Source organism: Triplophysa rosa, linkage group LG10, assembly GCF_024868665.1.
Source record: "Triplophysa rosa linkage group LG10, Trosa_1v2, whole genome shotgun sequence".
NCBI lineage: Eukaryota > Metazoa > Chordata > Actinopteri > Cypriniformes > Nemacheilidae > Triplophysa > Triplophysa rosa.
The window spans coordinates 3,117,310-3,261,488 of NC_079899.1; the positions used below are offsets into that span (position 1 = coordinate 3,117,310).

The 144,179-nt window shown below is 39.7% G+C and overlaps 5 protein-coding genes across 12 annotated transcripts in view; all 5 read right to left on the reverse strand.

Moving 5' to 3' along the window:
- Positions 1 to 14,231: 14,231 nt before the first annotated feature.
- Positions 14,232 to 71,787, reverse strand: col12a1a (collagen, type XII, alpha 1a). 5 transcript variants are annotated; one of them, XM_057343197.1, is made up of 64 exons: positions 71,655 to 71,787; positions 70,925 to 71,032; positions 67,134 to 67,250; positions 66,905 to 67,045; positions 66,723 to 66,773; positions 65,870 to 66,133; positions 65,487 to 65,651; positions 65,226 to 65,399; positions 64,825 to 65,115; positions 64,014 to 64,616; positions 63,287 to 63,565; positions 62,907 to 63,179; positions 62,545 to 62,814; positions 57,471 to 57,740; positions 54,945 to 55,211; positions 54,667 to 54,859; positions 52,644 to 52,771; positions 48,322 to 48,471; positions 48,046 to 48,165; positions 47,741 to 47,905; positions 47,506 to 47,652; positions 47,113 to 47,255; positions 46,468 to 46,597; positions 45,482 to 45,627; positions 43,800 to 43,929; positions 43,551 to 43,687; positions 41,588 to 41,717; positions 41,292 to 41,431; positions 40,725 to 40,857; positions 40,434 to 40,454; positions 40,197 to 40,336; positions 38,206 to 38,335; positions 37,992 to 38,131; positions 37,520 to 37,649; positions 36,228 to 36,370; positions 35,021 to 35,150; positions 34,683 to 34,802; positions 34,443 to 34,589; positions 34,237 to 34,353; positions 32,291 to 32,443; positions 32,136 to 32,210; positions 31,555 to 31,694; positions 31,347 to 31,470; positions 31,049 to 31,192; positions 30,645 to 30,809; positions 30,514 to 30,552; positions 30,279 to 30,417; positions 29,157 to 29,299; positions 28,918 to 29,027; positions 25,138 to 25,296; positions 24,812 to 24,889; positions 23,126 to 23,212; positions 22,673 to 22,726; positions 22,473 to 22,568; positions 21,734 to 21,787; positions 21,136 to 21,189; positions 20,655 to 20,708; positions 20,065 to 20,136; positions 19,866 to 19,901; positions 19,373 to 19,439; positions 19,118 to 19,300; positions 18,895 to 18,972; positions 16,740 to 16,910; positions 14,232 to 14,956 (listed from the first exon to the last, which is right to left on the reverse strand). In XM_057343197.1, exons 2-64 carry the CDS (start codon positions 70,992 to 70,994, stop codon positions 14,811 to 14,813), a joined length of 9,066 nt encoding a protein of 3,021 aa, XP_057199180.1. In that variant the 5' UTR covers positions 70,995 to 71,032; positions 71,655 to 71,787; the 3' UTR covers positions 14,232 to 14,810. The 5 variants fall into 5 exon arrangements, with proteins under 5 accessions (XP_057199180.1, XP_057199179.1, XP_057199183.1 ...); XM_057343196.1 differs by lacking the exon at positions 71,655 to 71,787 and having other exon boundaries at positions 69,273 to 71,028; XM_057343198.1 differs by lacking the exon at positions 71,655 to 71,787 and having other exon boundaries at positions 14,845 to 15,865; positions 69,273 to 71,028.
- A 2,544-nt stretch (positions 71,788 to 74,331) lies between these two features.
- On the reverse strand, positions 74,332 to 81,710 carry tmem30aa (transmembrane protein 30Aa). Its single transcript, XM_057344338.1, has 9 exons — positions 81,279 to 81,710; positions 81,076 to 81,195; positions 79,555 to 79,662; positions 79,328 to 79,415; positions 78,732 to 78,878; positions 77,964 to 78,176; positions 75,933 to 77,757; positions 75,433 to 75,522; positions 74,332 to 75,228 (listed from the first exon to the last, which is right to left on the reverse strand). Exons 1-7 carry the CDS (start codon positions 81,525 to 81,527, stop codon positions 77,564 to 77,566), a joined length of 1,119 nt encoding a protein of 372 aa, XP_057200321.1. The 5' UTR covers positions 81,528 to 81,710; the 3' UTR covers positions 74,332 to 75,228; positions 75,433 to 75,522; positions 75,933 to 77,563.
- A 1,027-nt stretch (positions 81,711 to 82,737) lies between these two features.
- Positions 82,738 to 93,584, reverse strand: LOC130560513 (filamin-A-interacting protein 1). Its single transcript, XM_057344336.1, has 6 exons — positions 93,453 to 93,584; positions 89,610 to 89,883; positions 88,027 to 88,203; positions 87,749 to 87,927; positions 83,313 to 85,947; positions 82,738 to 82,947 (listed from the first exon to the last, which is right to left on the reverse strand). Exons 2-6 carry the CDS (start codon positions 89,874 to 89,876, stop codon positions 82,738 to 82,740), a joined length of 3,468 nt encoding a protein of 1,155 aa, XP_057200319.1. The 5' UTR covers positions 89,877 to 89,883; positions 93,453 to 93,584.
- Positions 93,585 to 101,764: 8,180 nt separating this feature from the next.
- On the reverse strand, positions 101,765 to 106,675 carry LOC130560300 (uncharacterized). Its single transcript, XM_057344003.1, has 14 exons — positions 106,231 to 106,675; positions 105,733 to 105,795; positions 105,279 to 105,373; positions 105,055 to 105,102; positions 104,581 to 104,959; positions 104,296 to 104,472; positions 104,042 to 104,179; positions 103,453 to 103,704; positions 103,083 to 103,177; positions 102,866 to 102,916; positions 102,379 to 102,757; positions 102,097 to 102,273; positions 101,914 to 102,009; positions 101,765 to 101,799 (listed from the first exon to the last, which is right to left on the reverse strand). The coding sequence occupies exons 1-14, from the start codon at positions 106,640 to 106,642 to the stop codon at positions 101,765 to 101,767; spliced, it is 2,397 nt and encodes a 798-aa protein (XP_057199986.1). The 5' UTR covers positions 106,643 to 106,675.
- Positions 106,676 to 123,634: 16,959 nt separating this feature from the next.
- paplna (papilin a, proteoglycan-like sulfated glycoprotein) overlaps positions 123,635 to 144,179 on the reverse strand; it is a 20,838-nt gene continuing 293 nt past the window's right edge. The window contains exons 2-29 of one of the 4 annotated variants that reach the window (XM_057344408.1): positions 142,669 to 142,706; positions 142,504 to 142,578; positions 142,141 to 142,244; positions 139,112 to 139,172; positions 138,916 to 139,018; positions 138,662 to 138,789; positions 137,042 to 137,165; positions 136,881 to 136,961; positions 136,628 to 136,800; positions 136,386 to 136,509; positions 136,008 to 136,134; positions 135,743 to 135,814; positions 133,761 to 133,965; positions 131,702 to 131,878; positions 131,457 to 131,607; positions 131,099 to 131,179; positions 130,852 to 131,017; positions 130,623 to 130,710; positions 130,218 to 130,338; positions 129,153 to 129,468; positions 128,191 to 128,349; positions 126,972 to 127,099; positions 126,841 to 126,889; positions 126,623 to 126,763; positions 125,651 to 125,778; positions 125,477 to 125,585; positions 125,230 to 125,405; positions 123,635 to 125,048 (exon numbers count right to left, since the gene is read on the reverse strand). In XM_057344408.1, coding sequence (XP_057200391.1) covers positions 124,858 to 125,048; positions 125,230 to 125,405; positions 125,477 to 125,585; positions 125,651 to 125,778; positions 126,623 to 126,763; positions 126,841 to 126,889; positions 126,972 to 127,099; positions 128,191 to 128,349; positions 129,153 to 129,468; positions 130,218 to 130,338; positions 130,623 to 130,710; positions 130,852 to 131,017; positions 131,099 to 131,179; positions 131,457 to 131,607; positions 131,702 to 131,878; positions 133,761 to 133,965; positions 135,743 to 135,814; positions 136,008 to 136,134; positions 136,386 to 136,509; positions 136,628 to 136,800; positions 136,881 to 136,961; positions 137,042 to 137,165; positions 138,662 to 138,789; positions 138,916 to 139,018; positions 139,112 to 139,172; positions 142,141 to 142,244; positions 142,504 to 142,554 — 3,534 coding nt within the window. In that variant the 5' untranslated portion in view covers positions 142,555 to 142,578; positions 142,669 to 142,706 and the 3' untranslated portion in view covers positions 123,635 to 124,857. Of the gene's footprint in view, positions 125,049 to 125,229; positions 125,420 to 125,476; positions 125,586 to 125,650; positions 125,779 to 126,622; positions 126,764 to 126,840; positions 126,890 to 126,971; positions 127,100 to 128,190; positions 128,350 to 129,152; positions 129,469 to 130,217; positions 130,339 to 130,622; positions 130,711 to 130,851; positions 131,018 to 131,098; positions 131,180 to 131,456; positions 131,608 to 131,701; positions 131,879 to 133,760; positions 133,966 to 135,742; positions 135,815 to 136,007; positions 136,135 to 136,385; positions 136,510 to 136,627; positions 136,801 to 136,880; positions 136,962 to 137,041; positions 137,166 to 138,661; positions 138,793 to 138,915; positions 139,019 to 139,111; positions 139,173 to 142,140; positions 142,245 to 142,503; positions 142,579 to 142,668; positions 142,707 to 144,179 lie in introns of those variants that run through there. The other 3 variants (XM_057344406.1, XM_057344409.1, XM_057344410.1) reach the window with 3 other exon arrangements.

A 144,179-nucleotide genomic window follows, 5' to 3' on the forward strand; every position in this document is an offset into this window, starting at 1 on the left:
CGTAGATAAAAGACAAGAAAAATGCAAAAAATGTTACAAATACATGAAATTGACGATCACAAATTTGAGGGTGTACACGTGCTACAGTTTACTGGAAATGTCTCTGATATAAAGTGTGTACTGTGATTATACTGAATGTTTACAGTAAGTACTGTAAAGCCCTGTAGATGATTCTAGGATGAGCTCGTCTTGATATGATCCTGAGATGCTGATTGGTAGGTCATCAGTTTTGCTGCTGAATGTTTAATGATGGATAAATGTGTGCTATTTGAGTTTACATCATGACACTTCAGTTCATTATATTGTGTGTTTGTGTTTTGTGAATGAGAACACGGTTAAACCTTCGCAAAATGAGGCCGTTTTGTGTGGGGTTTGTACAAGGTGGTGTATTGTTCTGAGAATGTGTTTACAGTTGTGAGGAAATGGTGAATTGTTTCATGAGTTGTGTGTTAGCAATCGAGAAAAACTGTAAAGTGTTTCTCTATATAATTTCTCTCTTGTCTATATTTATTGCTATTATCTGTGTCTTGATCAGTTTCCTTCATCTTGGATTTCCTAAACAGGTCCTGCTGTCACATTGATCTATTGGTCACACGTTTTCATGTGAAATGAATTTGCAGGTCAGAGGTCGCCAAACGTGAACTTGGGAAAACAGTAAAATGGGACTTTTTTCGGCATGAATTTGTGTTTCCCGTCTGCCGCGTTTTCATGCGTATGAATGGAAGTCGATGGAATAAAGTCTAGTGCAATGGTTCTCAAATTTTCCGACCGCGGCAGAATTTGAAATTTTAACTTAATTTTATCTTAACTCGAAAAACAGCATTTAAGTAAATATTTCACTATGAACTTACTGAGGGACTTGAATCTTTGATTAATATTTAATCTGTTTTCAGTTATATGACTATTTTAGTTATAAGTCTAAACAATGTAACTGATTCACTGGAATAAATCAGACTTTCCATCACTACGGATGAGAAAGGTCTGTTTGTTGTCCCAGCGCAACACAATGTGTCATCAAATCAACAATGTACCGTTCTGTCACGCCACACCGTTACTCCCTGATGCTTGTCACTTGTTTAAAACCCGTCGAGTGACTCTCACGACACTTAAAATTGGAGGTAAGTTACTCCCTAACACGGAGAAGAAGGAAAGATAAGGGGATAGACGGTTGTTTATTATTTTAGACAGGTTGTAAAATGAGTTTAAGTAAGAAGTTTTGCAGTGCCTATGAAGAAGAACCGGGTCGCTCGCACATCTGCGGGTTGGCTTTGAGACTGCGAGGATGAGCTGTTTGAGTGTTTTGTGAGGGTCGTGAAGTTCAGAGCGGATGACTTGTGTCAGCAGATATATTATACAGGAAAAAGCCATAGGGGGACTGAGGTAAGAACGGAGGGGGTGAGCGAGGAATGTAAGGAGAGATGGAAATCCCTCGTGAACGTAACTGTGGATGAGTGGAAGAAACTGGAGCTGTGGGGGAGGAAAAGCGGGAACCCGTGAATGGAAATGTGGAGAAGTTTAACAGAGATTGTTGGGGGGGAATTTCCTGTAAACATAAGTGGAATTGAGAGAAATTAGATGCTGAAGTCTCGGGACTAACTTAAAGTTCATCTGTGAATGAGGACCAAGAGGACAATAGTGAACCACCAGACAAACAAGTTGGGAAATCCTAAAAGAGATGACCTATTATTTCATCTAGATATCAGTGAGATTTAATTAGCAAACGGAAACTTTCATGTCTCAGATTTTTCTCCTGAGAAAAAGAGTCCGAAATCTGATATCAACGATGAGTCAAACTAAGCTCAGATTTGTCTCGTCTGCAATCAAAAGTCAATATTATTGAAGATCTCGATATGAGCTCAAACATTTCTCATCAGATTTACACAAATCAAGATTATTATACATTATTTTAAACCTCCTCACCACAAACGTCTCATTTGTTTCCGTTTATTTTTCCTGACACAAAACCAATCCATCTAACTGTCTGAAAGGCTTTTCCAAATGGTTCAACTTTCCTGAAACGCTTTGTGATGCCAGCATATGTTTGTTTTTGAAGATTTTTCCTTGTCTAGTTTTATAATAAAATATCTATTTATGGGAGGAAACCAATCTGATGTGTCATCGCTATGAGATGAATCAGCCGAACTGAAAAAGAACTCTCATATTTGGTCATGTTTTCCATGAGAAAGTGGGAGATGCTCTCCATTGGGATCTGATAGTGGCCGCAGAAACAAATAAATCCTTTGGCGTCCATTTGACATGATGCCAGAGCCCTGAAGAGGACAGCAGCTGTGTTTCTGTCTGACAATACACCGTAAAGACGTGTCACTTCTTGGCTGTTTCAACTTTCCCTAAATGGTTTTCCTATAAAGATTATGGATAAACAATCATGTAACATTTGATTCAGTGCCGTTAAGTTTTAGACATGAAGAATGACATATAGGCTACTATTAAAGATTGACCAAAATCACTTTCACTGTATCTTTCGTAACATCTGATTTTGCTTTGCTGTGCAGTTTGTCGGCTCTACTTTGAGCTCTTGAAGTCAAAGGAATAGTAGACATTATTTCATTAAAGCAAAACTGCAAGTTGTTATTAACTTCGCAAACATCACTTGGAAAATAGACAGTTCACCCAAATATTCTGTCATCACCTACTCGCCCTCAAGTCGTTCCAAACTGATTTTCCTCTGTGGGAGAGAAGTTCTGAAGACGACGGTGCGCAATTACAGTGAAGAATGACTGAAGCTTTCAAACCTCAAGGATGGCATCATAAACACGGCCTGCTATAAGTCTTCTGAAGTCATACGCACAGATTTGTGTGGAAAAACAAGACAGAATTGAACGTGTCATTCACTGAAAATCTTGACACCCGTCCAAACTCTTCTTGCTGAAGTTGATCGGCGTAAGAGGGATGTTTGACTCACAAACTAAAAGTCCTTTTGAGTTTCTTGAATGAAGGATAAGTCTCGATGCGTTCCAGAATATCATTGACACTCTGCAGAGGACTTCTAGGTTCTGGACCCGTAAGCAAACACCTAGTAACCAACCAGAACACCCTAGAAACCGGCCACAACACCCTAGCAGTGTTGCATGATGTTTTAGAATTCGTTAAGTTTCTCACTTTTGACAACAATGAAAAATCTGGCAGCCGGAAGTTTTCCTTTGATTTCTCCTCAAGCTCCTTTTTAAAACGGCTTGAAATGTTGCAGAATATTTGAATCTGTTCACTGGAGCAAAACTAATAGTGCAGGGGTTCCAGATCGTTTAAATCACAGTTCTATACGCATGTGTTCGCCCAGCTTTTAAGTTGATTCCAAATGAGCAATGTTTCAGGGGTTAGAAATCAAATGGTAGTTTGTTTAAAGAAGCGGTTTCCTCAGTGGAACACTTGTGTTGAAGACGTGATTGGCTGAAGAATAAACAGCTATCATTTTATGTAATAATCAAATTCTAATGGAAATGCATTTAATGGGAATGTAAGTGTGAGATTTATTATAACCGCACTGACAGAGTGCACATTTTAGAGTGGCCTTTTCTTGTGGCCAGCCTAAGGCACACCTGTGCAATAATAATGCTACCTAATCAGCATCTTGATATGCCACACCTGTGAGGTGGATGGATTATCTCGGCAAAGGAGAAGTGCTCACTAACACAGATTTAGACAGATTTGTGAAGAATATTTGAGAGAAATAGGCCTTTTGTGTACATAGAAAAAGTCTTAGATCTGTGAGTTCAGCTCATGAAAAATGGGGGTAAAAACAAAAGTGTTGCGTTTATAATTTTGGTCAGTGCATATAAGAGACTGTCCTGGATTGTGTCATATTTTCAGTTGATGTTGTTTACTATACGGTGTGGGCAGGGCTTGAAATTACCTTTTTTGCTCACCAGCCACAATGGCTAGTGGTGACTAGTCACTCAGCATTTTCACTGGCCACAATTTTGTTGTTGGGAAAATACATTTTATACGGTTAAATCTGACTCCGGCATGCTAAATTGACTTGATTTAGAGCAATTGTACTTTATTTAAAACCCTTTCAAATGCATATTAACCACCCAAATAAGACTACATACTGTATATCAGCTGGTATGAACGACAATACTTACTCACACATCCACAAAGGTCAACCTTTCTTCCCAATACCATGTGCGTTTAAAAACAGCTGCGTCTCAATTCGAAGGCTGCGTTCTCCAGAGGTCGCATTTGTCGAACGCATGCGTCATCGAGGTCGTCTCATTTCAGTTAAAAACATAAACTGAACATTGATTTCTCTTAAGATGTAGTTTCATTCTTACCTCGAAATGTAACGGTTGCCTTTCTAAAATTAAACAATGATATATGTGCCCGACAAATGTGACCTCTGAAGGATGAGCCTTTGGATTTTTGAAGCAGCTGTATAGTATCTTCGTCTTCTTGAAGCTCAGCGGACTTCATGAGAGCAAGGGACTTCACCGCCACACTATCTTGTAGCAAAGCTGTCTTCACCCGTTTAGTCGACATGTTGGCAGTATGACCAATGGACTATTGCGTTCATTTCACTTCTTCACGACGACTTGTGTTTTGGTATAGTGCGCATTACAAGACCAAACACTGGGAGCAGGGAGTGCTCATGGAAGTTGTAAGTTAGTACTGTCGCATTGCCCATTGTTTATTATTTCACATGCCTTTTAAAGGTCTCCTCAGACGAGCACTTTCAACAAGTTGGTATGATTTATTAGGGTGTTCATGAAATGTCTGGAACATATTTTGCTTAAAAACACTCAATGGCTGTGTAAACAAAACCCTTCTTCGCACCGTCAAAAACAGCTATGCTCACAGCAACCCGTTTTGGTGCATGTCTCTTTAAATGATAATGAGTTACAGCAAACCCCACCCACCTTCTGTCCGGCGTGTCAACACAACACACGTGCAGTGGCAATGGTTTAGCTAAATGATATTTCCTGAATTCCTCTGCGGTTAGTTTCGTCTTAAACATCTCAAATCATTCGTCCGGAGACAAAAAAATCAGTCACAGCAAACAGCGCATCCTAATACGCTTACGTTGTGCGTGTATGCTTACCTAAAATCCACGGAATCCACTGCAGATCTCAGCGGAATTACATGGATTTTAGCGCTTGTCATTGACAAGTTATAACGTTACACACACAACGTGAGAGCTAGTTTGCTGTGACAGATTTTTCAGCCTAAGCACGAATGATTTGAGACGTTTAAAACGAAACTAACCGCAGTGTTCCGCCCCTGTTCATTAGCAAAACAAACAGCTTGCCGCAGCGAAACATATTAACGCACATAATGTATTAACATTCATTCAGCTAAACTCCAAGTGTCCATCTGCACTTATATACAGTAAGTTTAACACTGGCTTTGAATGTTCTATTTAGCCCGTGACTGACTTAGCTCCCTTCGCTATCATATGCTAAAGTTATACTCCTATATATACAGTACATTTAAGTCAATTCAGACTGTTGATAAATATTACTTACATCGGCAGTTTTGTCTCGTTCAGTCGGTCTCGATCCCTCTTGAGGAACAACTTTGAAGCTAATCCTGCTTGTACTGTCCCAGGTTGAAAAAGCACTCCGGTTTGAAGTGATTCGCGCAAACAAGCAGGTTTTTACTTATGGTTTCTGAAGGATTTCCACTAAAAATAAAATAAATCCACTCCTGTCTCTTCCGAGGTTTGGACTCTGTGCAGTGACTACATTGCATGTTGTCCACGAACTTTAGCCATGGCGTCACGTACACCGCTGTCGCTTGTGAAAACAACAATGACGGAGCGCGGTAATTGTGTAGATTAAGGGCGGTAACATTATAATAAAATCAGCTTTGGACGTCACAATCGGAGCGAAATCTGAACGGCTCAATTTCTCACATGCTTGCAGGGAAAGGCACACCAAAACAAACTTACTGGGTTCTTATTTTTCACGTTTTCTGGGTTTCTAGATGCACCGGGGACCCGATTATAGCACTTAAACACAGACAAAGTGGGGTTTTCATCTGATGTCTCCTTTACAAAAATTACAATGAAAGAATTATATTAAATCTGCCAAAATGGCTAGTGTCTTACCAGCCAAAGATGAAATCTGCCCGCACTTGGCAGGTTGGCGGATGTAACCAAACAACATTGAATCCCATTGACACAGACAGAGATTTCTCAATATAACTTCTTTTGACTGAAGTAACCTATTCATGAAAACGCACTTTCTTCTAGATTATATGATTTCATAAATTCTACTTATTCTTGGGAACAGCTACGTGGGAGACTTCCAAAAAACCAAACTCATGCAGTATGCAGTGACTTGTCAAGAGGAGTTTGTGTTAACCTTTCAATGTCAACCAGCACCGCTGCGGTTCACGTTCTGGATGTGAAACTGAGAAACTCCACAGGAGAGGAAAGGACTATTCTGAAAAGCGTTTGAGAGCTTGCCATGGCCTAGTTATGGACTTCCCATTACACTCTCAATTATCTCACAAGTCCATCAATGTTCAAAGCCCGTCCAGTGGGGACGCAGCCACAGAATGACCAGCACACACCAGATGAATTCAACAGAAAACACTGTAACATTTTCCAATCTCAATGCTGCTGTGAAGATGATGGATGCTCCTAAGGGTCATTTTATGTTGTGATGCAGCCTTATCAGTGCACATATTATCAAAGCCTTGACAGCATGAAATGTGTGATTAGGTCTGTGGAAATCTAGAGCTCATTATTGCAATTAATAGATCTAAAATCGTTTAAAAATGAAAAAGTAAGTTTATTCAAGCGTGGTATTAGTACAGTATACTTCTTTATAACTTAAAACAGGAATGAATCATTTGAGTCTACTTCTCAGATATGTACATAAAATGACACTTAATTAAACTTATTTTGACACAAAAGTCTTAGTATATTTGCTCCATTCTTGTACTCAATCTTTTTGAGATTTACTCTATAAAAGCATAACAAAGTTTTCTAAGTATACTTGCGTTGTAGTTGTGTTTACTCTTTTGATTGAGTAGTCTATTAAATACTGTTCATATAGTTTTACATGTAGTGCTGTCTTATAAATATACATGTTCAAGTTTATTTAGTAACAAGACAGCTTTGGCGTAAATCTTAAAGTAAACTAAACATGTAAAACTGAAGTTGATTTGCTTAGTACACAAAAAGATTTTTGTTAAGTTCACTTACAAGTATACTTGCAATGTAAAAACCACTAAACTAGTAGAGTATTCATTCTTTAAAGTGTACTTACATGAACTTAAATATGTGCTACAAGTATTGAACAAGTGAATCATCACCATATACAGTATAAAGTCACTTGTAGTACATACGTAGTTGAAAACAAAAAACATAGTTGCAGAGTAGTTGTGTACTCTAAATTTACTATTGTTACACAGAGTATACTTTTGTAATCTAAAAAGTGAGCCAATTTAGTTGTATTGAAAAAGTACACTTAGAAGTATGCTACTGGTGCATTCATATTAGTATACTTAACGTAGACTTAAACTTTACTAAGTATACTTCATAAAATAAAGCATACTTGTTTTAGTAGGGGCGATAATTTGTTGGAATTTGAAGAATCTTCATTGGGTTTTTAAAGCAACACAAACAGAGACTTTACGAGCAATTGCAGTGATCTTGTAAAATTAGACAATGAACCGTTTTAAGACGGCGAGACCAATAAAGGTCCAGTATTCACACGTGTGGCACATGGAAAAAATGCCTGGGAAGGATCCTAACAGAACATTACTGGACATCAGCAACATCTATCTTGGGAAGCTGAAAGATTCCACAACAAGAAAAAAGAAATGAAATAAGTTTTCCAGGTCTGCCGTTGACCAATGAGCGACAAGTTTCTCAAATAAATCTCACAGGATATCCCAAAAGAGACATAATGTCTTTAGCGAACCGAGAGGTGTGTGCTACTCAATGGTACAAGAACCGCTCGGGGTCTTTCTTGCCTTATAAGGGTTATACCCTCTATTAAAAGAATGCATGCTGAAAATGCCTAAAACCAATGCCAGCCAAAACCAGCTTAGACTTTGATTTGTAAATGAATCTGCTATTATTCAGCTGCTAAAAACAAGAATCAATGTAACAGTCTGGTCCCTTACAAAAAAATATATAGTTCAAATTCATTTAGTAAGTACTTATTTACTATACTCATATCAATGTACTGCTTGTAAGTGTACTATTTCAAAACTACTTGTGACTAAACGGCCCACTTTTGAGTTTACAAATGTATACTTAAGAGTAACAATTCTGAGTACACAACTAGTTTAAAACTAAATGTTTTATTCGTACTAAAAGTGATCCTAGCCTTACCGGTTAACTAGTTCAATACTTATTATGCAAATACACTTTGAAGTAATGTAAACTACTAGCCAAGTATATGCTTGTATACTGACATACTTTGCTTATCGATATAAATTATATTTGCACTTTAAGTATGCTACTATGTTCTTATATACAGTAGGTATTCATTTTTTTACTTGAAATACACCTTTAATCTCGATCAAAAGAAGTATATACTTGGATTTTTCTGTCAGTATTAGTCAAGTATACATATCAAGAGGTGAAAGGAGACTAAAAGTATATTTCCTTTTGCTTTTTTCATTTTACTAACAGCACACCTCTTTTATGTAAGTGTAGTAAAGGTTACATTTAGTCATTTAGCCGACGGGTTTATCCAAAGCGACTTACAAATGAGGTAAACAATGGAAGCAATTGGAACAACATAAGGACAACAAAAAGCAGAAGTGCAGTAAAAACGGGTGTCATATAGCCCACCACAGTATACAGAGCTAAGGAATTTTGTATATCTTGAGTATTATATTAATACTCAATATTTCACACTTGTTTGTCAAAGTAGGTTTGATCTGGATTCAGTGTCCTACGGTTGCACTCTTCACTGCAGCGAGCGTTTGGTGTGGTGGCACTATTCTCCATCCTCATTTGCTTTTCCATGATTCACCCATAATGCCGTGATTAAAGCCAAAGGAATTTTCCAAAAGTGCCAGATGGGTCAAAACTCTGTGGCTGTGCAGATTTTCACGTAGAGCGCATCAGGCCACGCATCAGGCGATCCATAGTGCATCCACAGGACTATTTCGATGTTTTTAAGAAAAGTATGTGTGATCCTGTCCAATATCTCAGAAAAATAAAAGCATGCTTTTCAACAACACTAATAAAGTATCGCCAATAACAAGAGCCTGAAATGATTGCGAAGACATTCTGGTTCACATTAAAAACACATAGAGTTACCACAGTAGGGAGTGAACACAGGCCTGTCGCTCTTTTCTTTGGCCGCTCTTGCAGTAAATGTGATATGTGATTTTAATCCATCGTGTCTGTGTGAAATGATGTTGTTCCAGACTGACATCAACCTTTTGGATCCACCGATAATATACTTCAGCTCTCTGGAAGATATGCATTTCATTATGTAAAACATTTCTACTGACTTCATGTACTGTATGTATATGAATATGAATTGGATGTAAACTTCTTCAAGCAAAATGTTCTACATATATTATTATTGGTGATATTTTGTCACATGCTTAACTGGATTGAAAAGAGATATAGTATCATGCTATTTATCACGCAGACACTTTCATTCAAACTCTATTAAACATATTGAAGTTTCCTTTTATTACATGGACTATAAAAGATTACATTTGCAGAACTATACATCCAGTCCTTTTACAGAAGCAGATTTGTAGTTTATTACAATTAAATGACAACTTAATGTTGCGTTTTCGAAGTAAAAAATGATCGAGTTACTGTAATGTAGCAGCACTGATGTAATGTCATACAGTAGCCTACTTGTTTAGTTTCCCAGCATGCACTTTGGCATGAATAATGATGTGGTTACATTTCTGTACTCACGCAATTGAAGAAATTTACTCAAGTAATTCCATGCAGCTTAAGGGTTACATTGTCTGAAGCTTTTCTTGTACCGATACTAGACTTATTATTCAGCCTTCAAGTTCCAAATAATAAGAAAAGTACATTAAATTGGCTAAATTATCCAAAATTGTGTATTACCATATGGTTATGTCATATATTTACCTTTTGTGTGGAAAGCAAAATGGATATCTGCAGTTCATTCAAATAATACCAGACAGTTCTTATCACGGGAAGTTGTAAAACTGAACTCCCGCCGAGAGAGAGAGAGAGAGAGAGAGAGCGAGAGAGAGAGAGAGAGAGCATATTTGTTCACATCGCTCATTCCCCAGAGCGACATATGCCCATGAGATCTCAGTTTTAACCTCACACCGCTGGGCAGAACATCAACACATGGCTTGAATTTTAAATGACTTGCTCATCCGTGGCATATCGTCCATGGAGCTGAGGTTTACAAAACCGTTTATTTATTTATTTTCTTCCACCATCTTGTATTTAACATTTCCCCATACTCACCCTTAGTTATAGTGCGTCCACAGACAGAATCATGAAGAGAACCCAAACCCGAGATCATGCATATATAACCATTCCAGAGACGTTTAATGTTTGCCAATAAATCGCTGACTTTCTGAAATCATCCGCTCTTAAATATCATGTTTCCAGTCAGAACAAGAAAGGCTTTTTGCATCCAGATCCCATGACATTTACACATGTGGCGGGCACCATTGAAAAGCGTTGAAAAAATACCATTCAAAAAATAAATTAATTCATTAATTAAATTTTATAAAATGAAATGAAATGATAATTGAATTGCATTGCATTGCATGAAATGAATATATTTTATAAAGAGAAGAAAAGATTATTATTTTCTGCTAATTATTTTTATATTTATTCATTTATTCAAATATATATTTTTAATAAAAAATATGATAGAAAAATAGTATTTTTGCTGAACTTAAAATTCCATAAAGACCTATTGAACAGCTCGACATGTTTTTGGCACTCGATTCGTAATAACATTCAGATGTATCATTTAGTTTTTTGGTCACGCCTCTGCTTCTCTGTTGAGCATTCATTTTTTTCGGATGAATACTGTTATTTATCAAGCCTTACCGTACGTATGACATCACCTCGCCCCCGTGGTTTCCGGATTCAATGGTCGTGGGTTTGCGTCCGCTGCGAAGACTTCACAATGACTCAGCAAGCTGTTTAGTTCTCCAACTGAACCATCACGATTTCAAACAGAGATCCCCCAACGTAAATACAATCTGAGTTTCTCACGTTCCATCTCATTGGAAGCGGATTGGTTGCAGTTGCTGAGCGCTATTAAAAAGATCAATATGATTACATCAGCTAATAACACAAAGATCTGTTATTGAAGATCCCGTCGTTGACCTGAAGGCGAGTCTTATGTGTTTTACCACTGAACTCTAAAATGACCCTGAAACCAAATGGACAATTATGGGGGCTACAGACAGGGCTGGACTGGGACGTTAAATTGGCTCTGGCATTTTTGACCAGCTTCGAGGGGGGGGGATGGGGGGGGTGCGATTGGTAGGTTGTGCTGCTGTCTTTGCCTTTCCTGCATACATGTCCTATTCGCAATTGCATTCGCGTTCCGTGCATATGCACCCAATTCAAGCTTCTAATCCGTCCATCTCTCCGGCCCATGCGTCCGTTTCGGCCCAAAAAGTACATCGGCCCACCGGGAAAATGCCCGGTATGCCCGATTACCAATCCAGCCCTGGCTACGGGACCACTTGTGTAAAAAACACTTGTAATCACCTTGTATGACATAACATCCTGAACGACTAAATGCTTCCTTTCCAGGTTTTCTGTCATTACACAATCACATGACCTACTATGTTGTTCATTTTATGAGTTTGACTAAAAAGTAGTAGGTAGATAGATCAAAGTCAACCAGGTTTCTTTGAGACTGATGAAAGGGCCCAGAAGCGCACGGACGTATAAACTGTTTGTGGCTAACAGTTTTAAAGGATTATTTTAAGTTTGGGTTTAAGATGGAGGACGGCAGTCTACATAAAACAATCGGCGCTAATTGAGAGCACATGTACTCAAGGGAACACCGTAAAAAAACAGGAGAACACTCAGGGAGCTTTAGAGCTGCGAGAATAAACCAAAGGAATGAGATGTTTTGCTCGAATATCTCACCGAAGAAATATACGACTTGGAATTTGCTTTCAATTTAGGAAATGTGGTTTTTCACATTTCCTAAATTTTTGTTTGGAGAGTTTAAATGGATATGTAGCTGATGAGTGTACAGTACTACGAATGTTTCACAACAAATTGTTACAAAAGCACTGAAGAAAGGACAGTTTAGCCAAAAATGAAAATGATTTCATCATTTACTCATTCTCATGTCATTCCAAATCTGTATGAGTTTCTTTTTCTGCAGAACACAAATTTGTTTTTGAAGAAAATTGGAAACCGAACAACACTGACCCCCATTGACTTCCATTGTATGAAGACACAACCACTGAGACATTTCTCAAAATATCTTCTTTTGTGTTCCACTGAAAAAAAGAGTGTTAAACCACATAAGAATGAATAAATAGTGAACAATCCCTTCAAAGGGTCATCATTTACTCGCCCTCGGGTTGTTACAAACCTGTGTAAATGTGTTTGTTGTGTCAGTTATCAAACAGATCTCATTCCCCATTTACTGCCATAGTAGGGAAAATAAATACTATGGGAGTCAATGAGGGGATGAGATATCTTTGGTTAATGACATTCTTCCAAATATCTTCCTTTGTGTTTATAGAAGAAATACATTTATACTGGTTTGGAAAAATCTGAGAGTGAGTAAATGATGACAGAATGTTCTTTTTTGGGTGAACTATCCCTTTAATATTTAAGTCTGTGTGATCCGAGCATATTCTAAATAGATTTTCCCAAAAAAGTATGGGAATATAATCGTCCATTCCAGACATTTGGCGAGTGATCTCGCTCCTTCTGTTCAGTCATTCACTGAATGACACAAATGATGGTTTCAGGGATTACATACACTTCTAATGTAGCAGAACAAAACGTCAGAACGTCAATGAATACCTCTGACATTTATAAGAACACTCAAGCCTTTTACATTTTCATGTTTTCTTTGGAAGAACCAGATCAACAGCCTTATAGGAGTCTGAGGTGCTTTTCCACTCTAGAGTTCTCTTTTCTACTGACCATGGACAGCAGAACATTTATTCTTGGAAAAGAATATATTTCAAGGTTCTAAAATAAATGTTTTGTAAAATTCAGTTAAATGTATGTAATGTAAAATATACATTTGAGTGATTCTCATGAAACCATTGAAACATCATGGCAATAATGACTTTAAATATAAAACATATAATTCAGTAACACACAAAATATCATAAGAAAGATAATTCTGTTCTCGGTTCTTTACGTACGAATAATACAGAATGAATTGTTTTTGTATTTTTTTGCAGATCTCTCACACAGAGAGATCTTTACAGCAAGCTTGATTTTATTTGCAGTAACACATCTGCCAATACCTTTCAAATGGCTACCGGGTTAAAAGATTTCTTTATATTTCTCTAACATTTAAATTAATATTTTTTTATGAAAATATACTTTATTAATGTCTATTTCTGTATGATGAATAAGGTGGCTTTTCTATTTTTAGCAAAACATGCTATCAAATGGACATTTTTAGGCAGTAACTGTAATGAGACTTTTTCAAGGTCTGATTTTTTTTAAGTTTTGAAATGAATGTGTCTAAACATGACAGATCTTATTTTTAATGCCTAAAACGACAAATTTGTATCTTTAAAAAAATCATGTTTGACATCATGAAAGCCAAGATTTTGTGAGAATCATTCTAATGCCACAGACACACTAGACTTTTCATTCCATTGACTTCTATTCATACGCATGCAAATGCCACAGACCGGAAAGAGGTCAAGTCTGGTGAACTGTGACATGCACATTTGTATCACTGTATGTGGCACGTGTGACCAACAGAAGATTGACAGGTTAATAATAATATTGCATCTAATTTTGTACTGTACAACTCAGCTTCAGAATAATGAAAACAACAATAACTGTATAAAAACTTTGGAATCTTTCTGTGCCCAAGTAAAAAAAACCCTGGAAGCCTAGTGTGACAATGGCGTAACTGTGAATTTTCCTCAAAACTATTTTTACAGTAAAATGATTACAGTAAAATCATTTCTTTTTAACCATAAATGGTACGCTCAGTACGCCCACAAAATAGTTTCTATATTCATTTTCTATTACATCGAACATTTTCAGTGCACGAGCAAGAAATATTCAAAGGACTATGACGATCAAAGATCACACACAAAAGCCATTAAACATTTTCAGTAGTTTTATTGTAAAATGCCTCCTCTGATTCAGAAATAAATAAGAAAATACGGCTGTGGAATTCACAATGTGCAATTCAGACAAGAAAAAAAGCCATTCTATGTCCATAGTCTTGCAACAAATTCCACAATTTGCATTTGAAGAATGATAGCGTCGGAAAAACAACTATATGCTGATTGTAAACGTCCTTACTAAATATACAACACAGGCATGCAATTCGTCCTTTGGCGTGAGTTGGTATACAACAGATAAATATTCGATTTAGGACCCATTTGGCGAAATCGACATGAAATTGCACCGCAACAAACATCGTACAATCGTTCAAATGTGCAAGAAATCAGTTCATAGTGTTTATAATGCACGGCAGGTTGGGGTACTGAACAAAAAGTTTCTCAAAATGACAAAAATGCAGTTATGTTACAAGCATAGACACATTATGGAACAGTTTTGCAGACACACAGGTTTCTTCCGAGGAAGCGAGGATGGAGCGTGTTAAATGTGCATATGAATGAGGCTTGATCTACATTTGACATTACAGAAGATACAACTGAACCATTTCATAGTTTCCACTTTATGTCTGTATTCTTTTGGCTTCCTTTCTGGATAGCGATCTTTTTCCACGCTGATTTCGTAAACCTGGCGACTGTGTCTCGATATCTTCCGAGGCCTCGGGCAGAATGGGCTCTACGTAGGTTTCAGGTTCCGGCTGGTAGGGGCCTGCTTGGAAATATTATTTGGCTAGCTCAGCATGTGCTTTTGTCACCCAACACGTCCCAACTCTTCATTTTAACGTACAATAATAACATAGTCGTAAAAAGGTAATAATACACAAACGTCAATACGAACCATACCAACCCAGATCTGCAGTCGTCCACAACCTTGCGATCGATGTCCCTAAACTATTGTTATTCTAATATAATACGTATACATGTTCGGTTGTGGACCGAATGGGAAGTTGTGACACTTGTTCTGAACTCTCTGAGGTATCATACAATCGCATAAATCACAATACAATAGAAAAGAAGAAAACCAAGCGGCAAGTTTATAACACAGCACTCGTACCAGGAGCATTGCAGTTGCGTTACTATTGGCACACACTACATTTTGACCTGAGCGTTAGCTGCATACATCAACAAAAGTTTCAATGAAAACAAAACAAACGAAAAAATGAAGAAATACACAAACAAGGTTACGTCAGCGGTCAGCAAGAAGCGAGTTATCAGGCACAGGCTTTGATGATGACTGCTGTTAACCTATTCGTGTCATCGATTAACATTTACAAGGCACAATTAGTTTATGTACAGTCATAGGACCGCTGTTAACATTGATGGTCATTGTTAGTAGTGACATGCGTCCTCAATATCTCTTGCTGCTTTGCAGTTTAAGTTCTAGCAAACAGGCCACGGGTGCGTAACCATCACTGTCCCCAGTATGATATAGTAGCGCTCAGCTGGTGTTAGTGGCAGTCCAGTCCTTTCTTTGGTTTGATTGTTTGTTTTAGAGTCGGCCAGCAAAAATATTCAGCATTTCAATCCACGGTGGTTATCCTTATTAACTCATGAGCGAGTGTGCTAATCTCGGGATGCGTAAGGGATCAGGCAGTATAGATAGCCTACTATGCAAAACCTGAAACGGTTAAAGATTGTGTTAGTTCAGAGGCAAAATGACTGCTTCCTTTAAAAAAAGGACAAACATGCAATTCGCTATGATGTTGAACAACACAGCGCATTTTTAAAAGCAAACAGATTATCATGCTTCCTACTGTTTCTAAAGCTCTGTTCTAAAACCTAGAGAGCTGCCTATATAGAAATAAATAATACATTAGGGGTGGGGTTTTATATTTGCTGGTTTCTAATAATTCTTGTATTATGCATTTACAGTCGCCTCATAAAATAGTTCGGTGAGATCAGATTTCAAGGCAGCGACGTCATATGTCATCCTTTACAGAATAGGCAATCCCACAATGCATTTTGACAAGCTGATTGACTCGTTTTGTTTCTTGTCATTTTCTTTTCTTTTTATATTTTTTATGTAAATTTAGTATCATTTTTAACTATTTTGTTGTGTGCTCTTGTCAATTTATTGTTTATTTATGTGCATTTTAGGTTTAGATTTTATAATAATTTTAGTGCATCGGCTAAAACTTATTTCAGTTTATTCCTGAGGCAACATTTCTCATTTTTGTTTAGTTTCAGTTTTCAGAAACCATTTGGGCCAATGCTTTATTGGATTTCAGTAAACAGAAATGTTTTAAAGGTAACTGTCATAACCTTGATGAAAACTAATTTAGCTGACGTTAATTTACAGCAAACGTGGCCAACAAGTGTCCGAAACCCCTCTAAGACACCCTAACCCGTTTGGCCACACTGGAGGACCTGCTAACTTTAGACTTTAGGTTTCCGTTTGATTCGGGCCATCGGAAGGTAGCAGCTTTGTCGGCTTTGGAACAGAGCTTTAGACTCCTGCACGACAATAAACCTGACATCACAACAGCGTTTACCTGGGTATCCTTGTCCGTTGTAGGGGATTCCTACACACTGAGAGGAATCGCAGTATCCTGGAGGTCCAGGAGGTCCTCTCACTCCAGGGGCTCCCTGCCGTCCTGGTGGTCCACGGGGCCCGGCCTGGCCTGAGGGACCAGGGGGCCCTATCGTAGACTGCCCTTGTGGCCCTGGGGAAACAAAAAAGCAATAAGTTCCTCACATCGCCTGTAAATTCTCGGATGGGGAAACTGATTTTAACACTGTAATTTAAATATGTTGAGGTCTTAATTAAAAGGAAGAAGGGGAAAGTCCGCCGCACCGCCTCCCCCCAGCCCCTCTCTGTCTAGACGGTATAAAACGAACTGGAATGTCGTCCCCTGACTCCTGCTCTCGTGCACATCCAACATGTGTTGCCAATGAGGACTCCGCTGCAAACACTAGTCACTCCCCCAAAGTACAAACAATGAGTCACCGCAAGCTTCCTCCTACTGTACGTATACAAGCTTCATTCACAGAGAGATCCTGGCGCGGTTTATGTGAGGGAGATGTAGTTTTACTGATAGGCCGGCTCTCGGGAATATGCGGTTTTAGATTGGAAAGCGGTTCCATACGTCCCGTGGAGAGGATGCTAAATGGTGTTTGTGTGTTGCTCTTGTTACCATGGAGGTAATAAATCATTCAGAGCCTTTGTGTTGCACTGGGACGGCTGTATCGAGATCGACACCGCTCAAAACCCCAAACATGTCTGTACAACCTCTGTCTAATAACAACTGGATTACTTCTGTCGTCCACGCTGCTCCTTTTTGTTTATGAGTCAGCGTGGAAACTACCATTCTGGCCAGTCTTGCATCTTGGACAATAGTTGTGTTTTGTTTAATGAAAAGTGATTTATTTCTAGACTCTCATGTGTATTCAGAGGTCAGGCTGCTGGTTGTTATTGCGATAACGGAACGGGCTTCAAACTGCAACCGCAACATAAATGTCAGGAGAAAAGAAAATAGAATGCTAAAAAGATTTACGAAGGACAAAATGCCTGTCGATGAAATTCTTGGCATATGACAAACCCAAATGATTCCCCATACACCGTGCATAAATATTGTATAATCTCGGAATGGGAATTATAAAGAATTTCTGCTTTCAATTATGATTCTTCTTAACTTCCTTTAAGCTTTTTCATTTAAAAGAGACTGAAACAAATGAGAGAGAGATGGAAAATAATCTGGATTTGGGTCAATTTGATGAGAAATGTTTGAGTTCATATTGAGATCTTCAATAATATTGTCTTTTGATCGCAGAGTTGACAAATCTGAGCTCAGTTTGAGACATTGTTGACATCTCTTCTCAAACTCTAATGACAGACACATTTCCTACATTTCTGACGTCAAACGCAGATTCTTTTTTAATGCAACAATATCCGGTTCCAGTCATTTTGAATGACATCAGAATAAGAACCTGTTCTCTGTGGCCAATGGCCTTCTGGGATTCCTGGAATAGAAGCCAAGTGCACATATAAACCTCACAACAAAAAGAAATGCCGCTGGAAACGCCCTAATGATTTAAAGATTTTTCATCTGTCTAGGTTTTGTTGTTACAGGCCCTCTGAGGTGATCGCTCCTACCGGCCCCTTTTCCAAACTCTTGAAGTTCTCTTAATCCCGACTGTCACAACACGCCTAAATGAGAGGTTGGCACACTTTTGAGCCAACCTGTCCAAACAACCCGGGGAAAACAATCATTCCCGATTCTTTGGAAAAACTAATTCCAGCTGTTGCATAAGAGACCATTCATTTGATGATGAATCATCATTTTTGAGCAAGTGTTCATCTATCAGGCTTAAATATTTCACTGTTCCTCTCCAGATGATGTGGAAATAGCAGTTAATGTTGTTCAATATTTGGTAATATTTGTTGTTAATAAATGAGTTTCATAAATCAGCAGATTTTAGATAGGCAACTGTACGGCTGAACCCTTCGGTGAGAAGCAAACATGCATACACTAATATCGCGAGAACTTGGAACTGTTTTACTACTGAATTGTACAAAAAAGCACGACTCAAAATAAATTTTAAAAAGACAATAACGAAGCTCATCATAAAATAGTTATTATCACTACAAGGAATGCACACAAACTTCATGAAAAATCTGAAATAAAGTAAGGGTGTAAAAACACATACCAGGGGGTCCAGGTAATCCTCTCTGTCCCTGAGATCCGATACCTGGATTTCCTCTCTCGCCCTTCTCTCCGGGCATTCCTAAAACAATACAAGAATACTCATTTTTAAAATATGCCTTAACAGACTCTAGCTAATGTATACAGTTCTCATACGCTAATGTTCTAATGTGACTGTATCAATAAATGGATATTCATTAATTAGCTAGTGTATGGAATTGGCATACCTCTTTCTCCTGGAGACCCTGGCAAACCTGAGTTTCCAGGGAAACCATTGGGTCCAGGTTGACCCGGCTCTCCGTGGGATCCCTGGTTGCCAGGAGGGCCTGGGGGTCCGGTAGGACCAGGACTATTGCTCCTGTAGTTACTGGGGATCTGGTTCAGCATCATATCAATTCTGCTCATTTGTCCTACAAGCGTATACGATTTTTAGTTTGAGATTAACAAATACTTCATACACAAACAAAAAACCGGTCTCTTACTGTTGACTAGCTGTTCACAGACTTGTCTTGCTACGGAGCGCATCATATTCTGGGATGCAGTGTCTCCCTGGAAAACAAAGAGACAGTCAAGTGGTGCTTGGTCCATGCCAAAGTTTCTGCCGCTGTTATGAGTGGTTGCCAGGGCATTGCTCTTCAATACCTGAAACCTTTTTTCATCAGGAACTAAGAGGTGGTGGTTGCGAGGAAGTTACGGGAATGTTATGGAACTGGTTGTTAGGTGGTTTCTTACTTGCCCACCCTCTGTTGTCTATGCTATTCTAGTCTTTAGATTGGGGTTGGATTCCTCCTTCAATGCTATAGGTTTTTATGTCCGCTGGGTGGAAGTCATACAGTAGGTCTGATAATCATTTATGTCAGCGGCGCAGATGATTTACATGAGCAAAGCCCTGAACAATAGTAAGAGTAATGCTTGAGCAAACAGCGCTAATAAAAGAGCAGCGTGAGAGCTGAAGTTTACGAAAGAGACGCTCACCCGTTCACCCTTCTCTCCTTTCAAGCCAAGGAGTCCCTGTGATTGACAGATGAAAGCAGATTAAAACCAGAACAGGTCAGGTCAGGTCAATGTTCAATTTGTCACAAACGTTTCTATTTGTGTAGAATTTGTTTTGCCTATTAAAACGATTTTATAAGAATGATTCACTTTTATGGTTTGTAATTGAACATTTACATACTTGGAGGCCAGTGTCTCCGGGTTTTCCTGATTTTCCCGTGATTCCTGGCATTCCAGGTGATCCTGGTGGTCCCTAAAATATGAGCATGAGAGCAATAGCAATGAGAATGGGAAATGCAATTGAACAATTCTGCTTTTGATTCCTCTTCTTTTCAATTCCCCCAACTTTATTATTCATCTTGAAATGCATGTTTTTAAAACAAGCAGCCGGTAATTACACTAAACGAGCGTAATGGTTGTTTATATAAGTATGCGTAGTTAAAGATTCACATAGCCTCTTACGAGCCTTAAGTGTACACAACAAAGCGGTTCTTGCTTCATTTCACATCGGAGATGATTGAAAGCAATAACTTAGTTAGTGCGTGGGTCAAACATTTATAACCACTTTTTTTAAGATTCCAATAACTGGCTCATTTGTGACTCAATAGAATGATCTACTGCATTATTGTACGGATGTTTATTGTCTTTCTATTATTTTGTCTTTCAGCACAGCATGATCGAGACAATGCTGTACATTCGAAATACTTTTGTTCAGCGTCAACAGATGAGTCGTCTGTAATGCAGATCATTTTTAAAAGCACTTTTACACACCATTGGTCCTGATGGACCTCTTGGTCCAGAAGGGCCTTCATTTCCTGGTGGACCCTGAATAAAAACACATGTTGTATTTCAGTAATATGATTCCTAATGTTTCCTAATCAAGCAGGATATAAAATAATAAAAGATGTAGGCCAGAACATCAATTTTATTCACCCAAAACAGATTTAACCGTAAAGTTAATATTGGGCATTGAATACAAGAACGAAGCCGAGCGATTGGAAAGGATTAGACATAACAAAGCCATTTCATTTTTAACATGCCCTGATGAATCGTCTGCAATAGGAAGTTGTGTTGAGAACATAAACAGGATCAATTCTGGTTTCAAGTTGACTTAAACATGCCCTTGAGATGGACTAACCAAAACACTCGATTGGCCCGACCAGACAAAACACAATCCAGATAGCAAAGCTGAAAACCTGCTCTCTCAAACAAGGTGTAAAACTCATCATGCATTGAAGGTTATCTGTCTTACCCTTCCTCCAGAAGGTCCTACAGGGCCCAGAGGACCAGGAGCACCGGTGGGGCCCTTGAAAGATGGAAAAAATAATTTTCATGTCAGCTCATCATACACATTTTATGGATCAAACAACGATTCAGCTGTTTGTGGATCACAGCTGAGCATTATTTTGGAAGGATATGACTAAGTTCAACCTTTCCGCCGCGGAGAAGGAAGATATTACCAACTGAACCGCATAAATTCATGTGTAAATAAACTTTCTGTAAAGTAATGTGGTCAGTGATTTACCTGCATCCTGTACGCCAATTAGTACCAGTTGACATTCGTACTTCTATCCATGTTTTGTTTTTGTTCAAAGTCAAAAAATGAAGTTATAATAATGTTGTCAGCAATCATTTCGCTCATATTCAGAAAACTGTACGAGAAACGCCTCTGTACTTTGTAAACCCGCAAGTGTCTGTCAACGGTCCCTTTCTGTTTTTTTTTATTTGATCAACTACTTATTTAGAGAACACATCATCAAAAGTGAAAATCATTTATCTGATAAACACGTAATTCTGTTCACAACAGTATATTAGAGCGAATTATAAAATGCATAAAAAACTGCACTTACTCTTTGTCCAGGTAGACCTGGGTCACCAGGGTCTCCCTTAGGTCCAGACCGCCCCTGAAAACAGAAGAAATGAAGAGAGCTTTCACACTGCAGTTAAAACCAGCCTCTCTCATTCATCTGTATGTGGATGACAGGGAGAGGAGGCGAGTACATGCTGTCTCTGTTATATTCATGGGTTTGAAACTTAAGGTCATAAAATAGATCCTCACAAAACAGTACAGTCCGACAGCTTCACGATTTCAACCTCCAAGCAACATGTAACAGCCCCAGTAAGAGGTACTTGACATGAACAGGGTATAAATTGTTGGTTCATATTTTATAAATGTTAGATTAATAGTAGCATAATGCATAAAAACGTCATACCCACTCAATTACATTAATTTGTATAATATATAATTATTCCCTTTATTAGTTTGTCATTTTAATGAACAGAAATTCAATATTTAGCAAAACGCTACATTTTCCATGATTGCCCCATGATTAAAATAAATTGCAAATTACATAACACAGTAACACCCATCATTTACAGTCATTGTCTCAATGTTTACACAAATTATGTAATTGGTAATGTTGACTATAGCATTCCAAATTCATCCATTCAACTCTATTGCCAATTATTAAACAAATTAAACTTTATCCAAACCCACTTGGTCCTAGACTAGCCAGCCCACTGTGAGTGCTGGACTAATTTATCTGCAACCCTGTTCCCCATTAGAGTATATTTCTGCTCTTTACTCACTGGTTCACCAGGAATAGACAATCCATTGGGTCCCTGTGGGCCTGGTGGTCCCATTGAGCCTGGCGGACCCTGCTCTCCACGTGGTCCCATATGACCCTGGAAAGACAGATACAATAAGTTAGAATCTGGTATTCGATGAACATGCTACACTTTATTTAATATCAATCTCTGGTTATTTCGTAGCAATAGGACAAGTTTACCGGTGAACCAGACTCTCCCCTCTCTCCTCGTGGGCCTTTTGTACCAGGGCTACCCTGGAAAAAAAGACAGTAGCAAATTTAAGAGGATTCCATATTTCATAAGCCAAACAGTCATGACTGTTCCTGAGAGTAAGATGTTTCAACGTTGGCCTGCCCAACGGACCTCACTTCTGCTTTTTGACCTTTAAGTGCATCCGCTTAGTCCACGAGCAAGTCAGAGATCATTAGCTCATGCTGTGCTCCAAACCATAGGCAATCCCAGATGTTTGACAGAATAGCGTATATGAAAAGAGGCCCCGTCATCATATTCTTCTACTTAATGTAGAGAGCAGGGCTGTAATTACAGCGCTGGGGCTACGGGGAAAATACCCCCATCCCTGAACTAAAGATCTGCAGCGCTGGTGCGATGGCTTCAGAGTCAAAGGAAATGTCACGGGACTCTAATGGTCTTACCTGAGGGCCCGCTGGACCATGAGGGCCAATGCTGTCCTGAGCACATGTGCAGGAGTGAGGAAGAGCAGGACATTTGGCTTCATCTCTCTACAAGGATACAAAGAAATGTCAGACCTCCTGATACTGTCAAACATGAAATAGATTCTTTCTGAAGTGTATGTAAGCTAAGCCAGTGGAAATAAACACAGTATTGGTTGCCAATATTTGTCAACTGATATTTTAACCATTTAAAACCATTGGCAAATCGGCTATAGCATGAAAAAGGCTAACATATTAATTGTGATATGTCTGTTGCAAACTTGCTTGTAAACCTTAATCCACAAGCTTTTGAATTTAGCTAAATAATTTAAAGCTGCAATATGTAACTTTTGTTTGGTTAAAAATAAACAAAAATCAGTGTTGAAAACTCCTTGCCCCAATTCACAACAGTAAGCTTACAATAATGATTTATAATTTGAGCTGTCAGGCATGATTCCAACGGAAGCTTGATGTCATTTGACTTCAACATACTGTACATAAAGATAAGTGACTAAAGTAACCTGCGATGTTATGTTTCAAACAATGATGGCGATAGAGAGGCAAAAGTTATGGATTGCAATCTTTTTAATGACAAGCAAGCAAAAAATATCGTTGTTAATATAGTATAGTAGTTAAAAATTTGTTTCGGCCACAAAAATCCTACCATGCACTCCTATTGTAAAACAGTTCTAGCAAGTTACTTTACTGGCCATAGAGGGCACAAGATGATGTGTACCTACACTACACTACATGGTCAAAAGTGTGTGGACACTCTCTTCTTTCTAACAGGTTTGGATAAGCCCCGTATTTCCACGGCATGCAATGACATTCTCTGGAACTTTTTGGGATCAGTTTGGGGAGGGCCATTTCTGTTCCAGCATGCCCCAGTGAACAAAGCAAAGTCCATAAAGAAATGATTTACTGAGTCTGGAACAACTTGACTGGCCTGCACAAAGCCCAGACCAGAACCCAGCTGAACAGCACTGGAATGAATAGGAGCACTGACCGTGGGCCAGACCTCCATCACCCGACCTCACTGATGCTGTTGTGTCTGAACATTCAAACGCTGTTAGGGAGGTGGCGAAGAACCAGCTCCTAATAAATACCAATGAATTTGAGAAGTGTTTCCACATACTTCTGACCATATAATGTCAACTACAGTACGTTAATCCTGTGATGATGTAGGTTAACTGGTAGAGCATTGAGTTAGCAATGCAAAGGTCATGATGCTTATGGAACACACGTACTGATGTCATGTGCCTAAAATGCACTGTTAGCCGATTATCAAAGTAATGCTTTCCAAATGTAATGAAACATGATCTTGATCATGTGTTTCTCCCCACACTGATAACACCGTGATGCATGTCATGAGATAACTTGACATGAGGAAGGTTATTATGGTGAACTATGAGCCCTCGCAGTGCTTTTAGAGAGACGTGATGACATATTGCTCCAGAGAGATTGTCCGAAGATAAAGTGAGGGGAAGGGCAGAAAAGTCATAGTGAAACACAACTGTTGGAATTCACTAAGATTTTGACAGCTGTGTTTAGGGAAGAAACACTGACCTGCTCTAAATACATACACTGTAATCCACTGAGACTTTATCGCTGTTGCTATTTATTATGAATGTTTTCGCTAATAGTCCAGAAAGGACACAACCTCCTTACCATTGCTGGAATATCACAACATTTGTCTCGACTTGTCCAGCCCAAACTGCAGACAATATCAAACATCTGGAGCTGGAACTGCGGGAGAGACACAAAAGAAGGCAGACGGATGTTACACATGGCTTCTATTGAGCGGCGGGACAGGGAATGAGAAAAATAACATGCCCATATGCGCCCAACGGCACGTTGAAAAGGACCACAGACACAATAGAATCCGTCCAGACAAGAACGGTCGGGAGGACGTGTGAGAGTGAATTCAAGAAGACAATGAAAACGCACGGCTGGTTTCGCTCGTGTTTGGATCTTTTGTTGCGATTTGTACTCACTGTGGTCGACTGCTTCTTCGAACCGCCAGACTTTGCCACTTTGCCAAGAACTTCATAGCCCTCTGTGGTGATGTTGTTGGCGGCTTTGATCGGCTTCTCGCCCACCTCCTGACAATCGATGTTCAGTTTGACATTTTTTGGTGAAATCGAGATGTGAAGCTGCAAGAATTAATATGCCAGTATTAGTGAAAATACCTAGGTAAAGCAATCTGTGCATCAGTCACGGTCATTTATTCAATGGACATATCAAATTGGTTCATAATTCTCCACGGAAATGTACTTGCAAACAAATTACGTGAAACACTCTCTTTTGGAAACCCTTTTGCCATGGTTCCACAAGACACGGACCCTGTGACGTTCTACAAACTGTGTTTAAAATTCTTCAGACATCGATGAGTTGAATTCGTTCATGTACAGTAAAGCAAACTGAATGTCAGCAGAATCGTCCTTAATGATGATATTAAATGGTTAACCAACTGTCATTGTCTCTTTGAACAAACCATGAGACTACACTGAGGTACAACCACTAAAATGCTTTTTCCATCCTTTTTTGGGGGGGATACATTTTCTTAAGATGTAGCGTCACCGCATCTTGCTATTACGTCATTTTGCGGCTGACAGTGTCTTGTTCCTCTGTCTTACATCTCATATTCCTACATTGTAGATCAGCAGTCCTGAAGTAAGGTTATATTTCTTGCCACAATACTGTCAACATATTTGGCAACCGAATCCGGCATTTGGCTGGCCACAAGTAGAGGGGTCTGAGATTCTGGTTTTGGATGTAGCAACTCGCATGGAAACATTTGGAAGCTTTTCTAAATAGCATGTTCAATAGCTCATGGGAAATTAGAAATACATTAGATATTATTGCAGTAACTGAATGCTGAGACTTTTTTTGCTAGAGGTCAGGGCCGAAGAACATTTCTATGGTATCATTTAATTGTGCCATAAGCCTCCACACTTGCCCGAATCCTCCCATTCTGGCTACCGCGGGTGTCCGTTATGCCCACCATGTGATTTCATTTTGGTGCTGTTGTGTAGCCTCCCCGACTGTCAGGATTTCATTGTATCTATCTGCCTCCATTTTATAGTTGCATGTTTGGCAGACCGTCTTTCCTTCCATTTTCTCTACCTTGAGTCTAGGAATTCAAATGGTTTTTCAAGCTGTCAGGCCCTTTGCGACAGCTTTCCAACTGAAATGCATCCAATAACTGTTTAAAAGTAGTTTGAGTGGTTAAACACTACTCAAATACCTCTTCTCACGTTGAACGCACAAAACTGATGACAGAATCCTTCAGTAAAGGGTTTGCTTTAAACAATTATATCACTTTTATCAATGCTTTTCTTTTAAACGACTTTATCGCAGTGGCTTCTGGTTGCCCTATCTTAAAATGATAGATACAGTGCTGTATAATTTTGCTGCGTAATGTTTGGAACAGTCTTTCCCTGGCACTGCGCCTATGTTGCCTTAAAAAGGCTATCTTGCTAGTTGGCTTAATGGAGTTTGGCACAAAGTCGCTATGATCTAAATAGAATCCATTGAGGAGGGAAGGAGTCCTGTGGCTCTAGGCCTGACCTTCAAATCGAATTAGGAAAGCATTCATTCATGGATTTATTTAAGCTATTAAATTGATAATCACTGGGATTGGATATAAAAGGACTGAAATGAAATGAAGAAAAGGCCACTGTTCTGTGTGGTAATGTGCGGTTGACCAGAGAAGGCCTTTAAAAGCTGTGCTGATTTCCTATGGCTCCCTGACGACTCTTGTTAAATAGTATACTGGCACGGTAGAAAAATTTGCTGTCGACACCAGGATCTTCTGATAATATGGGATTCTTTGGTTTCAAAACATCTAGCCAAGGAACTCAGCTACTACAAATCCATAATTCAAATTGGCAACGGCACGCTTGTGGTTCAGTTGCATAGCGATATTGCAGTACACAAATAAATAAATCTGCACAGCCATGGATCTTTCTGTAGTATCATTCTAAATATGTTCAAACATGCTAAAAAATGTTAGCATAATGTTGAATCGTGCTAACATCATGCTAAAGATACTATCATAATACTAAAACATGTTTACATCATTCAAAAAATGTGTTAAAACCTTAGCATCATGCTAAAACATACTAGCATCATTTTAAACATGTTAGCATGGCGCTAATTCATGGTAAAACATGTTCGTTTAATGCTACAATCATCCTGGTAAATAATCTTCAAATTCAAACATGCTAACATCATGTTAATACATGTTAGCATTGTGCTAAAACCAGTCTACAAACTTTGTAGTTTATTTACTTTTTTTCTTCAATTTATTAGCAAAATAACTGAACATCACATGTGTCACTTTACCCTAGAATCTGAGACAAGCCAGCAAATGTCCTCCACATTTTAGCTCACTTCTTTTTCACATTAAAGAACTTTCTCAACTTTACTTTCTCATTATAGGTTTTCTAAAACCAAAAAGTTTCCTCTCCATGAAACCAGTCTGCAATCTTGTGACCAGGCTGGTCAGCTAAACACCACCTTGACTCCAGAACTGCTGTTCTGTGTTTAGGTCCCCAGTAAAGCCTGTGATTGTGGATCATCCAGTACTGTACAAAACTACAGTAAGGTACACCACAGAGGCAAACCAGTGGTTTTCTACTCAAACCCCGGACCACAAACTGAGATAAGTTACAGTCCAGATGACATGACATCACTGATCACAGCATGAGCTAACAAGATCCATTACAGTCTCCTGTGCGTGAGATGTTTTATGTTCAAAGAAACTGGAACCTTTGGCTATAGAGACACTCAGTGTTTGCTTTTGCCTTAGAATAACCTATAAGAGCGCAAAATCCTTTATATAAAAATAACATCATAAATTCACTTTCACTTTTGAAAGACCTTAAACAGTAACGATAGACGTATATGGTTCTCATGCACAATGGCCACCCAGACAAAAAATGTAATAAATGTTGCTCTGTCATAGCTCAAGAGATCACAGTTGTGTCACAGTAAGTATTAACTTAGTCTTAAATGTTTCTCCAGAATACCATAGGACAAGTAAAATAAGGTAAATTAATGGGGATTTGGGTAAATTTAATATGCTTTGTTAAGATCTCAAAAGATCAACAAAAGTTTCCATTTGCTCTCCATTTAATCTTATTGATGTCTAGGTGAAATAGTTTGAGATGTTCTTGAGATGATCTCATCCGTGATTCTTCTTTCTCAAGGCGAGTCTTGCATGAACCTGAAGATATGATTTTACAAAGAAGAACTGCTGTGTTTTACAGATGTGTGTGCACCATACGGACCATTAAAACATCTCAATTCAAATCAAAAGGCAAAGTCAACAGCAACAAATCTTCCATTAAACCAAAAAAGAGTAAATCTGAGTGAACTTGGAAACACATTGTTAATCTACAAGCCAAAAAATATCACAATCCATCTCTTTCAAAATGGTTCATCAAAACAAACTTTACTACTTTGCGGGGACTCATATTCACCCGGAGAAATTCCACAACTTTCTAAATGCGATGTAACTGGCAGGAGGAAGAAAGAGCACTCCAAGATCAAATCTATACTCCCACATACACGAGACAACTAAAGTAACGAAACCATCTCATTGGAAGGAACAGATGGGCTTCAGGTCATTAAAGGTCACTCTGGCGCAGGATGAAAGCTACCTGTGCAATTTGATCATTTCAATGAAACTCACTACATGGCAAGGTTTTCATGTTTGACTGCGGTGTTTCCCAAATTATACGTTTGCTAAACCTTTAAAGGCCCTCTACCTTGTGGAAACTGCCATGGAAGACTTTCTTCACGTGGTCATTATCAAAAGAGACTTTCTGGATTTCACCCCTGGTGTCCTTGTTGTAGAACGAAATGGTTCGGCTGGAGGCTGAAGAGAAAACACACATGCAAAGATCGGTCTGCAGAAAACAAGAAGCAGCCCATAACAAGGTCTGTTTCGAAACAGGTTTCAGCAAACCCCACAACTGTGATGGTTCCCAAAAGAGAAGGTCCTTACGGTCAAGGGTGAGTCCAACCTCTGGGTTGTTATTCTTATCGGCTATCTGCCATATATCAAAGGCGTCCTTGCCCGTGTCCGGGAGGAGACGGAAGAGGAGGATGAGGGTGTAGGAGGGAGGAAGACCATCTGGATGGATTTCCCTTTAAGGACAAGATTTTTACACGTCAGTAATGAGAATTGGGGGCTGTTTACACGACACCGTTTGCAACTAAAAACAAAACGTCTGCAACGATGTTATGGGGGCCTAAAAAAAAACAGGTTTTAAACTGAACGTTTTTTGATATTTTCAAAACAACAATGGCGGAAATGTAGATTTACTGTACCGCTACTACAACTAGCAGAGACATATTATTTACATACACCAAATTCAAAATCCACATCTACTCTGATGGAAAATATAACATTAACAATTACTGGCACTGTGCGAACAGTGTTTTTATTCATTTTTCGCAGATCCATATGAAACTTTATAAAAACGCATAGTAAAAACGTTTCCGTTTTTATAACGTTGTCCTGTAAATGTCCCCTCAGGCAGAAGAATGGCCTTTTATGTTAAAACTTTCAGAATTTGTTTCATGTTGCAGTGTCAACCAAAAACACAGCTGAAAGAAAGACTTAATGTACTGTCCTGTGACAAAAAACAAACCCCGAGAAAAGCCTCCCAGCCTTGAGAAATTGCAACATATTGAAAGTATTTTCCTCCTCTGGTTCTCAAAATGTTTCCATTTATACAGCTGTTTACCAGCACAAATACAAATCATTATGAAGGCATTAATCGAGCATGACTTGGCCACAGACGCAATCCTACACTCTTCTTTGAACTTTGAACTGAGGAGTGTGATATCGGTATTTGTATATTACGTTCTTTCAAAATGCTAAATTGCAATGGATAGGTTTGATTGTTACATCCCTAAGAGAGTCTATGATATTACTTCACACTGGAAATATGTGAAATATGTGACCCCCGTCTTCACAAGCTGCAAACAAACAGAGACACTGCTGCTTTGTGAAACAGGGTCAAGGACAGCGGCGAGTTCTGAAGATGATTAAGATAATTGTGATGGCTCGGGGATCATTACGGTCTGTAGGGGGGAGAACACATGCTACATAGCGACCTACTTTGTGGGTTGGGAAATGAACGCATCCTTATGGAGTCTGTATGCGATGTAACTGTTAAAGGAGCCGGTCTCCATGGAGACTCCGTTCATGCCGGCAAACGTCCTGTCGGTGATGTTAAACGCTTCCAGCATCCTGAAGCCTGTTCAGTTTAAGCAAAACATAAATAAGTATACATATACAACGGTGTGTAATGATGAAGAGAAATGACTTGAAATGTACAAAGTCAAGTTCTGACCTGGTGATGTGAATCCATCGAGGTAAATCAAAGGACATGCTGTAAAACGAGAGCACAGAAATCGTATTTTTCTTTGGTCTTTTGAGATAAAACGAATGCTGAGACTACAGACTCGATGAACAAAGTCATACTGGATGTTGCTGTTTCGCAGATAAAGGTAATGAGGTTGTCCTGGATCTTAGCGAATGCGTCAAAGTTGTCCACGACAAAGACGTGTCTCTCGCTGGGCTTGCTTCCAATATTCCTCAGTTCTGCCACGTCAACGTCCGCGACGCCCACCACAAACACACTGTAGCCTGAGAAAGAGAGAGTACAAAGGTTTTTAAAGATCACAGTAATCCATCTGCTGTCATTTACAGTCGAGAAATCGCCCGGTATTTACAGTAAATACATCGCCTAAGATGGACGAATCTCTTCTAAGGACCACTTTTTAGCATCTCAGTTTCCCAATAACGTGTTATTATTATTACTTTTTCACAATCACCAGACAAACTTCTCAATCACTGAAACTTTATGCCGCTGATGTCTGTGTTACCTGCATGCTGAAGTTTAGTGGCACTCTTCTTCACGTCATCTTGAGATTGCCCATCTGTCACCACAACCAGCACCTTAGGAACGGTCCTCCTCATCCCGCTGTCTGAAGTGAGCACCTTCTCTTCAACATGCTTCAGTGCAGCACCTAAAACATCAGACACAACACTAATCTACAGTATTTATTCACTTCTCTGGAGAACCATCAGACATTCAAGTGTCACTTTAAACTGTTTCATTACGTGCAGAGATGTTGACAATGTAATAAACAAAAGAAGGAACACAAAAGATCCGTCACCGACCTGTTTTGGTGTTTCCTCCTCTGTAGCCGACCATCTGGAGAGCAGACAGGACCTTTCCTTTGTCGTGGTAGGTGTTCAGCTTGAACTCCGTTTTAGCGCCATCGCTGTACTGTACAAAAGACACCTGTTTCCACAGAACGAAAGACAAGGTGAGTCACGGTGCGGCCAGGCGGTCAACACGTCATCACGTGACCACCGGGCGTGTTACCTGCATGCCGACGTGACTAATGACATCAAAGGCTCCGATCATGCTGAAGACAAACTGACGGACTTTAGCAAAGCTGTCGTCTCCGATGCTCCACGAGCCGTCGATCAGGAACACCAGGTCAGCCTTGGCTCCTTTGCACACTGGCGTACAGATGAGGACAAATGAGTTACGCAGGCATCCTCATCCACTTCTCATAGCCAAGAAAAAACATTTTGGAGTCTTTTGGGAATGTAGTGTTACAGATCACACAAGAGAGACGGAATTGTCTTTTGTTTATAGGATTACACTGAAGGGGAGGAAGCAAAGATTAGGCCAAAAAAACATGTTTATACCATTTTAGAGATGTTTAGAATGGAGCTGTGCAGTTGTGCATCTTACACAAATGCAATTACATGGTCTTTGGTTATTGAACTCTGGACTGTTGAACTGAGTTACCAATATAAGAAAATCTTTGCTTGTAACACATTATGAAAATATGTAAAAATAATCACATTTTTATCTTATCTATAAAACATTCATGTTTAATTTGTTAATTCTTCAGCCCTAAATAAAAATTAAATGATAAAACTGTAATGGCTTACCCTCGAGAGCACCGGGGATGGTGGGTGGTGGTGGAGGGGGTGGGGGTGTTGTCGGGGCTACGATGGGCTTCATCACTGCACAGAAAAGAAATCCAGACATCAGTATACTGTAAACAGAGCTGTGTGCTTGAATTCTGAGTGTGTCAGTGACTCACATGTGCGTTCCTTCACACTGACTCCCGGACCCTCGTCGTTGGGGGTCTGCGTGTAGACAGTGGCGTTGTACAGCGCGTCTGGCGTCAGCCCGTCGAAACAGTACTGGCTCTCGGCAGCGGTTATGGTGACCTCTTGAGCGCCACGGTTAGATGCTAATGATGGGAGAAGCAAGCAATGGTTAGTTCCAGAAGGTACGGTACCACAGCTGGGACATACAGTAGCAGTCAAATGTTTGAACATTATATTACAGGAAATAAGTGATATGACACAGCTGGAACCAAAACTCATTGGTCATATCCCCAAGGAAATTCACGAGGGATGCATTTTAAAGTGTTCATATGCATGTTGGACACTTCATGTATGCTTTGTGTTCCTATCTCGTCCAGCTCACCCACACATCTCCTGTTCTGTATGACAGTTTTATTGCACCTCACAGTGAACGTTCTCAGAACTTTGTCAAACGTTCTCTGAAAGTTATCCAGAAAACATTCTTTCAGTAAGAGCATTGAATTAACATTACATCAAACATTCTAAATACGTAAAAGAAATGATACAAAAACATTAGGTAACAGTTTACAATAAGGTGCTTTTTGTTAACAGTAGTAAATGCGTTAGCTAACATTAGCTAACAACGAACCGTTTAGTTTTTCAGCATTTCTTAATCCTTGTTAATGTTTGCTAATGTCAATGCAATTATTCATGTTAGTTCACGGTGCATTAACTAATGTTAACAGACACAACGTTTGATTTTAAAAAATGTGCTGAAATGAACATGAACTAAGATAAATAAATGCTGTGGAAGAATTGATCATTGTCAGTTCATGTTAATGTTAATACTATTGTTAACCAATAGCACCTTATTGTAAAGCGTTGCCAAACATGAGTGTGAACCATTATTCTTAAATCCTTAGTGGAACTTTAAAACGTTTAGAAATAACACTTTTATAAATTAAAGTCGGCATGAAATGGAAGTAGCGATTGTATTTTTTTCTGTATTGTGACGTACCGTATACCTGAGTGAAACAACCTTTGAAATGAGAAAAAAATGTAGGGCGGGACTTGATTTCATCCATCGAGAACTGATTGGATCGTTGAAAGTTAAAAGACTTGAACGCACGTTTGCAATCAGTCAGTCATTGGAGCCCCGCCCTTGCCCCATTCCTCGTGACCGGAAGTAAATAGAGGTCGTATCAAGGAGTAGAGGAGGTTAAAGTTTTTGATTAAAGATTACAAGTACAAATGAATTAAAAAATAATAATGATATGCACAGATAAATCATTTATAATAAATACTGCAACACTGTAAAAAACAATACGAATGATCATTTTTAATTTCATGCCGACTTTAATGGCAATGTTAGCAAAACGTTCTTAAAACAAAGTACTTGTATTTGTCATTAAGTGTTTTGTTTTGTATTTTACGTTCTAATGTGTCTGTTCTGTTCTATTGAAATGAATGTATAGCGTTTAAGCATAAGCCATTAAATGCAATGCACATGGAGTGCAATATATGTAACAAATAGGGAGAACAGATACAAAGATCATTTCCCCTATTTATCTCTATGTGTCTGTTTTGTTTTAGCACTTAACTGTGAGCCAAACACACAAACAATTATGATGAGTGTAAAGATTAGTACCAAAGAATAAATAGAAGACCTATAAGACTCTCAAACAACTGCAGAAAGATAGTGTGCGGTCACATTTACAAAACGGGAGCTTGAGTTTTTAATGCCGCACAACATGTGGCTTTGCTACAAATATTGCTTCCAGATCATTTGAAAATAGACTCAAACATCCCTTATGAATAAACATCTGTTTACCACTAGCTGTTCACAAGTGCTCATCACACAATGTTGAACCGCATCAGGCAAAAAGCTCTAACATATGTGACACTTTAGTTAAGGGGTTTAAAGAGCTATCTCTAGCTTCAAATGTCTTTGACTCACGAACAAAAGGGTTGATTTTTAGTCTGTAGGAGGTGGCGGCCCGGTGCGGCGTCCATCTAATGCAGAATGAGTCATAGCCCACATTGTATGTCTGGAGGTCAGTCACGTTGAGATACACTGAAACAGACAAACAACACGATTAACGCCATCGAAACAGATTCTTGTGACGTCCGAATGATTTCCCAGTCAAAGAATCCAGCACGTACGAGTGGTTCCCTGTCCGGTAAGAGCTCCGCTCACGCCCGCGTCATACTGGGCGTAAACCTTCAGGTCATAGGTAGTGCCGGGTTGGAGGTTTTGCAGGATATGTGTGGTCACATCTCCAACAAGCACTTCCATGGTGTTAGTTGTGTCTGGAACAGCATTCGAACACAAAATGTGTACCAAAATAATACACTACCGTTCAGAGGACAAATTCGTTAATATAACGCAAAGCTGTCTCTTACCCGCTGGTGTATAGACCAGTTTATAACCGTTGACCCGTGCAGCAGGAGGGTCCCAAGAGACGCGGAAACGAGTGTACCACTCGTCTGAAACACGCAGGTTACGAGGCTCCAGGAGACCCACTGAGAACCACGTGACATGTTAGAGAAACATAAGATACGAGGCAAGATAAAGGCGTTTGAAAGCATACAGAACTCCTCTGTAGACCTACAGTATTAAATGGCTGGATGAAAGTCATTATCTTGGCATGGTCAATTTCTATTCTTTCTAAAACACTGAATATCTCTACTGAATAGTGAAGAGAAGACGTCTGGTGGTGTGTTCTTAAGCACAGACTCACATGTTTTTCCATTATCAGACACCGAGGAGCCCTCGCCGTCAGCATACAGGGCCACCACACTGACGGAGTACTCCATCTCTGGAATCAGCTGCTCCAGCAGGGCCGTGTTTGTGTTTCCTGGAACCATAACCTGATAAAAGAACATGCCATATATTGTTCCCCCAAAGTGTAATTGTGTACTGTATTAATTCTTTATAGACAGACATTTAGACTGACAGATAGATCGATGATTATTATATAATATGAAATACGATGTTCTTAGACGACTTGTGAAATTTCCCTCATGCGTTTTTTTAACAAAAACGGAAAACTTGGCACTTCATTACAGTCTTCTGATCACAACAGAATAGTTGACTTTATAAGAGTTCAGATACATTACACCCTGAGAAAGATGCTCGGCTGTTTTTGTAGCGTCTGACCTCCTGTCTGTGTCACCACTGACTCCCAACCCGATCATCACTGTCACAGCCAACGTAAAGCGAGAGATGCCGGAAATATTCCTTTCATGTGTTAATAGTCTAGAAGTCGCAGTAATGAGAGTGAATGACGTGTTGACAGAGGTTTGCGGATGGTCTTCCCTCACCGCTGCTCACTATATCTGGTCACGAGGGTCACCGGCTGCAGACAAATAACACGCGACAACTTCCCCGTTCTCTTTTTCTGTCCTTTTCAACAACCCTATACTTTATTTTGGAGACGGGGGTCAGTTGACGAATGATCGTTCTTCAGCGCCGCCGGTTTTCCAGAGGAAAAAAGTGAAAGAATTTATCTCAGATCAGAGGTTAAATGAATGCGCAGAGCTAAATTTCTCAGTGTAACGCAAGCCATTTGGAAAGCTGGCCGCACTGTTGGAAAAAGCTCTGCGTCCTAACCAATATTCCACGAAGAAATAAAATCTCAGTGGCTGCAGATAAGGAGCTAGTTCAATTTGAACAACACAACATCACTTTTTATGAACTTTATTAGCTGGAGCTCTGACATAAAACAGGTTTGAGCTCAAAATTTCCAACAGCTGCTGTCGTTCAAACGACGATCAAACGGCTATAAAGTCATTTATAGATCTAGCAGCTTTACGAACATCACTCTCCAGCAATGAAGTCCATGTGAGAATGAGACTACATGCCATTGAAAACACAAACATCTTTGCAAACAGATTGCTAGGAGGGGTGACTGTTGCCCCACCACGTCTCACTCGACAAGGACTTACGGATTCGGAGGGTCGGGCTCCGGACAGGGGGGCGTAGGCGACGCGGTACTCCAGCACATCTCCGGAGGCCGGCTCCCAGCGCACGTTCAGGGTGTTTGTGGTGGGGTTGTAAACCTGGATGTTCCTGGCGGGGGTCCGCACCACTGTTTAAGACATGAATGGCGTCATAAAATAAAAGAGAGTAAAAGGGGTGAATGGTCAAAGAGGTAACGGAAATTAAAAGCAGTGACAAGAATGATCCCCAAAAATGAGGATTTTCTACATACGACAAGCAATGTGCAACAAAACACGTTTTAAAAGGTGACGAGAGACAATGTTTAGATCTTTTAGAAGAATCTCACAAAACATCCCACTGATATGTATTTCATACTTAATATTTAAAAAATAAAATGAAATGTAATTTGTTCATTATTATTATTATATTTTTACATGATTTTTAAAAGTTTTTTTGATATTTTAAAGTAATACTTTTCGGCACATTTATGGCAGTATATTTATTCTTTTCATCGATAAAGTTAAAGTGACCCTCATATGTTTTCATGATATTCACCCTTTTAAAGCAGAAAGCTATCATTAAAACCCTAGCATAACAGACAAGCATCGGGAATCACAGGTATGAGAAACATGCCTCTTGAAAAATGCGAAGCATGTGGAAAACGTTTCAAATTTCCAGCAACGAAAACCCCAATACCAGATTTGAAACCAAAGCAGTGGTCAACATTTTAACATGGCACAGCTACACAAAGCCAGAACAAAGTATTACAGATGATGGGAGGCAAACCATGGAATTACTGCCTACTGGAAAACAATGGCGCCAACAAAGTCCTGTAAGCCACGCTCCGTTGAGGAGCATTAACCCCACGGCAGTAAATACATGAGCTTTTATGTCTTTGCACCTCCCTTGGTTTTCCATTTGGTGTAATAGATATTTGGTCCCCCCGCACCAGCATCCCCAGCCATTACACACCATAAAGAAGACTCATTAAAGCCATGAATGGAGAGACATTTATGGGGTTGCCAACACATCGGCATTCCTCCCCTGGTAATCTATCCAATAAAGCTGACTCATTTTTTGGCCAAGTCTTTGGGTTACTATTTATAGGAACAAAGCTTGAAAACAGTAGCAAGAAAACTTCGCTTTGTACTTAGTTGCATTGTAAACGCTGACAATTAAAGCGTGCCGGTTATTTGGAAAAACATTACTGATGAGCAAATTAATGCTCAATGCCTGTTTACTCAAGATTTCTACAAATGCTAACAATGATTCTTAAGTAGAAAATAGCTTGACTCACATGTTTTTCCATTCTCAGACATGCGCTTGCCCTCCCCAGCTGCGTATACCGGCACCACCGTTACTCTGTATTCAGTGTCCGACTGCAGGTTCTTCAGAACTGTACTGGTGCTCAATCCAGGAACCTGAACCTGAGAGAACAACAAAGAATATACAGTATTATATTCTCAAAGAATGTGTGAAAAATTTGCCACGTTGGTAACCAAACAACACTTCCATTGTATGGACACAAAACCAATGAGACATTTCTCAAAATATCCTCTTTTGTGTTCTACACAAGAGTCATAAACAGGTATTGAAAAAACATGCTAAATGCAACTAATAACATGCAACTAACCATTTATCAATGCAAACAGGCTGATTGGTAATGCTTTTAAAAAAGCACAAACCCTCGTTCCATATGCAAGCATGGGCATGTTGCGTGACATGTCGTCAAATAAATCATTGTTAGGATGTTTAACAGGATTACGTACCATGTCCTCGGCGCCTCCTCTGACAGGCTGGTAGTAAATCCTGTACTGCTTCACGCTACCCTCGGCCGGCTCCCAGCGTACATTCAAGGTGCTGACAGTGGGGTCTGTGACCCGGAGGTTTCTCACGCCTCCCAGCGGTACTGTGGAAACGCACATCGACACTCTATTCAACAGCCTAATTTATGGAGTGCATTGACATTAAAGAACCACTTACATGTCTTTCCTTGACCGGAAATGTCTTTGGCCTCTCCGTTCGCATAGACTGCAGCTACAGTGATGGTATAGGGTGTATCAGGGGTCAGTTTCTGCAGGACGAGTGTGTTTTTCTTCCCTCCAACATGTGTCTGTATGGAGGGAAACATTTGCTGTTAAACACGCTCAAAGCATCAATCCCCACAGGATTTTGCAGAGATTTTTTGTGATTTCTGCGGCCAAAAATGCTTAATTTTGCAGCGGCTTTATTCAAATTTTGCGATAAAAATTGCGGGGGGGGGGCAGTTTACAGAAAAGGTTAAAAATACTACTTAAATTGGAAAATAGGGTTCTTCTTTAAATTGACCACCTGTGAAAACATTATATATGCATTTATGCAAGTTTAAGGACCGTCCCAAGAGGCCATATTGACTGACAGGTCAAGCAACCAATCACGTTTCATTTCATGCCGTTTCATGTTTATGGTTATGGAAATGTCTCTGCGATAACGTTTAAGAGATTATGCCACGAACCTCGCATACTTTTAAGAAATCAGCGTTTAGTTGATTGTGATGAATGTTCATTGACACCGAAATAAACATGACAGCTTTCTTCATAGATCAGGTGGCTTTATGTTGTTTCCAGGTGTGTTGTTTAAGAACGTGACACACACATCGGTGAGGCTGACTTGACTCAAAGCCACTAGCATGCAACCTTTAGCCAAAAAAAGCATAAAGGCTAATGCTAACGCCTTCAGCGGAACGAAGGAAAGGAGACCAGAGGCTAGTTTTTTTAAAACAGATGGCAATGGATGTTGTTAGCAAATTGTAAGTGTTACAGACCCTTCTATAGTATCTCTGCTTGACTTCTGGAGCAGGTTTTGGCGGAATGCGCGATTTGATGACGTCACATGGCGCGTCTTTGGCCAAATTATGCGGAAAATACAATCCCTAAATTTTGCAAGTTGCCGCAAATTTTGCAGAGTTTGTTTGATATGCGTTAAATTCTGCGATCGCAAAATCCTGCAGGAACTGAAGGATCCAGTCTTAGAGACATAAATCCAAGACAAAAAATGCAATACAAGTTAACCTTTTCACGGTAAGTGCTGGAGACTGTCATAACCAACTATAATAATAATGTCGAGCTGTCAGGTTGGATTCCATGGGAAATGTCAGTTTGACGCCATTTGACTTCAACACGCGTAAAGAAAGTGCATAAAGTAACCTGCAATTTTATGTTTCAAACAGAGATGGCGATAGAGAGTCAAAAGTTACGGATTGTTACGGATCAATAAACTTGAGCAATCTTCAGCTCAGGTAACTGGGCAGCGATTGAAAACGACATCAATGTCTGTAGCATCCAGTTGAATATGATATAAGATACGACTGCGTTTCTGTGAACCGTCACACTGTGCACATTTGTGCTCTGTTATTCCTGTGACTGTAGCCAGAGTAAATATCCCTGCGTGATGAACTAAACAGAGATTTGAAAGTAACTGCAACGACTTTAGTATAGAAAAACATCACCTCTACACCCACTCAGAGATCATGAAAACATGAAAAATGGCATAAAGATGATTGGACGAGAGAAGTCGTGGAAATCTGGTAGCGATTTCAAATGGGGTCATTGAAAAAACATTACAGCAACAGGCCTGCAGATGGTAGGGAATCTCCGATCATATATACAGTAAACGGTCCTGTCTGAACTTTTTAGCATAGCTAATGTAGCAATTCATTTCAACTGCGATAATTTACAATAATTTGTTTTCACTGAACACATTCCCGTGCTATACACAGACAGGACGACATTCATCTAGAGAACTAATGCAAATTTGACCATGCATGCAGTTCCTGAGAGCTCAAATACATCTCTAACTATACCGACTCCATTAACATTTCAACAATTTAGAAAAAAAAAACTTTTTAATGAAGAACATGCTATGCAAACAACCAATAGGTTCAGTCTGTGTAAAGGCATCAGTGAGACATAGAAACGTGTTTGGATGATCCTTACCAACTGCGGTCTGCCTCCGGCGACCGGCACATAGGTGATCCTGTAGTTCTGGACTCGTCCAGGCGCGTGTTCCCATTGGGCGGTGAGGGACGTGGTGGTCTCGTTAAATACCTGAAGGTTTTGAGGGGGTCCACTGGGAGCTTACAAGAAAGAAAAACATGTCAATCTTGCATCTAATTCCTATTCCTATGGAATCTACGTACATGTCGTCATATATCTTTAAAATAACAGACTCACCAGGTGTAATTATCTTGGACACTGATGTCAGGAGGGTACCGAGAAACAGAGCGAGAGTTTGTCAATCTGACGTTTCAACACAATCTCATGACAATTCGTAACTAATTTACGAGGTGAGAAATGTGTACGATCTTATTCGTACGTTTTAGTACAATCTGGGCTAGAGGTGGAGCTTCATTATTGATTTTTTCGAATAATCGTTTTTGTACGATTCACATTGCACAATTTCATTATCTCGTAAAATAGTTACGTTTTATTCAAGTGTCAAATGTGGATTTTGGGGTTGCTTACTAGTGCGCTGGCTGCCCATAAGATCTTCACTCTCAGACTCATCTGGATAAATGGCAGTGATAGATACATCATACAGGGTGTCTGGTTCGAGGTCCTCCAGGAGGCTGGTGGTGTCCTCGCTGCTCAAGATTTCCTGAGAAAGATAGCGAATGTGTACTGAACTGTATAATTTTTTATGTGAAGTTGGGTCGAGGTGAGTCAAGAAAATTTTAATAATCACTATCTCATAACCACAGTGATTAAAGTTACCAAAACGTGCCCAAGCATGCATACTCCCACAGTCTTATTAAGAAAAACTGACATGGTTATGTTAAACTACCACTTAATATTTTAACTAGCTTTTTAATTGCAAGCTTACAACATTAGCAGCAATTTTCATTCATTGACATTGACTTTATGCAATAGTTTGTTGATTTTTCCTCATTTTGTGTTGTTGTATTGAGCAGAAAGAAAAGCTTGCTTAAATCGCAGCCTTAAATAAAAATTAGCTCTAATTCTAGTATTTGCCTCAAGTCCTCAAAATCATGACACGGGTCTGATTTGATTACTGAGTATCTGGCGTCTTACATATCGGAAGTTGTTCTCTCCACTCTTAGTCCATCCTATACGGTACAGGGAAACATCGGGAGCGCCATGCTCCCAGTGAACCCTGAAACTAGTTTGAGTCACTTGAGAGAACCTCAGGTTCTTTGGAGCTGGAACAACATCTAGAACCAATAGAAGAAGACACTAAGTGTTGGCTAATAATGCAGTTTAAAACTTTGAGTTTGATATATTACTATCAATAATATGAAATATTTAAAGTGCAAGTGTTATGCCAGAAAGGAAGTGATCATAGATGATGGAAACTTAATTTCCATTACCGGTAATGGCTTGGTTAAGCATTGGGTTCCCGGTTCCAGAGTCGTACACCGGAGTTACGGCTACATCATATTCCGTTTGGGAAATGAGATCATCCAGACCTCTTGTTGTCACATCGCCGTCAACTTCAAGCTAAAGAGAAACATGAGATGTGCAGTTAAGGGTCTTTTGGATGGCTGGTCAAATACATTAGAATTTGCTTTTTGTGCACAATCCACAAAAAAAAATTGCCAGTGCATTCATGTTGGTTAATGGTCACTGTGATTAGTTTGTGAGGGTTTGACAGTCTGTGGGTTTTGGGACAGAGGTGTCGTGAGTAGGGATGGGTATCGTTAAGATTTTATCGATACCGATACCGATATCGATACTGCTTATCGATACCAGTACTTATCAATACTGTTATCGATACTACGCTCTATAATTTGATGCAAAAACACATGATGTGACAAGATGTTAAACATTTTAAGTTTCTTTATTACAGCTGAACTTTAGAACAGCAGTTTACAAATACTTCTGAGCAAACAGAAAATGCCACATAACAAAACGTTAGTGTGTTCCTTAGCATACCACTTACGGCACTTAGCATGTGCATAGGAGCACATCGTAATGTAATTCAACATATTTACTTTACATCACTATGGTTATTTGGCTGGTAGACTGTATTTCTTTTTTCCTTTCTGGTTTTAGGTCTACATAAATTTAAGCACTATTAGTATAATAAAGTAATATTTTTTTAATTATATGTACTATTTTTATAATTTTACTAGCACATTTACTTCAATTTACTAAAGTAAGTAAATATACTCCGTGGCCGAATTATTAAAAACAATGTTATAACTTGATCTCAAATAAATGACTTTTATTTTGACGGATTTCCTCAAAGGGGTGTTTGACGGAAGCTTCCTCGTTGTGAAACGCGGACGCTGAAATCTCCACAAGCGCAACCATGCCACTCTTTCACTCATAAACACGCCAAACAAGCAGATTACAAATACACCGCGGAAATCATATGACCCTAGATATCACACATACTGTACGTCGAGAAAACTTCAGCCATTCGGACATCATTCAGGGATGGAAAATGACAGGCATCAGCCTCTAATTCACCATTTAACACACGAATATACAGAGATAAAACAACGCAAGTAACGATAACAGTATCGTTTGTCATGAAGCTTATCGATACTCTGGTATCGACCCAATTATGTACCGGTCCAAAAAAGTACTGGTTCTCGGTACCCATCCCTAGTCGTGAGACGTGGAGGTGAGTAAACCCAACAACGGAGCCTCAATGGATGCAAAAGCAATTGACGTGTCTGCAGAATTAGAGCCGAGCCCGTGATCCAACAGTGCATCATCATCTGTCAGGTAACAGGAGCTGCCACCATCTGGGCTTCCTCTGAAGGTTTCTCAAGACTCAATCCACCTGGGCCTCCGTTTGCATGTGTGTTTTTTTCATCTTTGCTACCCAGAAGGTAGAGTTATGAGCGACATCGAGTCAAGATTAATGCCGCAGGATGTGGTGTACATCTGAAGCCAAAACTGCCACGGCCAGTTTAGAGAACCCATAGGAAGCCCTCCATCTTTTTTCGGTGTGCGTCTGCTTTTGCAATCTTCTAACGGTAGACGATTGGCCTTCCCAAAGTTCAGGAGAGCAGCTGCGTTATCCCGACAGCTGCAGTCTCCGCTGACTTGCGTAACGTAATTGCTGTGGCGATGCGTTAACAGGTCCCTAATCCGTGTATTGTGTAAACCGACAGGAATCTTTCCACAGATTTGCAGATGCGGCCTAGTGTCGACAGTTACCCAGGAATAATTGTGCACAACCAAACATGTTGGTCACTCTTCGTACTGTCGACTCTTTGTAGTCGACAAGTTGAACATAAAATAGTAACCATTTCAGGTTGCCTAACCTTAACAAGAACTTAATACACCGAATGGCATTTTTGATGGTTATGGCCTTACCTCTTTGGACTCCCCATCCGATGGCTTATAAGTGATGATGTATTTACGAACAGCGCCAGGCGCAGCATCCCAGTCTAGCATCATAGTGCTGTGGGTAACATCGGTGATTCTCAACTCCCCGGATGGAGGAATATTTACTATGAAGAGTAAAGAAACAAACGAAACAAAAAACAGACAAGCAAACAATGAGAATCTGAAGCACGTGCTACACGTCCCTGCTGAGGGGAAGAAAGCCCTAGCGCCACCTACGGGTCACCCCCTGATCAGTCAGAGGGTCACTGGCGGTTTTGCCATGGAGGGCGACGACGGAGACGGTGTAGGCCGTGTTGGGACGAAGTTTCTTCAGCTGCACCTCAGTGACCTTTCCTTTCACACGCATCTGTGAAGGTTAACCACATCACAAATGAAAGGGATGGTGGAATCGTTCGAGGGGACCATGATGGAAAAATTAAGTTTCCTGCTGAAAAGACCAACATGAGTTTCTAGGTTTGTTTATTCTGGTTATAACTAGCGGTTTGTTAGCAAAGCCCGTCGTAGGAGGATATCTTGCTGGTTAAGTTAACATGAAATAGCATTTACGATTTGTTTGACTTACACGATTCTTTCAATTGTAATAAGCCTGACTTGAATATTTTTTCATCAGGATGTGGAGGCTAAAGGTAAAAATCTAGAGCATCTTCCCATCGTAACTTTTTAAAATTTGTCATTATTTGCTATTATTTTCATTGGAAATATATTAATATAATTATTTATGATAGTATTAATAAATATATATATTATATTTAAACAGCATTACATTGCCAAGATTTTTAAAATGCTGCATCACCACATTACATTACACCGTGTCTACACCGGAAGCAGCGCGACGCGACAAGAGACAATAGAACGCATTAGAACCCATTATAATTTTAAATTTGATCCATGCGGCGCGTCCGCCAACAAGGTGTTACAGTCTCCTAAAACAATGAGACTGAAAAGCTATACCATCAAAACAGCGATATGTTAGATCATTCAGCATTTACTAATAGCCAGTGTCGGCTACATAATATTGGTAAATTTGGATTTTATGATCATTTTAAAGCTGCAATCTTTACTTTATGTATACTTTATCTTTACGTATGTTGACATTTACTGTACATAAAACCGTACCGACATTTCAATTTATAAATCTTTATTATACAACGTTGTGACTCACGTAAGGTAGGAAGATGGTTTTGAAGACTGATCTTCTATGTACATGCGCAATAAATGATGTTTGTTCATTTTTCAAAAGAACAGATTAAAGTTAAGAAGCTTGGACACGGCAGGCCAGCATCCAAAACGCAAGACATGCTGGTCTTCTCAGCAGGGAAGTTCTATTATAGTTTTATAAATGTTTTATAAAAGACGAGACTCAGATTTCGCTTCTGACTTAGAGATGATGATGTATAATGTCTGAACTAGCACCACAACAACATATCGTTTCTGTCTAATGAAGAAATGGAAGAGTAGAAACATCTGCTCTCTCTGTCTTCAGTCAACATTTGACTTAAGCCCTGTGGAAATCAGATTCTAGCCAGAAGTGACGTTGAGACCGCTGGATCTTCTCGCTATAAGAAACTGTGCTAACTGGCCCCAATGAGCTAATGAGTCACTATTTTCCAAAAGCTGTGATATAAAGAATGTTTTTCAGCCTATTATATGCAGGTGTTATTTACAACATCTCTAAAAATGCTTTACATTTGCCCTTTCTACTATGTCATAGCCGTTGACAGTCTTGAGCCGCGTAACACCCTAATATTTCCATTCATGCTAATTAAAGCCAAAATTACTTTTTCTGATTTTTAACTATTCAGCTGTATGTAGGAAAGATGGAGGTCCATAAAGCTTTCTGCATGATATGATGAGATCAGGGGTGGGTTGCTAAAATGTTCAGTGTGGCATCATGATACCTCCTTATCCACAGAGGGTTGAGTGGAGTTCAAGGCTCTGTAGAGAATCTTGTAGCCGGTGGCGCCCTCGGCCTCATCCCATCTCACATTCATAGTGGTGGAGCGCACTCTGAAGATGTTCATGTTCCTCGCACCACTGAGAGGCACTATAGAGGGGAACATAGCTTTTCTCTAGGTCTCTATGTCATTTTCTCTCCCTCACTATCCATGTCAGCCAATTGAAGCTTAAATGGGAAGCATTCCGGGGTGGAACAACAAAAGCATGACAGGGTGGAATGGGATGTCATGAAGGACAATGGTTGGATGAAGATGGTCATGAGATACTCACTTGATGTGAATGACGGACGGACCGCCACAAGGACAAACAGATAGGCCAACATCATGACATTGCACATAAAGACAATGATGACTGTGAGGATGACAGCGATGTTCATAACATAATACAAAGACACTTTGCAATGCACAGCAGCAGCAACATGCCGTATGTGATATGAGCGTAACCTTCACAGCTCTGTAGAAGGAATGTCAAACGTGGCAAACACAAATCAAATATGGCAAACACAGCAATATATGCACATACACATTCCCTGCAGCTTTATTTGCATCTTGCTAAATGTTTACGTCAAGGTAGGTGCACACTGTGCGATTTTAATGGTTCTTTTTTGATGGTTAATCGTCAGTTTGTAAACATGTCAGACGAAAAAATCTCAGGGGGTAAAATTGTGATAAAATCGTACAGTGTGCAGCTAACGTTTGTCATTTTTAAACAGTATAGACAAAATACTTCAATTTAAAGTGTGGATGAATCTCACAAAACCTGTCAAGAACATGTCTGGGAATTGGAAGCATGCGTGCATAATTTTCTTGAGAATAACGCAAAAAAGAATTACTGACATTTCTTCTCTTGGTTTTGAATTGAGATGTGACTTGGAGATGTTTTTGTGAGATTCACCCGAAGCTGAATGGATCGGTAAATGTACACTTACGAGTGGTCTCTGTGCCCTTGAGAGGGTCACTGCTGTCTTCTCCCACAACCGAGTAAACCTTGACTATGTACTCTGTCAGAGGAGCGAGGCTCTCCAGGACCACAGTCGTCACCGTCCCGTCAACAAACAACTGTAACAGAGGAGGAGATTAAAGACGAATGCTTACCAAAACTGCATCCCAAGATAAAATCCAGATTAACAGTGCTGTAATATTCAGATGTTTTCAAAGTAACAAATCACGTCGAGGTCAAATCCAGGTTCATCTATCAATGATGGGTTTGTTTTCATTAGAAGAAAATATGGCAAACGTTACAAAGTGGTTTGTAAAAAATAGAAACATAATTAAAGACTCAAATTTAAAGAATAAGTATGTAGTCTTGTTCCAATGTCAAATTCATCACGGCCCTTAAGCCCTTATTTGACTTCACTCCAAATATACTAAAACCAGTAATATCACAAATTTAGGTAAGAGATACTAAATATAGAACAACTATATATTTATTAAAGGAGGTTTCCATACAAAATTCACTGCCACAGTGCTAGGCAGTTGTGGGTGGTTGCTAGGGGTGTTGCCATACTGTTGTTGGTGTGTTTACTAGGGTGTTGCTAGATGGTCATTTATTGAAGTTTAACAGCCGTTCATACCTGCTGTGGCTGTCCTCCTGCCGTGCTCACATACTCGATTCTGTACTTTTCTACAGGACCGTCAGGGCCGACCCAGGTGGCACGGAAAGAGTAATGGGTCACATCTGAGGTCCTAAGATCAGTGGGTGGCTCTGGCCCTCCTCCTGAGAGAGTTATGATGGTAATTAGGCTTTAACCTTTGACCCCTTTACTTCAACAACAAATTTGACTTTGTTATTTAAAAACTAGATGGCTTCTCCAACTGAAAGATTTTTTTAGTGTAGCAGAATAAAATATGAGACATTAGATAAGAGTTTGGATAGTTTTGTTCTTCATAATTTCACAAGGCAGTACATGTAGGATTATTTTACTTTATTAAAGTTGCCTGTCTTTAGACTTTAACGTCAGTATTACCTGGACCTTTGACGCTGTTACACAAGTTGTTTGTCAGGTCGTCCACGATGTCTAACAGGAAGGAGAAATCGGCCACGTTGTACATGTGGATATCATCAGGGTCCGAAGCAATGGTCCTCAGCTCGCCTTCATCTGCATTCTTCACACCTGATGATCGCAGAACCCCAAACAACACATTGAACTTTGTAAAACGGTAAACTTCAATGCGATTTCTACTCAGATCCGAAGCTCGTACCGATGGCATACAGCTCAATACCCTGGCCCCGCAGGTTTTCAGAGTTTAATGAGATGTCGTCCTGCGACTTGCCGTCAGTGACGAGGACACCGATCTTCCGGGAGTTTGGACGCATACCGACGTTAGCTTTGAAGTTGCTCTGAAGGATGTAGTTCAACGCAAGGCCTGAGGAATATTGGAATACGGCAACATTAGTCAGCCTATAATTGAGAGTACCTGTTAGAACAAGTTTAGTAAAAAGTATAACATGGGGTCTGAAAGTCAGAGAGCACTGGAGAAAATGCACAGAACACAGTGTGAGATACCAGTCATAGTGTTTCCTCCTTTGTAGGGCAGATTGGCCACAGCATCCAGCAGTTCTGCTCGGGTTCTGTGAGTGTTTAGATGCCACTCTGTCTTTGGATCTCCGCTGTACTGCACCAGACCTGTGAACCAGAGACAAATACAGTGAGTATGTTTATGTCCAGAGTACAATAACATCAGACTTTAGGCAAATACAAGAACAGTATGAAATATTGTTGAGATCTCATGTGAAACCTTAAAGGTGAAGAACTGAAAAGATCTGACTAAAATTCTCTCACCGATCTGGACGCGATCAGGGCCGATGTCGAAAACACCCACCATGCGGGCGATGAAAGCCCTTATGGTCTTGAAGTTTAGACGGCCGATACTCCAAGATCCATCCACAAGCAGGATGATATCAGCCTGAGCTTTCACTTTGCATGTTACATCTATATAGCCAGAAAACACTAGTCAGGACACGAGTTAGCGTAAAAATCATCTAAAATAAAAGATCTTGAGAGTGTGATTTGTGATGAAGGACACAGATTTGGACCACATGAATCAGTCACACAGTCACACAAAGCACAACTGTTTATTTGGCAGTTTGGGCACATTTGAAAATTCTTTACAAATCGGACTAAAAGACATCTTTTAAAACTAAGATCTTCTTTACTGGTGAAGACACATTCTTTTAAGAGATTTCTTGGTTTGCGTTCCGTCTTGTTGCCTCTCCAGACACCTGAATGTGGGGAAAAGAGGGAAAAGTGCCGCCCATCTGGCCCTGCTCAAAGAGAACAGGTTGCATAATTGTCTGATTTATAGAACATTCCCTCAAGCAAAAAGAAAATGAAGAAAACAAAACCAGAGCCAATGGATATCACAGATAAAATATTTGTAAAAACTTCCAATTATTGCTTTTACGAAATGTGCTCTCTTGACAAACCTGCATGGGAGTTCCTTAGAGGCAATAAATCCCATGAAATCAAATTGAGTGGATTTTGGTCAATTAGCTTCCAAGATAACATCTATTGGTTAGTGTACTATTGACAGAATTATTTTTTGAAGCCGATAAACACGTTTAACAGTACAGTCTTCCACCAAAATGGATCTAAAACGTTCATAACTCATCCTGTTCGCACAAATTGTCCAGTAAAACAAACAGGTACTCTCAATATATATATATTTATATATATAAAACACTCTACAAGGTGAATGTGCCTCATTCTATTGTGTTCTGCCGAAAAAGTCATAGAAGTTTGGAATGACATGATGATGAGTAAATGAGATTTATTTAATAAAGGAGTGGTTGAACACTGTTTCATGCATTCTGACTTCTTTCCCATGTTAAATGTGCTGGCTTCTCATGCTTGACATGGTCAACTTGTCAAAAAACGAGTTGGACGTATAATGTAGTATTTCTGTGCTCGATACACTCCCCAGCGTTCGTATGGTTTTCTGGAAGGTTTTTTTGAACATGAAATTTCGTTACGTAACAACTTTCCTTAGTCCCTTATTGGACAGTTCTCCCGGAAAAGCATGCCCACACATCAACCAGCGAGAGCGAGAGAAAGAAGTTAAGCTGTGCTTGTTTGTTCACTACATTTGGGTGGTGATGGATGTTATATAAACGGTGGATATAACGCTGGATTTGCAGATGGTTTGAAACTGATAGATGGAACGGCCCCAGCGCTAAAAGATGCCAGTCACGAACCGCACGCAGTAAGTGAAACTGAGTCATGTGTTTGAGTTTTGTTGGCAATCGGTGCGTACGTGCATAACACAACACAAATATATAGTGAATCAACAGTAACGCAGGGATAATGCAATGATGTATTGTGTTTAGTTCCGCCCAATGCACGCCTTCAGGAGGTCGATTGTTTTCCGATTGTACTGCTGTATCTGTCTATTATAAATGTGATCAAAGACTCTTCAAAGATACGAAGTATGCAATACTACTCTATAGGTACTCAAGATTAATATGAGATTAGCAGAAACTGCGTGTGTACGTCTGCTTTAATATATTTTTTATTATTATATTTTTTTATAATTTTCAGCTTGCCAATTATTTGGGTCTTTAATAAGACTGCTTAACAACCAATTTTACTTTTTGACCTTCATTATGATGCAACAAAACTAGTTAATTCATAAGCAAATTTGAACATGGACACGACAGAAATGATCTAGCATGGCACAGTATAGATACAGATGTGTTTCCATAAGTATGTCCGGATGGTTCTGAAGAGCAAACACATGTTGCTTTCATCTCTGTCAGACAGCACATAACTTTAATGTCATGTCATGCTTTGGACGGTGAAGATCGGAAGAGGCGTTAACCTCTGCTGTCACTCTGCACACTACTAACATCTAAACACTTCAGGTCAACAGGGTTGAACTGTAACAGTGAAAGCAACATATTCTTTAGGATGTAGACTTGAGCTTTAAAGTAGTTTACAGTGAAGTGCTGAGAAGATTACTTTTGAAAAGTAATCTGTCATAACCTTACAAATTAAGTTAATGCAATTGACTGATATGTAATCAAGTAATCCATAAAATGTCATTGTATTTGATTATGTACATTTTACAATGTAATGTAATCTACTGGCACTTGATTTTTGTAATATGTTATGTAATATAGATTACATGCAGTGCGCAGGGTGTCTCTCGTGGACCTCTCGTCCAATGGTAACATATTCATGTACCAGGATAGCATTTTTTAAGACCCCCTGAAGTGCCCTGAACTTTGCACCTTTATTCAATGCGTTGATGTAATTTCCACTAAAACAGGAAGAGGAGTTGAGAAGTCCCTCCCCATTCAAAATTGCCAATAGTATTCAGTTTACCTGAAAGGTGAAGTGCAGGATGATGTCATAAAAACTGTTGATCCATTTTGGGGGAAGTTAGAGACTGTAAGTTTTAAATATCTTCTAAATGTGTGTTGTGTCAATGTTTTGGAGCAAACTAGTTTATAGATATCCTTAAAGACCCCCCTGTGGTGAAAATCAAGTTTTTAAAGTCCCAGTAAACTTAAAAATTACAATGCCTATTTTTTCATGAAATATTGCAATGTTTATTGTAAATAGTTTATCAATGTGGGTTAATTAAATTTCTTTTTAAAATTCATGTGCCCTCATAATCTTTGGTTAAAATCTGTAAATGCACTTCCGTCCTGTAGTGACTATCCATCTTAGATGGCGTGTGTTAGATGGCTTGGGCGGAGCATCCATTAACTCCTCCCCTTCAACTGTCAGTCTGCTGCCAGTTCCATTTCAAAATGCAACGGCTGTTTTTATACATGCAATCAAATTGCAGAGAAAGACAAAAGCCACGGCCACTATTTTTCTCATTAGAAATTCCATTTCATCAAAATACAGAAGTAAACACGATCGCAACTTCCGGTTCACGGGAACTTTAATGTTGTTTAAATGTTTATGTGGTGTTTTAATGTGCTTTAAGACAAACCATATGTAAATTTACGATTTTAAACCATTGCTGAGTATTTTCTCCACAAAACTGCAGTTTACCAAAGACAGTTTGAAACTGCTCCAGTTAATGACGTCCTAAACCTGTAACCAATCACATCAACTCATTTGACCCCATAGATCAGCAGTTTGAGGCATGAATATGCAAAGTGGCACATAGATTCGGGCTAAATTGATCGCTGCACTGCTGTTTTAGCAGCAGCTGGAACTGCAGAGTGTGATTGAGTGGAGGCGGAGCTAGTTTGCATATTCATGTATCTGCGTATACTTAATGAGGCAAAGGTGTAGTTACATTCAAGCTATTTTAAGGAAAGAAATTTTATTTTGAAAGGAAAAAAACATTTAAATATGTCATTTTGATGGTCAAAGTGGACCACAGGCAGACTTTAAGGCTAACATATTCATACTAAAAGCCACAAAATTTTAAATTTGATTTCGTGGGGACTTTAAGAACCATGATATTGTGTTGTAAAAACAATCTTGAATCTTTTTTGGTATTTTTTTAGTAGTGCCTTACTGCCTTTCACGCACTAGCAAAAGCAGAGCGTAGCATCTCAATCTTGCCTCTGTATATTGCCTTCTCCTCTCCTGCTGGTCTCGGCCAGCAGACCCTCACCATAGGATCTGTTTCCAATTATGAGCAACATTCCACACCAGGGTCAACAGACCGTGTGCAGTACCTTCTTTTCCATGTCACTTCTCTCCTAACCAAGTTGTATAGCATTCATAATTGGGAGCAGGTAATGTTTCTTGCTCTTTAATTGAAATGTTCTTCTGTTTGAAGGCAGAGACGTGACCATTTGTCGAAATCCTCCCGTCTGCTCTTACAACACAGACATTTGCCATTACTGAGAGCACTATTCCAGCCTACGTTTTTCTATTTAACCCTGACTAAGAATTGTGAACAGTTGTATCTGGAGTCATTTTGAATTACTAACTGCAAAAAACACATAGCAGGTTTAATTCTACATATTCTAGAATTACAAACTGGAAAACAAAGTGTATGCTACAGGTACTCGGGTTACCAAACGCTCTCTGGTAACATGATAAGCGATCAGTTGGTCTGTGAGAGGTGATGTGCCTGGGGTCAGAAAGGGTGATGGTACAGGCACGTCAGAGAGAGTTAAGGGTGTTTTTATTACCTGAAGGTTCAAAGGGTCCAGGGTCAGGCGGACCATCAGAGAGGGTGGTCTTCTCCTCTCCAGCCAGTGGAAGACTTTCACCTCCCTCAAACATGCCAAACACGTTCACTGAGTACTTAGTGCCGGCCCTGACACGAGAGCGACAAATCAGTTCTCATGACACAAAATGTTTTCATCTGTCAACATCTGATCAAGATTTAAACCGCAGACATGCACCACAGCTATTGCTATAGTTGAACTATTTTTGTTCCCTTCATTGTCACATGGAATTTATTCATCTCTAAATGTCCATGAAGTTCATAGGGACAGTATAAGTAAACTAGGAAGTGTTGACATTATAGACAGAATTAATGCAGGAATGAAGGCATATGTCGGTTATCTAATTCAGATCTCTAGAATTTAGGAAAATATAACTTTAATTGGGAAATGTTTGGATGAAAAGTGAGCATTTCATACCAGTGGGAAAGGCTGATCTAAATGTTGATTTGCACTGTTTCGGCAGCATAAGCCAATTGTAATGCTTCTTTTTAAAATCTAAATTAAATGTATATTTCATATCTTCCAAAAAGCATGCACTCATGAATCATTCACAGTAAGACCAGGAAGATGCAATAAAAGAGTAAATAAGGTAAATATGATGTCGTGTTGACTTTAAAGGAGTCATGAATTATGACATCAATTTTAACCCAAGCTTTTGTTATACAAGATGGAATCTATTCAAGCGAACATCCTGTAAGTGTCAGAACTGAAAACGCCCTTGTTACTGAAATTACAACTGTTATTGACACCAGGCTCAGTGAACGCCAGGTCCTGGAATGCACCTATCTAGGTTGAACACCGCCTCCACAGAAGAATATCAACGCCTACTTCTCTAGCCCCGCCCACAGGTTTGTGCATGACAGTACTGAAGTAACACAAGTTGTGCGGAACCAGATAGAGCGAGCAAGCAATAAACATGCCGTTAAAGATCGCAACACAGCCGCTGCATAACCTTCCTTCGGATTCCGACATTAGTAATGCGTGGTTGAAGTTTATTTTGAAAGACGTTCCCAGCTCACGTGGGTAAAACATTGAGCGTTTGTTCGCTTCATTTCACCGCGGATTCCTTTGTGAACAAGGCACAGGTCGACGCTGGATTTGCGGAGAGACTAAAATTAAAAAGCGGTGCTGTGCCGTCATTATTGGATCTGATAGGAATGGCACACAAATCTTATGTAAGTAAAACATATTTGTACTATGTGTCACTATTGCTTTGTTAGAGATCGCTTGATATGCCCTGATAGGCCTATTCGCACAGGATTAGTATTACCTGGGGACCTCTAGTCATTTGTAATAATTGCAGAGGTTTTCTGTGATCTTAATGCCATGCGAATCGATCATGTGTGTAATTTGTAAAGTAAAAATTCCCCCGCAAATGACCTACCATAATTTGGGTCTCAAATGCTGACAGGTACGGTCATATATCATGAAACAACATACAACTATAGGCTATACAAACTATACGCAAAGCCTTTCCATCACATCCAGGAAATAAGTCCGTAAATTTGAGTAAAATCACAGGCTTCATTTATCCTGTGCGAATGAGCCACATGAAATACAGATGTGGGGAGGTCATTTATAAATCACACGAGGTCCCCAGATAATACTAATCCCGTGCGAGAAGAGCTAATGTGTAACCTAACGTTACGTGTCTAACCAAATTCACAGAAGGCCCCAACTAAGTTTACTACGCAAACTGCTATCCAATCATAGCAGTGGGCGTTTACTTCCAAGTCTTCAATGAGGAACGCCCATTAAAACCGAGTGTTTGTCGAGCCGGCCTCAAAACCCAGGTAGAAAATAGCCTATTACTTATTGATTTTGAATGTAAAAACCACGCGAACGTCATAAGTAGACCTCATACAACAGTATAAAACGATAAACAAGGCCAGTTCATGACACTCTTTAAACAGGCTCGTGGGGCACAGTCTCAGTGTGCAGATGTGTATTGTGAAATATTACGTCTTGCATTGACATCTTATACCTTAACTCCTCCAAAACAACAGTGTTGTCATAAGGGCCGACCAGCAGCTCTTCCAGGTCCACTTCATTCTCAGCGGGATGGAAAATGACCTTGTAGCCCTTCACGTCTCCAGGGGCTGGGTCCCACGTAACCCTAAAACTGGTCTTAGTGGGCTCGGAAGTTTGCAGGTTTCGGGGAGCTTTGTATGGAGACACTGCAAAAAGAACACGGAGTCACATTAAACCGGTAAACGCCGGCAAATAAATTTTAACCTCAAGTCGTTGATCAGAGAGACGTACATGTTGTTCCTTCTCCTAGTCTTGCTCTTCCATCTCCAAACTTGTAGACGGGAACTACAGTGATATCGTAAGTGGTCACGGGCTGCAGGCGTCTCAGGACTAAAGTGTTTGTGCCTCCTGGTGCTTTGGAGGCCAACTGACGCACATCTGCCTGAGGTTTGTACGTCACCCTGTAGTTGACCACGTTACCGGGGGCTGGTTGCCATGTCACCCGCATGGTCCTCTCCGTTTCTTCTGACACCGTAAGAACTCTAGCAGCGGCCGACACTGTTGAGATGAATGAGAGGCGCTAAGCATTACCAGACAGATCTACACATAATTCTCTTCAGAAAAGTTCTTCCGTTAGCTTGATCTAACGCAGACTGTGAATATCTGAAGTGGGTGAAATCAGACATGGAAAAGTGTTTTTACGTCATGCATAGTACAGACGTTCTGAGCCTGGCCAGGATGTTCTCTTTTTATGCCGTGTGTTTGTACGCAGAAGGTAATGTAATAAACGGTCGGGACGTTCGCCAACCTACAGAGCACTTTTAGATGGACAGACATTGTACAAATTGCAAGTTTTATGGATGGAAAACAACACTTCCAAGTTTTCCAAAAAATCTAAAGGCACACAGTGTCAGTCGTAAGGAATAAAGTGATGGCAGGCTTAAATGCAGTCGACTGTGCCAGAAGTCTGTTTTAACTGCTTCAAGTAGCATAGTGTGAAAAAGATTCTCTAGAATAAATTTAGTTCATTTGGGAACGGACCCTACAATACTGAAGTGACGCGCGCCTGTTCCATTCAGCACGAGCTGCAGCAGCACAGAGCAGGAGTCACGTGACGTTAGGCAAGTGGCGCGACTCGCAAGCTGTGAACAGGACGACGGCGGATGAGAACTTTTATTAGTTTAATTTCTGACATTTTTCTAGCACAAATAGGACACCATTTCAAAAGTACAGAGGCAAAGGCGGAGAATAACGCGTCGGAGTACAGCGCCTGTGTAGGTTAATGTGGTGTCACTGAATTTCCCTTTTTTTGTTATGCAGTTTCAAAATACAACAAATGAACATTGAATGTAGAAAAGTCTGCTTGGGCATCTTTACAATGCACCGATGTTGTTGTTGTGCAGTCTAAAATACAACATCAGCATGTTTAAATGTAGGAAAAAACTTTGGGTGTCTAATGGGGCAAAAATGTAAAAATACAGCATAAGGGATCCCATATTTAGGGCCATATGATTGAATCGCGGAATCCAGGCATAAAACAGATTTTGCTGTATAACGCGGAATGGCACAGAATCTGGCAAATGTATGTATTTCTTAACCAGAAAGTAGCACCGAACAGCTAAATTCAAATCGTGCATGAATAACTTTAGATATATTCAGATGGTGTTTAAATATGTAATCTGCAATTGTTTTGCATGTGCTGTCAAACACCCTTTGCGACGACCCATCAAAATAAAAGTCAGGTTAAAAGTTATAACACACCCACATTTTACCAGACCATCCCTCTTGATTTTTTTAAAATAATTAAACTACTGAGTATATTATTTACTTAGTAAACTAAAGTAAATTTGCTAGTAACATTATACAAAATTTGAACTTATTATAAAAAATATTACTTACATTTAAGTAGACAGTAGCCATTTTAATTTTTCCCTGTATGGTTCAATGTATCTACTGCAGGTTTTTAATATAGTTTATAAGTGAATACTATAGTATACTGAAGTATTTTTTCATGTGGGCAAATATATTACTATTTTATAGTAAAGGACGGAAAACACTGAATCCAGAAAAATTACAACAGAAAAAATGTAAACGGATTTCTTGTTGTTGTTGTGTCATCCCTCATATTGCAAGCCATATCTCTCCGGCCCCTCATTTGGGATGCTTTTCATGAACTGGCCACCATGACAAACTAATTGAATAGCCCTGCCCTAACGCTTGATATGTATGAGGATTGAGGATGTATGAAGTTGTGTAATGTGTGTCGAAATCCTGTTCCGCTTTAATAAAGAGCATGTGTAGATCATTAAACCAATGACTTCCATAAACACGAACATATGTAACCCAAATCCTTCAACAGAGGAAACAGTGGCAATGACGCAAACCTATGGCAATGACGAACTCTTGGCATTGAGCTTATAAAAGAAACTGTAAGTCAGTCTTTCGTTTTTTCCACATCAGGAAAAACAGCGAGACATTTCTGTATTAGAGCCTTTGTTTCCAGCATACCTCAACACCCCATGTCTTTATGTTACTGATGCTTCAAACATCTAATAAACTCCAACAAACATAGGAAACGTGGATAAAAGAGCAGTTTTCGAAAGAAAAGTGCAAAACTCATATTTCTGAATAAACCTAAACTCCATTCATCACTGCTGCTCACATATGCAGATATACTTCATCACAGTTTTTCTTCCATTATATACAGTCTATCAAGGTTTAATCCTCTCAGGACTGGGTTACCTCAGACAAACAGAGAGAAGGTAAAGAGCATTTGCTCGTATGTTAGATGCATTAAGGGGGCGGGAATGGATTTACCATCTGTGGTCTCCTCTCCGTGCAGTGGTTTCCCCTCCTCCCGGCTGTAGGCAGCAAAGACAGAAACCTTGTAGCGGGTTTCCGGTGTCAGCCCGTCCAGAACCGTGGTGGTGATGTCCCCAGGGATGGTTTTCTCTCCAGATTCCTCTGAAAAGAGGGATTTCCAGGTGACCCGATAACGGCGAACGTTGCCAGGGGCGGCAGTCCAGGAAGCTACGAAACTGCTCTCGGTCACATCTGAAGTAACCAGATTGGAAGGAGATCCAAGCTCTGAGGAATTGAGGTGAAAAAAGAGAGGAATTACTTAAAACAGGTCATGTTACATGCATAACTTCAGAGAGAAGATTAACACGAACATATGCACGATAAAAAACATTATATACGAAACACAGAATTACATTCTGGATAAAAATGACTTCATATATCCACTAAGGAAAGCAAAAGGATTGCATTAAAATCTAAAACTCGAAATCAAAAAGTTTGGTCTTTTCTCTTTTTTGGCCAATGAATCACACTCAGAATACAAAGTCGAGAGAGAGTTTGGTGCTCAATTATTTACAATGTCATCGTGTATGTACAATATCAATAATCACACTTATTAAAATCACAGTTATTGTCAATATTGGTGTACTGTGACACCCCTTTTTGGTGGTCACTCTATCAACTACACCATGTCATACGGATTTGAAATGAACGAGACAAAAAATATTCATTTGTTGGGTGAAGTATTGTTTCAAGTGAGTTTCTGCCGTATTGTCTCAGTTTACCGGCCGGTAGCTCATGCGATTGTCTTGAGTTACTCTGTCCATAACACATGCTGAAAACCAGTACTGCAAAAACAATCTCTCTCACTGCTGCCACACATCTGTCACCACTTTCCATTGAACACAAAACCCATCCATTAAACCCAGATGGCTAAAACTGCAGATGTAGCTCTCTCTCTCATCCATGCCATACCTAACTACCCCCCCCCTTCCTATGTTGTGTGTTGAGTGGGATGAAGCAACAGAGAAGCCCAAGCAGAAGTTACGTGAAAACGTAGGAGCGTCGACAGGCAAGTCAATCTTGTTAAAGCGTCTCCCTCTCAGCGGTTGTCCTCATCCTGTTCTCCTGATGAGCGTTTGACCTCAGGACAGTCACCTGTCTCCCACCCGCTGAGCCCTGTGGCCGTAATGCACGCCTAACGGACCATTTGCCAGACTAAATAAATAGCTAGAGTAATATAGCAATTACTCTGCGTCATTTTTAAAACAAGCACGAGATACCTTACCGATCTCTAGGGATGGGGACTTCAAATCACGGATAAATGCTTAGGAAAACTATTGTTCCGATTTCATTTCAGAGACCGTTTCAAGGTCCATTTCTTTTAAACCATCTGTACAGCGTTCTTTATGAGGTTTGGTCAGTTGGCTCATAAAATCTTGAGGAAAATAATAAGACAATACAAATGGATTCTCTGGATTTTCTAATGGCAAAGATGGATGCCCGTGGAAAGGTTGCCAACCTAATGTGAGGGTGTTTTGAGTGGTTTCAAAGTGTCTTAAGCCCCAAGGAAGAACAAATCACGCATGAGATCTTTTTAATATCTTAATTATTTCTCTTAGACATCAATGAGATAAAATGGAGAGCAACTGGAAACTTTTGCTTAAGTTTCATCTGCATCTAAGATATTTCTACTGAGACATCTCGATCTCAACAATGTCTCAAACTGAGCTCAGATGTGTCAAGTCTGCAATCAAAAGTCAATATTATTGAAGAACTCAATATGAGCTCAAAAATTTCTCATCAAATTTACCCAAATACAGATTATTTTACCTCTACAATCTACACTCATTTTACACCTCCACACTCTTCAATTTAGGGATGGGTACCGAGAACCGGTACTTTTTTGGACCGGTGGAGTATCGATAAGCTTCATGACAAACGATACTGCTATCGATACTTGCGTTGTTGCGGAAACCCGTCAAAATAAAAGTCCTTTATTTGAGAACAAGTTATAACATTGTTTTTAATAATTCGGCCACAGAGTATATTTACTTACTTTAGTAAATTGAAGTAAATGTGCTAGTAAAATTATAAAAAATAGTACATATAATTAAAAAAATATTACTTTATTATACTGTACTAATAGTACTTAAATTTATGTAGACCTAAAACCAGAAAGGAAAAAAGAAATAGGGTCTACCAGCCAAATAACCATAGTGATGTAAAGTAAATATGTTGAATTACATTACGATGTGCTCCTATGCACATGCTAAGTGCCGTAAGTGGTATGCTAAGGAACACACAAACGTTTTGTTATGTGGCATTTTCTGTTTGCTCAGAAGTATTTGTAAACTGCCGTTCTAAAGTTCAGCTGTAATAAAGAAACTTAAAATGTTTAACATCTTGTCACATCATGTGTTTTTGCATCAAATTATAGAGCGTAGTATCGATAACAGTATTGATAAGTACTGGTATCGATAAGCAGTATCGATATCGATATCGGTATCGATAAAATCTTAACGATACCCATCCCTACTCTTCATGGATTTCAATAATTACAGTATCAGTTGACACTTAAATGAACCACAACTGAGAACTCCATCAAATCTCTTGAGCTATAAAATACTTAGCAATAACATTTTCCTCTATATCTCAATTTAAATCAATAACCCAGGCATGACCAAAAGTAACAGTGATTCGAGAATTAGCGCACACCACTAACTAATCCAAGATGGAAGAGACAGAAAGGTCAGGACTCAGTGCCCGGTGGCAACACAGAGGTCTGTTTTTTCTGACGGAGTGCAGAAGAGAGCAGTACATGTGCTAATGTCATCTGCAGGCTGCTTTTCATTACGCTGGCAGATGAACGGCCAATGCCATTCTGCTGCGCTAGAATGCTTAGTTTACACACGCTACTAATGAACAATCATTTGTGCCATTCTGCTTTAATAGAAGATGTGGCCACATAACAGAGATCCACCAATGCATCAGCTTATTAATGCTCTTCTACTTATAATGTTACGTTCTGAGGCCAGATCGAAAGCAGACGCCTTTTGAACTCTCCATATGCTATTTTTCATTCTTTGATCCTTGTTTTTGCATTCCATCCAAACAAAATATTGATGCTAACCGAGAACAGAAGTTCCAGCATCAATGTGGCTTTCATCCTGAATTACTCCAAGTTTAAAACACCTTGACGTTCAAAAGCTATGTCCTTGAACCCAATACATCCCCTTGACCTTAGTACTGACCACCTCATGCATGTATTCACCCTCATTCAAACTATATGAGCTGTTAGGACAAAGGGACATCAAAAACAGGCTATAAGGTATGTGTCTCAAGACCAGTTTTCTAAAATAAACCTTGTTTGATCCGCAGACAACACCATCACGCTACATTCAAACACAAAAGTAAAAGTGCTCCACTGAACTATAGATCATTTCAATGCGTAAAACAGCAGTCAAGTGCCTCTCAGAAACATTCAACTTTTATGTTTTATCTAATATCAAACTTACAATTCATATAATAACTTTAAAACTATTGAATGATGACTTTACACATTACAATAGCTCGGTAATTTGCTGTTGGTCCATCTGGGCAGCCATTGAGTGAGGTCTGTCCTCTCCTCACAGAACTTAATATATATTCAGTGAAACAGAGCAGAAGTCTGGCTCAGAAACATAGTCCCCCGAGCCCAGTTTCCACACAAACAATCATGAGACAAAACTCATGCTGACTGCAACCACGTTTACCAGGTGTTAAAACACACCAAAGGCTCACTGATACATCTGCTGCAAACTTGGAAAAACCCAAAGAAAAAAACCCTTTAACACGTCTTTCTTTCACATTAAGGCCATTATCAGGAATTAAATAATACAAATACAATATAAAAAACATAGCCTGGAGTGGCGATCGTTGCGATCCAAAGATATTAGATAAAGCATGTATCTTCAGATTGTCCAAGTGCATAAAGTCCAGATGTCGCACTCACAACAAACAGGTTGATTGGTCATTATGGGTCTTGCCATAAATGCACTGGCTTATAACTACCAAACAGTGCAATGAGTCGGAATTCTTTTGTTGACTTTTAATTATGTAGACCTGTAGATACACACCAGCTTCTGATGTTGCTTGAATTGTTGCTGGGGTTAACTTGTAAAAAAAACATAAGGCTAGACTAGACTAGAATAGCATAGTTTCTGGAATACTAAACAGTATACTTCAAAGTAGAAAAAAATAATAAAAATACCCAAAATGACCCTTGAAGACACTTATTTATATATCGAAGACCATATTTATATTGTCAAATTATTCAAAAGGGCTAAAGTAGGTATTTTCTCCTCAGGAGACCCAATGTAACTGAAATACTCTCAGCATCCGTCCCTGAAGCTCTTGTCAAAGGTCACTTCCTAATTGCTAGACTGGTTTGGCCCCTTACGCATATTTCTGAAGGTGGAGGGCAGTAACTGAAACAAAGACTGTTGTGTTATCCACCAGGACATAGAGTTGAATGAAGCTCAGTTCAGAGAAATTAGTCACGTTTCCTTCCTTGAGTCAGCATGAATAATCACCATCTTATGAAGTATGTGCTTTAATACACAGAGGGTAGTCATTAGTGGTTCAGATTTGATGTTGTAATAATTTTTGGGGGAAACTTATTATTGTGGCATTTATTGCAAATTCATCATTCATTTTGACATGTTCTTTATCAGTTAAGCTGAGATAGGGATAAACTTCACTCTTTGCCAACAGTTGCTGGTAAGGAACTTACTAGCAGCCAGGTACAGTATTTAGATTGTAACATTGAAAAAGTGGGACACAAATGACTAAATGTAACAAACATCCCTTGAGTATTTAAAAATGAAACAATCTCTTGAGGTTCTTGTTTTCGCTCGCCATTCATGTCGTGCCAAGCATGAATGTGGAAATTTGTACAAGCTCAGCTAATTCATCTCCTGCCCACATGGGGGAATTCAGATGGGTCATGGAGAGTGATTTAACCACCCTCTCATTATATGACACAAGTGTGACTACAGGGAGGACTGCACATTGCAAACATGTGAAAAAAAGAAGTTACCAGGTCTCTTACCTTCCAGAGTGGTGCCTGTTCCCAAAAGTGGATCTCCGAGCCCAGAAGAGTAACGGGCACTAACAAACAGCTCATACTCCGTGTCAGGTATCAGATTTTTCAGCAGAGCAGTGGTTGTTTCCCCTTTCACGTTTATTTCTTTCCTCTCGCCACCATCGGGTTTGTAGGCCACATTATACTGAACCACATTTCCTGGAGCGGCCCGCCACGAGAGCCTCATGCTGGACACGGTCTCATTGAAGACCCTCAGATCACGCGGAGAGCCCCGAACTGAGAGAATCAAAGAGATGGAATTACTTTTATTGTCATTTTGTTGAAAACAAATAGGGAGAAAAAGCAACAAGTCCTCCAACAGTTCTGACCTTCTTTAGTGGTGCCTTCGGTGTCCAAGGAGGGCCCATTTCCAACGGCATATTCAGGGTACACTGTGACACGGTAGGTGGTGATGGGTAGCAGCTCTTGGAGCACGATCGTGACCTGACTCCCATCGGTCTCTGCTTCCAGTTTATCTCTCCCACCCACAGGCTCATACAACAGTTTATATCTCAGCACTGCTCCTGGTGCGGCTTTCCACGACACACGGAAGCTGTCTACGGTCTCCTCGCTCACCATGAGGTTACGAACAGGGCCTTTCTCTAAATTATGAAAGGGGAATGTGTCATCGATTATATGCAGTTCATGAACCCTACATCGTACAATAAGCTGTATATTTAAATAATTGGATTTGGATATGATTGGATACCTTCTAAAGTCGTCTCTTCTCCCGTCAAAGGAAAGCTGTCTCCTTTGTCATACTGAGCGATGACGTTAACCTCATAGGTGGTCAGGGGGATGAGATTGGGTAAAATGACAGAGGTGGTGTCACTGTCAACCACCATTGAGATATAGTCTCCAGTTACATCAGCCGCTGGCCTAAAACGCACCAGGAAAGACTGGACATCCTCTGCATCAGAAATCCATGAGGTCCTGAAGCTCCTGGAGGTGATTTCAGAGAAGCTCAGAGATCTGGGCGGAATTAAACCTGCATGGCCAAACACATATTTGTGATTTGAAGGCACTTCATATGTTGGACTTACATATTTGTCTAACACTGGTGGACCTAAAATAAAATCTAATGTGGCTGCAGAGAGTCTAATGTATGAAAGTGACATTTAGAACAAGCAGAGACTTATTCATAAAAACAGGACTAAGGACACTACATCAGAAAAATAATACTGCATGTTCAAACAAAGACATTATAATACAAATTTTGGTATTTTGTTGTCTTGAATTAAACGGTAGTCAACCAATTCAGTATTAATGTGATCATTATCAAGATACCATCAAATATTTCTTCCAAGGTTGATTAATTCAGAGCAAGACTCAACATATGTTTCCAATGTCTAATATTACTCCAGCAATTGTGTTTCTTGTACAGCTCACTTATGAAATAAAATGTCTTTACTCTAATGAAGAAAACAGACACTTACTTCTTTTCTTGATGTTATGGAGCTCCTGCTCAATTCTTAAGCAGATGGATGTGGTCAGTTCCTTTGAGATACGCTCAAAAGCATCAAAGTCTTCCACCTCAAACACATGGTTATCAGCAGGAGCATTGGCAATCGCCTCCAGCTCGGTGCGTACTGCTTCCTTCACTCCCACAGCAAAAATCTCAACATCTGCATTCCTCAGTTTATTGGCCGGATCTTTAAAGGAGTCTGAGGACTTGCCGTCCGTGATGAGGACCATGACCCGTGGAACATTACTGCGGGCACCCCGGCCGGTGGCGAAGATCTTTTCCCTCACGTAGGTCATGGCCTTACCGGTGTTGGTGGATCCTCCACGATAGGGGAAGGTGCGGATGGCCTTGACCACTGAAGCGATGTCATGGTGCTTGTCCAAGGCGAACTCAGTGAAAGGATCCCTGCTGTACTGAACCAAGCTGATCTGCACTTTATTGGGTCCGATGTCAAAGGAATTGACCAGCACTTCGAGGAAGGCTCTAACTTTGGCGAAGTTAGGCAGTCCTATACTGTAGGAGCCATCCACCAGCAGAACAACATCGGCCTGAACTTCAACCTCTAGAGAACACTCTATAGAAGACAAAAGACTGAAATTTGAATACTGATTCAAATAAATAAGCAGGCACTGTAAAGGTTTTCAATTACCTTTTTCTACTACTAAAAAAGACTACTTTTTTATCGGTACACTTAATCTCAAGTTTCCCTGTAATGTATCTACTGTAGATTGTTTTTTATAAAAAGCATCTGCCAGATGACAAATCAGTTGCTAAAATCTAACCTGTAGATATCTTCACAGGCTGAGTTTTCTCTGTGGTAGTTCTTGGCTCGCTTGGGATTAGGTCTTTGAGGGCGAACAGATTGATCTCGTATACAGTCTCTGGTGACAGATCTCTAACGTTGGCCATGGTCATTGTGGGCCCCGTGTATAGCTCCTGCCTCTTGGCATCGGCAATCGTGGGAATGAGCTGCAACTTGTAGCCTGTGACATCTCCACGAGATGCATCCCACGTAATCCTCATGGACTTGGAGGAGATGTCTGTTACTTTGAGGTTTGAAGCTGGTTCGACAACTGCACAAAGAGACATATATAATCAAAGGTTTGGTTTTGAAAATGGGTAATGATCCAATTATTTTATAGATCATCCAATTTTATTTATCAGTGCCTGTGTTGGGTTGTACCTTCCTCTCCGCTTACTAGGGTATTTAGCTGCTCCTCCACTCCGGAGCACACCTCACTGATGAGCTTCTTCTGGACCTGATCGATCATGTCGAAGTTCGGAACATTATATACATGCTTGCTGTGAGGAGTAGAGGCTATCTCCTTTAACTCATCCTCATCTGCTCCTTTGATACCTGAGTAGGACATAATAAATTTGATTAAGATCTTAAACTTGAAACCTTCACTTGAAAATGCTTGATAAGAGATATAGAGATACAAACCCAAGACAAAGATCTCTACTCCGATGTTCCTCAGCCGTTCGGCGTACTCCTCTACTGGGTCCTGAGACTTTCCATCCGTGATGATCATGGCTACTTTTGGGAAGCCTTTCCTGGAGCCGGCTGTCTCGGTGAAAGTGTTTTTTACCAGATGGTCCATTGCATCACCTGGTTGAGCATGAAATACATCAAAATTATGTTCATGCCAAAGGAAAAGCTAGCGAAATGGAATCCCTTATAAATGACACCAACTACCTTGAAAAGCATATTGTAAGTTTACCAAAGAAGTTGTAGTTGGTTTATACTAATGTTGTTCTAACAAGAGCGCTTATCTCAGAACATGCCCTACCTGCTGAAATCATGGAAAGTCGATTTTTGTCACGCACCTGTCATGGTGTTACCACCCTTGTAGGGCAGATTTTTGATGGCTCGTAGAAGGTTGGGCCGTTTGTAATGCTGGTTCAGATTAAATTCTGTTCTGGTGTCTGAGCTGTACTGTACCACAGCCACTCTGGTCTTATCCTCCCCAATGTCAAAGGCTCCTGCCATGGCCCCAATGAAACTCCGGATGTATTTAAAGTTTTCTCTTCCCACACTCCAAGAGCCATCCACCAGAAAAACCAGATCCGCAATGGCACTCACTGAACATTCTGCAAGACAAGTGAAGTAGGAGGCATGAGAGAAAGCCCGTGCCATTACCCACAATCTAAGTGGAAAATTAATTTAGCGACTTGCAATTTATGCCTTTCAGAGCAAATGGAACTTTCAATAAATTTCTGTTTTCTTTAATCAGCACTTCAAAACTTTACCCTGAACTGGCTTTTTTTTGGTTATACTATTTGGACTCGCAAGAAAAGAAACGTGAGTGACTTGGGTTACGACTGTAATCCTTTCCATGAGTTTAAAACATGAGTGTATGATGGTCAATCCTTTAGGCTGGAAAGTGACCTCACCTTTCCTCTGTATTATAACAATCTATCCATTCAACAGCGCAAAGCAATGCATTTTATGAGCTCTAATTCTATTTTATGAGCTCTCTTATCAGTTCTAATTCTTCGGCAACCTTTCTTGTCAAGCAGTAACAAATTCACAAAGCCCACAGTGGTTGGAGATACAGTCCAGAGGAAGGTTGTATACATAGCATGCCAGGTACAATTAATCTGTCTGGACAAGAAGCAAAATTACAGTACCTAATTTCTGGAATGATAAAATCACTGATTCAATGGTGAAAATACTCACTGATGGCTTCTGACTGTGGCTTTCTGGTTTCATTTGTGTTACTGGATTGAACTGTAATAGAAGGAGAAATTAGATCTTCATTTTGGCAGCAACCAAAAACCCTTAAACTGCCATATACTGTAGGTAGTAGTAATGTAATATTTTAGCAAACATTAAGTAGAGTATTTCTGGTGCACACTTACTAGTGATTTGGCCAAGAATAGGAATACTTTCTTCTGTGGCAAAATATGAACTGATTGCCACTGAATAGTCCACATCTGGAGTTAGATCCGTGATAGATGTGCTTGTGGCCGATTCAGGGAGATTTAAATCTCTGGAATCATCTGGAACAGATAGCGGGATCTCACGTTAGAAGATATATCATTCGAAGCTTCTCATTGAATGCTATGGACAACTGTTGATCTCGCTCACCGGTGTCTGATGTTACTTGTATTTTGTAGCCATGTACGTTAGATAAAGGTCTCATCCATGACATCTGCACCGTATTCTCATTTATGATTTTAAATTTCAAGTCTGATGGTGGCTCCACTGCAAAGAAGAGGTTTATAGAGTCAAGATTTCACGAAAGAGATGGAGACGTCTGAATGAATAATAGTAATAATGCTCAAAAAACAAGAGATTATTTTAGTAATCCCAACGACAAACACTTCAGGACTGAAGTTCAGTTGTTCATTGTTGGGCAGGACAAACACAACCATAGTGAAGAGGACAAAACACGAAGCAAGCCATTCGAACGGATCAAATGGCCTTTTCTTGAGTTGCATAACCCGGAATGTCACGGTCTGCAGCTCAAGCTGTGAAAGACTAAACACATTTCTATACCCGTATACTTCATCGCCCATCCATATGCAGACAACCATCCAATGCATGCTGAATGCTGTCAATACAAAGCATGCCTGTACACTGGGAAAAAAAACGTGATAAATCAATCGTATCATTCCCAAGATGTTGATTATACAATGGAATCAAGTTTTATGATGATAAGAGGCCAACAGTATGTAAAGTGAACATTTATATGTTATATATGTGTGTAAGTGCATCTATATATATATATATATATATATATATATATATACACACACACTGTATATTAAACAAGACTGAACTTAATCTATACTAACAGGTTGTATTTTTAAGACACACATCCATTGCAAATCTCAGAAAAAGAATACACAATTCATCGTGACCGACTTTTGTGTAGTTTCTTTTCACACATACTCATTTGACACTTAGTATAGATGTAAAAACTGTACAAAACCAAAATATTGACAAACAAACAAACAAAATATTATGAAATAATCTTGTATTAATGAAAAAACAAATCCACATTCCGCTGGTTGCCAGTGTCATGCACATGTACATGAGAAAGTTGCTGTGTGAACAACTTGATAAACGGCTTCCATGTACACGAGGAACCACACATAGAAAAGTTACGAATGTATTTTAAAATGATATTCTGTCATAGACATTAACATGCAATCTACATCAATGCATTGTGGATCTCATCTCAGCAGGTGGAGGTCGAGATGTCCACGTACACGCTCAACATCGACATCGGATGCTGACGATTGATGTCAGAATAATGTCTTGAATGCACAGGAAAAACAGATGATCTGGTTCTAAATGTAAAACACAGAGGATATGATATCAAACATGCTTTGCCTTTACAAAAAAAATAGCGGATTTTGTCAGGATTGCAGCTAGTGTTGTGCTAAAGGAACTCTTTAGAATATAGGTTCTTATTTACCCTCATGTTATTCAAAACATGTATGACTTTCTTTCTTCTGCAGAACACAAAAGAAGATATTTTGAAGAATGTTGGTAACCAAACAACATTTACCCCACTGACTTCCACTGTATAAACACAAAACCACTGAGACATTTCTCAAAATATCTTCTTTTGTGTTCTACAGAAGAAAGTCACATACAGGTTTACAACCACGTGTGGGGGAATAGTTGATGTTTGTATCAATATTTGTTGTATAAATATTTGTTGAGTTTATATAAGGATGCAATACGGTTCGATACTATACATTGGATTAACCAGAACCTTTATTTTTAAGAGTGTATTTAATGTTAATGCTCATCAACAAGGTGATGAAGATCCAAAAAATGCCTTCTATAGATGTATCATATATATAATGGCAGATCTTCCTTGTTGAAATCTTAATCATCTTAATATTTTCATGCACTACTGTACAAATAGCTGGATTTGCCACTGGGTCGGCTGTCATGCTGGTGCAGCTGGTAAACCAGCACATTGTTTCTGGTTAAGCTAGTTAAGCAGTACAAACACAGAGTATTGTGTTAACCAGCTGTGCCTGTTTGTTTAGCAGGGTACCTAATGACCAGCTAATGTGAATAAAGCAAACGTCACATGCAAAAACAAGAGGAAGGAAAGTTTTGAGGGGAAAGAGGTGGAGGCCAGAGCAGCAGGATATCATTTTAAAATAAACGATGGAGGAAACACACCGGTTGCACAGGCAAAGAACAAACAACACGACCTGAACACAGAGCTGAGGGTCTGCCGGAAGAAGAATGCTCACCAACCTGACGCATCATACTCAAACGGCCCGGGGTCGATTAGCTTCATGTGTCCAAACAGGCCTGGACCCCATGAGTCTTCAGACTGATTTTCAGGGGTCAAGCTGAGAGTTCTCACGGGCGGTGTCTCGGCACCGACGCACAACATGAACATACAACACTCTACCTAGCGTTTACTCGGAGACAGTCTAAAATACAATATACTAGCTCAGTGGAGCGTGAAATAATGAAACGTGACAGTTTTGTTGACTTTGTTGACAGTTTAATAACGAAAATGACCAAACTGTCCGCTCGTGTGGAGTTTCTGGGAACTTCAGAATAAAGAGGCGCGTCGGAAAAAAGCACCTCTGTCGCTCCCCGGAGAGAGTCGGCCCCATGTCAATAACCTCCAGCCAGACAGGCATTCTTTTTGGCTTGCGTGGTTGCCAGGCGGCTCGAAAAAGAGGTCGGAGTCTCCCAGAGAGGCCGAACAGAAGCCAAAGTAATTCCGCAGCATGTGCTGACTTTAAACATTACTGCATATTAACTTTCCATATGGATTGCAACTCGGCGTTTTCGACGACGGCTGCAGGAAGCCTGAAAAGCCTCTTTGTCTTGAGGACTAATTTAGTCCTCTCATGTTACGTCTTTTCCATTCTGTTACAGCGCAAAAAATGAATGAATTACATGTTTCCATTCGGTGTTCCAGTCGACTTACGCTTCATCCTCAGATATTCTCCCGAGACAGCTAAACTGATGCTGTGTGGTGACTGAAACAATATATCTAACTTAAACTAAAACAACTTCAAATCTTGCGGTAGAAAACCCTCATCCAGACTACGCCTGTCACTGATGGCACTGAAAGAAATTATGTTTTTATTAAAAACTCTTCGCCGGAGTAGTTTCCCCTGTATATTAACACTTGCGTTCTGCAATAAAACGTTCCAGATTACCATGCAAGTGTGTTCTGCTGTACATCCATCAGCTCGCGATAACTGCAGGGCTTTGAGCTCCTAGGGCAGAAAGAGCTCTAAGGACGCTTTTGAGAACGTAAATGCTGCAGAATTTATAACACAAAAATGAAAACCTCTGCTGTTTAACCTGTCCGGATCTGTTTAATAATGAAATCCTTTCATCTCAGCCCTCAGTCATTAGCCGGCTCTCTTATGGTAATTCATTGGGCAGTAAATGACTCATAGAAGATGTGATTACCATCCCAGACTTGCTTGTTCAAAACTGCAGAGGCTCGCCCCGCAACAGATGACACAAACATATTCCATCCGAAACATTTCAGCATTTTTACTTTACTTGTCTCTTTGTAAGCTCATGGTTTAAAGTATACTGAAATTACATGTGCAACTTTGAAACATATTTTGCTCATTTTTAAAGCCGATGAAATCTACTTGGCTTAAAAACGTATATAACCTATTAGTGTGTGTAAAATCACGCGTTGCTAAAAATACATATATATACTATAATATACAGTAGTTAAACTACTGCATATAATATGATTTTAAAATGAAATTCTATTTATATTTGACCACAGTATTTAAGTAGTACTAAAACAGATGCTCGCAGATGTCTGATAATGAAGTCAAAAATATGTTTCAGAAAATACATTTTTATCAAATAAATGAGTTACAGGGGAGAGAGAGAAAGACTTTAGAGACCGACCATACCTTGAGCCTCAACTGAATTCAGTAATAAAGTTAAGAGTGCAGCAGCGGCCAAACACAGCCTGATCTTCATGTTTAAACAGGGAGACAGTCAGCAGCTCATGAATCAATCTAGAAATAAAAGAAAATGTAACTTGTCATTAAACATTACTGCATCCATATTACATTATTTTTAATTGACGGAAAAATCATATATTCTGTTTTTTATGCACTACATATGGCCTAGATACATGTATATCATCATTTTTATCAATGAAATAGAGTTGTTGCCCATGTATGGTTATTCTACACAGGACCCCCTGATCCGCATAATAGCACACGAGCGCCTCTACATGGACATCTATAAAAATGCACTGAAAACTCAACGAGCTCATTGATGCCGATGCGAACTTCACTGCAACTTCAATTAATAACAATACTCAAAATATATTTGTTCTGCTTAAATTTGAAAAGAAAAAAATCTTTACGTTGCATTTTCCCTACACATGTTTAAATACAATTTACAAAGATAAATGCATATCTCAACAAAGCAGTTAAACAAAAAATGAATCTAATAAAAAAGGTCCAAAAATATTTACAAAAAGAACGTCAGAATAACTGAACTTTTATGACAGAAAACGTTACGCGCAATAGTAATTTAACATTCTATTTGATACCGGAGCACAATTACAAAGCTACAAAACTTCTCAGAACTCTTTAGAGATGTGTGAATAGAATAAAATCACATTCAGACCTGTTCAAGTGTCCTATAATAATACGGATGGAAAGTCAGAGCTGATGTCCCTCTGCTGACAGAATGAGAACTGAGAGGCTCGTCCAGCATCGAGGGAAAGCCTCTGTGAGAATGGGAGGTGTCTGATATCAGAAAAACCTCTGTGAGAGTGGGAGGTGTCTGATCTCAACCTGGGGGTTGTTCCTCACTTTACTCCTTTACGAAATTCCTCAAGAATGGAGCCCCCAGTTTTAAATGAGCAGTGGTCCTTTTTAGTGGGATGTGCTCAGCTGACACCTTTTTATGGTCCCCAGAATGTTCCAAGGACGTTCTTTTTCGGTTCCCAAAACGTTCCTCTAAATGCTGGCCATTCACACAAAGAACGATAACTGTTATAATTGTTTAACAGTGTAAATTTAAGAGAACTTTTTTATGAAGTACACAACTATCTCGTACGACATCAAACTGCACTGTAGGCCTACTAGGCTACCTCGTCATCATCACCACCACACATTTTATTAAAACAGTGAAGTAGTCTAAATCGCATAACTAATTACATTAAACTTCGGTTTGTATCTATTGACAAATAAATAAACATTTCATTAACTTTATGCTAACATTAGATCGTCTTACCTCAGCAGCTGTCCGCTTTTAAGATAGTAGAATGAAAAACGTTATTAGCCTTCACTCAGGACTCACTCACAAACATCAATTAGTTGTGTTAAATCTTTCTGAAAACAATAAAATATAAATGTATTTATTCTTACATTTCTAAGTTATTAAATAAAGACTGAATATCAAGAAATTGCTGTGACCTAAATTAGTAAAAAAGCAATGACCGTTAATGTTACTAGGAGTTCGCGCTCTTTGCACCCCGGAGAGGAGAAAGCGCGTGCTGGAGAAACAGACCGACAGATTTCGCAAAAATATAAAAGAACCCTAACCATTAACCCATAACCATTGGGAACATTTTGCATACATTTTTTTTATTTAAAGTCTCCTAGAACGATATTATTTGGTTCATTATTTGGTTTGATGTTTTAATATTTATTCGTAAATTAGACGTTTTATGCTTTAGATTCTGCAAAGAAAATATACTCTAAACCTGTATAACCTGGTCAAAATAAAAAAAGTCGTTAGATTTAATTTACACTACAAGGACATGACAAACCTACAGCAAACGAAGCATGCATGCTAATGTAGAAGTGTATCAAATATGAATACACCTTAAAGTATGTGTGCTGATGTAGTAGTAAACAAAGTATACTTGCTAACGCAAGAGTAAATGGTATGAAGATGAGTACACTATAAACAAAGTATGCATGCTAAACGTAAGGTTCCAAAGTAGACAGTTTTGCTTAAGTGCACCTCTATTTGCCAACAGCATCCTAAATCACACTTTAGTATTTAACCAAGTACATATTTTTCGTGAGCAGCTTTCACAGCTACCTAGACCTTTTTCATACACATAGCAGCATTAGCATCTACCTAGATCACTTTGAATCCATTTCATATGTTTAAATACTCCTAAAGCAACTCATTCGGAATTTAAGCATCATCACAAACCCATAAATCTCACCATACTATGATGCTAATTTGGCAAACAAAACAAAGAATGTGACTGCATACATGTTCAAACGATTGTGTTTGAGGAGAGGTGACACAATATTAGGAATACACGGGCTGTTTGTACAGTATGACATTTTATTACATATTACATGTACTTTATAGTACAATCAATAAATATGAATCCATGTATTGAAAATAACTGACAGGTTTAATGATCTTTACAGCTCAGACATGGGAACATAAGGGAATGTTTATTCCTTCTTCTTGGGCAATGCAGCATCGATAAGTGAATACACCACAAAACCACAACCTGTAGAGAGAAAAGGTTTTTCAATACAGTAGAAAAAGAGAGTACATACCAAAGAAAGGAGCACAAAAAAAACAATAAAACCTGACATTTGTTGACACTTCTGTGGAAAGACCTTTCAGATCATTAATCCTGAATAAGATTATTGTGACCCCGAGTCATATTACCCTATAAAAGTGTAAGATCAAACTAAAGCTAACTAAAACAAACTGATGAAACTATTTACACCTTTCATTAGTTTAAATACAAAGAGATCCCACTAGAGCAGGACAATGGTTCTAAGTAGATAGGATAATGATACGGAATTAAGACCGCAATATATATTAAATACTACAATTATTATTTACTCATAATACCCAACATAAACCCACTATTTACATTCCCAAGTAAACATGTTCAATTTTAAAGGAAAAAACAGCAATACATGATATCAATGAATGTCAGTGTTCATTATGTTTAGAGCTTACCAAAGACAGTAAGGGCCATTGTTGCCCTATACAAGAGAGCATCTTTTGCACCTCCCTTCAAATGAACTGGCATCCCATTGTCTTCCTGGAAAAAAGGAGTTGAACAGAATATTAATACAACTGATATTAATATATAATTATTTGTATAATTGTATAATTTGTATAATTATACAAGTACACATTACCATCAAGCAACTGTGTGTGTGTGTGGACCTAAGTGAAACAGACAGGCTTGTCCACACAGGGACGATAATCGCCAGCGTTTAACGCCTCAGGACTAAACAAAGGGCGCCAATGTGAGTGTGCACACCGATGTGCAAAACAGCAGGCGTAAACGCTTCGGGCTCGTTTTGGGGGGGGGGCTTTTGTTCACGTGCCTGGAGCTGCTGAAGTTACAGTAAAACACGACTTGATGGCTCTCAAGCACAAAACGGTCTTGCCGAGCACACATTGATACCAACGATGAAGAAGAAGTAGACGAAAGACGCATCGAGGCAAGATAATTCTTCTGTGTGACAAGCGAGTGTCAGAACCATAAAGTTGTCTTGTGTGTGTGTGACGCCCAGACAAAAATCAGGCATTCATTGAATCTTCTCCAAAAGTGATAAAACACTCTCCACACAGAAGAACCGAGGGTGTCTATGTCAAATGAATGATGTAAACTGCTATAAAACCAAAAAAGACTTTAGTCGCTATCAACTGTTGTTGCATAATTGATTGTTTATGCAAACTACATCATTCCTACATGAATGTATTACTGTGTTCTAAATAACTGCATACAGATTTGGAACAACATGAAGTAAAACAAAAGTTCCCTTTATTTTAGGGTGAGCAAACCACTTAAAATGCCATAGTTCTGGTGTGCAAAAGGTGTACCTAAGAAAATCATTTAAGACATTAAAAAAAAGCAGAACATGCGTTTAATCCATTTTACCGCTGTGTCTGTGTAAAAAACACCAATAAATTCATAACTAAATCTTGCAGTATATTTTTTAAAGCGAAATATGTAAAAACAACCACCCTTAATTTAGCGCTGATCGGATATGAGCAGAATATGACAGCATCAAAGCCAGTGATATAACGGTTACAGAATAAGCAAAGCATTACACTACTTGTTTAATTTGACACTTTTTTAAAACTATTTTAGCATTACAACACATGCAAGATTAGTAATCACAGCCTACTACGAAAGTGAACCCTATTAGCCAATCATGTCGTACTTATCTGTTCATCCACAATATCTGTCCAGAACCTGGGAACAAATGGCAGTCTTAACTTTAACAGTACCATTAACAGACAAGTGCCAAAGAGGACAATACAGTGCCATGGCAATATTAGTGGAGGGCACAGTATATACCAGACGATCGTAAATCAAGTAAAACGTTTTAGGTTTTTTGGGACTCTGAGGAGAGAACAGTCTAGCTGGACTGGGTCAAAACTGGTAAAGAGGACTAACCTGAAACAACTTCTGCTTTGTTGGGACTTTATTCTCCAGCTGTCTGGGTGCACTGTTGAATAGAGTGCGTCTGGAGACCTGCTGCAAGGTCTGAAGGGCAAAACAAAAGTTAACGCATTTTATTTCACGTTTATACATATACAACACATGCTGACCAATGTAGGACTGACAAAACCTTCCTTCTGTCACTAAATGGGTCAGTGCGATCCTAATGTGAAAAAGCTAAAGATATGACATAAGCTCATGAAACAACATCATAAAATAACAACAACATTTACTATAATAAATGTCAATCTACTGAAATGTCTTTGTTAGATGCGTTAGATTTTGCTACACACAAATACATCCTTAACATCTCCTTTAAGAACCAGGAGGTCACGAGCGCAAATGCTATGCTAAACGTTTTCCTCACATCTACCCCTTTTACGCTTCAAAAGACAACTACTCGAATCTCATTTAAGCCCTCTACATATAAACATGAAACAGTGATTAAATCTCACCCTTAAGTGTCTAAACATGATGAATTTATGCTTTAGTTTAGATCGCAACGCCCAGAAAGCCGCGGCAGCACAAGGACGTTTGATAATGTCACTTCTTCTTCTGCTCGCTGTTGAGGCTGCTCGAGGGAAGAGTGACGAGTAACTGCCCTCTGCTGGACAGTGAAAAGCAGCGTCCAAAATATTCCTGTAAATTTGTTTCAAAATTCGCTTTTTAATATTCATTGAAATACAATCCCATTTTAAAGTGAATTAAATCCCATTTTAAAGTTTACTCTGCCGTGGTCCTATATACTGTTAAAGACAGATTTGTAAACTGAACTCGTTGCTAAAGCATGGAATACGGAGAATAAAAAATAAAAATAAAACACTAGATTAGCAAACTTCAAGACACCAAAGGTGTTACAAGCACACTTTCATGTATTTTCTTAAATAAAGCTACATGTACAATACCAATGATGAATCAGATTTTATTGGTGATGTTATTAAACATAGGTTTGCCCAACGGTTTTAGAAATGTATAGTATTTGTATGGTCTGTTTTTTTAAGTAGTAAAGACACCAAAACACAATTTCAGTGCTCATGCTTTTATTATTTCACAACTTTAAAATAACAGACATAATTACAGCCCAACACAGGACATTCACACAACTAAGATTAATAAAGCTACCAGCTATTAAACACATACTTCTAACAATACATATAACAATATTTTCCAACAAACTCAAAAAATGAACACCTTTGCTTCAATCAAATTCTCAACGCTCACAGTTCAGCATTTCAGTGAATATATTCACACAATCTTTGCTGATATGCATGTGTCAAACTGTACATCAGAAATATTATTTCATCATTAAAATCACTTCTTAAAACCTGACTGTGATGGATTGCACCATGCCATCAGCAAAAATATCCAAGTGAATGAATCTCACACAGCCTGTCAAATGTTCAAGTTATATATTCTGCATAAATGAGGAAGCCTGTCGTAATTTCCATTAAGGTGCTTTGGGATTGTGGCATCATTTTTATGCCAATTAAGCATGTTTAAACTTCGTTTTACTGTAATGCTAAATACTTAAATAGCATTCAGATTTTACAGTGCAAATAAAATATTGACAGTAATGAAAATCTAAAAACAATCCACATTATATTAAAACTAAACTTAAAACTAAAACTGGTTGCGCTACAAAAATGAGAAGCTTGAGGAAAACCGTGAAATGAACCTCATCCTCTCTACGCAACATATCATTTCAATACTTTTCTTTCTTGGAATGAAATTGTAACTGGTAACGTTTTTGTAAGATTCACAACAAAACTCATCTACTGTATAATAATATACAGATAATTCTAGCCCCGTCATAACACTGTCCTCATCACACAATTCTTCAGAATGAAGACACTGCTTAGGTTTTTTTATGATAGATCTTTGGTGCAAAATAATTAAATGCTTAAAACAGATTAATTCAAATACCAGCAACACATTTGCTAATAGTCCCTCCAGCCGCCTATATGTTTACATAGGAGCATCTGCTCTGTGTGAGATATGAGAGATGAGTTAAGCAGCTGTACTCGTGTGACTCATGCTTGCATATCTCACGTCATTACGTACGTGTAAAGAGCTCAGCTGACACGTGTTAGTTGGGAATGTCGGCATTGTTGTTGCGGTTACCGTACTTATGGTGGATGATGAGTAAAACCACTCCCAGGAAGAAACACACGGCGCCCACGGTCATGTAGGCGATGCCCAGGAAAGGGTTCTTTCCTCCCATCCAGGAAATCGTGCTGAGGATCATACGCTTGCGGCCATCAAAACTGCGCACTGGGTAATCTGGATTCACATGATTAAAGAAATCTAGAGATACAGTCTTAGTTTTCGACTGTTACACACACTCTATTACCTGTTATTCATATACATTTCATAGAAATAAAACAAATAACACAGTTAACCCAGGGTTATTTTTTCATCTTAGTCTCATGACATTGATCGTTTAAAACATGTTTTATACAGAGATTGCATATTATTGTCAAGGATACTGTAGGTCACCTCCAGGGTATAGTTTCCTGGCTGTAATGTCGGGGTATTGCTGTCTTTCTTCTTTTGAATGATGCGGAAAAGCTTTCTGAAGGTTGGGAGAGCAGCTGTTCTCATCCACACAATGAAATCCTCGTTGATGAAACCATTGTTGTCAGGATCGGTGGGGTCCAGCTCATAAACCGGCTTAAGCCAGTTCACTGGTTTGCTGGTTTCTGTGTCGATAAATAATGCTGTTAGGTTGTACTTCCTAAGCAGCAGTACACAGCCAGTCATTATCCACACCTGGACCTCTCGACTTGTCACATTAAACACTGGTGTGCCGCAGGGCTCTGTAATGAGTCCACTGTTATACACCTCGCTGACTCATGAGTCATGACTGCATAACTTTGGAGTAGATGACACCAAAGTTGTTATTATTATGTAATAATGTAATTACATTCTTAGGCATATAACTATCATATATCTTCTGTAATGCAAGTGTGTCTTATTGAGAACTATTAATTCTTTGTCATTTTATGTTGAAGCTTATGCAATTCACTTTATATTTTAGGCCACCTTTTTCTATTATACTGCATAAACGTATAAATGTACAGATAAAGTCACGTTTACTTACATGGGACATTCAATTACATATCTTCAATAGCATATTGGGGCTACATTAAATAAATATAAAATAAAATAAAGTATAAAATAAAACTAAACATACTATTGTATATAGTATGTATAAAGTCTGTCCACCTGTCTCACCATCACTCAGCTTCATTTACCTTGAAACGCTACAGAGAGGTTCTTGTCGTGTCCTCCTGGGTTTCTAAACTTCACGTGCTTGTCAGTCCACCAAGCAATGCCTGTCTTTACCAGATGAATAGGCGTTCTGTTTCCATTGGGATGGATATAAAACAGTTCCAAAGTATCTAGAAATATATGTAACATATGCAATATATGTAAGGGATAATCCACAGCTAGCCGTGCGTTAAAGGGTTTTAATGCACGACGTGGAGGCCAAGAACCACCCGACGCTTAATGCGACGTGCATTAAAAACCTTTAACGCACGGCTAGCTGTGGATTATCCCACTTATACCATGGTCATTTGCCAAGTTAAATCTTTTATTGATGTTTACAGTGAAATTTTAGATCAAACAGGTGAAAATTACTGTGATTTTGTAAGTTAAATTTCAAATGTAATCAAACTTACTGGAGCTACCTGTGCGTTAAAGGGTTTTAATGCACGCCTTCCAGCCAATCAGAATCGAGTATTCAAAAAGACCATGGTATAAATATATAAATCTGAGAAACATCTTAGGAAATGAACACAAGTTCATTTAAGACATGGTCCATTGCAAGCTTACATAATTGTCTTACCGTTGAAAAGACTGTTTGCAATGGCACCGCAGGGGGCAATGGCCTTCTCGTCACTCTTCCGATACGGCTCACACTCTTTACTAGGGTTCTGTAAAACAAAAACAAGGTCTTGAACCTAAATATATGACACAATCAGCATCATTTGTTGCACAAGTTGTTGAAACTGTTATGAAATACATTTCTCTAAACATAAATTAAGGTCAAACGCATTAACTGGAATCACTTACCACTAAAGAGCTTTTGTCCCCATTCAACTGGCTGTCATCTCTTGATTTGACATAACGTCTATGGTTTTGATAGAAGTTGGACAGCCCATAGTACATGAAAACATTGCTCTGCAACAAACCATATGTAGTCAAAAGCATAACCAGCACAAACATCTGACAACACACATCCACCTTTTGCGTGCGGCTATTTCAGTCTAGATACACATCTGCAGCTTCTGCATTTTCATAAAATACACACGCAAAGGCAGTTTATTCACGATTGATCCTCAACCTATTGTCTTATGAGCAGGAAACAATTCTGTTTCAACCTGTACAGACGCGATCAATAAACTATCCTGTAAAATGCTACTGCATTATACAAGAGTGTGCTTTATTTGATCGATAAATGGCCTGGAAAAGAGATCACAGGCCAAGTAACAAAACTTAATGGAGCTATAGATAAATGCACCTATAAATAAACCACCTTTTGTTTGGACCTTCACGGTGAACATATTTCACTTCACGGGGATGAAAACAGAACAGTGAGGAACAGCCACAGTGTACAGTTAATAATGTTCTTCACAAACAATGACTTCTGGGAAGTTTCTGTGTGCACCTAAAATGTTTGGTTTATTTTGAATGTTTTGTTGTACATCCTCACTGTAATTCACATTCTTGTTAGTTATCTTCCGAAATACAAAGATTAGTTCTAAACAATAATAAAATAATGAAATCCAGGTGCAAACCAAAATGTTAAGATGAATAAATGAATGGTAAAACAATAAGACTAGACTGTAAATAAAAGTAAAAGAGTAAGAAACGTTATACAAAAAATCAATCTTACAAAACAACATGGTTACTAACTACATTGTATTAAAAAAACATTCATTTTTATTCATTTCAAAATGAATTCATGTGAAATTATTTTAATTTCCGTAAAGCTGCACAAGGAAATGTTGGATCATAGATCGACAGGCTGGTTTACATATAAAGGCTTGACCTGTTTTCAACAACTGCTGTCATGTGAAGTAAAAGAAGGGTGATGGCCAAAACCAAGCTTGACATCCACCCAAGACTGCTGAAATGTGATATGTTGTACAGTATTTGGCTACAAACAAGACAAACTTTAGGCGCAGATGGAGAAACATACACCTCAAACTAAAGCTGAGGTACACAGACCACAAGCACGTGTACTGTTGAAGTGAAATGTTTCTCTTTAGTTTACGCACCTTTCAAGCCCAAAGTGTATGCTTAAATGTTTTATAGACAAAAATACAGTTATGCAAACATTTAAATAAAATGATTTAATAAAAATGTTTTTGAAAAGAATGACTTAAATAATGAAAAAGGTGTCAGAACAGAAGTGAGACCTCAAGATAAAATTATAAAGCATTTCTGCACATTCCACGCAAAGACTCACTACGCTAAAGATGATCAAATACAACAAAGTCTTTTATCAAAACACAATTGTGTCATTGCATCGTTTTGATGAGAATTGTTTTGACTTTTGAAGACTAGTGTACATGAAAATAAAGTATATACCTCAAAGGACTGCTCTAGGGTGAAGGGCACAGAGCAGGTACAGGCACTGGTGCTGTTCCAGCTGTAGTTATGAGAGCAGTGGAAACACGGACTGGATTTGTCGACACCGGTGTAGTCAATCTACAACAAAAATCAACACATCAACTCAGTGCCGATAACGCACGTTTGATCGGTTGCTATAGTTACGCGGTCAAGGTAAGCACCTCGAACTCTTTGATGTTGTTGGATGTGACGAAAAGTCCGATTCCGATGGGGATGAAAACGAGTCCGATCGTGAAGAAAGCAGGCAGGACGGTGCCCGCGGTCAGGATGGGCTGCCAGGCGGGTAACCGCTGTTGTTTGAACGCCGTGTTATCGGGTTTCCTGCTCTTGACGGCGCCCGGACCGCCGGAGCCCACCGAACCGGGATGATGCCCGTCCTCATCCTTCGCGTTGTAGCTGGACGCCATCATCGCTCTTTAATCCTCTACAGACGATCGGACGCTAAACGATCACTTTGAATGTATTGTATTGTTTTGATTGTCCGTTCGGTGGTTTATCTCGCTGATATCATTGACGTTCGTGCTGTAACGCTTCACGACGGCAAAACAGGTGATTATTTCCGTAATGAGCAAGGCGGTAAACGCGGAAACTCAACAGCCAATAGAGTGAAAGCGGCGTCGTGACGTCATGACGTTCGCTGTCGTACTGAACCTGTAGAGAAAAGTGCAACCAGCATCGCTCGCGCTCGCGCTCGCTAAAAACTGCCCATTTGCGAGGGGAGGGGCTGTGCAGAACATGTGTTTTTACGGTCTATGTTGATTTATTGTGACATTAGCAAGCGATATTAGAGATATCTGTGTTTCCCAATTCAAGTAGAAGTGTTAGAGAGACCGTATTAATCAGTTTTGTGTGTTTCATTTGGCTAGGAGGTATGCATCACGTAGAATACATTAACAGTATGCATGAATTCATTATATGTTCCTAATGATCATCAGAACATCCCGATGTTAAACTATGTTATTACAAAAAGACTGCTTTATCTGTCTTTCACAGTTTTAGAGTCAATGTTGGATTTCTAGCTGATCTGAGGAGAGTTTTAAGTTGTGCACTATGGGTAAACGAATGTATGTTCTATTCATGCCTAATGAAATGCGTTGTCAAAAAAAACTGCGCAGATACCAACACTCAGCATATAAAACACAACATCAGTGACATCAACAAACAAGTTTATAAAAAATAAACATAACACATCAACAAAGTAAACAACAATACAAAAGTAAACCAGTGGTTATTTGTTTATGCCAAAGCGCATGCTGGGAAGTGACAGCACTGTTGACATCACACTATTACTGTTGAACAAGATTACAGTGATGCAGACACATAATCATTGTGATGGTACAGTCACAGTTTGCAGTTGTCCTTTAATTGTGGATAATTGTTCAACTGGTTCTTTAAAATTAACTGAGAAATTAAGACAACATGCCAGAAAATAATGTAGTTATGGCAAACACAAGCAGGGTAGGCTAACTGTCTTTGCTAGCCACACCAACCTGGACCCTGTGCTTGCCAAGGTAGCCAAACTCACAACCTGCAAGGCAACGAAAACAAGTGTCCTCTTTTGCACCGCTGTATTTTGTAACATTTACTGAAGTACATTCATTTTCCATAGACTTATTCTACTCAACCCTTCCCTCCACCCTGACTGGGTCCATTGCTTAAAGTTGTTTTTTTCAGATCAGTGTTCATGGTCTGGTTCTCCGCATGTGTTTCCGTTTTAACACCTGTGCCGATGCCAAGAGCTCCAAGCACTGCTTTACCAGTTTTCATTCCTCGAGACATAGGAATACGGGTTAACCCTGATCGGGCTGATGGGGAATCCAGAACAGGCTGCTGTTGAGTAACAGATAGAAAAAAAATTTGTTAAAAAGAAAGAATCATAAATGCATGACAGACTGTGGCCAGGACAGACTTCTTTCATCATTTATTATCATGTGACCATTATTTGGCCTGATAGGACATGCTCCTATTCTGGAACAACATTTGCTTAAATTAACCATCCCTATTCTTCACCCCAACCATAACCTTTTCTAATTTGGATAAGATTGTTGTTAAAGCCCTAAACCAAACCCTATGTCTCATTATGTTGTTCCAGGTCCAACAAAAGAAACACATCCTGCTTGACAAAATCATGGTCACGTTCTAAAACACCCTTTAGCCGTAGCAAAATCATCTTGGGATTTATATGAAACACTCACCACTGAGAGTGTCGGTCTGGCTGGTGCTTTTGTGACTTGCGTGATGCTGAGGCTGCTCGTGAGTTTGGACATCGATTTGCTCACAGTAACACTGTGTGCTGACCGCAGCCCAGTTCCAGAAGAAGCTTCCTTACTCTCAGATGTTAGACATTTGGGCATGACAACTGATCCATGGTTTTCTGTGGACTTTTTGAACTGGGATCCTGAGTGAATCTTACTGTCCTCTGTTGTCACCACATTAGCATGTGAGCTGCACCTCTTGATCGGTGTGGGAACCATTCGTTTCTCAGGAGTCACTTTAAATACGGCTCTGCCTGTTATCATATCCACCGGCTCTGGGGAGCTGTTGTTGGACGCTATGGGTACAGGTGATACAGATCTGCCCATACAGGGAGAGCTCAGAGTCCCTGGACTCTTTACTCTTGAGATGGTGGCGATGGCCACTGGGGATCTAGCTCTCTCTGGATTCTTTGGTTCTTTGGTTCTGTCATTTGTAGGAATGATGGTTGTCTGAGGTCTTTGAAAGGCTTGCGTTTGCGTGGCAGTGGCTCTTTTAATCGAGTCATCGGAAGAGGAACTTCTAGTTTGTAGGGTCGCCTCACTGTTCTGAAGGTCTGGGATCACTTGGACACTTTTGGACATGTTGACTTCACAAGGTACAGACTCCTCACCGGTACCCAAAGATATTTCAGAAACACTACTGTCTTTCTTCTTCATCCAAGGAATCCAGGACTTCTTCACGGTAAGGTCTGTCGGAGGATAGAGTTCACGCACTGTCGGTCTCTGCTGTGGCTTCTTTAAGCTCTTTTGTTGAAGACTGCTTATGATGCGATTCTCTTCCTGAACAGACTTCTTGATGAACGCAGCAGGGGAGTCATTCTCAGCTGTCTTCTTTTCGATCCAATCTGTCTGAACCCCGGTAGACGTCGTTGGAACTTCCATCATTTTGCTTCCCTTGGTGCAGGTCTGCAGGGTGCGACTGTAACGCTTGGTGACCTCAAGTTCTTTGGTGAGGTTTGAAACTTCATTGCTTATGCTCTTTTTCTTGTCCTCCTCCTCCAGGAATCTTTGTTGCAGCATAGAGTAGTCCACCTGTAGCTGTGAAAACACTTCTTCTTTGTTCATGAGCTCAAGAATCTTATCTTTTAAGGCTTGCACGTCCGCTTGAAGGTCTCTGTTTTTGGTCTCCTCCATTATGAACCAGTGTCGCAACTCATCCTCATGGCTACCAATTTCATTTACTTGTGGTGATAGGAGTTTAGCCTTTTCTAGCTCTGTCTTTTCCAACATTTCGCACTCCTCCTCTGATTTGACAAGATCTCCCTCATGAGCTTCAAGATGATGGAGCCGGTTCTTCATCTGTTCAATCTCCAAAGTCAGCTCTTTAACTTTATTGTCATCATTTCCAAATGCATTCGGGACACTTTGAAGTACTGCTTTTTTAGTCGATTCCCTTTCTTCTTCATTTATTGCATCAGTAGTGTGCTTCATCGTACCAAGCTTGGCTCGCAGATCCTTGCACTTCTCTTCAGCATTGGTAAGCTTGTCCTTAATCCCATCTCTGTCTTTGACAAGGGCAGTTATCTCCAACTCCATCTCTGATTTCAATTTCAGGCGGTTCTTGCTCTCCTCAATAAGCCTCTCAGTGACCTCCATTACTTTTTCCTGCTCTGTCTTATGCAGTTTCATCAGTTCCTCTTTCTTTTTATCCTCAGATCTAATTCTGTCTGCCATGTTCCTGTGCTCATTAACCATGATTACAGTAACCGACTTGAGTTTCATGAGATCTTCTTTTAAATCCAATTCGTCCTTTTCCAGTTTTAGCTCAGATGACTCAAGCTCCTTCATGCGGATTTTAAGGCTCACTAATTCGTCCGTCAAGTCTTTCGTCAGGATTTTCTCTTTTTCTAAAGCTGCTTGCAGCTGGGAATATTCAGCCCTGCTCGTATCGAAGGTCATCTCTAGTTTTTCCAACTCTGTCATTCTCTCTTGCATTCTTTCCAACTCTAGTCTCAGCTCCTTATTATGGGTATCCTCAACATGAAGTTTCTTTTTCAACTCATCACACTTGTTCTCAGTTTTGGTGAGCTCTTCATCCTTGCCCTCCATTTCAAGAATGCGCTTGCGCAACGTCTCTAGTTCTGCCATCAGATTTAAGTTGTCGCACTCATCCATTCTCAATTCTTGGAGCTCCTCTGCTGATCTCTGAAGAACATTATTGGTTTCTTCAAGCTCCTTGTTTTTGCATGACAATTCCATCTGTTTGTGGGCAAGCTGCTGATGTTGAGATTCCAGACAGGACAGTTTTGCAGACATTTCTTCTTTCTCTTTCGCGAACTTGGAGGTTCTGAGCTCTAGCTCAACCTCAAGATTCAAAATTTTCTGGCTGTCCTCCTTCTTCTTTCTCTCTGCTTCATCGAGTTTTTGCTCCTTTTCCTGGAGTTTCTGAAGGAGGTCTTCAATTTTGTGGCTCTGCTTGTCAATCTTCACTAAGTGAAGTTCTCGCTCATCAACCATCATCATGGCAAAGGATTTCAGTTTAACAAGATCGCCAGATGTTCTTCGCATGCGCCTAGAAAAGTCTTTTTCCTTTCGCATTTGGTAAGCTTTCTCTTGTTTCAGCAACCGCTTTAACCTTGTAAAGAAAACAGAGGAATGACTTATTGTATGTTTTGTTAGCCACTGTATGTAATCCAAAAAATAATGTCAGTGTCAACCAGAAGACAGACATTCATGAGTAAACACATTATAGTAGAGCTTTCAGGTGAATACGATCAGATCTTGGTAATAAGCAGCACATGGTTTTTCAAGGTTGAAAAACCTTGAAATGAGCTAGATTACAAATAAACAACAAAAGCGCTCTGACTGCTCCTATGCCTCGCTGCTGTCATACTAACCATAATGTAAATGTACATGAATGTTTAACTAAGAATCCACACCTGGCTCTCATCCACCTACACTGTTTACAACAATGTCTTTTAATGACAGAAATTATACCTGGCTTTGCCTGTTGTTTAAATTTTCTTTCTGTGTCCCACTTACAATAAAACTGAGTTCAAAAGTTTGGAAGTAGGTGACTATGTATGTACATTAGAGCTAATGTACATAACCTCTATTACTAACAGAGTAAAACAAAAGACTAGAAAATACTACACCCTGAATAAACTGGAGGACAAACATTAATTTCAATACATTAATTTTCAATCATTTAAAAAAAAGTCAATACAGTCGTAACATATATTAAACTTTTAGATATGAACCAAACAGTGGGACCTATTGATGTCAAATATTTTTGCTGAAATGTTCAAAATATTACAAAAAGGATATACAGTAGTTTGTAATGCATAAGTCACATTATTTGTCTGACAGTTTTGAGTTGTTTACTTTTTATTCTGTGGAGGTGATAGTTGTATTACTCGTGTATATTTTGTCTTCTTTTATATTCTATTCAATACGATTTTTTAGTTATGTCATTTGTGTCTTTCTAGTGTTTTCAAGTTTCCCAGATGAACCTTTTGTTCTTTTTTCAGAAAAAATAAATAAATAATGATATTAATAATGACAAAGCAACAAGTAATAACAAAAATTACAGTAAATGTAAACTTGATTAAATGTAAACTTGTATTGACCGTCTTTGCCTCTTGATTCATACATTCAACCTTAATTCTCATTACATAATTAAGTCTAGTTCAATTAAGGTACAACGAAGCACACTACTGATGCAATTAGGCCTGTACATTTTCATGTATTTCAGTAATATAAAAAGACATTATGTGTTTGTCCCTTTGTTCTTGACAACTCTGTTACCTGTTATAAAAACACATAATAATCTCCAAAGCATTCATCTGGAGAGTACCTTCATCCAGTGATGTCACTTCCTCCGGCGTGAAACTCTGGAATGTAGTGAGCTATGGCATTGTTTCTGTCATTCATTTGTATTAAAAGGACACACCATTATTAGATTTATTATTTGTTAAATCTGTTATTGTGATATTGCAGTGAAACGTCATACAATAAAAACATAATATGATGATATCTGGTTTGATTTTAGCATATGGGGCTAAAGCACAAAATTATGGAAAATGTCAACAAATTAATTAAAAACAATTAATTACTATAATGATTTTTAGTAAGTAATTTATAATTACTCTATTATTTCTAAATTTTTATTGATATAGATATTGGTCCATTAACATTGTAAAAATCAGTTTAGTATATCTTTTTTCTTTGTATTATTAGTATGTTTTCTGTGAATGTTTATGTGTGGTGTCTATGTTGTGGTTAACGCTGTTATAAAAGTCATTGTTAATGAGAGCAAAATGTCTCTACAGCTGCTTTAAAATGATGGAACTTGTTAAAAGCGCTACAGAAATGAACGTGACTACTGAAAATGTGTTTACAATTCAGGAATGGGCCTTATGCTATCCCTCCCTCACCTCTCTCGTTCCTGCTCCAGTAGGTTGGTGAAGTCATCGCTCTTATTCATATAGTCCACGTGTTTGCGTTTCTCAGTCTCCAGCTCATAAACGGTGTGCAGGTGGCTCTTCTCCGCCAGCAACAGTTGCTCCAGCATGCGCCGGTACGACTCCTTGTGTTTATCTTGTAATCTATCCAGCTAAGTCACGCAAAGAGTAAACCACACAGCTTCATAATAGCACACACACTCAGAAAGATTCAAGCCTGTAGTTACTGGGATTATGTTGGGTGAGCATACCTCAGCCATTGGCTTTTCAGAAACATTGTGGTGGCGTGTTTGGTCACTGCTGAGGGCAGCGTCTCTCTGTAGGGCCTGCAGGGGTCTGCTCGGTACTGCCGAGCCATAGCGTGACTCCAGTTTCTCTTGACGGCTGAACAGCTCAGACCGCAGCAGACGGATCACGTCTTCCCGGGCCTGGGTGACCAGTATAGAGTATAATAAATATAACTGACCTGGGAAATGACCCCAGACCTTCTTCAAGACCTGAGAGGTTTAAAAGTTGTTCTAAACGATGTGTATTCATAATACAGTAGTATATGATCCTTTATACCATGGTGTTTTTGAATACTCGATTCTGACAGCTGGAAGGTGTGCATTAAAACCCTTTAACGCACAGGTAACTCCAGTAAGTTTGATTACATTTGAAATGTAACTGACAAAATCACAGTAATTTTCACCTGTTTGATCTAAAATTTCACTGTAAACATCAATAAAAGATTTAACTTGGCAAATGACCATGGTATAAGCGGGATAATCCACTCCGCTTTGTCGTTCTTGGCCTCCACGTCGTGCATTAAAACCCTTTAACGCACGGCTAGCTGTGGAGTATCTTTACGTAATGAATTGGAAATGTGGGATACACACCAATTTTTATCCGCACCAGATCCGCACAAATTAATCCCTTTGTGTTTTTTACATTATGCACCTATGCGCCGATTGCCAACAAATCACAGACTTAGTTTGACTTACCACGTGCGGTTCATGTCAGGAATCGTTTAGCACTGGGACCGCGCCATCTATCAAACGATCTCCAAATCCAGCGTTATATCCACCGTTTATATAACATCCATCACTGAAATGCCGTGAACAAACCAACTGACTTCTCTCACTATCGCAAGAGTAACAAATTAAACAGCGCAGCCAATCTTGATGCAGCGCAGCCAATCTTGATAAGCGGGTCTTACTATCGCTCGTCGTATGGCACGTGGGTGGGCTATTTATTTCGCATTGCCGTGCTCTTCCGAGAGAATTGCCCAATAAAAGACATAGGATCCCTGTTTACGAAACAGAGATCCAGACATAAAAAACTTTCCGAAACAAGTTGGAGTGCTAGGGGAGTGTATCAAGCACAGAAATACTACGTCATGCGTTCAACTTGTTTTTTAACAAGTTGACCATGTTAAGTATGAGAAGCCAGCACGTTTAACAGTGTAAAGAAGTCAGAATGCATGACATAGCATGTCACCCGATCTGTTAAAATTGTTTTTACAAAAACAAAAAAAAGGATTGTGAATTTGGAATAGATCACAAAATCCTTCTAGGTTTTGATCTGGATCAAATAGTCAGTTTGTGTTGTTCAAAACCTTTTTAGTAAAATTGGGCTATGTTTAAGACCAGGATTATTCTGATCCAGATTAAACGTTTTGAACAACTGGCTCCTGGTGTTTGTGGAAAAGTAAAACTGAAGATTGCAATATGCATCGATTTAAATAAAAGCATCCGCCAAATGCATAAATGTTTCAAAAATAGTTTTATATTTTGTTAAAACGACTTTAATTTAGTAATGCTTTATTTTCACATTTCATGAATAAATACTGTACCTGAATCTCTCCTTCCATGATCCCCAGCACTTTAAAAAGATCATCTTTAGGCAGATCCCTCAAGCCAAACGGATGTCCATCTTTCTGTACTGATTTCTCATCATTGTCAGTTCCAGTCTTCTCCTCGTCTTCTGTCAGTTTAACTTTAATACTTTTCTCAATGTCCATTATTCTTCCATCCTCTTCCTCTTTGATGTCATGTGACGTTTGGGTGACAATCAGAATCTCATTCACAGGGCTGTCTGCTGTACTGTCTTTGGACCTCATTTTCTTCCTGAAGATTTAAAGCACGCGCAGGCCATTACTGTCATTCTCATAGAAACATTGCTTATGCAAGCAGGACTACAGGGTAATATAAAATGATAAACAAATGATCTGAATGCTGTGGGCGAAAGACAGAAAGAACATCTCAAACAATTCTTTGTTTTTATGTGTCATGCATATGTCCGCAGATTTAAGAGATATTTATAAAGCATGTCTGACAGTTGTTTTGGACACGTGTAGTCACGTTCCTGGGTGTCTTCTAGAATGCAGGGCTGGGCAACCCACAACAAATACATCTCTTCCCTATTTCAGCTATTTGATGTTTGTTACTACAAATGATTTTAAAATGGTAACGGATGCAATACAACAAATGGGCCAAATGGACAAGTAAATATTTTATTGTGGTGAAACAGTTTTAAAGAATTTGTTCTTACAAAAAATCAGCAATTCAAACACACTTATGTAAAACACCAAAGTATATATTTATTTTCAACACAATCATAATTGTTAAGCTTATAGCAATATAATGTATACTATCCGGAATACACGCAACTGCCCTTAGGAAAATTTACTATGGTTTTACTAGAGTAAAAAGATTAATTAGCATGCGGATGACTATACATTTACTACAAATACCAAAAGTAAAAGCTTATTATAGTTAAACCATTACTTTTTATAACAATGTCTGTGGATCTGTTCCAACTCTTTATAAAACAAAACATTTAAAATAGGTTCGACTTTTAAATACTGTAAATGAATAAATAACTCTAATTTAAAATGTGGAGGTACATTTTTTAATTATTTAAAATGTACCTCCTGACAACCTCACAGAAGAGTTGGTTCATTATAGTTCACTTTTAGTCCATGGCAGTGATACGGGCTCCTATTTTAGTCTCTTGAAGATAAGTAAAAAACACAACTGGTGCCAGCAGCTGTCTGAAGTCCACATTCCTGTGCTGCCACCGAAGAAATGAAAGGTTTTACTGGACCACTCACATGATCACGCTGAACGTCTCATGGCATCTGCAAAGGGTGATTCTGACGAGACGAGATGTCTGTGAACATGCACGATGTACAACAGACACACAGAGGCCACACCCCTTACATTCATTCAAAATATACAGTGTAATAATAAGAAAGAAAAAACCGAACTCGTCATGCAAATCACCTGGGCGATGTGTACAGGCCAAAGTCTATCAACAGCTCATCAACCATATCAAGAGACAATATAACAATTCAGAGTACAAAGATCATACTGAGAAAACAAGTTCTTTAAAATATCTTCTTTAGACCCTTAAAAGGGTTTTAATTGTACAGACCTTAAGTGAAATTTAAGTATTCGTGGTAAGTATCCATAAGTAATACTAGTAGTAAGTGTACTGTTTCAATACTACAGAAACTGGCCCACAAAAAATTGAAATATTTTTTTAAAAATGAGAAATGTCATCGTTTCCTGAAAAAAGTCCATAAATGCGAACCCAGTATTGTTGTGCGTACCGTTTTTCATTTAATTGCATATTCTGTAATCAGTATTACTGTCCGAGTGAATTGGATATTTCCCAGTTCATCTTACTGTATACAGTTATCAGCTACTATTTATATCACAAATCCATAACTCACATGCAGGCATGTTGGACCGGGTCAGTTGTCATACTGAATTACAACTTTACACTAGTGTGCTGGTCACTACTCGCAAGTGCAAGTGACCTTAACGTAAATTATTCACGTCACGTATCATTTACATACTCCTTTAACATTATACAACTTTTAAATGAAAATATAACTGCTAAAGAAATAACAGATGCCCTTCAGACAGTTTGTTTGAACGATATGGAGTATATCACCAGTAAACAAAAACCAAGGGACGAGAGCATCTCTGGTTACGTGACATCATTCGAAAGCTCTTTAAAAGGACACTTCAAAGTGCTGCAGTGTAAGTATATGAAGTTCAAGTACAAGTCATAATATTAATAGAGGCCGTAAATGATACCAGGATGAGAAAATACAGTAAACACTGAAACTGTGCCCTAATTCTCTTATTGTACAGAAAATGATAAAGAGGGGCGTGGGACAAATATATATTTTCAGATGGGCTATATCTTCTCTGTATGATGATTCCACATAATCCCAATGGTTGGATAAGAAGGTTGGACAAAAAACTTTTGACAGACGACTTGTGGGTCTATGGTGTCTCACGTGAACGTGTTGGCACAGAGGAAGATGTTCGGAGTTAAGGATAAACGTTAGAAAGTGTAAAACACTATACACACTTAACATGCTGTAAAGACAATAAAATGTTGATATTAAACCAATGCTAGCCAGTGTATTACAGCATTTATTCTTCACACTTTGTTTTTCAAAAAATGTATTTGTTGACAATCTACTAAATACAATTTCTTTCAGATTTGAATGGAAAGCCGCATAAACACTGTCGTCATCCACAGAGCCAAGAAGACGCATGTTCTCATGAGCATATTGTTCTACTATAATCATGTGACTGTCAGAGAAATATTTTTTATTATGCATACACTGACCTTCTATTGATAATGTCTCCATTTTTTATTCTTGCAATTTTGTACTAAACTGCAGTACTAACACTTCGGCCAAATAAGGAAAAAAACATAATTCACTCATCCTTATGTCAATCCAAACCCGTCTTTCTTTCTTCTGCAGAAAACAAAAGAAGATATTTTGAAGAATGTCGATAACCAAACAGCATTAGCCTCCACTGACCTCCATTGTATGAACACAAAACCATTCCGACATTTCTCAACATATCTTCTTTTGTGCTCCACAGAAGAGTCGCATACAAATGGGGCTAAAAATGATAACAGATCTTTTGTTTTTTTGGTTAACTATCGATTATGTCAGATAGTTGTTAATGTCTTGATTCAGCGATAATACATACACAATTTTTAAGTCAATATGAAATCAAACCACAACTATTATTCTTGACCTCATGCAAAAATAAGAAAAACTAAAGCTTATCAATATTCTGAATTACTTCGATGCAACATCAGTCATTAAGTCAACTTACAAACATTTATTTCCCCTGCTAATAACATGTAAACCTTAAAGGGACAGTTCACCCAAAGATAAAATTCTGACGTGATTCATTCACCCATAATGTGTTCCAAACCTGTACAAAATGTGTTGTGCTCCTGAACACAAAGAAAGATATTTGGAATAATGTTTGTAACATTTTTGGGTGAACTGTCTCTTTAAATGCACTTTTGATTGTCTCCAAAATGCATGTAAATAACACATCCATGAACATTTTATGTATAAAAATGAAGTGTCTAATTAAGCGCAGTGTCTGGTAAGCTATCCAGTTTCCTTTGGAAAAAACTTTTTTGCAACCTAAATATGTAGCGGTATGATATACAAAATTCTAAATATAAAGTGAAATGTAAATTGATTGCACAAGAATGATAAAAATGTGAAAATATAGTTCAAGATGCAGTGTCACACATTTTCTGCTTGATGTGTAATGTCAACTGACCAAGACAGAGCAAGAACATGCAGATCCTACAGTATATTCACACATACGTCCTACTAACGTGAATAAAACACACTTACCCGCAGTGACCCTGAATCCTACAGTTCGAATAATCCACCAAGTTAGACTCCAATCCCGCTCTCAGTGTCACCCCTTCAAAAAGAACCCATTATCTGCAGAATACAAGTGTCTCTGTAAGGTGGTGCTGTACTGAGCAGCAGGTGTGCCAAACCCCCCCTCCACACACACTTCAAACCATGAGAGAAAGGCTGACCGAGGGCCTGTAAAACCTCCGAGTCATGAATACTGATAGTGAAGAGGGCGGAGGAATAAACTCTTGTCGTGTTTCCACTATCATTCAGTGCGGTGCTGATCTATATTTAACCTCAGTTGTGCTCTTCAGGGTGTGAGGGAGTGGGTGACGTCCTCAGAGGTGACAGCTGAGACGTCCCATTCTCACGTTAGAGAAAGTTCAGCCTGCTGGCTCCGTCCACAACTCAGAGCTTGTGACTGGACAAAACAAATCAATTGACAAAGAGTGTAAAAGCAGATCTTCCAAAAAAGAAAAAAAATCATCCTTTGCATCTAACATCATCATTATACAAACTCTCTGAAACACCTGGGCCCAGTTACTGACTGCGTCTTAACAACTAGCCTCACTGACTAGCAATTCGACTAATCAGTCTAACTTTTCATATTTCAATCTACCTTTTTATGTAACTGATTTAAAGAAGTTATGACCAGTCTTTAAGAAAAAAATTAGATGACTAACTTCTACGACTGGTCTTAGCAGTTTATGCAACCGACCCCTGTTGTTCATATTTTCCTTCAACTGTATTCTTACTTGTAATCTCTATTTCCGTTACTACTTGTGTGCAGGGTTCGAAATGTAGGGGGGCCGGGGTGGTCCCTGACCCCTCACAAGGTCTAAAATAATGAACTTGGCGGGTCCCCTGGTTTTTCATTCAAATTAGACTAAAAACCCAAATAATTTTTTGTCAAATGATCACGCTAAAACAGAACACTATTGTCCGTTACTTGTTCGCAAATTAAAATGACATTTTAATTAAAAAAAACCATGCATGCTCAAGCTCGCCGGCATGCATACGTGTCTTTTGCATTCGCGTTGCGTGCATTTGCATTTATAATACGTCCGTCTAAGCGGCCAATGCGTCTGTTACGGCCCCATACATTAGCGGCCAATGCATCTGTTACAGCCCCATACATTAGCGGCCCACCGGGAAAACGCCCGGTACACCAGATGGCCAGATTTTATTGTCAGCATCAATTAAACACTATACTTGCATTTGCTTGGTTTCTGTGGTTTTTCCAATTATTCAATATATTATTATATATTGGGCCAGTTGTGGGTGAGTTCTAGGTAACTGTGGTGGCACTTTGGATCTTTATTGGGTTACACATGGGGATACAGGCACTGTTATGGGACAGTTAGGGCTGATTTCAGGGACATGAATGAAATTGTGGGTGAGTTTTGGTCTGCTTCAGGCATGGTTCTGGTATTCTTTAGGCAAGCAGCTTAAGGGCCATTCCAGGGAAGTGGTCCGTGGTGGTATTTGGATTTTTGGATTTGGATTCAATTTATTGTCATTGCACATGTACAAGTACAAGGCAACGAAATGTGACCTCTGCATTTAACCCATCCAGAGAGTAGTGAACACACGTACCCCCGGAGCAGTGGGCAGCTATCACTACAGCGCCCGGGGAGCAAGTAGGGGTAAGGTGCCTTGCTCAAGGGCACCTCAGTTGTTACCCGCCGGCCCTGGGAATCGAACCGGCAACCTTCTGGTCATGAGTCCGACTCTCTAACCATTAGGCCACAACTGCCCAATTCAGTATGTGGGCCATAACAACTGGCCAAATTGAACCAGTAAGGCCCATAACCAATTTGCTATCTGGGCAGTGTCCAGTGAGTTTAGCTCCAGACACACCTGCTTTGAAGTTTCTAGTAATCCTGAAAATCTTCATTAGCTGAATCAGGTGTGTTTGATTCGGGTTGTAACTAAACTGTGCAGAGCTGTGGCCCTCGAATTGAGTTTGACACCCCTGGGCTGTGTATGAGGATCATACGGTCACAAACTCGTCCATGGTTACTGACAAACAATTGATTAGTAGCGTTTCGATGGTCGTCCCTACAGCTCATTGCTAAACTGACTTTTTTTAGTCCCTAAAGACTTGTGTCTAACCACAAGTCATGTTGTCTTTATCTGCTGGAGTGCCTGTTTGCTCCACTAGAGGGCACTCCCCACTACACCATTGCTTTCTTGTTGTCTGGTTTTTCTAAATTTATTTAAAGGGATATTTCACCCAAAAATGAAAATTCTGTCATCATTTACTAACCCTCTAGTTGTTCCAAACCTGTATTTTTTTTGTTCTGCTGAACACAAAGGAAAATATTTGGAGGAATGTCATTAAACAAACAGATCTCATCCGCCATCTATATGGTGAAGCAACTTTTGAAGCATTTGGCAAATGAATAAATGTAAATGTGTGGTTAGATGACGAGATGTTCCAAGTGTTTTCCATCATTCTTGGAGAGGATTTGTCCATAAAGCTTTCTTAGAACTGGTCTGACATTTTTAGAAGTCTAATCGGCCGTTTCTAGGTTTTTGCACCCCGTGTATTTGTTTTTTTGTGAAGTCTTATCGTTTTGATCGACAATGACCTCTTTACCCGCTGGAGGGTGTTCTTCACTTCTCTGGGTGGTGGAAAGGGGTTTTTCTTTATCATGAAGAGGATATGATCATCCACCACTCTTTTCTTAAACGGACGTCCGGGCTTTTTTCATGGCTAAGCTCACCTGAGCGTGTCTCTTTTTTCACTTTTGATCTCTTGCAAAAGGGGGCAGCTACATATCAAAAGCTGTAGTTCCTACACCCTTCCTCCAATTAGAATGTGAATACACTCTAAATAAAACTTAGTGTGCACTTTGGGCCCAAAATTCATTATTTAACTGTAACTGGTAACTGGTTCGAGGCTGTTTTTTTTTAGGTTTGGTTTAGAAGGGGGAGGGGGTTTGGCTTAGGAGTGTGGTTTTGGGTAAATGAAATAAAGTAAGTGATAAAATACCATTATGTCAAAACAGCAGAAGTGTCTGGTTAGTTTCCACAAAGATGTCAAAACAAACCTGTGTGAGAGAGTTAAAGGGGCAAAATGTTAAAAATGTTCATATAACATCACTGAAAGTGTCTGCATTTCTCACAGGAGTCCGAATTCTTCAACTCATATCCACTCCTTTTCCCGCGGTGTGGCACACCTTCGACGACAACCAGGAGAATCTGGATCGCTCCTCCATCAACAACCTCAACAAGATCCTGCAGGTGTTTGTGCTCGAGTACCTGAAGAAGAAAAGTCAAAAGCCCGTCCCCGAAGACTCCTGATGTTCTTTGATTTTCTCATGTTATTTGTTGCTGACAAGCAGGTTAAATTCTAGTTCAGTCGGACAGATCACCAGTTGAAGGATTTTTATTATGTCACACATTTTACATTACTTCTGTAAAGTTTGTTTGGATTCGTTCAGAGACTGGACCTGCGTGTCTATTAAACTGTTGAAATTCAGAGTAAATATCATATCACAGCAGATTTAGTTTGAAACATTTACTATTTATACTTATGTCCCTATTTCACACAAGATCAGGAAACTATCGCTTAAAAATAAATTTCTACATCAGTGTCATATCACTCTTTGTCTTGGATGATTTGTGTTGGGTTTGTAGTTTTATTTCATTCATATAGATGAAGGTTATTGTGTGTTTGTGTGTATATTTTGTGTAGAAAGTTGTTTTTCACTTTCAGCTCTCGGCTGTAGGACAGAATTAATAGAAGTTTAATGTTTTTTTAGATTTTGAATTTAGCTTCAGCTCTAGAGGTCTTATGGGATCCGAGTGGGAATCAGTAAACGTCTGGGAGGTGTAGTGTTTATTTTTTAACACTGAGGATTCAGACACACAACGCATTCAGGGTTTTTCCTGGCTCAAAATGAGGCGGAGGTGGTGCCATCCTGATCTTGTACACACACACCCTTATCTTTAAGTGGCTTAACCAAAGTGACTTTGAGTTTGACATATTAAAAGTTCTAATAAAATTAAATAAAAATGACAATTATTAAGTTATATAAAACATTTCTTTTATTCAACCAAACAGAAATGTTTTTTTTAATCAAATAAAGCATTTCAACTAACTTTTCAGCCCACAATAGCCAACTGAATTATCCAGTCTTTCTAAATGAGCAAAGCTCATTCACATCTTGCATTCTCTTGTGGTTCACTTTAAATGATTCAATGATCTCTTATATTCGCTAGTGACTGAAAAGTACAATAGTTTAAATGAATCGGTTCAAATGAGTCATTCGCGTGCGAGTCGTTCTGAACGCAATGTGCGTTCATACTGGCGAACTCGCTGTGTACAGTATACGCTGATTCAACGATCCAACTGCACAGCTAAAGACATTACAATGATGTACGTCATGTTAATTTAATAAATTTCAAGAAATTAAACGTACTTGGATGCAAAACAAACAGCCGTGAAACACAGGCTGGCTCTTGTTCTGCAACTCTTTTTAGCGCCTCAGTGTGCTGATAACGAAACAGCGCCTCCACTGTGGCGTAATGTCGCAACTGCAGTTACAAATGACAGTCTGATAAATGCATGCAGCATTTCTTGTGAAGACTCGCAACATAATTTTGGCGACAGCCTGAGGCGGCACGACATTTGACGGAGGTGGCCGCCTCCAACTTCTCTATGCAGGAAAAACCCTGCGCATGTGACAAGCTGATGTTCATATATCATAAAGGAGAGATTATATGGCATCTACCACAGTCTGGTTAAGAATGTCAAAAAATTAAGATCCACTCATTTTTGGTTTTAACAAATCGTTTTTATTTCTTTTAAAATACAATGAGCTCCTATATGTCAGAAGATTAGAAAAGATAACAAGTAATACAAATATAACTGTTTATTGTTTTATTTATTAGTTTATTGTGAATGAGTAAGTGTTGAAATGAACATAAATGAATAAATGCTAAACAAGTATATTGTTCATTGTTAGTTTATGTTGACTAATGTAGTTAACTATTCTTACAAACATTTTTACAAACATTATACATTAATAATAATATATTTAATAGATAAATAAATTAAATAAAGATGGTATATGGCAGGGGTCACCAACTAGCAGACTCCGGTCCGGATGCGGACCGCGAGATGCATCCGTCCGGACCTCAAAGCCTTTTGACATAATAAATAAATGAACGCCTAACGTTATTTTATAATGCAATCAAATTTATACCAGGCACATCAAGGTGCGCTCAGTAGCAGTTTGGGTCCTACGGCGCCAAGGACAGTTAACATATGCGCACTGTTGCTACGTTCAGACGTCGACGTCTCAATGAGAGAAGAGAGCCAAGACAGACTCGCTGCACAGCGTGCAGACAGATGTAACTGTCAGTGACTGAAAAACAATGTCCTTTTCAAAAGTTAGAAAAGTTGAAGCTGAAAACCATGTTTTAAGAGATGAATGGGTCGAGAGATTTGCCTTTATTCTTCCTGCATCGAGATGCACGAGACTGGTTTGTCTCATTTGCTCGGAGTCTGTCGCGGTTGTCAAAAGTGGAAACCTTAAACTGCATTATGAAATTAGACAGAGACACTTTGAAGAAACTTACCCGCAGCAGTCTGAGGTAAGGACACGGAAAATATATTAGCTCAAAGCCCAGTATGAGCGATCTACACGGGTCCTCCCTCACTCACTTACCGCCCAACAACGAGCATATGAATGTTCCTAAGAATACAGTGGATCTTAAGAAAACATAACAAGCCCTTTACTGATGGGAAAATAGTAAAAGAGTGAATGGAGCCTGCGTGTGAAACACTTTTAGAAGGAAAATAAAGACATGAACTAAAAGAAAATATTAAACAAACCCCCTTTCAGCTGCAACAGCCACAAGAAGAGCTGAAATGTTATCAGAGGATGATCAGTCACAACTTGATGTTGCTATTTGTTCATCTCAGTTCAGCAGAAAACAACACTTTAGTTTTCTTTTAAAGTTGTTAATGATGAAATGAATGTATGTTCAGTGCAGGTTTAGAGATTATGGCATTTTGCACATTTTCCTTCATTATATTGTTGTCAGACATTGTTATGCCATTGTATAGACATGAAAAGACATGTTTATTTCTTTGGTCTGCCAAAAACCATCAATTCATGATTTTAGGTATTTAATTGTCCGGACCTCGACTGGCAAGGAGGGTTTGTTTACTGGACCGCAAGCAATTTTAGTTGAAGACTCCTGAACTAAAGAAACCGCTATAAGAGAGTTCATATGTTTAATTTATTTGTACCGCAATGCATTCTGGGAGTTGTGGGTGAGTTTTGAACTATGCACCCAGAGTGCTTTTTATGTTAGACGTTACCATTGTTGAGATTCATATGCTGATTTTTTATGCCTCTGTGTTTAAATGATACAAAACTTATTTTATTTGTACATTAAGGTTATCAGTTTCAGCCAGGGTTGTCAAAGAGTGAAATGTGTTAATAAAACAAATACATCTTCCTTTAGATGAGAGCATCAAATCATTGTCACATTAACAACAATTTGACATCTACGTGACATAGTTTTACATAAATATCCTCTCTGCCAGAACTAACGAGTTTTACAAACACACAGTTCTAATATTTATAGAAGGAATTAGTCTGTAAGAGCCCAGTGTCCAATAAATACATAATGGTGAATTAAACAAACAATAACCATTCATTCTCTGGAAGAGCTTTTGTGTATATATGAAAGAAACAACGGTAAACTGGTCTGTTGTGTTTCTGTTAATTTCTTTATTCTGTTCTTTCTGTTCTTGTTCATGTTTTTTTTATCATGCTTGGTAACAGCAGGTCACCTATGACTCACTCATCACTTAATAACTTCATTATCTCATTTTCTGTCGGGACCACTGTCGTCAATTATTTAATGATAGCATATATTTAGTTTGGCGGTATGAAACTGTTCTGGGCAAACTCTTTGCCCGTCCATGCAGCCTTGCATGGACATAGCAGGAGCGCAGCAATACATGTCCCCCAAAACAAAATTATACTTAAACTAGCAGTACGGCTGGCAGGGGAAGCATGCACCCTGCAACAATTTGCACAAGTTGGGTGAGCAAGTTGTTAAGTGCCAAATGGGTTAATTTAGCTGTAGTTGTCAGGGGACAAATTGCACCAGTGTTACATGAGCAAGTTGTTAACGGTTAAACTAGCAGTAACTGACAGGGGAAGCATTCGCCCTGCAACGAATAGCACCGGAGTTACATGCAGACTGCAGAAACAGCAGCACATTCAACTGACCGAACAAAACGCCGTTTCCAAAACTGTCACTGTTACAGACTGCCTGGGCAAATGAACATGAACGTAGTTTGTCTGTAAATATTCGCATGTTTGTTGCACAGACGCCATTGTGCTGCATGATTCACTAAAAGTTACACTGAGTACTATTTCATGAACCGAAAATATGTAAATGAGAACGGATTTTTTCATTTGTTGTATAAAAAAAAAGTAGTACTGTATGTAACAGTTAAGACCGTAAACTAAAATAATACTATACATTTGTAGATTGGACTAGATTAGATCTTTTTTATTATTATAAATGTAATACTCCACTGTGGTGTTATGGTAAAATCACAACTTTTCATTGTTTTTTATTGTAAAATTACTGTGAAAGTAATGCAATTATTAACCTGGAATATACTGTAATTTCACACTACGACTTTTAATAGTGTATATGTTAAAAGTTTAATGTAAGATGTTTATGTTTATGGACTATAAATCTCAAGAAGCAATGTCAGCAGTCTCCCAGTGAGCAAGCCAGTGGCGACTGTGGCAAGGAACCAAAACTCCACTATAAATGTGTAATAATAAATGTTTAAGTATATATAAATGTTTAAATGTGGAGGAAAAAACCTTGGGAGAAACCAGACTCAACCGGGAGGGCCAGTTCTCCTCTGGCACATTAACATAACACTGCTGAACTACTGAGAGCATGAATACTGCTTGAACGCTGTGAGATTTTACGCAAGTAGTTTTTGAGCGGTGTCCCCCCCTTACAAAAATGAACCATAGTTTTACTACAGTTAAAACCAGAAAACCATGCGTACTGTAGTAAAACTATGGTTACCACAAAATAACAACAACCGTGCTTACACTTTTACCAGAAAATAAAACATTGTCATTAGGGCCGTCACGATTACGACATTTGGCTGACGATTAGTTGTCCAATAAATCATTGCGATTATGTCGATTAACTGTGAAACCATGGCGATGAGAGGATTATTGTGACGTGCCGCCGGTGTGTGTACACTTTCTAGAGACATGACGCAACACTGTTTATACTTACTGAACCTCCAAACGGCTGTCATTCACCTTACCTGTGTCTCCACATCACATACCTGAAACAAACAAAACTCTTGTGTATCGCCTACATGAGAACAGTCATATATGTAAATATGTATATGTATGTACAGTCATATATCGAGTCTGACCTTTGACCTGAAACCACTCATGAAAAAGGATGTCTTTAATCTGAATCCGTTGACCTGGATCTTGCTGCAGGCAAGCGTTAATAAACCTGCAGCATTCTGTGCAGATGGAAGAGGCCGTTATTACATCAAACTGAAATTCATTTCACTGACGTGTATTTCTATCTTTCTTCTGTTTTATCTCACCTTTGCTCAAGTCATCTCTGTACCAATTTTTGTCGTTGATCCAGTACAAGATGTATTTTTCTGGAAGTTTCCCGCACACCACTCTGTACAACATCAAGCCGAGTGACCACACCGTCGCCGGCAATGCGTGATACCTGTCTGTTTTGAGCATCTCAGGGCAGCAGTATGCCCATGTGCCTGAAGAAAAGGATTTCATGTGATTTCTGCAGTTGCATCAACACTAAAAGTGAGTCGACATCTCAATATTAATGTAAAGAGCTCGTCTGAAGTAATAAAACATACCCGTCAATGTTGTGTAACTTGTTTTATTTAAGAGATCGCCACAGCCAAAGTCGATGAGTTTGACCTCAAATGTTTCGGTGTTAATCAGGAAGTTTTCCAGTTTGATGTCCCTGTGGAAAACTCCCCGTTTGAAACAATCAATAGCAGCCTGGATCGCCTGCCGCATGATGCTCTTGGCTAAGTCCTCTGTGATGGCTCCTCCATGGCATTCAATAAATTCACTTAAGTCCATGCAGGGAGAAGGATGCTCGAGGACCATGATGTATTTGTCATCACGCTCCTCCCAGTCCAAAAGCCGGATGATCTCAGAAAAATAAACACCTTCATTGGCGAGGACATGAAGAGCGATCTCTCGTGGAAGGGGGTTAGGATGACCGGGCTAGAAGGAACACAAGTTAATCAGGATTAGCTCGATCTTACACAAACTCTATAAAACTATTATTTAAATGAGTTAAATATGCTTTAAAATGATGAACAGTTTACTTACTATGCAAATACGATCAGAATACCCGCCGGGCCTGACAATTTTCACTGCCACCTGATCGACAAAACAAAACATGATTTACAGTCGAGTCATACAGAAGTCATTGATCCTGAACAGACATGTAACACATTTAAAACAACAGAGAGCATGTTAGGACTCTAAATAACAGACATAAGACACATTAAGATACATTAAGAAGACTTGTGAAGGAAAATCAAACCTTAAGGCCGTCGCTCACAAGGGTCGCTTCGTACACGGATCCAAATCCTCCTTCACCCAGCTTTTTACCCATCTTATACTGACAGGAGTTGATTTCTGTCGAAAGATAAATGTAGTTGACATGAAATGACCAGAAATGGTCGTACTGTCCTACTGGTTCAATACTTCATCCAAAACTATATGAACAAGATTTGTCTCAGTTGATCTGTTCTTGTTCTGATTTCGTATGATGTTAAAATAACAAGACTATCATTCATATGTTTTTCCTCGAATGAAAACACAGAGCTGGATAAGAACAAGATTTTCGCAGTGTAAAATATATTCTTTTAGTTTGTGTGTTGTGTATGTTGGGATTATGGAAGTAAACTCACCATAAATCACATTCCCGTCCTCATTATTCTGCAGCAGGTCCGACATAGAACAGACAGCGGTGTGAAAGCTGTCAACACTTTCTGAGTCGGACCCTGAAGAGACTGTACGCCGGGGGACGTTGACATACAAGTCAAACAGAGAAAGAGTTGGTGTGCAGAATTCTTCATCGCTGCAGTCAGACACAGAGGAGTGATGTGAAGTCAGCAGGTCTCCGGCCTCCGTCAGGAGTTCAGGAGTTTCCTGCATCTGATCTACAGATGGAAATGAATTCAAACACAAGATAATATTGATATTAATGATGACACATCAAACACTCACATTAATCATCAATCCTGTGCATTAACCTAAGATTGCAGAATATTAAAAAGTGACAGCGTGCAACATTTCACATTTAATAATAAACTATGTGTGTGGCATGGCAGGATTTTGAGCGGGTCCACCCTTATGAAAATTAACCATGCTTTTACTACAGTTAAAACCACAAAAACATGGTTTCTACACTTTGAGCACATAAAACCACGGTTCATTGTTGTAAGGTCAGAGTTGAAGCAAAGCGCCGCCGGTGTGTGTGGACCGATATATACTAACCTCCAGACACCCCCTCGAAACGGCTGTCAATCATCTCCACACCGCTGACCTGAAACCACTCATGAAGCAGGACGTCTTTTAGCTGAATCCGTTGATGTGGATCGTCCTGCAGGCAATCGTTAATAAACCTGCAGAATTCTGTGCGGAAGACGGAAGAAGCCGTTATTACTTCAATTCATTTGACTCTCATGTATTTCTATCTTTGTTAGGTTTTATGTCATTATGAACTACAGATGTTCTGATGAAGATCTCACCAGTGCTCAAATCGTCTTTTTCCCACTCTTGGTTGTTGATCTGCTCCCGGGTGATTATGCCAGGAAGAGCCCAGAACATCATTACATACAGCATCAGGCCGAGTGACCAGACTGTCGCCGGCAACGCGTGATACTCGCCCACATCCTCCAACTCCGGACACCAGTAATTCGGTGTGCCTGAAGGAAACAGATTTCATGTGATTTGTACGGTTGCATCAACACTAAAAGTGACTCTGTGAATCTCAATGTTAATGTAAAACACTCGTCTGAAGAGATAAAACATACCCAAAAACTTGGTGTAACAAGTTTCTTTGAGCAGGTCGCCATTGGCAAAGTCAATGAGTTTGACATCCAATGTTTCGGTGTTAATCAGGAAGTTTTCCAATATGAAGTCCATGTGGAAAACTCCCCGTTTCAAACATTCAGTAACAGCCTTGACCGCCTGCCGCATGATGATCCGAGCTAAATTCTCAGAGATTTGTCCTCGTCTGCTTTCAATAAATTTAAACAAGTCCATGCAGGGAGAAGGATGCTCGAGGACCATGATGTATTCGCAATAACGCTCCTCCCAGTCCAAAAGCCGGATGATCTCAGGAACGTGTTCTCCTTCATTGACGAGCGTATGGAGACCAATCTCTCGTTGACGGACGAAGGGATGACCGGGCTAAAAGAAACACAAGTTAATCAGGATTAGCTCGATATTACACAAACTCAATAAAAACAATGATGATGATTTAAAACGATGAACAGTTTACTTACAATGGAAATCAAATCAGGAGACATGTTCCGGACAAACTTCACTGCCACCTGATCAACAAAACAAAACAAAACAAAACATGATTTACAGTCGAGTCATACAGAAGTCATTGATCCTGAACAGACATGTAACACATTTAAAACAACAGAGAGCATGTTAGGACTCTAAATAACAGACATAAGACACATTAAGATACATTAAGAAGACTTGTGAAGGAAAATCAAACCTTAAGGCCGTCTCTCACACGGGTCGCTTCATACACGGATATATTTCCTCCTTTATTCAGCTCTTTACCCATCTTATACTGACAGGAGTTGATTTCTGTCAAAAGATCAATGCAGTTGACATGAAATAACAAGAACAATCTGTCCTGGTTGACATGCAAAACCACATCCAAAACTATTTGAACAATATTTGTCTCACAAGACTGTTGTGTAAAATATTCTTGTGTTTTCGATCAATTTTAAAGTTTAATATTAAAATAAAAAGTTAATATAAGTCATATTTCATCAAAGTGCTGATTCAAGACTCCTTCATGTCCGTCCGGGACACATTTAGTCTCAGCACACATTTTGTATCAGAATAGGAAGAAGAATGTCCAGAAGAAGACAATAAAACAGTGGCACACATGTTGTATCAAATGTGTGTTGTGTGTGTTGAGATTCTAGAAGTAAACTCACCATAAATCACATCCACGTCCTCATTCAGGAGGTCAGGAGTTTCCAGATTGTTCTGAATCTGATCTATAGAGGGAAATGATTTTAAATACAAGACTGTTGAAAGCTAATTATATGGATCATATACCAAACATTATCATTAATCATCAATCCTGTGCACTAAACTTAGCTTGCAGAATTTTAGAAAGTGACAAATCAGGATTTCTTCATTTCTCAGCACACATCTTCCGTTCATTTAAGAAGTTAAACCTGACAGACATCATGTAACATAACTAATAATCCTACAGAACTGAAGCTTAACTGCAGCAGAAAACCACAACATCCAGACTATTGTCAACACTACAGTAACAAACATTTGGACAAATAACATGAATTTACTAATCGACAATTTGTTGACTTATTTTGTCAAATGTGGTAAAAACTGTAAGTAATGAGTAACTGACCGTAAACTTTTAACCGCTAGAGAACATATTCTCATAACAACGTGTTGATATTCTTTACCTTCAGGACTTCTGTCAGACTCTTCTTCTCTCTCACTCCACAACCTCTTCCAAAACCTCCTCTTCTTCTTCTTCTTCTTCCCCTCATCTCTGTTTTCATCTGGTCGAGGTGAACGGTCGCGTGCATCAGCGGTTGATGACGCAGGTGTATTTTGCTGTGATGTGTGCTCTTCTCGTTCACCCTGAGCTGATCTGCGACCTTTCCTCCAAAACTTTCTCCAAAATCTCCTCTTCCTCCTTCCAGCATCTCTGTTGTCACCCACATCTCCGTCAGTGGCGCCCGCTGGTGGAGGTGAATGATCGCTCGAATCAGCGCTCGATTGAACAGGTGGATGTTCAGGTAGCGTGTACACATCCCTACGATCGCCATCAGCACTTTCAGCTTGAACGCATTTACAAACTTTCTGACCCATTTTCGCTCTCAGATAACAGCAGTAGTCAACCGTAAGCGCGTGAGTAGCAGAATGAGGAGAAACGCGCAGTTTGATGCTTTAACGGAGTCAGATCGTTGTGACGTCATGTTTGGAACTCTGAATGTTTACGCTTATCTGATGGATAAAACGTCCTGTCCAATCCGGTTGAGTTTCAGCGTCAGTGGGCACAAAACGCTCAATTGTTTTCTTTTAAAATAATATTTTTTTCATTTATCTGTATTGATTACAAGTAAGGCTGATATGTGCATATTTTGGTCATGTTTGTCACTGCGGCTTTGGTGTAAATGTCAGTAAAGCACGTAGCTCGAAAATGAATAAAAAATGTCCCAATTTTAAACAAGCAATATAAATTGTGAATAAGGGTAGTTTTGAATTTAACATATACATTCTATTATCATGTTATGGTATTATTGTAAATCGTTTATTATTATTATTATTATTTTAATTATAATGTATGTAAGGCTGCTTGGCGAAAAAGTGAGAAGCGCTATATAAATAAAATTGATCATCATGTCTGTTTAGTGCTGGATGTTGGGTTTGTAAGATGCAGGTTTTTAGTATAAACACAAAGTTGATTTGGCTCATTTTTCTTGGTTAATAATTATGGAGAACCTCCAAATTCTGAAATAGACACAAACGAATGAAATGAAGACGTGAAGCAGTCTGTCTTTACACTTTGAAGTCTCTCTCTCTTGACTGAACATTCACCTGTTGTTCTTCTTTCTTACAGGTAACAGCGACGGATACAGATAACAACATCAATACATGACAATCTTGTACATGACAGTATGAACTGAATTTGGTCTTTGAACGATTTCTTAATAATGACCTCGTTCTGATATTAGTGACAAAATTCAGCTGCTCCTCATCAACGTTTTTTATGCATTTCTGAAAATACAAGAATTTATTTTCTATTCAGCTTTATTAAGCAGTTATAGCTATTTAATATTGTCTGTTAAGTCGTAATATAATCCTACATTTGTAGTACAGCAAAGAAGATGCCGAGAGAACACAGAGCCAACAAACACTTTAAACTTAGGCTCCAGAGATCCGAGTGAGAATCAAAAATCCATCCCGGTGGACTGTTTTTTAACACTGAGGATTCAGACATACAACTCATCTGACACACTGATTTTCACTATTATAAAGTAGAAATTATGACATCCACCACAGTCAACAAATAATTTTCATTTCTTTTATAATACAATAACCTTGTATGTCAGAAGATCAGGAAAGGTGAAAAGTAACACAACAATAAACAATTGTGTTTTATAGAACTTTATTTTGAATAAGTGTTGAAATGAACATAAATTAAACTATTAAAATGACTAAATTAAATAACCAAGTTAAATGAACAAAAATAAAAAACAAATAAATAAATTAAAGTATAAATTACATTTTGTTAGTTAGTAAATTAAAATAATATTAATTTATATATGAAACTATGCAAATTACTCAATGAAATTATCCGAATTAAAACTTATCATGCGGGTTACCCATGCAGTGTAAAGTTATCATGACTTATTACACGGCTCGTTAGAATGCTTGATTCACTAATGTGTTCATATCAGCTGTCAGCTGTGAGCCTTGGAATTCTAAGGTTCTTCGTATCTGCATTCTGAGCAGCTATGAGATAATCAGCTTCAAAGCTTTTGCATTCCACTTGACTTTGTAGATAAAACTTTTTTGTTTGTTTCAAAATGTACACGACACAAAGAAAAAATACATCACATATTGTAAATAAGTTAGAATATGTGAATAACTCAATTTTGACAAAAATGTCAGACAGTGCCTTATAATTCCAAGGCAACGATTTGACAAACAGAAAATGTGTTTAAAATCAAACTGTATGCTTCACAGAATGCACAATTCTGTTAGAACCCAATGATTTGCTTGATCTGATAGTGATATATATTTAATAACCATGTGGAGGAAGCCCTCACACTAAATTAACTATTATTTCCTGTTTTTCTCTCTCACTATTAGATTTGAACAAGATTTAAGTAAACACTAACTTGTACTTTTTTAATTATCCATCAATATTTTGTATTATTTGGGGTAAATCTTACTAACCAGCTCTTTCACGTCCTCTTTCCTGCAGTTCACCGAGTTTCGAATAATTAGCTGATCTCGGTTTGATTCACTTGAACTGTTTTAACTGATTAGTAAAAAGAATCGGTTCAAAAGAGTCATTCATTTGCGAGTCGTACTGATTCAAAGTCACAAAAGGGGAGCAGCGCCGCATGTCCAATATTAAAGAATCCCGTTGATCCGGTGCGTAGATCCAAAACGTATAGCCAAAAAGAAAAAATCTGCACACGGTTATATGCAGGGCTTACACCTCCTCAAAAACTATTTTATTCAATGCTTCATCAGAGGCCATAAAAAACAAGTGAAGAAGTGCAAAACTTACAGAATGTGACACTTCATTAAAATGACGAGCTGCTGGAGATTTTATATCCTTCCTCCTAATGGAGCTCATATGTTCAATAATGCGCATTTTGATCGATCTGCTAGTTTTTCCCACATATTGCTTATTACACACACACAAGTCAACAAATAAATGAGATTAGTGGATGCACAAGTGGTAAATTGTCTAATACCATACACACAATCTGTCACGCAACTCTTGAAAGACACCCGTTTTCTCCAAATATATTTACAAGCGTGGAAGCTTGTAAATATATCACATTTTTGACATGAAAATATTCATTCCCAATACGATTTCATTTCTTATTGCCCGCAAATATATCTGATTTTACAAGATAATCTCATATGTTCTTCGCCCTATAATGCGAGAATAACAGAGGTCAGAGAAAAGACGTGCACACACACGATCGCTAGTTAGAATGTGCCAATGTTTCTTAATCACATCCTTAATTTCACGACTATGTTTTGAATTGTATGTTGTAGTACAAATCACCGAAAATGAATGAGATTTTACCTTGTTTCTAATCCGTGCATCAGTTAAAGTTTCATGTTGCGCATTTTCTTCTCCTGAAAACCCTCGAATCCTATCCAGTGCATCATCCAACCACTTGTTAGGATAACCCCTAAGGGTAAACTGTTTATACATTTTCACAATCTGTCTCTCAAATTCAGAGTTTTCTCTGACCCTGTGTTATTCTCGCAGTATAGGGCGCAGAACATAAGAGATTATCTCGTAAAATCAGATACCTTTGCAGGCAATAAGAAATCGTATTGGGAATGAAGTAGGATTTTTTTCATGTAAAAAATGTGCAGCTTGTATATATATACGGAGAAAACAGGGGGCGGATTCACAAAACTGTTCTTAAGATAAATTATAGGAAGTTGGTAAAAATGTTCGTAAGTGCGATTCTCAAACATTTCTTAAAAAGTTCCCAAATATTTTGTTTACGTTCGTGTGGCCGGCAGTCATCCGTGAGGGGCTGCCGGCCTGTTTTAATGCTGTTTATTGTTTATTTATTTTTGATGAAATATGTTTAAATGTTCGCCGGTTCCCGCCTCCTTCCTTCCGTTTTATTGAGCTTTGCTACAGTGACCCTCTCAAGTTTCGAGTCACTTTGTCCCAGAATAATGTAATAAGCACTCAGTTTTCAATTATGAAAGCTAAAGTAAGGGACCTAGACCTATCATTATTATATCAATATAAATGATTCTTAATGGCAAGTAAACATCAAAATTATGATTCTGGCTCAATACAATACACGTCACATGTGAAACAACCAAATACATGTATTAAACATCTTACCTTTTGAGATTTAAAGCCCCCCTAATCCGGAAAATGCACTTTAACATGTTATTATAACCTAAATTTGAGTTGCCCGTGTGTGTGCAGAACCACCCTGTAATTATACAAATCCATCCATTCTTTCTTTCGTAATGTCATATAGACCACAACAGCCACACTGAACAGGCTGTTGGCGATCTCCTAGAAAAGTAATGTCACTCTGATAACGCCCGAACCCATGACCGCTCACAGACTCCGCCTTATGAGCATAGATTCCACCTTCCGCCAGAGACATGCTGTCTGCCATTTTCACGCAAGAGCAGTTCACGAGTTCGCCTTAGCAAATAATTAAATAGGCGGCAGTTTAATTACGCAGGGAATATTGTATGCGTATTTGGCGTGCTGTCCGGGGAGAGGGCTCCCCCCGGGTAAGGAGAGGGTTTAATAGTGAGGAGTCGGGGTGGAGGAGGGATATTCCAAAACTGTAGAGTGAAGGAGGTAAGGCGATTTAACCATTTATAGAGTTTGCTCTTGATTTGATAGGACGGGAGACGTAATGGCTTGCAGCTGCGTAATTGTTTGCACATGCTCCTCCCGAACTTTGTTAATAAAACATAATTTCACGAGTTCGCCTTAGCAAATAATTAAATAGGCGGCAGTTTAATTAAGCAGAGAATATTGTATGCGTATTTGGCGTGCTGTCCGGGGTGAGGGCTCCGATCTCTGTGTCTACCCGAGCCCAGAGCGCTTCCCCCAAAATATGCAACTAGCGCGGGACAGCAGCCAAGGCTGGGCATTATTGGCAAAATATAGGGCAAAATATAGCAGAGCTTGAGGCCTGTGAGTTGCTGGCCTTCACTTGGAGTAGAGTCGTGGCTGAGGCCCCTCCACAGATAAAGGCCCCTGCTGGGGAGACGAAATACAGGTAAAGGCCCCTGCTGGGGCGACACTGCTGCGGCAGTGGGAAATACAGGTAAAGGCCCCTGCTGGGGCGACACTGCTGCGGCAGTGGGAAATACAGATAAGGCCCCTGCTGTGGTGACACTGCTGCGGCAGTGGGAAATACGGATAAAGGCTCCTGATGGAGCGACACTGCTGTGGCAGTGGGAAATACGGATAAAGGCCCCTGCTGGGGCGACACTGCTGCGGCAGTGGGAAATACAGATAAAGGCTCCTGCTGGAGCGACACTGCTGCGGCAGTGGGAAATACGGATAAAGGCTCCTGCTGGGGTGACACTGCTGCGGCAGTGGGAAATACAGATAAGGCCCCTGCTGGGGTGACACTGCTGCGGCAGTGGGAAATACGGATAAAGGCTCCTGCTGGAGGGACACCACTACGGCGGTGGGAAACACAAATAAAAGCCCCCTCTGGGGTGACACTGCTGCGGCAGTGGGAAATACAGAGAAAGGCTCCTGCTGGAGCGACAGTGTTGTGGCAGTTTGGAAATACAGATAGATAGCAAGTGGGGTAAGGTGCCTTGCTCAAGGGCACCTTGGTCGTTGCCCGTCGGCATTTACCTCTGCATTTAACCCGACCTGTGAGTAGTGAACACACACAATGCAATACGTTAACACATGTGTAGCCCAAGCAGAGGGCAGCTGTCGCTGCAGCACCCAGGGAGCAAGTGGGGTAAGGTGCCTTGCTCGAGGGCGCCTCGGTCGTTGACCTTCTAGTCATGGGTCCGATTCTAGTCACGGGTCCGATTCTCTAACCACTAGACTGTGATGAGAGACACGGGGAGTGGGTGTGTCGCTGTTACCCAAACGTTATCGTGTATGCAATAAAATTATGTATGTCTTCGAATTGCTGCGCGCCTCTATATGTGCCAAAAGTGATTTACGCCCACGGTGTTGTAGTTTGTGTCTGGGTTCATATGTCTGAGATGCAACTGCGTATGGGTTGAGCGGACGAGAGACGAAAGAGTTCTTGTGCTTATGGCATTGTCGGAAATATTGATACATTCTACAGTTTTTTGTCATTTCGGTGTAACGACTGCGTGGGTTGTTTTGAGTGAGACGTGAGTGGGAATGGCACACTATGTAGAAAACTTATTTGCGCTGAATACGTGGTATGGACAGGTTGTAGTTAACCGGGAATTACTCTTGGAAGCACCGTTTATGTTTACTATTCTCCAGTAAGCCTATTGTCATGGCTCTGCTTCCATAGTCATGTTTTTCTTGGTCCTGTAGCAGAGTCATGACAAAGCCTTTGGTTATGTGTGGAGAGAAACATATTATTGTCCTTTTGACAATAATATACGTTCTCTCCAGTGTCTCGTCTCTGCTCCCGCCATCTCGTTTCCTCGTTATCTTTCCCTGAGTGTTTAATGTCTCACACCTGCCCCATGTCGTTATCCCTCGTTTGTGTTTCCTATAAATACCCTCTTGTTTCTTTGTCTTGTGTTCGTGGATTGTGCGTTGTGTACCGTGTATTGTGTTCCTGTCTAAATCCCCAGTCAATGTCAAGTCGAGCCTGTGTAAGTCTGAGTTTGCGTTTCTATAGTATTGTTCTTTTACCCTGTCTCAGTTATATTTGTCCTGTCAGTTTTTGCATCTAGTTTTGTTGGTTTGCCCCATCGTGGGTTTTTGTTTTGTCGTTTTTGTGTTTAAGAAAATAAATATATTTGTTAACCCCTTCACTGCCTGCCTGCGCTTGGGGTTCTTGCACGCCAGTCCGTGACAGAATCCACGAACCACCACCGAACCCAGCAGGCATGGAGTCGGACGAGGCGTACAGGAGCCGCCAGGCTCACGTCCTGTTCGGCTTCCGCCAGAGGGGGACCCCTGTGAAGGACTTCGCCATGGACTTCCTGTCCACCGCGCGCTACTCGGGGTTCACCGAGGCAGAGTTGAAGGTAATCTTCAACAGCTGCCTCGATGAACCCTTCGAGCCAGTTGAGATGCGCCGGTTGAGACACCTGGGCTTCGCGGACCAGGTCGAACTCGCGATGAATCGTGAGGAGCCCAGGGGAATGTCCATGGCGGAGCCTCTCACGGGACTGGCGGCTATCCCCGAGGATGGTCCCTTGCAGGTCGGGGTTGTGGGCATTGCAACGCCATCCCCATCACTCTCGGCAGCCTCTCCACCGTCCACCAGCCTCGTGGGCAAGCGGGAGAGGCGAGCGTCCTGGGGAACCACCTCCGAGGAGTCCCAGCCGGAGCCAGCCATTCCGTATACCTCCTTCCATCACCCGACCACCAGCCGGGTGGCTAGGCGGAAGAAGAAGAGGCAACGGCGGGCAGCGTGGTCTCCAACCCGGCCGGTGCAGCCGGCATCCAGTCCGGTGCAGCCGGCATCCAGTCCGGTGCAGCCGGCGTCCTGTCCAGTGTCCAGTCCGGTGCAGCCGGCGTTCAGTCATGTGTCCAGTCATGTGTCCAGTCCGGCGGTCCAGCCGGCATCCAGTCCGGTGGTCCAGCTGGCGTCCAGTCCGGTGCAGCCGGTGTCCAGTCTTGTGTCCAGTCTTGTGTCTAGTCTTGTGCCCAGTCTTGTGTCCAGTGTTGTGTCCAGTCATGTGTCCAGTCCGGTGATCCAGCCGGCGTCCAGTCCGGTGATCCAGCCGGCGTGCAGTCCGGTGGATCCAGCCGGCGTCCAGTCCGGTGATCCAGCCGGCGTCCAGTCCGGTGATCCAGCCGGCGTCCAGTCCGGTGATCCAGCCAGCGTCCAGTCCGGTGATCCAGCCGGCGTCAAGCCATGTCCAGCCGGCCTTCCAGCCGGCGTCAAGCCATGTCCAGCCGGCGTCATGCCCTGTCCAGCCGGCCTTCCAGCCGGCGTCAAGCCCTGTCCAGCCGGCCTTCCAGCCGGCGTCAAGCCCTGTCCAGCCGGCCTTCCAGCCGGCGTCAAGCCCTGTCCAGCCGGCCTTCCAGCCGGCGTCAAGCCCTGTCCAGCCGGCCCCTGGGAAACTGCCAGGGCCAAAGACTGTCCCCCCCAGGACTCCCCCTAAGTTCCCCAGGACTTCGCGCCCTCGAGCGCAGCCGGGGACTGGGACTTCTCCCCACCTCCCTTTTGGACTGCCCCCTATGGGCCCTTGTTCACCGTGAAGTGCGCCCGTGCTGGCAAGTGACGTCTCATACTTTCGGCACAGCCGTGGCGACGCGGAGAGAACAGAGGATAGGCTAAAGATAATTTCCGGAAATAGAGACATTGTCCTGCTTTGCCTATCAGGGGTACGTTTCCCAAAAACATCGTTAGCCAACTATGGCCGCAAGTTCCGTCTTTCCGGCATGGTACAACGATTTAGGTGTTTTCCGATACCATCATTCCAATGGTAAATCGCAAGCAGCATAGCAAGTTGCGTGGTTGAAATTACGGGTCTGGAGCTGTGGTTAGAAGCATAGATCTTGGTGTTATGACGTGTAGGCTTGCGTGCATTGTGCTTTTAAGCAAATAAGCAAGCAACGTGTAGTGCATTCTTTATGCATCATTCTGAATGTATATTGAATGTACAATTCATTCAATTAAAGTTCTAAAGTTCCTTTAAAGTAGTCAGATGATCTAAAAACGGTTACTTCAACGGTTAACGGTTCAGTAAATATACATGACACTTGTGATAAATTAAAAAAGACATTCAAACTAGGGTTGTTCCGATAGACGATACTATCGTGTATCGACGATCCTCAGACCTATCGGCGATAGCTGATTCCCTAGACGATAGTTGGCTGTTTGCCAATATATGTTGCAAATCAATATTACAAACGCGCATTGCGCATTTATTCATGCAAGAGAGCTTCGAATGCACGCGGCTTAGGCTTTTCCTCGCACCAGAGAGAGTTTATAATGTGCGGGCTTTGAGTTTTCAGTGCACGATAAACTTGTGATGCGCGCGGATCGGGGTTTTCCTCGCAGGAATTGCTATGCGCGTGAGGGTTTAAAACCACCGCACGAGTTGTTCCCGTTTGGCAATCAAGTAATAACAGCGCACGCGGGCATCAATGACGCATTTGGATGAATGATATTGACTTATAGCAATAGTTTACTTTCTCTTGTTTAAAAGGTTGCGGTGGTAAGTAACAATGTTGCCAACTGCACTGAACTTAAACTCTGATAGAATGCTAATTGCAGTCACACATGAGCATTTTCTAGACACATAAGCTTCTGTTTTTGTCAACAAATCCATCTTGTCATAGATAAATGCGTAATTGCCCCGCCCCTCGATACTATCGTGTATCGGCGATCCACAGGCTGGCGATAGAACGATCTGATTATATTGAATATCGCCCAACACTAATTCAAACAATAAGATTAACCTTGTTATCGATATAATAATTGTACGTTTTCTGTCGGTAAAGGAATCTAAACAGTTGCTCACCTGTCTAGTGAAACACATGCAAGATCAGCGTCTCGGTCTAGTAAAAATGTCTTTGTTGACAGAACCAGCTGCAAACAGTAAAGAATAATTGTGCTCCATAACGATTGTGCAGAACAAGATACAAGTTGCTTGATGGACGCTACAAACTAATACTTTCACATTTGTCCGTGAGATTGTGTTGTCATGGTTTCTACGGGAGTAAAAGCGGAAACTGAGGGTAACGCCAGAGACTGTGTTATTAGGGAGATGCAAGGTCTAGAGAAAGCATAGCAGCTTACACTATTCATGTGAGGCACCTCAGCCAATCATATAACAGCCTCTAATCTGCCCTTGGCGATATGTTGATTTAAGTTGCAGGCTTTCCATCCAGTGTCTTTGATAACGTGAATATGATGCCATTGACAGGCGACTGCCAGACACGGCCCGGTGTCACTGGTTAAAATGACAATTCTCTCACGATTTGCAAATGGTTGGAAACATTTGAGATGTTGTAGGTACTTAAATGAACAAATATATATCGCTGGCCTAGTGGTGTGTTTGGATATTTTACTTCAAAAAGTTACGAACTGTATCTTTAATTCAAATAGTCGAGAAATAGTTTTGGAAAGTGCACGTGTGCCTGAGCCTGCGTGCTCTAGGACCCTGGGGAATCCCTGGGCTTAGTGACATAGGATGAAATTTATGAATGAATTTGGCATCGTGAAATAAAACGACGGAGCAAGAATATGATAGCAAAATAGTTTTTACAGATGCAGCGTACATTATTAACAGCAATAATATGACGTTAAATCGTTTTGAACAGATTGATTAGAAGACGGTATTAACTATGTTGTTGAACCAGCGTGGTTCAAATGACAGATGAGAGGCGAGGTTATTTCCGGGAACAGTCGTGGGTAGCTAATTATTTTTTCAGACGATGCATCTTACTATAGTGGTTGACCAGCAATTTGTCGTTTAAACGCTGCTTATATGAATGCCTTAAGTATGAAAACGAACGGTAACGGTATCAGTGATGACATTGAAAATCGAGTTGATAAGCGACTGGATGAAACAACTGAAATAATTGTTTCACCCAAGATGATTAGTTTCACTTTGCAGAACGAAATACAGCCATTTCGTGCGAACTGACGTTGTCGTTTACACTACCAGAGAAAACAGTTATAGCATAATAACTCTGGCGTGCCGTTTGCCCGATTGGGACGGAATATGGCAAGGTATTTAAATCCCTTTAAATACCTTGTGTCCACCTCGGTACCGACGAAAACCTTCTTTAGTTTACCCATTTAGGAATCGTTTTGTTGAAACGAGCAGCTTCGGAGGACAAATAGCGTGTAGTTTGGTCATGTAAAGCGAGCGAGCTGTTGTGTTTGCGTGTGGCAGAAAAATGTAGAGAGGGGATGAAAGGTGCCTTGGCCTGCACAGCTAGCGGAGGCATCCTCACGCTGGCGTCGGCTCCTGGAGCTAAGGGGTAATAAGGAAAGGAATAGGGGAGAGAGGGAATGAAAGGCACCGGGGCCTGCATGACTAGCGGAGGCATCCTCACGTTAACGTCGGCTCCTGGAGCTAAGGCGGAAGGAAAGGAAGAGAGGAAATGAAAAACGTCTGGACCTGCACCACTAACTTTGCAGTGGGGCTGCAGGCCAACGATCAGGGAGGAAATTGATAGAGTGATAGACAGATTGCGTGAACGTGGTTTCCGCTATCAATCGCGTGCTCGCGCTGCCTAGGCGGCTTTGGACCGGCTTGCTGCCGGGAGAGGTGTGGGACTCGGATGAGCCAGGAGAAGGTTGGTGGCTGGCCTTGGCGTGATCCGGGGCACGGCCCAGGTTAGTAGAAGGCTTGCTATTTCAGCTTGGTGACCGGCGCCTCTTCCTTGCGGTGGCTGGAGTAATCGTTTTCTCGGGATGTGGGAGCGTGACTGGTCTAGTCGAAGGCGGAGTGGATTTGTGAGATGGCACATATTGCAAAACTGTAGAGTGAAGGAGGTAAGGCGATTTAACTATTTATAGAGTTTGCTCTTGATTTGATAGGACGGGAGACGTAATGGCTAATGGCTTGCAGCTGCGTAATTGTTTGCACGTGCTCCTCCCGAACTTTGTTAATAAAACATCACTTGTAGCCAGTGACAAGAATGTCTCCGAAACAACTAAGGTTGTCGGATGTAAAAACGAACATAGAAGTCTTCATTTACTCCCGACATCTGAGCCTCTGAAGACACTGTGGATTAGTTTTATCCTCAACGGAATGTGCAGAAGACATCAGGTTAAGTCACTTTACACCAGGATGCTTCACAAACGAATGTTAGTAAATGCTGGATTCATAATGGGTCATGTTGTCGGGTTTTATAGATATGATGTGTTTGTCCCGTGTATTGTCAAGTATAAAAACAATGTGCACGTTGCTACATTAAAGTATTGTCCGGACGATACTTAGGAGGAAGGATATAAAATCTCCAGTAGCTCATCATTTTAATGGAGCGTCACATTCTATATCGGACTTGAACATCACGATAATAGAACAGATATCACAGCTACGAAGGGGTGGTGACATGGAACGCTAACTTTTACAACGAGAATGCAAATGGATATTTGATTTGAGATCTTTATATCCCTTGGTATAAATGATGTTTTTTGTAATGTATATAAGAAACAGCTTTAAGATTTAGGGGTAAATCATGAATAAAAGAAAACATGTTTTTTTCCCTTGTTTTGTGCATTTAAATACCTTGTTTACATACCTTGTTTCTGCTTTATGTATTTAAAGTTTTTGTAATAAGGAGTTTTTCCCTTAATATATGTATAAGAATCTCTTAAGGTAAATTTGATATGTTGTATTGTGTTTTTTGTGCCTGCACACATATTATGATGTCCATGGTAAAGATTTTCATTTTAAAGGGGGGATGCAACGGTGTTTCATGTATTCTGACTTCTTTACGATGTTCAGGGTTCTTACACCTTATACGTAACAACTTTTCTTAGTCCCTTATTGGACAATTCTCCCGGAAAAGCACGTGGCACGCCCACGTGTCAACCAAGGAGAGCAGGAGAAGGAGCATGCGTACACGTCACTTTCACTTGTGTGCAGGAGAGAGAGAGAGAGCACTACGTTCGCGAAGTTGAGCTGTGTTTGTTTGTTCACTGCATTTGGGTGATGAATGTTATATAAACGGTGGATATAACGCTGGATTTGGAGATGGTTTGAAACTGATATATGGAGCCGTCCCAGCGCTAAAAGATGCCAGACATGAACAGCACGCGATAAGTGAAACTGAGTCCTATGTCTGTGTTTTGTTGGCAATGGGTGTGCATGTGCTTTAGTTCCGCCTCCCCTCCCCCGCCCCGCTCGCCTCGTATGTTTTTGGAACTAATCGTACAGCTGTATCTGTCTTTTATAAATGTGATGAACTAAAGGATATTTGAAGGATACAATACTATTCTGTAAATACTTAAGATTAACATGAAATATGCAGAGACTGTCTGAGTGATGGCCACATTGGGTTCAGGTGTGCACTAATCGATGTGGCACTGAGGAAGAGCTGTGTCTCGAAAGAGTTTTGCACTTCTTCACTTGTTTTTTATGGCCTCTGATGAAGCATTGAATAAAAGATTTTTTGAGGAGGTGTAAGCCTTGCATATAACCATGTGCAGATTTTTACGTTTTCTTTTTGGCTAGTCGTACTGATGATATTCTCTCTGCATCTCTGAACAGCGGTGAGGGAGCGAGCGTTTTGTGTGCAAAAAACCCTGCTGTACTGATCAGCTGTAATGAAGCGCAGCCGCTGTGTGTGTACGCTCACAGAGAACAACATGTTTGAACTTTAGAGACATGATGTGACGCTTCTCGCCCGGCGTGCGGCTATTTTTATACTTACCTTTATGGTGCCCCTCCAAAGATCTGTCAATCACCTGTGTGATGTGCCTGAAAGGAACAAAACTCTTGTGTATCGTCTACATATATGACAATGACAACGGGTTTGACTTAAAGATAAATCTTAGCTGACCTGAAACCACTCGTGAAGCAGGATGTATTTTAGCCAAATCCGTTGATGTGCATCTTCATCCAGACAAGCGTTAATAAACCTGCAGCAGTCTGTGCAGAAAGATGGAAGAGGCCGTTATTACCTCAAACTGAAAATTAATTTCACTGTCATGTATTTCTATCTTTGTTCTGTTTGATATCATTTTGAAATACAGTTGTTCTGATGAAGATCTCACGTTTGGTCAAGCCATTTTTTTTCCGCATTTTCTTGTCGATCCAGCTAAAGGTGTATTTTTCAGGACGATTCCTGCACACCGATCTGTACAACATCAGGCCGAGTGACCACACTGTCGCCGGCAATGCGTGACACTTGCCCGTTTCCAGCATCTCAGGGCAGCAATTCTTCCGTGTGCCTGAAACAGATTTCATGTGATTTCTACAGTTGCATCAACACTAAAAGTGACTCTAACACTATGTGAATGCTGACATCTCAATATTAATGTAAAGAACTCGTCTGAAGTGATAAAACATACCCATATATGTTGTGTAACTTGTTTTTTTGAAAAGATCGCCACAGCCAAAGTCGATGAGTTTGATATGAAATGTTTCGGTGTTAATCAGGAAGTTTTCCAGTTTGATGTCCCTGTGGAAAACTCGCCGTATGAAACATTGGATAACAGCCTCGATCGCCTGCCGCATGATGCTCTTGGCTAAGTCCTCTGTGATGGCTCCTCCATGGCATTCAATAAATTCACTTAAGTCCATGCAGGGAGAAGGATGCTCGAGGACCATGATGTATTTGTCATCACGCTCCTCCCAGTCCAAAAGCAGGATGATCTCAGAAAAATAAACACCTTCATTGGCGAGGACATGAAGAGCGATCTCTCGTGGAAGGGGGTTAGGATGACCGGGCTAGAAGGAACACAAGTTAATCAGGATTAGCTCGATCTTACACAAACTCTATAAAACTATTATTTAAATGAGTTAAATATGCTTAAAAATGATAAACAGTTTACTTACTATGCAAATACGATCAGAATACCCGCCGGGCCTGACAATTTTCACTGCCACCTGATCGACAAAACAAAACATGATTTACAGTCGAGTCATACAGAAGTCATTGATCCTGAACAGACATGTAACACATTTAAAACAACAGAGAGCATGTTAGGACTCTAAATAACAGACATAAGACACATTAAGATACATTAAGAAGACTTGTGAAGGAAAATCAAACCTTAAGGCCGTCGCTCACAAGGGTCGCTTCATACACGGATCCAAATCCTCCTTCACCCAGCTTTTTACCCATCTTATACTGACAGGAGTTGATTTCTGTCAAAAGATAAATGTAGTTGACATGAAATGACCAGAAATGGTCGTACTGTCCTACTGGTTCAATACTTCATCCAAAACTATATGAACAAGATTTGTCTCAGTTGATCTGTTCTTGTTCTGATTTCGTATGATGTTAAAATAACAAGACTATCATTCATATGTTTTTCCTCGAATGAAAACACAGAGCTGGATAAGAACATGATTTTCGCAGTGTAAAATATATTCTTTTAGTTTGTGTGTTGTGTATGTTGGGATTATGGAAGTAAACTCACCATAAATCACATTCCCGTCCTCATTATTCTGCAGCAGGTCCGACACAGAACAGACAGCGGTGTGAAAGCTGTCAACACTTTCTGAGTCGGGCCCTGAAGAGACTGTACGCAAGTCAGACACAGAGGAGTGATGTGAAGTCAGCAGGTCTCCGGCCTCCATCAGGAGATCAGGAGTTTCCTGCATCTGATCTATAGCTGGAAATGATTTCAAACACAAGATAATATTGATATTAATGATGACACATCAAACACTCACATTAATCATCAATCCTGTGCATTAAACTAAGATTGCAGAATATTAGAAAGTGACCAATTTCAGTCAGATTCAGGATTTCTTCATTTCCCAGCACACATCTTCCGTTCATTTAAGAAGTTAAACCTGACAGACATCATGTAACATAACTAATAATCCTACAGAATTGAAGCTTAACTGCAGCAGAAAACCACAACATCCAGACTATTGTCAACACTACAGTAACAAACATTTGGACAAATAACATGAATTTACTAATCGACAATTTGTTGACTTATTTTGTCAAATGTGGTAAAAACTGTAAGTAATGAGTAACTGACCGTAAACTTTTAACCGCTAGAGAACATATTCTCATAACAACGTGTTGATATTCTTTACCTTCAGGACTTCTGTCAGACTCTTCTTCTCTCTCACTCCACAACCTCTTCCAAAACCTCCTCTTCTTCTTCTTCTTCTTCCCCTCATCTCTGTTTTCATCTGGTCGAGGTGAACGGTCGCGTGCATCAGCGGTTGATGACGCAGGTGTATTTTGCTGTGTTGTGTGCTCTTCTCGTTCACCCTGAGCTGATCTGCGACCTTTCCTCCAAAACTTTCTCCAAAATCTCCTCTTCCTCCTTCCAGCATCTCTGTTGTCACCCACATCTCCGTCAGTGGCGCCCGCTGGTGGAGGTGAATGATCGCTCGAATCAGCGCTCGATTGAACAGGTGGATGTTCAGGTAGCGTGTACACATCCCTACGATCGCCATCAGCACTTTCAGCTTGAACGCATTTACAAACTTTCTGACCCATTTTCGCTCTCAGATAACAGCAGTAGTCAACCGTAAGCGCGTGAGTAGCAGAATGAGGAGAAACGCGCAGTTTGATGCTTTAACGGAGTCAGATCGTTGTGACGTCATGTTTGGAACTCTGAATGTTTACGCTTATCTGATGGATAAAACGGACTAATCCAGTTGAGTTTCAAATGAATAAATGTTTTTTTCTCATTTATTTGTCTGTGTTTATCACAAGGCTGGTACGCTATTTGTCAGGCTTTCTGACAAACTTTCCCTACGCTCTGCAAACGAACGACGTCTTGTGGTGCCATCCCGAAAAGGTCAAAAATCGCTCTCACGCACTTTCTCTGGATCTGTTCCACATTTGTGGAATGATCTGCCCGCTGCTACAAGATCAGCAGATTCTGTGGGCATTCTTACATCCGTCAGCACCTGACAGCATCTCTTTTCTACTCTTTCTATAAAAATAAAAACGTAGCTCTCTATACTGCGGTAGTCTTTGTGAGTGCAGTTTTATTGCACTTAAGCTTTTTGTTGTCCTTAAGTTGTTTCAGTTGCTTCCATTGTTAACCCCATTTGTAAGTCGCTTTGGATAAAAGCGTCTGCTAAATGACAAAATGTAAATGTATTTGCATATTTTTTGTAATGTTTGTGGCTTAACATTTTTTTAAATAATAGTCCAGATTTGTATTTATTTATTATTAAATAAATTATATCAACATATAACAAAAACATAATTTAATTGCTTTAAAAATAGAAAGCAAACTGATTGACATTTGATTTTCCTGTGTTGCACAAGAAAAGCTAAAACTATAAAAGAAAAACCAATGCTTGACAAGCGTGAGTTTTCAAAGTTTTATAGGCCATGACAATAAATACGTTTTCCAGTCTAACTATTGACATACAAAAACTAGACATGGAAAGATTATGTCTTGAATTTCGATCGGGGATTGATTTAAATCATTCTCTCAAGTCGCTTTTATAATGCGAGAAATTCTCACAAAAGTGCATTTGCTTCATTTCGGATTAAACTGTGAAGTAGACGCGTACAAATGAAACCAACACGTGAGTCTGTCTTTATTTTAGAATTTAATTCGACAATCGACAGTAACGAAGAGCAACAATCATCTCCTTAAATCGTCTTATCGAAAAATAAACAGGAATTTCTAGTAAATAATAATAATATAATGTAATTATATTAATTATTAAGAATAAGCCACTTAAAAATTCTCACAAGAAGAGTTATAGTTATTAGACTATGTGAATATTTTGTGGATAAGATTAAAAAACGCAACATTCAGAACAAAATAGCTGAGAAGTTTATGTCAAAGACTTTATTAAAATGACTAAAACATGGAACCGTGTGCTACATCTCAGCTCTATTAATAAACAGACAAACACACACTTTGAGGTCTCTCTGAACTGAACATTCACCTGGTGTTCTTCTTTCTTACAGGTAACAGCGCCCTCTAGACACCGATACAGGTAACAACCTCAATACATGACGATCTTGTACACGACAGTATTGAATTTGGTCCTAATATAAACCACGTTGAGGGATTTCTTTATAATGGTTTACTATAAGAAAATATTTGCTCTTTGCGTTCATGTTCTGGTTCATCTCGTCACCGCATATTTGACTTATGTATTGATTTAGAAACTTCAGTGGAAGTATTTTGTTTTTGTGGACTGCGTTTTACAGCTTTCTGCTAGATACTTCGTACAAAAGCAGTAAAGATGCAGATTTTCTCTCACCTGGTTACTCGTGCTTGTCCCTTCACACTCTTTCAATTGTAATGTCCTCTTCAGTGTCAGTAATGAAGTCACACCAACTGAGTCCTGTTATGAACAATTGACCTTCAACCTGCCAGTAGTATTTATGACTTCTTCCCCAGCAAGGCCAAAACACAGATCTGCATTAGATAGCTCAGATAAATCATGTGGCACACAGACTGAGTATCTGTATTGAAATGCTCTTCCGTGAAGCTGTACAGTACATGCTTTGGTATTTTCTGATTTAAGCATTAAAACCAGATCATCAAGTTTGTAAAACATGGCAAAAATACTAGAACTGGATTATATGCATTTTATGGGAATGCAGAAATGTTCAGAACTTTTCAGATGTTTATAAAACCATGTCATCAGATTTTTTGCACTTATTTACATTATGGCTCCTACTTAGTGGATGTCCTGCTATAACATAACATAACATAATAAACTTAATAATGCAAATAAACTATAACATCTATTTTATTTACAGTTTCAAAGAATTGTGTATAAGCAGAAGTGAACAGTAATATCTTTGTAGTAAAAAAGATGATTTCTTTCAATTCATGCCTAATGACAGCATAATACATGATGATAAATAAACTATGACGGATCCTGAAAGCGTACGGTCTCAGTTTGCACACCGAAGCTTGTTTAGCAGTATAAATGAAATCCACTCGCTGCAGATCTGAGGTCAGTGTTGATCTGTTCTTCAGGATGGTGAAATGATGGAATGGTCCCGGCTGATGATGTGAATGCTGAAGAGAAGGATGAATCAGCCAATGAGGTTGCTGGATTCACTGCACATGACCTGATGATCTGATGTGTCTTCGTCTGTCTTTGACTCTGGTGTATTTGGCACAGCTGGCACAGCAGAAACTCCAGTAATACTGATTGGAGCACAGGCGGGCGTACACGATCAGTCGACAGTTGGCTAGTTCAGGCTGATCCACACAGTCCGGCGTCAACCCCTGACTCCCATCAAAATCTACAGACACAGAGATGCACATCTTTAGCCCATATATCAAAATGACTGCTATATCACAAAGATTCAAATACATGTATATTTAAAACACTACAATGTCAGAAAATAATGACAGATGTTTCATTTTGGTTAGAATTGTTTCAAGTCAGATGGACTTGAATGTATTTCTCTTCACTCTACAAACCTTGCTGTGGTGATTTGACCAGTCGTACTTCAGCCGCTGCACTGACGGAGTACGTCCCGATGTAAGCGTTGCACGTGTACGTCCCCTCATCCGTCGGCTGGACGTTGTTTAGTATGAGCGTCCCGTCCGCCGACACATGTACGTGAAATCCATCTGGTCGCACGGGCACACCGTTCCTGAAACAAAGCAACTGATGATCCATGAAGAGTCTACTCGCGCTTCTACAAACTATAAACTGTGAACTGACCTTGACCAGCCCAATCTGGCGTTTTCTCCTGACACCACGCAGGGCAGTTGAGCGATGCCACCCGGAGCCACATGGACGTCAGTGGGTGCTTTAGTGATCCTGAGGTCGCCTAGATGAACAGTGAAATATTAGAAATGATATATTACGCACATACAAGAAAATAATTTAACCTACCGAACACTTTGAGCTGAATCTGACGTTCTTCACTCTTGTGACTGTCTGTGAGTGTGCAGGTATACATCCCTGAATCTTCTGACGTCACCTGGTTTATCACCAATGTGCCGTCTGAGTGTTGAGCGTGTCTACACAAAATGTATTAAGAAAGTCAATCTAACCAAAGCATGCCCAGGTGACATTTCATTGAAAATAAAAAATGATATCAACTGTAATATCAGTAGCCTAATCGCAGACGTATTGACTTGGTTGAGTGTACAGTACATCTAAAATGACCAGTTAGCGGTACAATACACAATACTGGACTCGTAATAGTACAACAATATTTTGAACTAAATAAAAAAACGGAATAAAACAATTTAAGGAAATGTGCAAAACTAAACCCCGATAAGAGATTTAAAAAATAAATAAACAATTTTTTTCTAAACTAGTCTTAGCTCTATTGTAGTTGAATAAAACTTATATATCTATATTAGCTTTAATAATTGTATTATGTTTAAGTTTAATTATTATAATAATAAGTATAATTATTATTATACAATTTGCTACAATTTTGTTATGTGCTTTTGTCATTTTATTATGCATGTATTTTTTTAATTGCTATGTAGGTTGTTTTAGATTCATCTTTATTTATTTTCAGATTAATTTTAGTGTCTCAAAACAGCCATTATATTATACCACAACACATTTTTACACACATAATATACCTTAGCAGAGGTGACCGAAAACTTTGACATTTGTGTGCCGCTGTCTTCACACCACTAGGTGTCAGCACAGTAAAACAAAAATCTAATTTAAATCACCAGGCATTTACATCAACATTTTTCACCTTAAGGAAATGAAAATCTGAACACAGCTAAACATGATAACCTTACATTAAAGGGGTGCTGCAACGGTGTGTCATGCATACAATGTTAAACGTGCGGTCTTCTCATGCATAACATGGTCCATTGTCAACCAAACCAGCACTACCTGAGTGAGTTGAGTGGCTGTCCGGCTCTGCTCCAGTGAATAGTGACCGTGTGTATGGCAGACGCCGGCAGCACTGTGCACTGCAGTTTAGCCGTCTGACCAACTCGAGTCTCGACCAATGATGAATAGTCAATAGTGAACCTGATCCAATCAGAGATGGTGCACAGGTGAGAACATCTGCTGCATATCTGTAGTGCACGTGCTATATTTGCTCATACCTGGAGGATGAATGTGACGTGTATGACTGGGAAGAATCTGCCTCTGTTCCTGCATTTGAGAGTGAATGAAACTTTTAACAGAGTATAAATGACCTGCGACTATGCAAAGAATCAGAGTGAGAAGTGTTTACCTGAGACGGACAGGTGGATGTAACGGTAGTCTCGCTCACGGTCTCTTGTGGCCACACACAGAAGCCAGCCGGAGTCCTGTAATGTGACGGGACCCACCAGCAGAGAGCCGTCCGGCTGCTGCTGATGCCTGACGTGTACATCGCTCGTCAAACAACCATCTAAACCACTAACGACTAAACCAAACTCTTATATAACCAAACTAAAAAACTCATCATTTACTCACCCTTATGTCCGCCCAAATCTGTACGACTTTCTTCCGTGGAACAGAACAGAAAAGAAATGAAGAAAGTTCATGTTGCCCTTTTACGTCTTATGGTTGATTTGCGTGTGTAACCAACTGAAATGTTATTATTTGTCAAGAACCTTTTCCTTTATTCTTATATATATATATATATATATATATATATACAGTATATGTGTGTGTGTGTGTTCTTTATTTCCTTTATACGTTTAAACCAGTAGACGAGTTGTGCCTGGTGATTCAAAGCCAGTTCTAAGAACGTTTAGCGAACATTCACATTACGTTATGAAAACATTACTTCACATTACTTCTATACATTTTTATGACATTTTGCAATAACATATCATGTTGATATAATGCTCTTTTAACGTAATTGCAAGAATATTTTTTGATAACGCTGGGAGAACGTTGAGAGTATGATTAGCAAAAGTTATGAAAACGTTCTCCGTTAGCTGGGAATTGGCTTGGAACGACTTAATATCTATTTTTGCTAGAACAAAACTTTTCAGCCTGATCTCAGAGGAATTTGTAACTTTTACGAAGTGTCTCATTTGTATTTTAGTAAAACGAGGTTCTGTAATTTATTCCCTTGCACATTTGGTTAGTAAACTACTCTCAGTATTGCTGCACTGCTAATAATAATAATGTCTCGCTTTTAATGAATTGCTTGTGTTTTTGCAAATAGCTTCGTACCAAAGTTAAACGATAAAGTAGAAACAAAATAGAGCAGCAGGACATTTGAAGATATTTGGAAAAACAAAAGGGTGAGTAGAACAACAGACCGTTTCATTTTTGGGTAAAAATGAACCTAAATTCAGTATTAAAATTTTGGGGTGAAAATGAAACAACATTGTTTTTCATTTTTGGGTAAAAAAATGTAAGGTTTTAGAGACAAATTGTAAAATGTTATATCCAGTTTAATGTATATGATACTGTCATATACATTAAAGGTAGACAGGATAAAAGCGGGCTCTCACCTGATGAGGTCAACAAGAACACCATCTCGTCTCCACTCCACAACTACAGAGGAGGAAGGTCGTGGCCTGACCCGGCAGGGCAAAACGACCCGCTGACCAACCAGCCCTTCCACCGAAGAGGGGTCTGACTTGTCTATACTCACACCTGCAGATGTCCAGCTGGAGCAATGGAGAACAAATGCAAGAGACGTGTACAAGCAAAAGAAAGCAGGAGAGAAAGACAACAATGATCACTTTATGCTGTACTACTGGGAACAGCAAAGCATGTGCAGTCACCGCAGCAAGCATAAAGATCAGCCTTAACCAGGCTACAACTCGAACACAGGACCCGAAAGAACCACACCAACCCAACAGAACCTGTGATACGACATAATTCACAGAGAAAAAGAATCGAAACATAGTTCATGGTGAAATAGTGCCGTTGTGGCACAGCCAACTATTACCAATATATTTTATTCATGGTGTGTGTAGAAAAACACGAAGATGTATAACTCTATTCAGGCATGATCGGGACACCACAGCAGAGTTCTTTATTAGTCACGCTGAAATGAAATAATGTACCCCACGCACAGACCTGGAAACCAAAACTAAACACAACACTACAAGCAACGGAGAGGGAGGTAAACCAGTCCCAAAAGCACATGTCCAACAGGGTCACAATGAGGAGCGTCAACTTCTACAGGGTGTGTGAAAGCTAATGCAATGAGGCATCGCTGGTAGTAACAAAACTGTAAAAAGACATTACTCTGCATTAGATGTCATTCCAGACTTATGTATTCTTGACAAAAGTGAGGATGAGTAAAAGACAGCTCGTGGAAAACCTGCTTGACCCGGTGTGAGTGAGTCTCTGTGCATGACCTGCAGGCTCCTCTCTTGGGGCATAAACGGCAAATAGCAGGAAAGAGTTTTCAGGGGCTTGGGCTTGAGAGAGGAGTGTTCCTGGGCAGGATGGAGACTCTTACCTGGCTGCAGGGTCACTCTGCTGCTTGGTGTCGGCCACGGGTCGGTGGAGCCGGCGAGTATGGTTCCCAGCACCAGAGCCGAGACGCTTACGCACGGGAAAGAGTCTTTCGGCGAGTTGCAAAGGCGTAACGCGCAGCTGGCTCAGGCATGTCTGCTGACACTCCTCCTCCGACACAAAGTTGTTGCTGTTGCCGTGGCAGCCGCCGTACCAGAAGTGCATGCAGCGTGAGTCCGACTGGTCGTAGTAGTAACGGGAGGTCCACTGATCACACGGGCCGACCGTGACAGCCAGGTCACAGGACAGGGGGCGCTGTGCTGAGAGGTCAAGGGTAAGATATACAGTATGAACAGATATTTTAAGTTAGAATAAACATTAAGATTCTCAATGAGACATGATTCAATAACTGAGTAAGGGGCTGATGCGACAGAACACGTTTTTTTGGCTGTTTGATTTACATTTACATTTATGCATTTGGCAGAAGCTTTTATCCAAAGCGACTTGCATTGCATTCTCCTATACATTTTGTTTCTAAGTATGTGCAATCCCCGGGGATCGAACCCACGACCTTGGCGTTGTTAGCACCACGCTCTTACCACTGAGCTACAGGAAAGATGCGCCTCTTTTGAATTGTTTTCAGTTGGCAGGGACCATTTTGCGTGCTGCTTATGCACGCCAGATGCCACGCGTTTTTGCCGCATGCTGCGTTTTTTTATTACTGTCCCATCAAATGAATGGAGAGGCGGGGCTTCCATTGTGTTGACAGAACTTTACAGTTGCTTGAAACGTCCGGAGACTGCAATGATGGAGAAGAAACTTGTGGTGGCTGTCGTGGATTAACCGAGCAAGGTCAGAGCGAGCACCCTCTGCTTGTACCTGTTTTAAAGTTTCTGCTAATATGACAGTTAACAGCAACTAGAGAGCTTGCGCTATATCGCGCTACATAAAAAAACGCTGCGAGCTGCTCTTTTCAAATAGCCAACAGAAAAAGCTGCACGGCGCGCCTCGTGTTTTCAAACAGAAAAAGTATGTTTTGTGTGATCGCCCGCTTACACAGACGACTTACTGTTGCTTGGGGTGTTTGGGCATCCCTCCCCGCGAGGACCAACAGCAGACGTCACACCATCATAGCAGCAACCAAAGTTTGATGAGTGACAGTCTGTGGGTGCAGATGGTACGGGATCTGTCTTTATAGAGGTCATAAGAAAAAACAGAAAGAGAGAGAAATAAAGAGGAAGAGCAAAAGGGAGAGAAAATTTAGGACTGCATTCGACTGCAAATACGCACTTGACAAGACTCAGTAAATCTGTACCAGAACACAAGTAATCATAGGGTCATGCAACAAGGGCAAGTCTCATGGTTCCCAATATTCAATAGCAGGAATGATCACATTAAGAACTTCTAACTGACCACAGATCAGGTGAGCTCCATCATGACTCGGACAGAAGAGACAGTTGAATGTGACACTCACTGTTAGAGGCCAGTGCAGCCAGGACTCCAGACAGCCCTCTTTGTTGGGACCCTGTGCTACGGTCACACCATCACGACAGCAGCCATACCTGAGCAAAGTGTTTTCGTACGTTACCTCCGTATTGCATTTTGGCCAAACAAATATAGCTGACTACCTTCACCAAACAGTACATTTCAGACTTTCATTTCCATTGGAAGAATATAAATTAGTCCATGTGATTCATGTGCACCTGCTCCTTGTGCAGGAGGGTTGACCTGCATCCTGGGCACAGCCTTGTCTCTGTGGTCCTCCAGCAGGGGTAACTCCATCAGGACAGCAGCCATACCGTGTCTGGCTACAGTGAGGGGGGACAGTCGTGCCGTAAGGACTGTTGACCGCCTTGTGCTGAGGAGTTGCTGTTGAGTTGGATGAAAACATAACAATATTGGTTTGACATCTAGCTGTGTAATTTTAGAGGTAGAGGTATAGAAACAAACCTAATGAGGGATCGTTGAAGTACGGCTGGAAACCCTGAACAGTGTTGTCATATCCTGTTGGGTCCGGCATGCTGGGCACCTCTGTTCATACCAGCATAAAAGAAAGGTTTTAATAAACTGCGTCATATTCATTTTTTGAGCTTTATCAAACGTAAGATGGTTGTGAAATTTTAACTGTATGTATAGGTAATAAAAGTATAAAAATTGTAGGCCAATATCACTATTAAATGCAACTACGAAATAATGCCCATTAAGCCATAATAGAAGCATTTTACCATAATAAAAGTGACACACCTCACAATTTGTGCTAAAATGAGTGTGTTGAGGCATGTCTGGGATATGTTGAGGTGTTGTGTACCCTGAGGCCTGTAACACAGCTGAGCGTTGCAGGTTTCCACTGTTGATGGTCTGGGATTGGCCTGGCACTCTTCTGCCCTGTAGAGGGTTCGATGTCTGTCTGAACAGATCACCTGCCGCTCTCGCAGCCCTGAGCCACAACTCTTTGAGCACTTTAGAGAGGCGGAAAAGAGTATATACCATATATAATAATAGAGGAGGGACTTATAATTATGTGCATATAGTATCTTGTCTGTAATTCCTCACCAGGCCCCAGTCTCCAATATGCCAGCCAATGGGATTTCTGCAGGCGGGCATCTCACAGGTTTGTGTTCTGGGGGGATTTGGCTGGGTCCCACAGGCATAGTCCTCCAGCGGTAGTCCATCTGAACCTATGCACACCACATCTCGCATCTGCTGCCCGGAGCCGCACGACACGGAGCACTACACATGCCACAACACGCCAATATTAACACACTGTTATAGTAATATGTGCTATAATCACTAAACATGCCATTTATTTGAATTTTAAATACGCTGGAAATGGGATGTTTTCAATTCACAGAGAGACAGCTGGGTGAATCTCACAAAAACACACTCATCATCGTCATGTCGCTCCAAACCAACATGGCAACATGAAATAGGGCATTTTTAAGAATTGTGACACAGCTCTTTTTTTCAGACAATGATATTGAATGGGGTTGGCCTGTAAGATCCCGTTTAAGTCAAACACAACTATTCCTAAGACTTAGCTTGTTCAAGTGCGTTTTGTCAGAGTTGGGGCTAAACTCGACAGGAAAGTGGATCTCACGGGCCAGAGATGATGTACTTTTTCTTAGAGTTGTCAATTCTGGCGTAAGCTTTACAAACACTGCTAGTGTTCACTAAATGCTGTTTTTGTTAAGTTTTCTCCATGTTTTTTTTTCGACTCATACACACATTCTTAATGAAAATTCTTGGAATTAGTCTCAGTAATTGGCCGTTCGTGTTATGAGGCTGAGTCATTGGACTGTGCTCACATCTCTCTGCACCATCGACTGTGACCGGTGTGTGTTCACACTCAGCATTTATCTTCCATCTGTTTAACGGAGCTGTGGGTCATTTACAGTTACAGGAAAAACTCACAGGGATGGCGAGTTTTTTTTTTTTTACTATTTTGTTTGGACTGATGGATTGCACATGTGTGACTTGGGTTCCGTTTTTATGTTGTGTCTACAGTATATTGTGTTTGTTGTTATATTGTTCGATTTGCTTGCTTTTTTACTTTCATGTGTTTGTATAAAAAAACTATAATAAATTATCCAAACGTAAAACTTCATATGGAATAATAAATAGTAGTAGTATTTCAGTTAGTTGTACGACACCTGACCATAGAATGTCAAAATGGTAGCACCCATGTGGGGGATGATCTGCTCACATATTTCTATAAAACTATTATAGTCCATATCATTCAACTAATATTCAAGGTTATTAAAGTTTATTATTAAATGTTTCTGTTGATTGAAATCTAATAATTGATTGGTCAAAATATCACTTGAAAAACCCCAAGTTATTAACTAAAAATAAATAAAAACTAAAATGAAATAAAAATAAACAAAGTAAATAAATAAATTATAAAATGACAAAAAAGACATAACAAAAATGCTACAAATTAAACAAAAATGAACATTAAAACGAATAATATAAAAATAAAAGCTCATTTAAAACATTAATAACACTACAAAATAAAAAAACTAAGTGAAGCTGGTATGCTCAACCAAAGATGCTAATTTGTGTATATTTTGAATTAAGATTGTATGCCTATTTTGTTTGTACATTTGATACAGTAATAAAAAAGAACTAAGTGACGCTGCAATTTGTAACATTTGCCTCCCTATCGCCATCTCTGTTTGAAACATACAATTACAGGTTACTTCACGCACTTATGTGGGATGGGATGAAATCAAATGATGTCAAACTGATGCCAAACTTCTTGTAAAATCGCACCCGACAGCTCAACTTATCAAACATTATTATAACCTTACCGTTGCAAATCGGAGTAAGGAGATTGTACTTGGTTTTGCACACAGATTTTTTAAATAATATGCTTAGGCCTACTCAATAATTATATTTGTTTATTTTTAACCAAACAAATTGCAGCATTAAGAGCAAAGAAAGTAACCTGTGGTTGGAACACCATTAGGGGAGCACATTTTTAAGTGAACTTTCCATTTAATACAAAACAAAATTTCTTGTTTCTCTCCCGTGACTTCGTGGGAAAACTATGACATGTTATGGACAGCTTTCATGAGATTCACCCAGACAGCATGACATACAGTGACCGTACCTGACTCCAGGTGTAAACTCTGTATTGAGCACACTTCTGCATGTTACAGTTCTGTTGGCTCAGAGGTCTGGGGGCGTATGCGGCACACTGCGAATCCTCCACCACCCGCGATCCACCCGTGTCGTGAGACATACACTCCACTCTCCTCACCTGAAGACCTCCGCCACAGGTCACTGGACATGGGTTCCACTCACCAGTCATCCAGCTGACACATACAAATACACACATCATCAAAATGCAATGAGAACAATGAGCTTTCATCCCTCGGCCTCACGCCCAGCTCTCACTATCCCAAAACATTTATGGGTTACAAGAATATTTCAGATTTAAAACACTTCATGCGACCTACTGTTAAAATCATTTTCAACTTCTCTTTCAGCATGTTTAAATTCTTTTCAGCCGTAATTGACAGCATGCCGCAGAAGTTGTTTTCAACTCTGAATACTTGTTATACTGAAAACACAAAATCCATTTTAGTAGTACCCTTCACTCTTAAAAATAAAGGTGCTTAAAAGGTTCTTCACAGCGATGCCATAGAAGAACCATTCAGTCAAATGATCTTTAAAGAACCATCTCTTTCTCACCTTTTATAATCTGAAGAATCTTTTTTACCATAAAGAACCTTTTGTGAAGAAGAAGGTTCTTCGGATGTTAAAGGTTCATTGTGGAACCATTTATACAAAAAAGGTTCTTCTATGGCATCGTGAAGAACCATTATTCTTAAGAGCGTTGAACGTACCACAGCACATACAGTACATTAGCAAAGAAAGATGTCTGGATTCTAGAACAGTTAGGAGGCCAAGCTAAGCGTCCGACAGAAACACTTAGCTTGTCAAAAGCAGGCGTCCCAGAAGCCTAAACATGAGAAAAATTGAGCAACAGAGACATCAGTCATGAGAAGGAATCTGGTTTCTCCAGCAATAAAAGCCGAACCACATGTTCTCCAGCCGCTTGATCTGCTCAGAGACCACCAAAGTTTCACATTTCTGTACATAAAAGTATGAGAGGAAAACCCCCGGGTTCCTCCATGACAGGTGAAAGGTCTTTTCTTTTTAAGAACATGAATGCTGGCTTCTGCCTTACACAACATACAGTACACTGTCTAAACCCGCATACACAAGACTTCTACAACAAATTCATGTCTTATACACATCACATACTTTATATAATAGATACATCTATACTTCCCAGACAGTAAAGCAGACAATTCCCTCGGCAGACGTCCAACAGCGGCTCAGTTCAGAGACTTAAACTGACCGAGAGAGAAGCTCTGAGCTGAACAGTTGCCATGGGCCCAGTTTCGTCCTCACGAGTGACAGAACCGGCCCGAACAAACATCACACTACGCATTTAACCTGAACTCAAACACAACAGTCTCTTCACCTATAGAGGAATGTCTCGCTGCTCTTTCATAGCGATGAACGTCTCCGCTGTTTCATCAAACTGTTGGCTCAGATGTTTCTCCTTAGAATCTGAAATATTTCTTACTGTTCCGGAGATCTCATCTGTGATTTTCCTTTCTCTGTAATATCTCCATTCTTTCTCCTAGACAATAATGAGATGAAATGGAGAACAAATGGACTTTTGCTTAGGTCTCAGACATGTCTCCTGAGGAAAAAGAGGGCGAAATCTCACAAATGTGTCTGTCATTAGAGTTTCAGAAGAGATCTCAACATTGTCTCAAACTGAGCTCAGATTGGTCAAGTCTGCAATCAAAAGACAATATTATTAAAGATCTCAAAATGAACTCTTCCCATCAAATTGACCCAAATCCACATTATTTTACCTCTACAATCTACATTCATTTTACACTTCCATACGATTCTCAATGGTTTCAGTTTTTTTTTCTTTTCAAGAGAAACATCTGAGAAATGAAACACAACTGTGAACTCCATCTAATCTCCTGAGCTATGAAAGAGCACCCAAGTTTCCTCTGGATGTACACAGATGTGTCTTTGAGGTCATACATCATCCTCCGTTACCTGTACACCTGTGCTAAGACTCGAGTTGTTTCCATGGGCCTCCACAACTGCGGCTTGTACACATACGCCATCCTTACAGAACGGGAACATTACAGCCAAAGCCATACAACAACTTCAAAGTTCTGGACACATATCTGGAACACTGTGTATCAGACAACTATGGTATTCACAATATTAAACACGGTAAATTGAAATCCAACTTGCACCAATGGAACAAATCCCACGTTCAGCTTTAACTGTCTAGAAAAGTGTTCAAAAAACTTACCGGCGGGTTTGTGGGCATTGCTGTTCATTGCAGGTGCGATTGGTGAGGGGTCGGAGGATAGAGGAACACAGGTAATCAGGGTACGCTTCATTATCAATGGTACAGAAGACCAGACGCGACTGATAACCTGAAATTAAACAGATCAAATATGGCTTTAATACAAACACGTAAGCGTTCGCCGATACTTTCCATTCCATGTGTGTGTGTTCCCAGGGAATCAAACCCAAGACCTTGGTTGTACGTAGGATGGTTGTTGCATGGCTAACAGAAATCCCAAAGTTACAGAACCACGGCTACATATCTAGCACTTTAGCTCAACTCAGAAGCTAAGGCCAAGGCTTGTTGAGGAAAAGCGTTTACTTGGGTTTTGAGACTGACCCGAGCCACACTCTTTACTGCAGGCCGACCAGGAGCCAGAGCTCCAGTAGTATCCCTCTGTAGAGCGTCCTTTAGGCAGATAGTATTCATACTCCACTCCCTCATTGGGCTCCTGAGTGATCAGCTATAGAGAAACAAGTGTAACAACATGTCTAAAAGGGTTTATAGACCAGCATCAACACTTAAAGCTGTCTGTCAAATTCCAGCTTTAACAAAGTCCTTTTTTGTAAATGGGCTCTCACCTCGATCACTAGAGGCTCGGTTGTGGGACCCCGGCCGGTGATGACCTCGGGTGTCTTTTCCCCCTCCGTTCCCCTCTGGTAATATAACATGGTGCTGGCGATGGGCGTGGCACGAGAGAAGTCAATCACCCAATGTCCATTAAGATAATACTCACCCCGCAGGTTTTTGATTGCTGTTAGATCCAATATGCCAAAAGCATCAGTTATAGTCATAAAAGACAACAGACGATGAGATTTTTGATCTTATACCCACCGAGGTAATTTCGTGTCGGTATGTTCTCTCTGATGCTGATCATTGTAGCTCCAACAGGAATGATGAACATTTGATTGTAACCTATATAAAAACGGGTTAGCCGAGTTATTTCAGGAGTACTGACCCGCCGGATGCTGAATGTAGGTCTGGGTGAATGTTACCTTTAGGCAGGGTACGCATTGAAAAGTTGTTTTTCACTTGCTCGCAGGACTGTCCATTTCCTCCACACTGCAGGCACGGGTCCTCCTCCTGGGGCGACTCCAGCATGTTATCACAGCCCAGACGCTGAGAGAAGACCATTGACACATTACAACACAGAGAAGCTAAAAGACTTCTACGACGACACTGTTTAACAAATATCCTTTTGTTTAACTACACATCCACATTATTGTTTATTACTATAACATCTAAAAATATATATTTAATACTAATTTAAATCTTGGAGTAGTGAAAATCATAATTTACTATTATTTATTATTATTGTGTATTTTTTATATTAGATTTGTTTTCAGTATTACTGTAGTTTTATTAATCTTTCAAATTCGCTTTTTTGGTTATATACAATATATATATATATATTATTAATTTAGTTTTATGTTGCTATATAAGTTGAATGTGTTTTATTATTATTTGTTTCTTATATTATTTGCATACTTATTTAATTGTTCATTTTTCAAATAATATATAAGCCAATTTTTTCAATGAACATAAATGTTTTAATACATTTAGGCCCGGTTTCACAGACAAGGTTTAAGGCTAGTCCCAGACTAAAATGAATGTTTGACCTGTCTTAACTCAATATAACATGCCTAGAAATATCTGAAAATATGTCAGTGCCGTTGTTTTGTCTCAAGATGCACACCAGTAATTTATTTTTCTAAGGCGTTTTTATAAAACCCACATTTAGCAGTAATACTTTAAAGTAAACTCGCATCCAAAATGCACATTCACAAAAGCTGCAATCTGTAACTTTTGCCTCACTACTCAACTCAACTCAACTCAACTCAACTCAACTCAACTCAACTCAACTCAACTTGATTTATATAGCGCTTTTTACTATTTTCATTGTTACAAAGCAGCTGTACATGAGACATATTGACTATAAGCAAAACAATTAAAGTTGTACCTGCAAAACAAGAAAAAGGTGAAAACGCAGAAGACAGACATACCCACATACAAAACACTCCACACACACAATATGCACACGCACTAACACACATAGACACACACACGGACGCGCAGACACACGGACGTGCACGCATGCACACACACGCACACACGTGCGCACACACACGCGCACAGTGAAAGTACACATTTAAGATAAAGGAGAGAGAAACACAGGTCAAATATTAAACAGACTATGAATTCCTATATGCAATATTAATTAAGTAAAACTTTAAAATTCTAATTCTAAAGCAGTCCCCCAGCCAGGCAAATAGTGCAAAACAGTATGCAAACGGTGGCGCCATCTCTGTTTGAAACACAAAATTGCAGGTAACTTTATGCACTTATTTTTAAACGAGTTGGCGTCAAATGTTCTTTTTGAGCTTGAAATAGAACCACATAAAAAGCATTTCAAGAAAAACTGAAATATTGAACTTCAAAGCACTCATCTAACAAGCCAGACAAGAAGGTACCTGCTTGCACAAATCAAAGAGTGTATGGTATGTTGGCACTATGACACTTACAAAAAACTGTTTTTATTCCAAAATAATGTGAGAACAAGCTTTATTTAGCATTAAGGCGAGTTGTTGAATTTTAGAAAGGAGAGTTGTGCCGACCTTACACAGTCCCTCCACACAGAGGTCTTTTCCCCCCGGGTGACAGGGAGTCCCATCCACCACAGCAGACTTATGCCGAAAGTAGAAATTTTCTCCTCTGGGAATGCAGTTTAACTCACAGGGGTTCTCTGCTGTACAAAACAGACATCATTTTAACCAACAATCTGCAGCAACATTTACATGCCAAACATTTAAAGACACAAAATCAAATATGTCAACATGCTAAAAAGAAAAGAAATTGTCATTGTACACACCACTATAGTATGGAAGCCATTTGTAGCGCTTCCCTTGAAAATCTGTGCCGTCATACTGAGAGCACTGCTCCTCTCTGAAATCTCTGGAGCCTTCAGGACAGTCCTGAAACATCATTCGCTTATATAAGATGACGATGCATATCACAAGGCTTTATGAACTCTGAACGACAGGTTTTAAAAAGCTTTCTTTATGTACCTGAATATTACATGAGCGATAGGACTTCTCTGGTCCGATGCAGCTGTGACCTCCATCAGTCCTACAGTGAGAGTAACAAGAGCTTTCGGTTGATCGATAATGCTGTGGTAACTAAAATAACAGATGTTTAACATTTCAGGGTTAAAGAGGTCAAATTGGTCCGCTGCTAGGTTGTAACCACACATTTAGTAGTTACTGTATTATTTATGATGATGGTGAAGAGTACTTTATGACATGTTGGTCCAACACGTCCCATGGGCATTAGTATTGTGTATATTAGAAAATGCACTCACATCACAAATGATACTATATTTTGGGAATGTGCGGTTGCAGTTGAGAAATACACACGCACAGACACACAAATCCACATGGATCTTAACAGGAAAGAACACAATTGTGGTTTGGTGAGGGCTAATTCCTCAGTCTTTTTTGAGACACACCGGTGATAAACACATCAGAGAAGTTACAACAAGTTCTGCAATACTCTTAAACATCAACACGTCCGGTCCAATAGGGCATCACCCTGTTCAGCCCCAAACCTCAGTAACAGAAGGAATGAACAGATCCAGCTGCCGAAGTTTCCAGAAGTTTCCTCTAAACATGACTGACTGTAATATTGCGGTCGGGTGCGGTGCCTGATTCATTTACCCGGCGAGACAGCGACAGAATGCACAGGTAAATACACACACCAGAGAAATGTCTGGAGAAGAAGATTTGAAAGCTCGCCTCAGGGGAGACGTTCCAGTCATGAGAGACCTATTTACAGTAGAAGATCAAGTCTCTTTGGAGTTTGTGAGTCATATCATTTTCAAAATGAATCTTTCTGAAGACGTCTGACACACATGAACCTTTACATAACACAATGCATCGGCTCACATGGCATTAAGGATATAATACAGTAACTCTTCACAAAAGTGTCCACACTGTAACCTGAATAACCTAACACATCAAAACAAAACAAAACATTCCATGGGGTTCAAAAGGTCTGAGACTGCATCAGATTTTGTTTAGTTTTCAGTTTTATATTATTCATATTTTTTATCTTTAAACTTTTCCACAATTTTGTTAGGTGCTGCTTTTGTCATTTTATTATTTATTTGTATATCTTTATTTTTAGTTAAGTTTAGTGCCTCAACTAATTTCAGTTTATTCCTTTGGTAACATTTCTTATTTTCATTTCGTTTTTAGGCCTATGTTTTATTTGACTGCATGTAACAGAAATGTTTTATAAGTTTTGTTTCAGTAAAAAAAGATTATAATAAAGGTTTTGCACTATTTTTACAGTTTAAAGCTGCAAATAATAAACAAAAATTAGTTATTGAGTTCACGTCTGTACTGTAATTTCGTGTGTATTGTCTGTTTGATGTAATGATAAATACTGAAAATAAACTGCAATTTTACGTTTCAAACAAAGATGGCGATAGAGAGGCAAAGTTACAGATTAAGGCTTCACAATGCCATAGAAGAACCTTTTTTGTCCAAATGGTTCCATAAAGAACCTTTAACATCGGAAGAAACTTTCTGTTTCATAAAAGGTTCTTTGTGGCGAAAAAAGGTTCTTGAGATTATAAAAAGGAAAGAAAGAGATGGTTCTTTAAAGAACCTTTGACTGAATGGTTCTTCGTGGATCCAAAAATGGTTCTTATGGCATCGCTGTGAAGAACCTTTTAAGCACCTTATTTTTTTTATACATTTTTATCAAATTTGTAACTGTTGAAGAAGTAGGTCACTATGAGGCTTACGAGGAAAGCTTTCCAGTGTTACAACGGGGGGCCGGTCCAAATTTCAGTTTCATCGCAACATCAAAAGGCGCTACACGACACTAGCCGATAAATAAGGGTGTTGTCTAGTGAAACGTCATTTTCCAATTGTCTTTGTGCACGACTATTGTTTAAAATGGTCAGTTCGTGTGCATATCAGGGATGTTTAAATCTTTTGAAATCTACGTTGTGGACGTGGATCGCGGAGGATATATTTTTGTTTAAGAAGTATATAATTTTTCTTGGAAAATGACTAATCGTTTCGCTAGACAACACTCTCATTCGTCAGCTGGTGTCGTATAGAGCCTTTTGAAGCTGCGCTGAAACTGAAATTTGGACCAGCCGGGGGGGAACAGCCCGGCAGTTTTTGCATCTGTGACAATCGTGTTCACCCAGGAGTCTCATTTGGGCAGGTCATTTATAAAGGAGTGGTAGGCGAGTTGATAGACAGTGTATTTTTCGTAAGTGAGATTTTTTTTTAAGATTTTTCATGAAGTAAAACACAAGACAGAACACGCAGGCCAGATTCCAACGCCCAGATTTATGGCCAAAGCTCTTAGTGTCCTGGTGCACACTTTTCCCCGCCAAATCCCATCACTCAAACATACAATTACACAATGTAACACGTTCCAATGAACGCGCATACTTGACCTTCACCTTCAGTCAACCAGCGTGACAAAAGAAACACTGCATATTACTTTGGTAAGATAAACAAGCGATTAAGAGAAATCTCCAGAAATGCTTCAGTTAAATACTTTGTACATGAAGGACAGACATGATCAATATAAAGGGATTATCTACATTTATTTATTTTGCAGACACGTTTATCCAAAGCGACTTGTCCAAATATGAGAATCCTCTCGAACAGTATATTTGTAAACGATTCATATTTTGTTTCCCAAAAACCAATCATGCATCTGTGACAACATACAGATCAGTGTAATAAATTGTAATATTGCAGCATATCGACAACGTTCTAATCTCACTGGTTCTTGCATGTCTCATAGCGAAACATGCATATAGTCACATGTAAGATTGGACACCATCGATGTGCCGCTACATTTGAATTTACTGCACTGATCTGTAGTTTGTCATGGTTACGCGACATGGACAAGCTCAAAATCTAAAAAATGTTGCTCACAAAACGACTGTTTTTCTTTAGAAGACATTTATTAACCCACTGGGGTCATTTACAATGATGGCTGTATGAATGGTAACTGTTTCAAAATAAGCATTTGTGTAAATGTGGACGGAGTGTCTGTCACGCACCGCTGGGTTACGCATCGCCTCAATCTCACGGTCACCCCGCCGCCACACGTTCGGCTGCACTCGCCGTATGGACCCCACTCATCCCAGTAATCACCAGTGGCTTGCTACAAACACAGTTAAACACAAGATTTACAACCGCATTCATAAGCAATGACTGTTCAATATTGTCTCCTTACGTTACCCTGATTCACAACAGTAAGCTAAGTAATAATGTAATGTACAGTCGGATTTATCATTTGAGCCGTCAAATCTGATTTTGCAGGAAATGTCATGTTTTTCAACACATGTAAAGATACACACTTTGTTCCTCTGTTTTGTCAGCATAACTCATTGGCTGGATATCTTATATTGTATTCCGCTTACCATAAAAACAGGGGCCAAAAACAGCTGTAGACAGGCCACAGTCAACATCATCCTGACGTCTGAAGAGATCTCTCACTGCACACGCAACAGACAAGCTCAGAACACAGCACACACGGGAACATCTGGAATCTTATGTGTTCACATGACAAGAAAAATATACAGTACCGGTCTTCTCTCAACTTAATGCTTGAACATCTAAAGCCCTGCGAACGGACAAAAATGTGTGTTAGTTTTCTGTTCATGTAAAAAAGCCCCGGAAGGCCCGTATGCTCTCAGAGACGTGACATCCACAAACATACAGTATGTGTTTTTACCAAACAAACTACTTCTCATAAAGTGTTCCTTATCTATCTGTTCTGTCATTTATAATTTACTTTCATAATCATATAACATCATCAGGAATTTGTTTGTTTACAGTAGCTGTAAAGCCTAAACAACTTATCATACATCCCATGTGAGCGAGGAGAAGGTCAGAGACATGTCAAGAGATAAGGGGGAGCTGTTTTGTTTATCAATGAACCAGGGCTGAAACGATTCCTCGAGTAACTCGAATACAAAAAATCATCGAGGCAATTTGTGTTGCCTCGAAGCCTCGTTTAATCCATTTAACTACAGTACACACGGAGCGCTGCGTTTCCCCACGGACCGTTATTACTGACGCACAGCCCGCTAAACTCAAGTCTCTCAAGTCTCATCCACTCTCAGTCACTTTAGATGCACCTGCTAGATGCATATGGGAAGTTTTTGACAGCAAGAATAAAAAAATCTATATTTAATGAGGATAAATTATTATTATAATATTAACAGTTTATTTTCTAAATTTTTGCTATGTCACATCATAGGACACATGTACAATATATTTGTAAACTGTAGTGACACTAATACCGGACTGAACTGGACCAACTCTCTCAGAAATCATGTTTAAACCACCAAAATGCCCTAAAACAAGCAACGAATATTCTTTATTGTAGGTAATTGGTCTGAGCATGCTGACACCTGCCAAAGCTGATCTTTCCTAAACTTCAGTAGGCTACAAGAAACCGAAACTGTGAGTGTTGTGTTCAGCCCACGGATGTGAAACATTTTAATACAGATAAAGTAAACTGCTCTATAGTTTAACCGTGATATTTACAGTAAAACTATGTGATCTGCCAAAAAAAACATTACTGCACTTGTACTATAATAAACCAATGGATAAGGGGGAAAGCCGTTTTAAATTAACTGGGAAAAAATTAGATGTTAAAATACCCATTGTTTCGGCCACAATACGTGAACACCACGCCTTATTTTACCACGAATAAAGTGTAATAAAATCTAGTTTATATGTGTGAATTTGTGCCTATTAATGTTGGATAATACGTCACACACACACGACGATAATGAATGATGATCACACCAAAGTCGACACGTATAAACTTGTACTACGTAATAAAAAAACTCTTTAAAACATTCCACTTAACGTAATTTGTCCAGCGTTTAAAATGTTTTAATGTTGTAGTTTTTGTTAAAACAACACGAGCAGATGCACCGATCACAATCATCAATGACGACCACAGAAATCGATTAAACTCAACAACTCCACTTACAGACACTAATAAACTAGACGACAGAGTTAACGTTACAGCTACAGACTAAACTATCACGTAGAGGAAACGAGCGATTAGGAGAAATATACA

What these genes read in the sequence shown, in the direction of transcription:
- tmem30aa (XM_057344338.1), bottom strand. Translation starts at nt 81,527, where the DNA reads ATGATGGCGTCCAGCTACAACGCGAAGGATGAGGACGGGCATCATCCC. An exon ending in GGGACAAAAGCTCTTTAGTG is followed by an intron (nt 79,416 to 79,554) that starts GTAAGTGATTCC and finishes TTTGTTTTACAG; the next exon opens with AACCCTAGTAAAGAGTGTGA. An exon ending in TGCAAACAGTCTTTTCAACG is followed by an intron (nt 78,879 to 79,327) that starts GTAAGACAATTA and finishes ATATATTTCTAG; the next exon opens with ATACTTTGGAACTGTTTTAT.
- LOC130560300 (XM_057344003.1), bottom strand. Translation starts at nt 106,642, where the DNA reads ATGGGTCAGAAAGTTTGTAAATGCGTTCAAGCTGAAAGTGCTGATGGC. An exon ending in GTCTGACAGAAGTCCTGAAG is followed by an intron (nt 105,796 to 106,230) that starts GTAAAGAATATC and finishes TTCCCTCTATAG; the next exon opens with ATCAGATTCAGAACAATCTG. An exon ending in TTGTGAGCGACGGCCTTAAG is followed by an intron (nt 102,917 to 103,082) that starts GTTTGATTTTCC and finishes TTTGTCGATCAG; the next exon opens with GTGGCAGTGAAAATTGTCAG.
- col12a1a (XM_057343196.1), bottom strand. Translation starts at nt 69,420, where the DNA reads ATGTTCATGTTGTGCGTCGGTGCCGAGACACCGCCCGTGAGAACTCTC. An exon ending in GTCCAAGATAATTACACCTG is followed by an intron (nt 40,337 to 40,433) that starts GTGAGTCTGTTA and finishes CTTTCTTGTAAG; the next exon opens with CTCCCAGTGGACCCCCTCAA. An exon ending in CGATGGATTCACATCACCAG is followed by an intron (nt 30,418 to 30,513) that starts GTCAGAACTTGA and finishes TAAACTGAACAG; the next exon opens with GCTTCAGGATGCTGGAAGCG.
- LOC130560513 (XM_057344336.1), bottom strand. Translation starts at nt 89,876, where the DNA reads ATGAGGTCCAAAGACAGTACAGCAGACAGCCCTGTGAATGAGATTCTG. An exon ending in TCATGGAAGGAGAGATTCAG is followed by an intron (nt 88,204 to 89,609) that starts GTACAGTATTTA and finishes CTGGTCACCCAG; the next exon opens with GCCCGGGAAGACGTGATCCG. An exon ending in CTGGAGCAGGAACGAGAGAG is followed by an intron (nt 85,948 to 87,748) that starts GTGAGGGAGGGA and finishes TTTCTTTACAAG; the next exon opens with GTTAAAGCGGTTGCTGAAAC.